The sequence below is a fragment of the Myxine glutinosa genome, chromosome 4 (genome assembly GCF_964187855.1).
Source record: "Myxine glutinosa chromosome 4, kmMyxGlut1.1, whole genome shotgun sequence".
In the NCBI taxonomy this organism is placed as follows: domain Eukaryota; kingdom Metazoa; phylum Chordata; class Myxini; order Myxiniformes; family Myxinidae; genus Myxine; species Myxine glutinosa.
Genome location: NC_136264.1, coordinates 126870722 through 126990464, shown reverse-complemented (window position 1 = coordinate 126990464; position 119743 = coordinate 126870722). Strand labels below are relative to the sequence as shown.

General features: G+C 44.0%; 2 protein-coding genes across 5 annotated transcripts; one reads left to right on the top strand and one right to left on the bottom strand.

Annotated features, from left to right (window-relative positions):
- Positions 1–16445: 16445 nt before the first annotated feature.
- LOC137425190 (diacylglycerol O-acyltransferase 2) lies at positions 16446–54909 on the top strand. Its single transcript, XM_068113357.2, has 9 exons — positions 16446–16554; positions 16863–16939; positions 20438–20557; positions 20848–20955; positions 49221–49291; positions 50632–50836; positions 50976–51150; positions 53179–53360; positions 53999–54909. The coding sequence occupies exons 2-9, from the start codon at positions 16909–16911 to the stop codon at positions 54151–54153; spliced, it is 1047 nt and encodes a 348-aa protein (XP_067969458.1). The 5' UTR covers positions 16446–16554; positions 16863–16908; the 3' UTR covers positions 54154–54909.
- A 13964-nt stretch (positions 54910–68873) lies between these two features.
- On the bottom strand, positions 68874–110475 carry LOC137425191 (long-chain-fatty-acid--CoA ligase 4). 4 transcript variants are annotated; one of them, XM_068113361.2, is made up of 15 exons: positions 110302–110475; positions 89406–89639; positions 86349–86526; positions 85695–85804; positions 84941–85076; positions 84440–84587; positions 83185–83308; positions 82925–82996; positions 82666–82805; positions 81910–82082; positions 81701–81775; positions 80444–80638; positions 77272–77386; positions 76850–77007; positions 68874–75447 (listed from the first exon to the last, which is right to left on the bottom strand). In XM_068113361.2, the coding sequence occupies exons 2-15, from the start codon at positions 89634–89636 to the stop codon at positions 75290–75292; spliced, it is 2013 nt and encodes a 670-aa protein (XP_067969462.2). In that variant the 5' UTR covers positions 89637–89639; positions 110302–110475; the 3' UTR covers positions 68874–75289. The 4 variants fall into 4 exon arrangements, with proteins under 4 accessions (XP_067969462.2, XP_078632520.1, XP_067969460.2 ...); XM_078776394.1 differs by having other exon boundaries at positions 89406–89636; positions 110302–110474; XM_068113359.2 differs by having other exon boundaries at positions 84923–85076; positions 110302–110439.
- Between the last annotated feature and the right edge of the window lie 9268 nt (positions 110476–119743).

Sequence of the window (119743 nt, the reverse complement as noted above, 5' to 3'; positions counted from 1 at the left end):
ACATGTGAAAGCTTGGCTCATTGACAGCTTCAGCCTCCATGCCTCCAGCTACATGCAAAAGTGCCATTTCAAGCCTTTCTCAGCGATGACAGTTCTATCCCACCATGCCATATCAAGCCATCCTTATGGGTGATAACTCCATGCCACCATGCCATATCAAGCTATTCTTATGGATGATAGCTCCATGCCACCATGCCATATCAAGCCATCCTTATGGATGATAGCTCCATGCCACCATGCCATATCAAGCTATTCTTATGGATGATAGCTCCATGCCACCATGCCATATCAAGCTATTCTTATGGATGATAGCTCCATGCCACCACCCCATATCAAGCCATCCTTATGGATGATAGCTCCATGCCACCATGCCATATCAAGCTATTCTTATGGATGATAGCTCCATGCCACCACCCCATATCAAGCCATTCTTATGGATGATAGCTCCATGCCACCATGCCATATCAAGCCATCCTTATGGATGATAGCTCCATGCCACCATGCCATATCAAGCTATTCTTATGGATGATAGCTCCATGCCACCATGCCATATCAAGCCATCCTTATGGATGATAGCTCCATGCCACCATGCCATATCAAGCTATTCTTATGGATGATAGCTCCATGCCACCATGCCATATCAAGCTATTCTTATGGATGATAGCTCCATGCCACCACCCCATATCAAGCCATCCTTATGGATGATAGCTCCATGCCACCATGCCATATCAAGCTATTCTTATGGATGATAGCTCCATGCCACCACCCCATATCAAGCCATTCTTATGGATGATAGCTCCATGCCACCATGCCATATCAAGCCATCCTTATGGATGATAGCTCCATGCCACCATGCCATATCAAGCTATTCTTATGGATGATAGCTCCATGCGACCATGCCATATCAAACCATCCTTATGGATGATAGCTCCATGCCACCATGCCATATCAAGCCATCCTTATGGATGATAGCTCCATGCCAAGATGCCATATCAAGCTATTCTTATGGATGATAGCTCCATGCCACCATGCCATATCAAGCTATTCTTATGGATGATAGCTCCATGCCACCACCCCATATCAAGCCATCCTTATGGATGATAGCTCCATGCCACCATGCCATATCAAGCCATCCTTATGGATGATAGCTCCATGCCACCATGCCATATCAAGCTATTCTTATGGATGACAGCTCCATGCCACCATGCCATATCAAGCTATCGTTATGGATGATAGCTCCATGCCACCATGCAATATCAAGCCATCCTTATGGACGATAGCTCCATGCCACCGTGCCATATCAAGCCATCCTTATGGATGAAAGCTCCATGCCGCCATGCCATATCAAGCCATCCTTATGGATGATAGCTCCATGCCACCATGCCATATCAAGCTATTCTTATGGATGATAGCTCCATGCCACCATGCCATATCAAGCTATCGTTATGGATGATAGCTCCATGCCACCATGCCATATCAAGCCATCCTTATGGACGATAGCTCCATGCCACCGTGCCATATCAAGCCATCCTTATGGATGAAAGCTCCATGCCAGCATGCCATATCAAGCCATCCTTATGGATGATAGCTCCATGCCACCATGCCATATCAAGCCATCCTTAGGGATGATAGCTCCATGCCACCATGCCATATCAAGCCATGCTTATGGAGGATAGCTCCATGCCACCATGCCATATCAAGCCATCCTTATGGACGATAGCTGCATGCCACCATGCCATATCAAGCCATCCTTATGGATGATAGCTCCATGCCACCATGCCACATCAAGCCATCCTTATGGACGATAGCTCCATGCCACCATGCCATATCAAGCCATCCTTATGGACGATAGCTCCATGCCACCATGCCATATCAAGCCATCCTTATGGACGATAGCTCCATGCTACCATGCCATATCAAGCCATCCTTATGGATGATAGCTCCATGCCACCATGCCATAGCAAGCCATGCTTATGGATGATAGCACCATGCCACATCAAGCCATCCTTAGGGATGATAGCTCCATGCCACCATGCCATAGCAAGCCATGCTTATGGATGATAGCTCCATGCCGCATCAAGCCATCCTTAGGGATGATAGCTCCATGCCGCCGTGCCATAGCAAGCCATGCTTATGGACGATAGCTCCATGCCACCGTGCCATATCAAGCCATCCTTATGGATGATAGCTCCATGCCACCATGCCATAGCAAGCCATGCTTATGGACGATAGCTCCATGCCACATCAATCCATCCTTATGGATGATAGCTCCATGCCACTGTGGAAGTGTAACTCAGTGTAACATATTGATTGGCCCTGGTAACTTATTAATTAACCTGGTAACAAAGCAGATACATTTTATGTGTATGAACAATGTAATCTCTTGAAACACCTGGTCAAGGCCCCAGGCTAGAGCACCCCCCCCTGCTGTGTAAATGGAAATCACAGCAGGAGGGGAGCGAGCTGATGCCAGGACTCGGTGCGATGCATGACCTTGGGACATTAGCGGAGAGGAGATTAAGTCCAGTTTGGCGATATAACGAGAGCAAACGTTGAGTAAAGTAGACTTGTCCTCAGAAGCCCTGCCCGACGGAACGATGAAATGAACGAGTACTTGCTACGTGAAGCGCTGACCGAACGGGAGTGTCGGATGAACGAGAAGGACCAGCGAAAGAGTTAACCTGATCCATTATATTATGCGGTATCATTTTGGTAATTGGATGAAGTGAATACAGTTTAATAAACTAGACCTTTTGTAACCTGTGTCCGGTCATTGGAGTCCTGTGAGTCATACACGAAATTCTTCCACAATATGGAGGCACCGCTGAAATTTCGAGTGGACGTCGCCAAGGTGAGCATGTAAGCATGACGTCTTGGGGATCTGTCCATTATGAAATATGAATTCTGAAGATGGAGGATTTGGTGTGTGGGACTTGCATTCCGTAGGTAATCCAAGGAGTGTAAAAGTATTTTTGTCACGACCGTCCAAGGTAAAAGTCACGGATGGAACGGTTTAAATGATTCTATTATTCGTGTGCTTGCATATGCGTACGGTATACGCTGGGTGTTAAGAGACTTACTCTGGTCTGCGGGCAAGTCGGCTCATGAAGTGCACCATGAGGCGATTTGTTTGCCGGGTCGGTAAGGTTCGGTAAGGTCCGTACACGTGTACAATCGTGTACACCCGTTTTAAATAGAGAATTTTTTTTCAGTTTTCCCGCCATAACTAAAACTCGTTCGATTTTTTTTGACGAAATTTGCTAGATAAATAGCATGGGTGACACGGAACCAGTGCTGTTGTGTTTTTTTTGACGAAATTTGCTAGATAAATAGCATGGGTGACACGGATTAAATGATTTTATGATTATGAATTAATGAGAAAATGATTTTATATTTAAATATAAAAATTGATCTGCTTGGTGTTAGTTTAAGGGCTGTTCCAAATTTATCTTGATTATGAGACAAAAACAGCAGAATGGGAATCAACAGACAATGGAACAGCTCGCGACGAGTGTTTGTGGGTGACAACCACCCTCTGGTCGAGGCTCATAGAAGGGGTGATGCTTACTGATTCGGCACGCTTAAAATAGGTGTTAATGGTGGGATGTCAGAGGTTTTGGCGTGGGCTTAATAGTCGCACTGTTTGAAAAATAATGCTCGATGCAACATGATCCTAAAAAGAACCCATCCCTACATCGAAGGATAAGGAAGGGAAGGAATGGAAAATTTGAAGTATTAAAGTTACGGAACTCAAAATGTCTGGGTTTGGATGGAGTCATTAAAGGATTGAGTCATTCATTGGTTTGATGATGGTCCTAATATTTTGATAAATGTTTGATAATGGTCCTGGTGATTTTAGTCCTAGGAATAATATATGCTAGTGGTTTGTCTGAAGGTTTTAATGAGATCGGATTTTTATCTATCTATAATTCCAGTAATCTCGGTGTGTGTGTCGGTCTGTCTGTATGCGACCGCTGTTTCTCAACAACTACCGGTCCGATATACTTGAAACTTGCCAGGTATATTGGTGGGGACCCGAGGATGTGCCTTTTCAAGGTTTGAAATTAATCGGACGGGTGGGTCCCAGGGTGTGGTCGCCGTGCTCGCGGGCCGTTCGCTTTGGCTCTGCGGATGGACCGAACCATTGCATGTAAATAGAAGGGGGGTTCTGTGGTCGTTCGTTTTGGCTTTGCGAATGGACCAAACCATTCCATGCAAATAGGAGGGTGGTTCTGTGGTCGTTCGTTTTGGCTTTGCGAATGGACCAAACCATTCCATGCAAATAGGAGGGTGGTTCTGTGGTCGTTCGTTTTGGCTTTGCGAATGGACCAAACCATTCCATGCAAATAGGAGGGTGGTTCTGTGGTCGTTCGTTTTGGCTTTGCGAATGGACCAAACCATTCCATGCAAATTGGAGAGAAGGGGAGAAAGAGAGACAGACAGAGAGAGATAGACAGAAAAAGAAAGAAAGAGAGACATAGAGACAAACAGAGATAAAGATGATAGTCAGAGTCAGACACATAGAGAGAGACAGACAAAAAGAGATAGACAGAGTGAGACAAAGTGAGAAAGAGAGACAGACAGAGAGAGATAGACAGAAAAAGAAAGAAAGAGAGACATAGAGACAAACAGAGATAAAGATGATAGTCAGACACATAGAGAGAGACAGACAAAAAGAGATAGACAGAGTGAGACAAAGTGAGAAAGAGAAACAAGACAGAGAGAGATAGACAGAGAAAAGAAAGAAAGAGAGACATAGAGACAAACAGAGATAAAGATGATAGTCAGACACATAGAGAGAGACAGACAAAAAGAGATAGACAGAGTGAGACAAAGTGAGAAAGAGAGACAGACAGAGAGAGATAGACAGAAAAAGAAAGAAAGAGAGACATAGAGACAAACAGAGATAAAGATGATAGTCAGACACATAGAGAGAGACAGACAAAAAGAGATAGACAGAGTGAGACAAAGTGAGAAAGAGAGACAGACAGAGAGAGATAGACAGAAAAAGAAAGAAAGAGAGACATAGAGACAAACAGAGATAAAGATGATAGTCAGACACATAGAGAGAGACAGACAAAAAGAGATAGACAGAGTGAGACAAAGTGAGAAAGAGAGACAGACAGAGAGAGATAGACAGAAAAAGAAAGAAAGAGAGACATAGAGACAAACAGAGATAAAGATGATAGTCAGACACATAGAGAGAGACAGACAAAAAGAGATAGACAGAGTGAGACAAAGTGAGAAAGAGAAACAAGACAGAGAGAGATAGACAGAGAAAAGAAAGAAAGAGAGACATAGAGACAAACAGAGATAAAGATGATAGTCAGACACATAGAGAGAGACAGACAAAAAGAGATAGACAGAGTGAGACAAAGTGAGAAAGAGAGACAGACAGAGAGAGATAGACAGAAAAAAGAAAGAAAGAGAGACATAGAGACAAACAGAGATAAAGATGATAGTCAGACACATAGAGAGAGACAGACAAAAAGAGATAGACAGAGTGAGACAAAGTGAGAAAGAGAGACAGACAGAGAGAGATAGACAGAAAAAGAAAGAAAGAGAGACATAGAGACAAACAGAGATAAAGATGATAGTCAGACACATAGAGAGAGACAGACAAAAAGAGATAGACAGAGTGAGACAAAGTGAGAAAGAGAGACAGACAGAGAGAGATAGACAGAAAAAGAAAGAAAGAGAGACATAGAGACAAACAGAGATAAAGATGATAGTCAGAGTCAGACACATAGAGAGAGACAGACAGAGAGAGATAGACAGAGAGAGAAAGAGAGAGAGACATAGAGACAAACAGAGATAAAGATGATAGTCAGACACATAGAGAGAGACAGACAAAAAGAGATAGACAGAGTGAGACAAAGTGAGAAAGAGAGACAGACAGAGAGAGATAGACAGAAAAAGAAAGAAAGAGAGACATAGAGACAAACAGAGATAAAGATGATAGTCAGAGTCAGACACATAGAGAGAGACAGACAGAGAGAGATAGACAGAGTGAGACAAAGTGAGAAAGAGAGACAGACAGAGAGAGATAGACAGAGAGAGAAAGAGAGAGAGACATAGAGACAAACAGAGATAAAGATGATAGTCAGACACATAGAGAGAGACAGACAAAAAGAGATAGACAGAGTGAGACAAAGTGAGAAAGAGAGACAGACAGAGAGAGATAGACAGAAAAAGAAAGAAAGAGAGACATAGAGACAAACAGAGATAAAGATGATAGTCAGACACATAGAGAGAGACAGACAGACAGACAGAGAGAGATAGACAGAGAGAGACAGAAAGTGAGAGAGAGACACAGACAGACAGAAAGAGAGACAGAAAAAGAGAGAACATTTTTGGGAACGTTTTTTCACATTACTTTCCTGCAACATTGAAATAATGTTGTTGTAAAACGTTTCCACAACGTCGCCACAACGTTTCACTTTCGTTGTTGCAACGTTTTGCTCCAACGTTTTGGGAACATTCAAATGTTGTGTTTTGCTGATGCTAATTACCTGAGGTAATTACAGTAATTACAGTTCCGGTAATTACAGTAATTACAGTAATCATTACAGTAATCATTACAGTAATTGCAGTAATCTTATTACAGTAATTACATCTATCTATAATTCCAGTAATCTCTGTTTGTTTGTACGTTTGTACGTTTGTTTGTCTGTGACCGCTGTTTCTCGACAACCACGGGTCCGATATACTTTTAACTTGCCAGGTATATTGCTGGGGACCCGAGGATGTGCCTTTTCAAGGTTTCATATTAATCGGACAATTACTTACCGAGCTATGTCCAAAAAACGATTCAACCAATCAGAGAGCAGCGAACTATCGCGTGTGCCGAACGTGGCGGACACACTCTGCCTCGGATGGCACATTTGAGAGCGTATTCATTTATTTCACGTTTGCAAACTATGTTGGCGTTAAACTATGTTTTAAAACTAATAAAAACGAATTTGCGATACATTCGCTTTCCTGCGCGTTTGTGCACGCGATGGCGATTTCTTTACCAAACTCCGGAAGCCGTTCGCTTTGGACCAAACCATTTCATGTAAATAGAGGGGAGGGATATAATTTTAGATATAGATATAGTACGGGCAATGCCCTAGTTACATTAACTCAGGCACCTGGTGAGTAAGGAAGCTGATATTTGGACATGACACTGACCAAGTGAGGTGGCTGTCAAGGAAAATATTGATTTATTGATTAATCATTTAATAAATTAACTCGTTGATTTATAAATGACTTATTTAATTAAAAGTCCTCAGAGATACATCTTCGGATGAAATACTTGCAGATTGGTTATGCTATGAGCCAATTGATTAAGGAAAATATTTTGTGATGGCCATATTGGCAATTTCGTGGCCATATTCGTGGCAACTCAGTTAGTGCCACTGCACCTTTAAAATGCATCCCTGCGTTCATTTTTCGATCGATTGAGTTGAAATTTTGAACAATCGGATCTGGACTGTCGTTGTTAACGACTCTAGCACGCACTCGTCCAATCAGGATGGAGCGGTATGGTCCCCGGATCATCACTGCCCGCAGTTTTTAATTAATTTTACTTTTTCTCTTGGTCATATAATGTTGAAGACATGCATGTCATGATAGAGGAAATGTTTGTTCTGTTGAACGGAATAAATGTTGTTTATTTGTGTGGGTGTGTATTTTTGTGTATTTTGGATATATTTTCACGACTAATTCCAGTTAACATCCTGCAAAATTTGCTCGTTTGCTGGCCGAGTCGAAATTGCGTTGAGTTTCTATGGCATGCGCCATTAAAAGCGCTGTGTAATGGTTGAGCTCCTTTTATTTCGGTTTGGTCATGCGGATGAGCAAACAAAGTGACAAATGCTGCGGCTGGAGCAGTAGAAGCGATGTTTTTTTTAATGGAAACGATGTAATGAGTAATTAAAAGTGGGAGGGGGCAACACCACGCATACCTCTTTTAAGGTGTGTATAAACCCTGGAATAAACGTGGGAGGGGGCAACACCACGCATACCTCTTTTAAGGTGTGTATAAACCCTGGAATATTTCAGCAATCAATACAATGCTGAAACTATGTGAGTAATTTAATGAGTAATTTAATGAGTAATTTAATGAGTAATTTAATGAGTAAGTTAATGAGTAATTTAATGAGTAATTTAATGAGTAATTTAATGAGTAATTTAATGAGTAATTTAATGAGTAATTTAATGAGTAATTTAATGAGTAATTTAATGAGTAATTTAATGAGTAATTTAATGAGTAATTTAATGAGTAATTTAATGAGTAATTTAATAAGTAATTTAATAAGGAATTTAATGAGGAATTTAATGAGGAATTAAAAGTGGGAGGGGGCAACACCACGCATACCTCTTTTAAGGTGTGTATAAACCCTGGAATAAACGTGGGAGGGGGCAACACCACGCATACCTCTTTTAAGGTATGTATAAACCCTGGAATATTTCAGCAATCAATACGATGCTGAAATGATGTAATTTACTGTGTAAGAGGGTCGACCTTGGGTTTGTTTGGGTTTGTTGTTTATTTTTGTGGGTGTGTATTTTTGTGTATTTTGGATATATTTTCACGACTAATTCCAGTTAACATCCTGCAAAATTTGCTCGTTTTCTGGCCGAGTCGAAATTGCGTTGAGTTTCTATGGCATGCGCCATTAAAAGCGCTGTGTAATGGTTGAGCTCCTTTTATTTCGTTTTGGTCATGCGGATGAGCAGACAAAATGACGAATGCTGCGGCTGGAGCAGTGGAAGCGATTTTTGAATTGTTCAATGATTATTCGATACTGTTATGACTTATTGTCAATAGGTATACTAAGTGGCCATGAGGTAGCCTGTTGCTATGTACAGTTTTATTCTATTGTTGATTATACCACATAACTGTGGTGATAAAGGAAATGTTCGTTTTAAATAGATGATTATGATATGACCATGACTATAAAATCATGATGATTATTATGAATGATATCATAGGGTTCAAATGCAGAATGATTGCATGAACTTGGGAAAGAACTTTCAAGCCCTATGGGATAAATTGGGTGTTACAAGCGATGGAGCTTCAAAATTTAGCATGATTGAAGGAATTTTACAGTCTTATTTCAGGAGTTTTACGAAATTTAAATTGCCAAGAGATTTTGGGTACTATTAAAAGGAAAATGATGAGATATTTTTCCCAAAGAACTTTAATATCTGCCATCCATTTTGGCTGTCTCACGAATGAAGGATGAGTTGCCTTTAGTGGTTGCAAAGAAAATTTGTGGAGACCAGGCAAAATGGGAAAATATGTCAGATATGACCCTAGGACAGGACGGTGATTCATCAATTGACATGAGGTACGAATCTGAGGTGACGACCGATGAAATTCGATCTCAGTCAATGGATGGACCTGTCCTGACATCATTGGGGAAAGGGCTTATGCAAGGAGACATCCAAAATGATTAATTTGATTTATTGATGAATATTGATGAATTAATTGAAATTGAATAATTGATTGAATTGTTAAATTGTGCTGTATGTATGGATGTGTTTTAGGCATAGATGATATGGGAAAAGAGTAAAGAAAATTTTGCTGGTTTGAACTATTGTGGGTTTTCAGTTCTGGAGTTTAAACAAAGTCACTGGTTAACAGATGAGAAAGGATAGTAAATAAATTATTCTCTGCTGGGCAAATTAAGTACGATATTACTAAGACTTATGAGAGCTATTGTTCCGCCTTACAGCAGTGGAAAATTATTGGAAAAAATTAGATCCAACATAATGAATCTATAAAAGAATGTGATAGGGATAATATCCTCAATTTGTACTAATTATTTGATTGTGGGTAAAGGAATTAAGTCATCGTAGTGGATTGTTAACAGCAGCCTGAAAATGTCCTGAGAGTGTGCATCCATGTAATCAGAAATCCCAGATTTGTTTTTACAAACAACATTTTGGTAGAGGTCTTGTGTGGAACACTTCCTTGGTAGATAAAAAACGGTACTGCATGCTGGCAGCCACTTTTGCGGCCAGTTAGGCCAAACAAATTGAGAGGAAATTGTAGTTAAATACGTAAGTTACACATGGCTATTTGTAAAAAAGGAAATTTGTTGAGATGGGAAACATTTTTTCGAAGGTTTATTAAGGTGTTATAATATGACATGTGGCAAGGCAAACTATTGGATGGGAAAATTAGATCTGGCTATAGAATAAATTTATTGACCCCTTGAAGTTAATCCTTCGAATCATTGTTTCACTGGCATTTTTGTTCAAATTGGAAATAGTTTGGTAGAGCTTTGGTTAAAACCTTTGGTTGCGGTATCTTGGAACGAAATGATAAACCATAGGAGATTGATAAGAATAGAAAAAATATGGACCCAAAATAGAAAGTTGGATTCATGCCCCTCATTGCAAACAAGCACATGGGGCTAAGGTGGACGATCCCACAGAAAATGAGGCTGCACCTAGCAGCCCAGCAGAACATTCAGTGGTAGATAAATGATAGTCGTGATTTACAGTCATTTGAATTACATTTTAACACCCCTTGCATTGATAAACATTACATTTTCAACATGTGATATTCCTACTTGGAATAGTGACATTTATTTGCCTACATGACATACAATTACCTGCTGATATTAACACCACATGAGTGAAAAATGTATCACAACTACACTCATGATCAGGGGATTGAGTTCAACCCCGGGAGATAGGGGGATCAGGGTAAGACAAATAATCTGATTATGGTACATATTAAGGGATTTTCTTTATTTACCTTTTAGGAAGCTTGTTAGTTTGGTATATAATGTTAAATGTCATCGACATATAACTATGTCATAGATATGAATATATACAAGGAGTAGCAGACTTGTTTGTTGGTTTAGTAGTTATATTGGCAATTGTTTTAGTGGTGGCTTGCTTGAAAGCCTTAGTGACGGTGTGTTTGAATAAGGTAACCAACAACACGATGATAACGCATGAAGTGACAAATGAGGAAAGAAATGTGGAACCAGAAAAGGAAGACTTTTATGGCGACATAAACAGTAGAATTAAGATAATGGCATAACGACAATGTTATGAGTTGTGTCAATTACAATATCAATGAACTCATATCACCACGAGTGACACACTGTTAAAAAAAAAAAAAAAAGAGGGAAAAGAAAAAGTGGAGAGGAATTATGGTAATAATACATTATGCTTAATTTGTTGGTTTGGAAAAATTGTTGTTGGGAATTAGGTATTCCCGTTTGTGATTGTAATCATATACAATGCTATTCTTAGTTTAGTAATAAAATACATACCTGATTGAATATTATTTGTGTGACGCATATAAATGAATATAACTTTTTGAGTTAAGGAAAAACAACAAATTGTTGAATGTGAAACTGTCGGAAGATATACATGATTATGCTGATTTCATGGTAAGATGTACCCTATCTGATTCAGTGTGTGCGGAAAGCAGATTCAGATATGACTGAGCATAAAGATAAGACGAGATCACATTTTGGAGGGATTGCTAACGGAATTGGGAAGAAGTTCGAGAAAGAAAATTTGTGGCTAAAAAATGAAGTTAATCGTGGCATACACCCTCTTTCTCAAAGAATGATGAAGACATTCTCCCGTGTAACTTGGAGATGAATGCTTACCTTCACCAAGGAAATTTATGTGACCATTTGCCTGGATCACACTGCAACATATGAAAGAAAGGCGATCACTTACTCTTGTTCGAAGACTTCGAACATTCACCACATCAGAAGTTGCAGGACAACGACATTTTACCTGCAACCTCTGTGAAATGCGGGGACATATGTTATTACTTCACCAACGTCCGGGGAACCAGCATGGAGCTGCAAAAACGGCTGTGCCCTTGTCACAACAGCTGTGCACGATTCTGCTGGTTGCTCCTGGTAAGGACCATGAATGACCTGAACACCATGGTCCCAACATCAGTGTGGATGCATCCGGCATCCCTGTTCCACATCTTGCTGGCCAATCATGGTTCACAGCAAAAAAGTGGCAAGAATGCTACATGGAGAGAAGGGTCAGTCTATGACTCCGCAGTGTTACCACAACAGCGAAATCCTACACGAAGTAGTGCAGGAGCTATGAAGATATTAGGAGAAAATGCTTCATACCTGGATTCAAACACAAGTGATCAGCCCTTCCTTTCAAACAAAGTCAACATTTGTGTGGAGGCAAACGTTTTTTGCCAGATGGTGCAGATGCTGTACAAAACTTGAAAATGAAGTGAAATTGTTGTATCTTGGTGATGGTGAAGTGTTGTTTTGAAAATATATTTGTGATGCAAATGCAATAGATTGAACGATATGGAAGAAGTCAATGACCAACGAAATGTTTTGTGATTCTTGCAGGATGACGGTGTATGCCTAAGGGAATTTGATTACCAAAGTGATTGATTATTTACTTATACTTGTAATGATGTTTACTAGTAGTGATTGATTGTTTACTTATATTGATGTTTAGATTAATGGTTAATATAAACAAAAACAAAAAGATGAGGGAATTGTGGAAGTGTAACTCAGTGTAACATATTGATTGGCCCTGGTAACTTATTAATTAACCTGGTAACAAAGCAGATACATTTTATGTGTATGAACAATGTAATCTCTTGAAACACCTGGTCAAGGCCCCAGGCTAGAGCACCCCCCCCTGCTGTGTAAATGGAAATCACAGCAGGAGGGGAGCGAGCTGATGCCAGGACTCGGTGCGATGCATGACCTTGGGACATTAGCGGAGAGGAGATTAAGTCCAGTTTGGCGATATAACGAGAGCAAACGTTGAGTAAAGTAGACTTGTCCTCAGAAGCCCTGCCCGACGGAACGATGAAATGAACGAGTACTTGCTACGTGAAGCGCTGACCGAACGGGAGTGTCGGATGAACGAGAAGGACCAGCGAAAGAGTTAACCTGATCCATTATATTATGCGGTATCATTTTGGTAATTGGATGAAGTGAATACAGTTTAATAAACGAGACCTTTTGTAACCTGTGTCCGGTCATTGGAGTCCTGTGAGTCATACACGAATGCCACCATGCCACCATGCCATAGCAAGCCATGCTTATGGACGATAGCTCCATGCCACATCAATCCATCCTTATGGATGATAGCTCCATGCCACCATGCCATAGCAAACCATGCTTATGGACGATAGCTCCTTGCCACCATGCCATAGCAAGCCATGCTTATGGACGATAGCTCCTTGCCACCATGCCACATCAATCCATCCTTATGGATGATAGCTCCATGCCACCATGCCATAGCAAGCCATGCTTATGGACGACAGCTCCTTGCCACCATGCCATATCAAGCCATCCTTATGGACGATAGCTGCATGCCACCATGCCATATCAAGCCGTCCTTATGGATGATAACTCCATGCCACCATGACATAGCAAGCCATGCTTATGGACGATAGCTCCATGCCACATCAATCCATCCTTATGGATGATAGCTCCATGCCACCATGCCATAGCAAGCCATGCTTATGGACGATAGCTCCTTGCCACCATGCCATATCAAGCCATCCTTATGGACGATAGCTCCATGCCACCATGCCATATCAAGCCATCCTTATGGATGATAACTCCATGCCACCATGCCAGAGCAAGCCATGCTTATGGACGATAGCTCCATTCCACCATGCCATATCAAGCCATCCTTATGGATGATAGCTCCATGCCACCATGCCATAGCAAGCCATCCTTATGGATGATAGCTCCATGCCACCGTGGCATATCAAGCCATCCTTCGGGATGATAGCTCCATGCCGCCGTGCCATATCAAGCCATCCTCAAGGATGATAGCTCCATGCCACTGTGCCATATCAAGCCATCCTTATGGACGATAGCTCCATGCCACCGTGCCATATCAAGCCATCCTTAAGGATGATAGCTCCATGCCACTGTGCCATATCAAGCCATCCTTATGGACGATAGTTCCATGCCACCATTCCATATCAAGCCATCCTTATGGACGATAGCTCCATGCCACTGTGCCATATCAAGCCATCCTTATGGACGATAGCTCCATGCCACCGTGGCATATCAAGCCATCCTTCGGGATGATAGCTCCATGCCACCGTGCCATATCTAGCCATCCTTTGGGATGATAGCTCCATGCCACCATGCCATATCAAGCCATCCTTAGGGATGATAGCTGCATGTCACCGTGCCATATCAAGCCATCCTTATGGACGATAGCTCCATGCCACCGTGCCATATCAAGCCATCCTTATGGACGATAGCTCCATGCCACCGTGGCATATCAAACCATCCTTATGGACGATAGCTCCATGCCACCATGCCATATCAAGCCATCCTTATGGACGATAGCTCCATGCCACTGTGCCATCCTTAGGGATGATAGCTCCATGCCACCATGCCATATCAAGCCATCCTTCGGGATGATAGCTCCATGCCACCGTGCCATATCTAGCCATCTTTTGGGATGATAGCTCCATGCCACCATGCCATATCAAGCCATCCTTAGGGATGATAGCTCCATGTCACCGTGCCATATCAAGCCATCCTTATGGACGATAGCTCCATGCCACCGTGCCATATCAAGCCATCCTTATGGACGATAGCTCCATGCCACCATGCCATATCAAGCCATCCTTAGGGATGGTAGCTCCATGCCACCATGCCATATCAAGCCATCCTTAGGGACGATAGCTCCATGCCATCGTGCCATATCAAGCCATCCTTATGGATGATAGCTCCATGCCACCGTGCCATATCAAGCCATCCTTAGGGTTGATAGTTCCATGCCACCATGCCATATCAAGCCATCCTTCGAGATGATAGCTCCATGCCACCATGCCATATCAAGCCATCCTTAGGGACGATAGCTCCATGTCACCATGCCATATCAAGCCACCCTTCGAGATGATAGCTCCATGCCACCATGCCATATCAAGCCATCCTTAGGGTTGATAGCTCCATGCCACCATGCCATATCAAGCCATCCTTCGAGATGATAGCTCCATGCCACCATGCCATATCAAGCCATCCTTAGGGACGATAGCTCCATGCCACCATGCCATATCAAGCCATCCTTCGAGATGATAGCTCCATGCCACCATGCCATATCAAGCCATCCTTAGGGACGATAGCTCCATGTCACCATGCCATATCAAGCCACCCTTCGAGATGATAGCTCCATGCCACCATGCCATATCAAGCCATCCTTAGGGTTGATAGCTCCATGCCACCATGCCATATCAAGCCATCCTTCGAGATGATAGCTCCATGCCACCATGGCATATCAAGCCATCCTTGGGGGTGAAGCCCTCTAGTGGATATTCCCTCAGGACGTTTCCATTTGGAGTAATTATTTTCATCATCCTGACAGCTCGTCCAATCAGTAAATAGCTTTATCTTCTTTCTCACTCATGTTTGGGGGAAATATTTATCGGATTTTATTCTGGGACATCCCATTGCGTTGGTACTTTCAGGTTTTTAGCTCATGTGCTGAAACATGTGCAGGTGTTCTATTTCAGATAAGGTGAGGATTTTTGAAATGGTGTTTGAAGAGCTCGAGTTGTTTGTTGATCGCTGATCATCCGCGACATTCATCAGCGACTTTGCTGAGCCGTTCGAGCTTCGAGATCAATGATTGGTCGAGGGTCCTGTCTGGGATATGACGTATGATGTTATAATAACCAAGTAGAACAGGTGTGCAAGTTATCATAATTCATAATACAGGTTATAATAATACCAAAACGAAATACCCTAAACCAGTTTGAATCGTTTTATAATATGGATTTAATGGGGTTTGGGGGCATCTACTTATTATGTACACGGCAGCGAATCAGGTGATTGGGGGAAAACGGGGTTAAATTGAGAAAATGGATGGGATAGGAAATAAAAGGTGAGGTGTAAGAAGGATTGGAGACAAGAGCAATAAGGTGAGGGAGGGGCATATTTAATGGGTGTGGAGGAAAATGAAGGTCCGCCCATTTTGTGAATTTCAAGGAAAATATGTTGGAGAACAAGAGAACGGATTAAGGAAAGGGAATTATAAAAGTGAAAAGTCGAAATTTATCCAAAAATAGCGAAAAGGAAAGAAGAACCAAGAATCGAACGAACTCGCTTCCTATATTATATAATTATTTTTACCGAGCAACGTCAGAAAACGCCCCCTCATTTACAATGCACTAGCCAATCCGCGCCGGTCTAAGGGAAGACACGCCTCCTCATTTACAATTGAGTAGCCAATCCGCGCCGGTCTAAGCGAAGACACGCCTCCTCATTTACAATTGAGTAGCCAATCCGCGCCGGTCTAAGCGAAGACACGCCTCCACATTTACAATTGAGTAGCCAATCCGCGCCGGTCTAAGCGAAGACACGCCTCCTCATTTGCAATGCAGTAGCCAATCCGCACCAGTCTTAGCGAGGACACGCCTCCTCATTTTCCTTTCAATAACCAATCCTCGCCAATCTGCGCGAGCCGCGAGGACACACCTGCCTCCTCAGCAATCGCTGAAACGCCTGATGTGCAGGCAGGTACGGCCAGTGAGGAGGGAGGGGCAGGACGTTTGGACATAGCAAGGTAAGAACGACAAAGCTGTTGAGACAGAGTGTGATGTAATTGCAGAACTTTACCAGAGTTTAATCGCATCGAGCATCCTTTGTTATTGTTATTAAATGCCGACGTCGGACATGATCATTCAGACATTTCACTTTCTTTGTTTAATAGAAAATTAAACCGAGGGTAATGACTAATGCTGTGAGACGTCATGTGGCTGCTGTCGATCTGAAAGATTCCATAAACGTGGAGACAATGGGATTTGTCTTTGACCCAAAACTGATTTGTGATTCCTGTTTTTTTTTTTTGGTTTTTTTAATTCGCCTTACCAGGTATCGCAGGTGTCGCTGTGAGCGCGACGCGGGCAAGGTGCGGACCATGTTCACGACTCATCCAAGCAGCATGCGTGGTCAGGACATGGACATGATCCCTACCTTAATACCCCAGTTCCTCCAGGATCATCCCGCTACACCGGCATTTGTCAAGCCCTCCCTCGACTCCAGCCTCCACTCCACGATTTAGAATACCTCCTCCCTTCTCTCTATTATCTTTTTCCTCGTTTATTCTCTTTTTTTCCCCCCCGCCCCCCCCACCCCCCATTTTAATATTTTCTGCTGCTGCCTCCCCATCCCTTCCAATCCCTTTCTCCTCACTGTTTTTGCTTTTTTCCTTTTATTACTGCACTCCATGCACTTCACCCCTTCTACATGCGCTTCGCCCCTTCGCCATCCGCTTCCCTTTGCTTTGCCCCTTCTCAATCCCCCTCTCCCATTCTTTTTTACATAGGGTCGAGGCTCATGGAGGAGCTATAACAGAATGTATCAGGGAGCAACAGAACAAAACGTTGCTTAGCAGGATGAGAGGGGGAGGAAACAAACAGCAGGGTTGAGGGTTAAAATGGAGAGATGTCGAAGATGATGGGTGTCAGCAAGAATGAGGACTAGGGGAGGACACAGGAGTGGACAAGATGGATACAGAAGCAAACTGTCAGTATGGAAAATGAAGTTTGAGATAGCTAATGGGGGGGACATCCCCATTAGCATGGTGGCATGGTGATATGGCATGGTGGCAATGGGGGGACATCCCCATTAGCATGGTGGCATGGTGATATGGCATGGTGGCAATGGGGGGGACATCCCCATTAGCATGGTGGCATGGTGATATGGCATGGTGGCAATGGGGGGACATCCCCATTAGCATGGTGGCATGGTGATATGGCATGGTGGCAATGGGGGGACATCCCCATTAGACATCCATTCAACATGTCTCCTAAGTAGGAAAATGTTTTCACACCTTCCAGCTTCACGCCGTCTCCAAGATCCAAAAAAGGTGTATGCAGCGGTGAACAGCTGTCTTTAAAACCTACAGGGAAGGAGATTAAAAGAGTGTGCAAAGGGGGGGGGGGGGCAGCAAAGATTTGTTTTAGATGGGGGGAAGGGATGGGGGTGAAATGAGATGGCGGTGAACACAACAAACAACAACAGGAATTTTAAGGCCATTTTCCCTGCAAGAGCGGGGGTTAGCCTTGCGGGACCCATGATAATCTTCTCCATTTTGCCCTATATTCTGCATCTCCCCTTGTTAACCCCCTTGCCCGCATTTCTTCTTCCACCATCTTTAGCCAAGTCTTTCTCGGTCTTCCCCGTCCTCTACTTCCTTCTACATTCATTTCCATCACTCTTCTCAACCAGTCACTTTCATCCTTCTGTTACATATTTATGGGAATGTATGTGAATTCCTATTCAGGTCTTTGCTTATCAATGTGTAGTCGATTAAGGGTTGTTGTGGTTGGAGGGTCAGGAGCCCTTCTGGAAAAAGAGACCGGAAACGGAAGGAAAAACACACGAGGTCAAGGGAAGCGACGAGGATTCTTCTTCCTCGCCTGGCTCCGACGAAAGGTGGGATCGATCTGGAGCCGCGTGGAAAAGCGGCGTTCCCAAGCCCGTCTGGCGAGAGGAGTTACCGGGACGTGTACATACCCGGTGGACACGTCAAGTTGCCGTGGGGCCGTGCACCGACCCAGCGTCTGGCACCGTTCGCGGCACCGTCTACAAAGACGCGTACGGGTCGCACGTTGGGGCCTAACACGCGTGGCAAGCGGCGTGTGGCTTTTGCTTGCTTTACAGTACCCGCTTCGCGTGGCCACGAGGGGGCTGCAGCCGTGGTTCCTGGTACGATACATGCCCGGTGGAAAAACGTCCACCCGGGGTTCGTTCAACCGCCCGAGTGCGGCGACGCCGACCATCATCTTGGTCAGGAGGGGCCCAGAGACATTGTGAGGGACAGAGACCAAAAGGGGGTCGTGAGTACAAAAGGGGACACACCTATATAAGATGGCCATCTTAATCATCTAGGGGATTGAGTGTGGATTGTGAATTGTTGATGGTGGATTGCTCGGGGAATATATCCTTGATTGTAGCATTGAAATTGTATGGTATCATTACCATTGAAATATATCATTGAAACTCAGTTTTCCCTTGGGTGGAATTCATATGGATTGCGTGGCGAAAGCGCATATATGATACAACTTTCTGGCGAAGTTCCTCATGGTCCGGGGGTCACCGAGACCAGGTAGTCACCGAGGGGACCACGTAACACTTCCTCAACACATGACCAAACCAGCTCAACCCGTTCCTCTTCACAGCATCAATCACAGGCAATATTCCCATCATCTTTCGCAATTCCTCATTTGTCTTCCTCTCTCTCAACGATACTCCGCACATCCACAGAACCATTCGCATTTCCACCCTTTCCAGCCTTCGTTGCTGCTCTACGTTCATTACCCATGTCTCGCTCCCATAAATCCTAACACTTCTCACACATGCAGCATTCACCTTTCCCTTCAGCTTCGACACTCCCCTCCTCGTCAGCACGCCACTCAGTTCCCGAAACTTCTTCCATGCACATCTCACTCCAGCAACCGTTGCCGAGTCTGATCCACCTTCTCCATTCAACATGTCTCCTAGGTAGGAAAATGTTTTCACACCTTCCAGCTTCACGCCGTCTCCAAGATCCAAAAAAGGTGTATGCAGCGGTGAACAGCTGTCTTTAAAACCTGCAGGGAAGGAGATTAAAAGAGTGTGCAAGTTTATTCTACAGGTGGGAGAAAAGAGGAACAAATGAGTGGAGGTGATCAGTGATTCTGGAATTTAGGGGTTGTTGGCAGACTTTGTGCCCTGAAGAAATCTGGTGGAGGTTGGGGAGACAGGACAGAGCATGGAAAGAGCAGAAGGTACAAGACCAGAAAGGAGGCAGTAGAAGACTGAGACCACCGCAGTGTCTGCAATATGAAGTGACAGGCCCACAGACTCTGCTTTGTCACAGGGGATTCCAATGATATTAAAGGCCTTGGTTTCCACAGTGTCGAGCTGAGGGAGGGGTGCCATCCCAAAGGGGAGAGTAGTACTCCATCAAACTGTGGATGAAGGTCTTGTATGTGGATAAGAGTTCAGGTGTGCCAAGGAAGGGCTTTGCATGACTGAGGGTGCCAGGTCGGCAACTGGCTTTGGAGACCAACTTGCAGGTGTGGTCTGAGGAAGATCATGGCTGCTAGTGAGGACTAAAGTTTGAGTGATTGAACTTCTTCAAGAAGACTATTAAGAAACTAATGGGACGGTTTGCCGGACTGTCATTTCAGAGAGACAGTGTGTCTGGAATTTCTCAGGATTGAAAGACTTATTCCTCCTCCACCCCCTTTGCCTCTCCCATTCTCCCTCCACCACCCATGTTTAAGTAACTTTATAGCATTTCTAATGTGTAGAGCATACTCCTCATGTTACACTCGTGTGCTTTCAGAATCCTTTACCTTCAGAATCCCCAGACCTATATAATAATGTGACAAACCCATTGTTCCTTTGTTAGCTGAAAAGCACCTTTGTCCAATGACTAACCGATATTTGTTTGGCAGGATCTGTGCAAAATCTGCGCTCTTTGATGTGGCTGTGTTGGACAGAGCTGCGCTTGGGTCTAGCAAGAGGCCTACAAACATTGGCAGCCCTGCAGTGGGTGTTGTCATTTTTCTTCCTGGGTGTGGTAACCCTCTGTCCCTCCTTTAAGATTCTTCCATCGTACTTGGATAGCCGCCTTGTGCATTCTTTTCCTCGTGGTTTTTTTTTCCCCAGTCACTTCCTCTTTCTGCTTTACTTTGTTCTTTATGTTCACCCTACTCCAAATCATCCGACACTTTTCTTATCGTTTATGGAAGGTTGTCATCGTTTGCTGTTTCATATTTCAATTGCCCTTTGTGATTTCCCTCTTTCCCTCCCCCACCCTTGCCTATTCATTACAAACCTTTTCTCCATTTTGAACCACCATCAGGACCGCTGTGCCATTTACTCGTCCTGAAAGTGCTCTGCTCATGGCTCTGGCCTCTTGCTATAGCATACTATTGTTGGTGGTTTCTTGATTGGAAGACTCCATATCAAGGTAAAGCTTGTTTTGTTTGTTGTTAACAGGTGGTGTTGAAAAGTAAAACCGTCTTTTTCTCCAAAATGGGTAAAGATATTCGAATGAAACGAAGCGCAGCTTGCACATTAGTTCTTCCTGCCAATGGGTGTGAAGTTGCGTGATTCTGACTCGAGATGCCTCAGCACTGTCAGTGATACCAGTTTGGGTGGCTGACTGGGGATGCCAGTTTGGGTGGCTGACTGGGGATGCCAGTTTGGGTGGCTGACTGGGGATGCCAGTTTGGGTGGCTGACTGGGGATGCCAGTTTGGGTGGCTGACTGGGGATGCCAGTTTGGGTGGCTGACTGGGGATGCCAGTTTGGGTGGCTGACTGGGGATGCCAGTTTGGGTGGCTGACTGGGGATGCCAGTTTGGGTGGCTGACTGGGGATGCCAGTTTGGGTGGCTGACTGGGGATGCCAGTTTGGGTGGCTGACTGGGGATGCCAGTTTGGGTGGGTGACTGGGGATGCCAGTTTGGGTGGGTGACTGGGGATGCCAGTTTGGGTGGGTGACTGGGGATGCCAGTTTGGGTGGGTGACTGGGGATGCCAGTTTGGGTGGGTGACTGGGGATGCCAGTTTGGGTGGGTGACTGGGGATGCCAGTTTGGGTGGCTGACTGGGGATGCCAGTTTGGGTGGCTGACTGGGGATGCCAGTTTGGGTGGGTGACTGGGGATGCCAGTTTGGGTGGGTGACTGGGGATGCCAGTTTGGGTGGGTGACTGGGGATGCCAGTTTGGGTGGGTGACTGGGGATGCCAGTTTGGGTGGGTGACTGGGGATGCCAGTTTGGGTGGGTGACTGGGGATGCCAGTTTGGGTGGGTGACTGGGGATGCCAGTTTGGGTGGGTGACTGGGGATGCCAGTTTGGGTGGGTGATCATTACAATCCTGAGAGTAAGACATGGTCAGTGGTATACTGCCACAAATGATCTCCAGGCCCGACTTGGCACCATTAGATTTTCATCTTTCCCCAGACTTGATGTTCTCCACGAAGGTGTTCCTTTTTCTTTTGAAGATAAGTTAGCACCACACGCAGTTCTATTGAGGCGGCATCATAAAACTACTCGAATGTTGGCAGAAACATGTGGACCACAGTAGTGATGAGAAATAAATATACACTGTGGTAGAATAAAGATTGATGTTAGCATCTGTCTTCGTTTCATTTGAATTTCTTTACATCTTTTGGCGAAAAAGAATAGGAGGCAATTTTCAACACTCCTCATGTATTTCCTACAACCAACACCCGTCATGTATTTCCTACAACCAACACCCGTCATGTATTTCCTACAACCAACACCCGTCATGTATTTCCTACAACCAACACCCCTCATGTATTTCCTACAACCAACACCCCTCATGTATTTCCTACAACCAACACCCCTCATGTATTTCCTACAACCAACACCCGTCATGTATTTCCTACAACCAACACCCCTCATGTATTTCCTACAACCAACACCCGTCATGTATTTCCTACAACCAACACCCCTCATGTATTTCCTACAACCAACACCCGTCATGTATTTCCTACAACCAACACCCATCATGTATTTCCTACAACCAACACCCGTCATGTATTTCCTACAACCAACACCCCTCATGTATTTCCTACAACCAACACCCGTCATGTATTTCCTACAACCAACACCCGTCATGTATTTCCTACAACCAACACCCCTCATGTGTTTCCTACAACCAACACCCCTCATGTATTTCCTACAACCAACACCCCTCATGTATTTCCTACAACCAACACCCCTCATGTATTTCCTACAACCAACACCCGTCATGTATTTCCTACAACCAACACCCCTCATGTATTTCCTACAACCAACACCCGTCATGTATTTCCTACAACCAACACCCATCATGTATTTCCTACAACCAACACCCCTCATGTATTTCCTACAACCAACACCCGTCATGTATTTCCTACAACCAACACCCGTCATGTATTTCCTACAACCAACACCCGTCATGTATTTCCTACAACCAACACCCGTCATGTATTTCCTACAACCAACACCCGTCATGTATTTCCTACAACCAACACCCGTCATGTATTTCCTACAACCAACACCCGTCATGTATTTCCTACAACCAACACCCGTCATGTGTTTCCTACAACCAACACCCCTCATGTATTTCCTACAACCAACACCCCTCATGTATTTCCTACAACCAACACCCCTCATGTATTTCCTACAACCAACACCCGTCATGTATTTCCTACAACCAACACCCGTCATGTATTTCCTACAACCAACACCCCTCATGTATTTCCTACAACCAACACCCCTCATGTGTTTCCTACAACCAACACCCGTCATGTATTTCCTACAACCAACACCCGTCATGTATTTCCTACAACCAACACCCCTCATGTATTTCCTACAACCAACACCCGTCATGTATTTCCTACAACCAACACCCGTCATGTATTTCCTACAACCAACACCCCTCATGTGTTTCCTACAACCAACACCCCTCATGTATTTCCTACAACCAACACCCCTCATGTATTTCCTACAACCAACACCCCTCATGTATTTCCTACAACCAACACCCGTCATGTATTTCCTACAACCAACACCCCTCATGTATTTCCTACAACCAACACCCGTCATGTATTTCCTACAACCAACACCCATCATGTATTTCCTACAACCAACACCCGTCATGTATTTCCTACAACCAACACCCCTCATGTATTTCCTACAACCAACACCCGTCATGTATTTCCTACAACCAACACCCATCATGTATTTCCTACAACCAACACCCCTCATGTATTTCCTACAACCAACACCCGTCATGTATTTCCTACAACCAACACCCGTCATGTATTTCCTACAACCAACACCCCTCATGTGTTTCCTACAACCAACACCCCTCATGTATTTCCTACAACCAACACCCGTCATGTATTTCCTACAACCAACACCCCTCATGTATTTCCTACAACCAACACCCGTCATGTATTTCCTACAACCAACACCCGTCATGTATTTCCTACAACCAACACCCCTCATGTGTTTCCTACAACCAACACCCGTCATGTATTTCCTACTACCAACACCCCTCATGTATTTCCTACAACCAACACCCCTCATGTGTTTCCTACAACCAACACCCGTCATGTATTTCCTACAACCAACACCCGTCATGTATTTCCTACAACCAACACCCCTCATGTATTTCCTACAACCAACACCCCTCATGTATTTCCTACAACCAACACCCCTCATGTATTTCCTACAACCAACACCCCTCATGTATTTCCTACAACCAACACCCCTCATGTATTTCCTACAACCAACACCCCTCATGTATTTCCTACAACCAACACCCCTCATGTATTTCCTACAACCAACACCCATCATGTATTTCCTACTACCAACACCCCTCATGTATTTCCTACAACCAACACCCATCATGTATTTCCTACAACCAACACCCCTCATGTATTTTCTACTACCAACACCCCTCATGTATTTCCTACAACCAACACCCGTCATGTATTTCCTACAACCAACACCCCTCATGTATTTCCTACAACCAACACCCCTCATGTATTTCCTACAACCAACACCCCTCATGTATTTCCTACAACCAACACCCCTCATGTATTTCCTACAACCAACACCCCTCATGTATTTCCTACAACCAACACCCATCATGTATTTCCTACAACCAACACCCCTCATGTATTTTCTACTACCAACACCCCTCATGTATTTCCTACTACCAACACCCCTCATGTATTTCCTACAACCAACACCCCTCATGTATTTTCTACTACCAACACCCCTTGTGCATTTCCTACAACCAACACCCCTCATGTATTTTCTACTACCAACACCCCTCATGTATTTTCTACTACCAACACCCCTCATGTATTTCCTACAACCAACACCCCTCATGTATTTTCTACTACCAACACCCCTTGTGCATTTCCTACAACCAACACCCCTCATGTATTTCCTACTACCAACACCCGTCATGTATTTCCTACTACCAACACCCCTCATGTATTTCCTACAACCAACACCCCTCATGTATTTTCTACTACCAACACCCCTCATGTATTTCCTACAACCAACACCCATCATGTATTTCCTACTACCAACACCCCTCATGTATTTCCTACAACCAACACCCCTCATGTATTTTCTACTACCAACACCCCTCATGTATTTCCTACAACCAACACCCCTCATGTATTTTCTACTACCAACACCCCTCATGTATTTTCTACTACCAACACCCCTTGTGCATTTCCTACAACCAACACCCCTCATGTATTTCCTACTACCAAAACCCCTTGTGCATTTCCTACAACCAACACCCCTCATGTATTTCCTACTACCAACACCCCTCATGTATTTCCTACTACCAACACCCCTCATGTATTTCCTACAACCAACACCCCTCATGTATTTTCTACTACCAACACCCCTCATGTATTTTCTACTACCAACACCCCTTGTGCATTTCCTACAACCAACACCCCTCATGTATTTCCTACTACCAAAACCCCTTGTGTATTTCCTACAACCAACACCCCTCATGTATTTTCTACTACCAACACCCCTCATGTATTTCCTACAACCAACACCCCTCATGTATTTTCTACTACCAACACCCCTCATGTATTTTCTACTACCAACACCCCTCATGTATTTCCTACAACCAACACCCCTCATGTATTTCCTACTACCAACACCCCTTGTGCATTTCCTACAACCAACACCCCTCATGTATTTCCTACTACCAAAACCCCTCATGTATTTCCTACAACCAACACCCCTCATGTATTTCCTACTACCAACACCCCTTGTGCATTTCCTACAACCAACACCCCTCATGTATTTCCTACTACCAACACCCATCATGTATTTCCTACAACCAACACCCCTTATGCCTTTTCTACTACCAACACCCCTCATGTATTTTCTACTACCAACACCCCTCATGTATTTCCTACTACCAAAACCCCTTATGCCTTTTCTACTACCAACACCCCTCATGTATTTTCTACTACCAACACCCCTCATGTATTTTCTACTACCAAAACCCCTTATGCCTTTTCTACTACCAACACCCATCATGTATTTTCTACTACCAACACCCCTCATGTATTTCCTACTACCAAAACCCCTTATGCCTTTTCTACTACCAACACCCCTCATGTATTTTCTACTACCAACACCCCTCATGTATTTTCTACTACCAACACCCCTCATGTATTTTCTACTACCAACACCCCTCATGTATTTTCTACTACCAACACCCCTCATGTATTTCCTACAACCAACACCCATCATGTATTTTCTACTACCAACACCCATCATGTATTTTCTACTACCAACACCCCTCATGTATTTTCTACTACCAACACCCCTCATGTATTTTCTACTACCAACACCCCTCATGTATTTTCTACTACCAACACCCCTCATGTATTTTCTACTACCAACACCCCTCATGTATTTTCTACTACCAACACCCCTCATGTATTTTCTACTACCAACACCCCTCATGTATTTTCTACTACCAACACCCCTCATGTATTTTCTACTACCAACACCCCTCATGTATTTTCTACTACCAACACCCCTCATGTATTTTCTACTACCAACACCCCTCATGTATTTCCTACAACCAACACCCATCATGTATTTCCTACAACCAACACCCCTCATGTATTTTCTACTACCAACACCCCTCATGTATTTCCTACTACCAACACCCCTCATGTATTTTCTACTACCAACACCCCTCATGTATTTTCTACTACCAACACCCCTCATGTATTTTCTACTACCAACACCCCTCATGTATTTTCTACTACCAACACCCCTCATGTATTTTCTACTACCAACACCCCTCATGTATTTCCTACAACCAACACCCGTCATGTATTTCCTACAACCAACACCCATCATGTATTTCCTACAACCAACACCCCTCATGTATTTCCTACAACCAACACCCATCATGTATTTCCTACAACCAACACCCCTCATGTATTTCCTACAACCAACACCCATCATGTATTTCCTACAACCAACACTCCTCATGTATTTCCTACTACCAACACCCCTCATGCATTTCCTACTACCAACACCCCTCATGTATTTCCTACAACCAACACCCATCATGTATTTCCTACAACCAACACCCCTCATGTATTTCCTACAACCAACACCCCTCATGTATTTCCTACAACCAACACCCATCATGTATTTCCTACAACCAACACCCATCATGTATTTCCTACAACCAACACCCATCATGTATTTCCTACAACCAACACCCATCATGTATTTCCTACAACCAACACTCCTCATGTATTTCCTACAACCAACACCCCTCATGCATTTCCTACAACCAACACCCCTCATGTATTTCCTACAACCAACACCCCTCATGTATTTCCTACAACCAACACCCATCATGTATTTCCTACAACCAACACCCCTCATGTATTTCCTACAACCAACACTCCTCATGTATTTCCTACAACCAACACCCCTCATGCATTTCCTACAACCAACACCCCTCATGTATTTCCTACAACCAACACCCCTCATGTATTTCCTACAACCAACACCCATCATGTATTTCCTACTACCAACACCCCTCATGTATTTCCTACAACCAACACCCCTCATGCATTTCCTACAACCAACACCCCTCATGTATTTCCTACTACCAACACCCCTCATGTATTTCCTACAACCAACACCCATCATGTATTTCCTACAACCAACACCCATCATGTATTTCCTACTACCAACACCCCTCATGTATTTCCTACAACCAACACCCGTCATGTATTTCCTACTACCAACACCCCTCATGTATTTCCTACAACCAACACCCATCATGTATTTCCTACTACCAACACCCCTCATGTATTTCCTACTACCAACATCCCTCATGTATTTCCTACAACCAACACCCCTCATGTATTTTCTACTACCAACACCCCTCATGTATTTCCTACTACCAACACCCCTCATGTATTTCCTACTACCAACACCCATCATGTATTTCCTACTACCAACACCCCTCATGTATTTCCTACTACCAACACCCCTCATGTATTTCCTACTACCAACACCCATCATGTATTTCCTACTACCAACACCCATCATGTATTTCCTACTACCAACACCCCTCATGTATTTCCTACTACCAACACCCATCATGTATTTCCTACTACCAACACCCCTCATGTATTTCCTACTACCAACACCCATCATGTATTTCCTACTACCAACACCCCTCATGTATTTCCTACAACCAACACCCCTCATGTATTTCCTACAACCAACACCCCTCATGCATTTCCTACAACCAACACCCATCATGTATTTCCTACTACCAACACCCATCATGTATTTCCTACTACCAACACCCCTCATGTATTTCCTACTACCAACACCCATCATGTATTTCCTACAACCAACACCCCTCATGTATTTCCTACTACCAACACCCATCATGTATTTCCTACTACCAACACCCCTCATGTATTTCCTACAACCAACACCCCTCATGTATTTCCTACAACCAACACCCCTCATGCATTTCCTACAACCAACACCCCTCATGTATTTCCTACTACCAACACCCCTCATGTATTTCCTACAACCAACACCCATCATGTATTTCCTACTACCAACACCCCTCATGTATTTCCTACTACCAACATCCCTCATGTATTTCCTACAACCAACACCCCTCATGTATTTTCTACTACCAACACCCCTCATGTATTTCCTACTACCAACACCCCTCATGTATTTCCTACTACCAACACCCATCATGTATTTCCTACTACCAACACCCCTCATGTATTTCCTACTACCAACACCCCTCATGTATTTCCTACTACCAACACCCCTCATGTATTTCCTACTACCAACACCCCTCATGTATTTCCTACTACCAACACCCCTCATGTATTTCCTACTACCAACACCCATCATGTATTTCCTACTACCAACACCCCTCATGTATTTCCTACAACCAACACCCCTCATGTATTTCCTACAACCAACACCCCTCATGTATTTCCTACAACCAACACCCCTCATGTATTTCCTACTACCAACACCCCTCATGTATTTCCTACTACCAACACCCCTCATGTATTTCCTACAACCAACACCCCTCATGTATTTCCTACTACCAACACCCCTCATGTATTTCCTACTACCAACACCCCTCATGTATTTCCTACAACCAACACCCCTCATGTATTTCCTACTACCAACACCCCTCATGTATTTCCTACAACCAACACCCCTCATGTATTTCCTACTACCAACACCCCTCATGTATTTCCTACTACCAACACCCCTCATGTATTTCCTACAACCAACACCCATCATGTATTTCCTACTACCAACACCCCTCATGTATTTCCTACTACCAACACCCATCATGTATTTCCTACTACCAACACCCCTCATGTATTTCCTACTACCAACACCCCTCATGTATTTCCTACAACCAACACCCCTCATGTATTTCCTACAACCAACACCCCTCATGTATTTCCTACAACCAACACCCCTCATGTATTTCCTACTACCAACACCCCTCATGTATTTCCTACAACCAACACCCCTCATGTATTTCCTACAACCAACACCCCTCATGTATTTCCTACAACCAACACCCCTCATGTATTTCCTACAACCAACACCCCTCATGTATTTCCTACAACCAACACCCATCATGTATTTCCTACAACCAACACCCCTCATGTATTTCCTACAACCAACACCCCTCATGTATTTCCTACAACCAACACCCCTCATGTATTTCCTACAACCAACACCCCTCATGTATTTCCTACAACCAACACCCATCATGTATTTCCTACTACCAACACCCCTCATGTATTTCCTACAACCAACACCCCTCATGTATTTCCTACAACCAACACCCCTCATGCATTTCCTACAACCAACACCCCTCATGCATTTCCTACAACCAACACCCATCATGTATTTCCTACAACCAACACCCATCATGTATTTCCTACTACCAACACCCCTCATGTATTTCCTACTACCAACACCCCTCATGTATTTCCTACTACCAACACCCCTCATGTATTTCCTACTACCAACACCCCTCATGTATTTCCTACTACCAACACCCATCATGTATTTCCTACAACCAACACCCATCATGTATTTCCTACTACCAACACCCCTCATGTATTTCCTACAACCAACACCCCTCATGTATTTCCTACAACCAACACCCATCATGTATTTCCTACTACCAACACCCCTCATGTATTTCCTACAACCAACACCCCTCATGTATTTCCTACAACCAACACCCATCATGTATTTCCTACTACCAACACCCCTCATGTATTTCCTACAACCAACACCCCTCATGTATTTCCTACAACCAACACCCCTCATGCATTTCCTACAACCAACACCCCTCATGTATTTCCTACAACCAACACCCCTCATGTATTTCCTACAACCAACACCCATCATGTATTTCCTACTACCAACACCCCTCATGTATTTCCTACAACCAACACCCCTCATGTATTTCCTACAACCAACACCCCTCATGCATTTCCTACAACCAACACCCCTCATGCATTTCCTACAACCAACACCCATCATGTATTTCCTACAACCAACACCCATCATGTATTTCCTACTACCAACACCCCTCATGTATTTCCTACTACCAACACCCCTCATGTATTTCCTACTACCAACACCCCTCATGTATTTCCTACTACCAACACCCCTCATGTATTTCCTACTACCAACACCCCTCATGTATTTCCTACTACCAACACCCATCATGTATTTCCTACAACCAACACCCATCATGTATTTCCTACTACCAACACCCCTCATGTATTTCCTACAACCAACACCCCTCATGTATTTCCTACAACCAACACCCCTCATGTATTTCCTACTACCAACACCCCTCATGTATTTCCTACAACCAACACCCATCATGTATTTCCTACTACCAACACCCCTCATGTATTTCCTACAACCAACACCCATCATGTATTTCCTACAACCAACACCCATCATGTATTTCCTACAACCAACACCCATCATGTATTTCCTACTACCAACACCCCTCATGTATTTCCTACAACCAACACCCCTCATGTATTTCCTACTACCAACACCCATCATGTATTTCCTACTACCAACACCCCTCATGTATTTCCTACAACCAACACCCCTCATGTATTTCCTACAACCAACACCCATCATGTATTTCCTACTACCAACACCCCTCATGTATTTCCTACAACCAACACCCCTCATGTATTTCCTACAACCAACACCCCTCATGCATTTCCTACAACCAACACCCCTCATGCATTTCCTACAACCAACACCCATCATGTATTTCCTACAACCAACACCCATCATGTATTTCCTACTACCAACACCCCTCATGTATTTCCTACTACCAACACCCCTCATGTATTTCCTACTACCAACACCCCTCATGTATTTCCTACTACCAACACCCCTCATGTATTTCCTACTACCAACACCCCTCATGTATTTCCTACTACCAACACCCCTCATGTATTTCCTACAACCAACACCCATCATGTATTTCCTACTACCAACACCCCTCATGTATTTCCTACTACCAACACCCCTCATGTATTTCCTACTACCAACACCCCTCATGTATTTCCTACTACCAACACCCCTCATGTATTTCCTACAACCAACACCCATCATGTATTTCCTACTACCAACACCCCTCATGTATTTCCTACAACCAACACCCCTCATGTATTTCCTACTACCAACACCCCTCATGTATTTCCTACAACCAACACCCCTCATGTATTTCCTACTACCAACACCCCTCATGTATTTCCTACTACCAACACCCCTCATGTATTTCCTACAACCAACACCCCTCATGTATTTCCTACTACCAACACCCCTCATGTATTTCCTACTACCAACACCCCTCATGTATTTCCTACAACCAACACCCCTCATGTATTTCCTACTACCAACACCCCTCATGTATTTCCTACAACCAACACCCCTCATGTATTTCCTACTACCAACACCCCTCATGTATTTCCTACTACCAACACCCCTCATGTATTTCCTACTACCAACACCCCTCATGTATTTCCTACAACCAACACCCATCATGTATTTCCTACTACCAACACCCCTCATGTATTTCCTACTACCAACACCCCTCATGTATTTCCTACTACCAACACCCCTCATGTATTTCCTACTACCAACACCCCTCATGTATTTCCTACTACCAACACCCCTCATGTATTTCCTACTACCAACACCCCTCATGTATTTCCTACTACCAACACCCCTCATGTATTTCCTACAACCAACACCCATCATGTATTTCCTACTACCAACACCCCTCATGTATTTCCTACTACCAACACCCCTCATGTATTTCCTACAACCAACACCCATCATGTATTTCCTACTACCAACACCCATCATGTATTTCCTACTACCAACACCCCTCATGTATTTCCTACTACCAACACCCCTCATGTATTTCCTACAACCAACACCCCTCATGTATTTCCTACTACCAACACCCATCATGTATTTCCTACTACCAACACCCCTCATGTATTTCCTACTACCAACACCCCTCATGTATTTCCTACTACCAACACCCCTCATGTATTTCCTACTACCAACACCCCTCATGTATTTCCTACTACCAACACCCCTCATGTATTTCCTACTACCAACACCCCTCATGTATTTCCTACAACCAACACCCCTCATGTATTTCCTACAACCAACACCCCTCATGTATTTCCTACTACCAACACCCATCATGTATTTCCTACTACCAACACCCCTCATGTATTTCCTACTACCAACACCGCTCATGTATTTCCTACTACCAACACCCCTCATGTATTTCCTACAACCAACACCCCTCATGTATTTCCTACTACCAACACCCCTCATGTATTTCCTACTACCAACACCCCTCATGTATTTCCTACAACCAACACCCCTCATGTATTTCCTACTACCAACACCCCTCATGTATTTCCTACAACCAACACCCCTCATGTATTTCCTACTACCAACACCCCTCATGTATTTTCTACTACCAACACCCCTCATGTATTTCCTACAACCAACACCCATCATGTATTTCCTACAACCAACACCCCTCATGCATTTCCTACTACCAACACCCCTCATGTATTTCCTACAACCAACACCCCTCATGCATTTCCTACAACCAACACCCCTCATGTATTTCCTACAACCAACACCCATCATGTATTTCCTACTACCAACACCCCTCATGCATTTCCTACTACCAACACCCATCATGTATTTCCTACAACCAACACCCCTCATGTATTTCCTACAACCAACACCCATCATGTATTTCCTACAACCAACACCCCTCATGCATTTCCTACAACCAACACCCCTCATGTATTTCCTACTACCAACACCCATCATGTATTTCCTACTACCAACACCCCTCATGTATTTCCTACTACCAACACCCATCATGTATTTCCTACAACCAACACCCATCATGTATTTCCTACAACCAACACCCATCATGTATTTCCTACAACCAACACTCCTCATGTATTTCCTACTACCAACACCCCTCATGTATTTCCTACAACCAACACCCCTCATGTATTTCCTACTACCAACACCCCTCATGTATTTCCTACAACCAACACTCCTCATGTATTTCCTACTACCAACACCCCTCATGTATTTCCTACAACCAACACCCCTCATGTATTTCCTACAACCAACACCCCTCATGTATTTCCTACTACCAACACCCATCATGTATTTCCTACAACCAACACCCATCATGTATTTCCTACAACCAACACCCATCATGTATTTCCTACAACCAACACTCCTCATGCATTTCCTACTACCAACACCCCTCATGCATTTCCTACTACCAACACCCCTCATGTATTTCCTACAACCAACACCCCTCATGCATTTCCTACTACCAACACCCCTCATGTATTTCCTACAACCAACACCCCTCATGCATTTCCTACTACCAACACCCCTCATGTATTTCCTACAACCAACACCCCTCATGCATTTCCTACTACCAACACCCCTCATGTATTTCCTACAACCAACACCCCTCATGCATTTCCTACTACCAACACCCCTCATGTATTTCCTACAACCAACACCCCTCATGCATTTCCTACTACCAACACCCCTCATGTATTTCCTACAACCAACACCCCTCATGTATTTTCTACTACCAACACCCCTCATGTATTTCCTACAACCAACACCCCTCATGTATTTCCTACAACCAACACCCCTCATGTATTTCCTACAACCAACACCCATCATGTATTTCCTACAACCAACACCCATCATGTATTTCCTACAACCAACACCCATCATGTATTTCCTACAACCAACACCCATCATGTATTTCCTACAACCAACACTCCTCATGTATTTTCTACTACCAACACCCCTCATGTATTTTCTACTACCAACACCCCTCATGTATTTTCTACTACCAACACCCCTCATGTATTTCCTACAACCAACACCCATCATGTATTTCCTACAACCAACACCCCTCATGTATTTCCTACAACCAACACCCCTCATGTATTTCCTACAACCAACACCCATCATGTATTTCCTACAACCAACACCCATCATGTATTTCCTACAACCAACACCCATCATGTATTTCCTACAACCAACACCCATCATGTATTTCCTACAACCAACACCCATCATGTATTTCCTACAACCAACACCCCTCATGTATTTCCTACTACCAACACCCCTCATGTATTTCCTACAACCAACACCCATCATGTATTTCCTACAACCAACACCCATCATGTATTTCCTACTACCAACACCCCTCATGTATTTCCTACAACCAACACCCCTCATGTATTTCCTACAACCAACACCCCTCATGTATTTCCTACAACCAACACCCCTCATGTATTTTCTACTACCAACACCCCTCATGTATTTCCTACTACCAACACCCCTCATGTATTTCCTACTACCAACACCCCTCATGTATTTCCTACAACCAACACCCCTCATGTATTTCCTACAACCAACACCCCTCATGTATTTCCTACAACCAACACCCCTCATGTATTTTCCTACTACCAACACCCCTCATGTATTTTCCTACTACCAACACCCATCATGTATTTCCTACTACCAACACCCCTCATGTATTTCCTACTACCAACACCCCTCATGTATTTCCTACAACCAACACCCCTCATGTATTTTCTACTACCAACACCCCTCATGTATTTCCTACAACCAACACCCCTCATGTATTTCCTACAACCAACACCCCTCATGTATTTTCCTACTACCAACACCCCTCATGTATTTCCTACTACCAACACCCCTCATGTATTTCCTACTACCAACACCCCTCATGTATTTCCTACAACCAACACCCCTCATGTATTTCCTACTACCAACACCCCTCATGTATTTTCTACTACCAACACCCCTCATGTATTTTCCTACAACCAACACCCCTCATGTATTTCCTACTACCAACACCCCTCATGTATTTCCTACTACCAACACCCCTCATGTATTTCCTACAACCAACACCCCTCATGTATTTCCTACTACCAACACCCCTCATGTATTTTCCTACTACCAACACCCCTCATGTATTTCCTACAACCAACACCCCTCATGTATTTTCTACTACCAACACCCCTCATGTATTTCCTACTACCAACACCCCTCATGTATTTCCTACTACCAACACCCCTCATGTATTTCCTACAACCAACACCCCTCATGTATTTTCCTACTACCAACACCCCTCATGTATTTCCTACTACCAACACCCCTCATGTATTTCCTACAACCAACACCCCCTCATGTATTTCCTACTACCAACACCCCTCATGTATTTCCTACAACCAACACCCCTCATGTATTTCCTACTACCAACACCCCTCATGTATTTCCTACTACCAACACCCCTCATGTATTTCCTACAACCAACACCCCTCATGTATTTCCTACTACCAACACCCCTCATGTATTTCCTACTACCAACACCCCTCATGTATTTCCTACTACCAACACCCCTCATGTATTTCCTACAACCAACACCCCTCATGTATTTCCTACTACCAACACCCCTCATGTATTTCCTACAACCAACACCCCTCATGTATTTCCTACATACCAACACCCCTCATGTATTTCCTACAACCAACACCCCTCATGTATTTCCTACTACCAACACCCCTCATGTATTTCCTACAACCAACACCCCTCATGTATTTCCTACAACCAACACCCCTCATGTATTTCCTACAACCAACACCCCTCATGTATTTCCTACAACCAACACCCCTCATGTATTTCCTACTACCAACACCCCTCATGTATTTCCTACAACCAACACCCCTCATGTATTTCCTACTACCAACACCCCTCATGTATTTCCTACTACCAACACCCATCAACACCATCATGTATTTCCTACTACCAACACCCCTCATGTATTTCCTACAACCAACACCCCTCATGTATTTCCTACTACCAACACCCCTCATGTATTTCCTACAACCAAACACCCCTCATGTATTTCCTACTACCAACACCCCCTCATGTATTTCCTACAACCAACACCCCTCATGTATTTCCTACTACCAACACCCCTCATGTATTTCCTACAACCAACACCCCCTCATCGTATTTCCTACTACCAACACCCCTCATGTATTTCCTACTACCAACACCCCTCATGTATTTCCTACTACCAACACCCATCATGTATTTCCTACTACCAACACCCCTCATGTATTTCCCTACTACCAACACCCATCATGTATTTCCTACTACCAACACCCCTCATGTATTTCCTACAACCAACCACCCCCATCATGTATTTCCTACGTACCCAACACCCCCTCCACTGTATTCCTCCAGACCAACCACCCCATCATGCCTACTACCAACACCCCTCATGTATTTCCTACAACCAACACCCCTCATGCATTTCCTACTACCAACACCCCTCATGTATTTCCTACTACCAACACCCCTCATGTATTTCCTACAACCAACACCCATCATGTATTTCCTACAACCAACACCCCTCATGTATTTCCTACAACCAACACCCATCATGTATTTCCTACTACCAACACCCCTCATGTATTTCCTACTACCAACACCCATCATGTATTTCCTACTACCAACACCCCTCATGTATTTCCTACAACCAACACCCATCATGTATTTCCTACAACCAACACCCCTCATGTATTTCCTACAACCAACACCCCTCATGTATTTCCTACAACCAACACCCCTCATGTATTTCCTACTACCAACACCCCTCATGTATTTCCTACTACCAACACCCATCATGTATTTCCTACAACCAACACCCCTCATGTATTTCCTACAACCAACACCCCTCATGTATTTCCTACAACCAACACCCCTCATGTATTTCCTACTACCAACACCCCTCATGTATTTCCTACTACCAACACCCATCATGTATTTCCTACAACCAACACCCCTCATGTATTTCCTACAACCAACACCCCTCATGTATTTCCTACTACCAACACCCCTCATGTATTTCCTACTACCAACACCCCTCATGTATTTCCTACAACCAACACCCATCATGTATTTCCTACAACCAACACCCCTCATGTATTTCCTACAACCAACACCCCTCATGTATTTCCTACAACCAACACCCCTCATGTATTTCCTACAACCAACACCCCTCATGTATTTCCTACAACCAACACCCCTCATGCATTTCCTACAACCAACACCCCTCATGCATTTCCTACAACCAACACCCCTCATGTATTTCCTACAACCAACACCCCTCATGTATTTCCTACTACCAACACCCCTCATGTATTTCCTACTACCAACACCCCTCATGTATTTCCTACTACCAACACCCCTCATGTATTTCCTACAACCAACACCCCTCATGTATTACCTACAACCAACACCCCTCATGTATTTCCTACAACCAACACCCCTCATGTATTTCCTACTACCAACACCCCTCATGTATTTCCTACTACCAACACCCCTCATGCATTTCCTACAACCAACACCCCTCATGTATTTCCTACAACCAACACCCCTCATGTATTTCCTACTACCAACACCCCTCATGTATTTCCTACAACCAACACCCCTCATGTATTTCCTACTACCAACACCCCTCATGTATTTCCTACAACCAACACCCCTCATGTATTTCCTACAACCAACACCCCTCATGTATTTCCTACTACCAACACCCCTCATGCATTTCCTACAACCAACACCCCTCATGTATTTCCTACAACCAACACCCCTCATGTATTTCCTACAACCAACACCCCTCATGTATTTCCTACTACCAACACCCCTCATGTATTTCCTACAACCAACACCCCTCATGCATTTCCTACAACCAACACCCCTCATGTATTTCCTACAACCAACACCCCTCATGTATTTCCTACAACCAACACCCCTCATGTATTTCCTACAACCAACACCCCTCATGCATTTCCTACAACCAACACCCCTCATGCATTTCCTACAACCAACACCCCTCATGCATTTCCTACAACCAACACCCCTCATGTATTTCCTACAACCAACACCCCTCATGTATTTCCTACAACCAACACCCCTCATGTATTTCCTACAACCAACACCCCTCATGCATTTCCTACAACCAACACCCCTCATGTATTTCCTACAACCAACACCCCTCATGTATTTCCTACAACCAACACCCCTCATGCATTTCCTACAACCAACACCCCTCATGTATTTCCTACAACCAACACCCCTCATGTATTTCCTACAACCAACACCCCTCATGTATTTCCTACAACCAACACCCCTCATGTATTTCCTACAACCAACACCCCTCATGCATTTCCTACAACCAACACCCCTCATGTATTTCCTACAACCAACACCCCTCATGCATTTCCTACAACCAACACCCCTCATGTATTTCCTACAACCAACACCCCTCATGTATTTCCTACAACCAACACCCCTCATGCATTTCCTACAACCAACACCCCTCATGCATTTCCTACAACCAACACCCCTCATGCATTTCCTACAACCAACACCCCTCATGTATTTCCTACAACCAACACCCCTCATGTATTTCCTACAACCAACACCCCTCATGTATTTCCTACAACCAACACCCCTCATGTATTTCCTACAACCAACACCCCTCATGTATTTCCTACAACCAACACCCCTCATGTATTTCCTACAACCAACACCCCTCATGTATTTCCTACAACCAACACCCCTCATGTATTTCCTACAACCAACACCCCTCATGTATTTCCTACAACCAACACCCCTCATGTATTTCCTACAACCAACACCCCTCATGTATTTCCTACAACCAACACCCCTCATGTATTTCCTACAACCAACACCCCTCATGTATTTCCTACAACCAACACCCCTCATGTATTTCCTACAACCAACACCCCTCATGTATTTCCTACAACCAACACCCCTCATGTATTTCCTACAACCAACACCCCTCATGTATTTCCTACAACCAACACCCCTCATGTATTTCCTACAACCAACACCCCTCATGTATTTCCTACAACCAACACCCCTCATGTATTTCCTACAACCAACACCCCTCATGTATTTCCTACAACCAACACCCCTCATGTATTTCCTACAACCAACACCCCTCATGCATTTCCTACAACCAACACCCCTCATGTATTTCCTACAACCAACACCCCTCATGTATTTCCTACAACCAACACCCCTCATGTATTTCCTACAACCAACACCCCTCATGTATTTCCTACAACCAACACCCCTCATGTATTTCCTACAACCAACACCCCTCATGTATTTCCTACAACCAACACCCCTCATGTATTTCCTACAACCAACACCCCTCATGCATTTCCTACAACCAACACCCCTCATGTATTTCCTACAACCAACACCCCTCATGTATTTCCTACAACCAACACCCCTCATGTATTTCCTACAACCAACACCCCTCATGTATTTCCTACTACCAACACCCCTCATGTATTTCCTACTACCAACACCCCTCATGTATTTCCTACAACCAACACCCCTCATGTATTTCCTACTACCAACACCCCTCATGCATTTCCTACAACCAACACCCCTCATGCATTTCCTACAACCAACACCCCTCATGTATTTCCTACAACCAACACCCCTCATGTATTTCCTACTACCAACACCCCTCATGTATTTCCTACAACCAACACCCCTCATGTATTTCCTACTACCAACACCCCTCATGTATTTCCTACTACCAACACCCCTCATGTATTTCCTACAACCAACACCCCTCATGTATTTCCTACTACCAACACCCCTCATGTATTTCCTACTACCAACACCCCTCATGTATTTCCTACAACCAACACCCCTCATGTATTTCCTACAACCAACACCCCTCATGTATTTCCTACAACCAACACCCCTCATGTATTTCCTACAACCAACACCCCTCATGTATTTCCTACTACCAACACCCCTCATGTATTTCCTACAACCAACACCCCTCATGTATTTCCTACAACCAACACCCCTCATGTATTTCCTACAACCAACACCCCTCATGTATTTCCTACTACCAACACCCCTCATGTATTTCCTACAACCAACACCCCTCATGTATTTCCTACAACCAACACCCCTCATGTATTTCCTACAACCAACACCCCTCATGTATTTCCTACTACCAACACCCCTCATGTATTTCCTACAACCAACACCCCTCATGTATTTCCTACAACCAACACCCCTCATGTATTTCCTACAACCAACACCCCTCATGTATTTCCTACTACCAACACCCCTCATGTATTTCCTACAACCAACACCCCTCATGTATTTCCTACAACCAACACCCCTCATGTATTTCCTACTACCAACACCCCTCATGTATTTCCTACAACCAACACCCCTCATGTATTTCCTACAACCAACACCCCTCATGTATTTCCTACTACCAACACCCCTCATGTATTTCCTACAACCAACACCCCTCATGTATTTCCTACAACCAACACCCCTCATGTATTTCCTACAACCAACACCCCTCATGTATTTCCTACAACCAACACCCCTCATGTATTTCCTACAACCAACACCCCTCATGTATTTCCTACAACCAACACCCCTCATGTATTTCCTACAACCAACACCCCTCATGTATTTCCTACTACCAACACCCCTCATGTATTTCCTACTACCAACACCCCTCATGTATTTCCTACAACCAACACCCCTCATGTATTTCCTACAACCAACACCCCTCATGTATTTCCTACTACCAACACCCCTCATGTATTTCCTACAACCAACACCCCTCATGTATTTCCTACTACCAACACCCATCATGTATTTCCTACAACCAACACCCCTCATGTATTTCCTACTACCAACACCCCTCATGTATTTCCTACAACCAACACCCCTCATGTATTTCCTACAACCAACACCCCTCATGTATTTCCTACTACCAACACCCCTCATGTATTTCCTACAACCAACACCCCTCATGTATTTCCTACTACCAACACCCCTCATGTATTTCCTACTACCAACACCCCTCATGTATTTCCTACAACCAACACCCATCATGTATTTCCTACTACCAACACCCCTCATGTATTTCCTACTACCAACACCCCTCATGTATTTCCTACTACCAACACCCCTCATGTATTTCCTACTACCAACACCCCTCATGTATTTCCTACTACCAACACCCCTCATGTATTTCCTACTACCAACACCCCTCATGTATTTCCTACAACCAACACCCCTCATGTATTTCCTACTACCAACACCCATCATGTATTTCCTACTACCAACACCCCTCATGTATTTCCTACTACCAACACCCCTCATGTATTTCCTACTACCAACACCCCTCATGTATTTCCTACTACCAACACCCCTCATGTATTTCCTACAACCAACACCCCTCATGTATTTCCTACTACCAACACCCCTCATGTATTTCCTACAACCAACACCCCTCATGTATTTCCTACTACCAACACCCCTCATGTATTTCCTACAACCAACACCCATCATGTATTTCCTACAACCAACACCCCTCATGTATTTCCTACTACCAACACCCCTCATGCATTTCCTACTACCAACACCCATCATGTATTTCCTACAACCAACACCCCTCATGTATTTCCTACTACCAACACCCCTCATGTATTTCCTACAACCAACACCCCTCATGCATTTCCTACAACCAACACCCCTCATGCATTTCCTACAACCAACACCCCTCATGCATTTCCTACAACCAACACCCCTCATGCATTTCCTACAACCAACACCCCTCATGTATTTCCTACTACCAACACCCCTCATGTATTTCCTACAACCAACACCCCTCATGTATTTCCTACAACCAACACCCCTCATGCATTTCCTACAACCAACACCCCTCATGCATTTCCTACAACCAACACCCCTCATGTATTTCCTACAACCAACACCCCTCATGTATTTCCTACAACCAACACCCGTCATGTATTTCCTACAACCAACACCCATCATGTATTTCCTACTACCAACACCCATCATGTATTTCCTACTACCAACACCCCTCATGCATTTCCTACAACCAACACCCCTCATGTATTTCCTACAACCAACACCCCTCATGTATTTCCTACTACCAACACCCCTCATGCATTTCCTACAACCAACACCCATCATGTATTTCCTACAACCAACACCCCTCATGTATTTCCTACTACCAACACCCCTCATGTATTTCCTACAACCAACACCCCTCATGTATTTCCTACTACCAACACCCCTCATGCATTTCCTACAACCAACACCCATCATGTATTTCCTACAACCAACACCCCTCATGTATTTCCTACTACCAACACCCCTCATGTATTTCCTACAACCAACACCCCTCATGTATTTCCTACAACCAACACCCCTCATGTATTTCCTACAACCAACACCCCTCATGTATTTCCTACAACCAACACCCATCATGTATTTCCTACAACCAACACCCATCATGTATTTCCTACAACCAACACCCCTCATGTATTTCCTACAACCAACACCCCTCATGTATTTCCTACTACCAACACCCCTCATGCATTTCCTACAACCAACACCCCTCATGTATTTCCTACAACCAACACCCATCATGTATTTCCTACAACCAACACCCATCATGTATTTCCTACTACCAACACCCATCATGTATTTCCTACAACCAACACCCCTCATGTATTTCCTACTACCAACACCCCTCATGTATTTCCTACTACCAACACCCCTCATGTATTTCCTACAACCAACACCCCTCATGTATTTCCTACTACCAACACCCCTCATGTATTTCCTACTACCAACACCCCTCATGTATTTCCTACTACCAACACCCCTCATGTATTTCCTACTACCAACACCCATCATGTATTTCCTACTACCAACACCCCTCATGTATTTCCTACTACCAACACCCCTCATGTATTTCCTACAACCAACACCCCTCATGTATTTCCTACTACCAACACCCCTCATGTATTTCCTACAACCAACACCCATCATGTATTTCCTACAACCAACACCCCTCATGTATTTCCTACAACCAACACCCATCATGTATTTCCTACAACCAACACCCCTCATGTATTTCCTACAACCAACACCCCTCATGTATTTCCTACTACCAACACCCCTCATGCATTTCCTACAACCAACACCCCTCATGTATTTCCTACAACCAACACCCATCATGTATTTCCTACAACCAACACCCATCATGTATTTCCTACTACCAACACCCATCATGTATTTCCTACAACCAACACCCCTCATGTATTTCCTACTACCAACACCCCTCATGTATTTCCTACTACCAACACCCCTCATGTATTTCCTACAACCAACACCCCTCATGTATTTCCTACTACCAACACCCCTCATGTATTTCCTACTACCAACACCCCTCATGTATTTCCTACTACCAACACCCCTCATGTATTTCCTACTACCAACACCCATCATGTATTTCCTACTACCAACACCCCTCATGTATTTCCTACTACCAACACCCCTCATGTATTTCCTACAACCAACACCCCTCATGTATTTCCTACTACCAACACCCCTCATGTATTTCCTACAACCAACACCCCTCATGTATTTCCTACTACCAACACCCCTCATGTATTTCCTACAACCAACACCCCTCATGTATTTCCTACTACCAACACCCCTCATGTATTTCCTACTACCAACACCCCTCATGTATTTCCTACAACCAACACCCATCATGTATTTCCTACTACCAACACCCCTCATGTATTTCCTACTACCAACACCCCTCATGTATTTCCTACTACCAACACCCCTCATGTATTTCCTACTACCAACACCCCTCATGTATTTCCTACTACCAACACCCCTCATGTATTTCCTACTACCAACACCCCTCATGTATTTCCTACAACCAACACCCATCATGTATTTCCTACTACCAACACCCATCATGTATTTCCTACTACCAACACCCCTCATGTATTTCCTACTACCAACACCCCTCATGTATTTCCTACTACCAACACCCCTCATGTATTTCCTACTACCAACACCCCTCATGTATTTCCTACAACCAACACCCCTCATGTATTTCCTACTACCAACACCCCTCATGTATTTCCTACAACCAACACCCATCATGTATTTCCTACAACCAACACCCATCATGTATTTCCTACTACCAACACCCCTCATGCATTTCCTACTACCAACACCCATCATGTATTTCCTACAACCAACACCCCTCATGCATTTCCTACTACCAACACCCCTCATGTATTTCCTACTACCAACACCCCTCATGTATTTCCTACTACCAACACCCCTCATGTATTTCCTACAACCAACACCCCTCATGTATTTCCTACAACCAACACCCCTCATGTATTTCCTACTACCAACACCCCTCATGTATTTCCTACAACCAACACCCCTCATGTATTTTCTACTACCAACACCCCTCATGTATTTCCTACAACCAACACCCATCATGTATTTCCTACTACCAACACCCCTCATGCATTTCCTACTACCAACACCCATCATGTATTTCCTACAACCAACACCCCTCATGTATTTCCTACTACCAACACCCCTCATGTATTTCCTACAACCAACACCCCTCATGCATTTCCTACTACCAACACCCCTCATGTATTTCCTACTACCAACACCCCTCATGTATTTCCTACTACCAACACCCCTCATGCATTTCCTACAACCAACACCCCTCATGTATTTCCTACAACCAACACCCATCATGTATTTCCTACAACCAACACCCCTCATGTATTTCCTACTACCAACACCCATCATGTATTTCCTACAACCAACACCCCTCATGTATTTCCTACAACCAACACCCCTCATGTATTTCCTACAACCAACACCCATCATGTATTTCCTACAACCAACACCCATCATGTATTTCCTACAACCAACACCCATCATGTATTTCCTACAACCAACACCCATCATGTATTTCCTACAACCAACACCCATCATGTATTTCCTACAACCAACACCCCTCATGTATATCCTACAACCAACACCCATCATGTATTTCCTACAACTAACACCCCTCATGTATTTCCTACAACCAACACCCATCATGTATTTCCTACAACCAACACCCATCATGTATTTCCTACAACCAACACCCATCATGTATTTCCTACAACCAACACCCATCATGTATTTCCTACAACCAACACCCATCATGTATTTCCTACAACCAACACCCATCATGTATTTCCTACAACCAACACCCCTCATGTATTTCCTACAACCAACACCCATCATGTATTTCCTACAACCAACACCCATCATGTATTTCCTACAACCAACACCCATCATGTATTTCCTACAACCAACACCCATCATGTATTTCCTACAACCAACACCCCTCATGTATTTCCTACTACCAACACCCATCATGTATTTCCTACAACCAACACCCATCATGTATTTCCTACAACCAACACCCCTCATGTATTTCCTACAACCAACACCCATCATGTATTTCCTACAACCAACACCCATCATGTATTTCCTACAACCAACACCCATCATGTATTTCCTACAACCAACACCCATCATGTATTTCCTACAACCAACACCCATCATGTATTTCCTACAACCAACACCCCTCATGTATATCCTACAACCAACACCCATCATGTATTTCCTACAACCAACACCCATCATGTATTTCCTACTACCAACACCCCTCATGTATTTCCTACAACCAACACCCCTCATGTATTTCCTACTACCAACACCCCTCATGTATTTCCTACAACCAACACCCCTCATGCATTTCCTACTACCAACACCCCTCATGTATTTCCTACTACCAACACCCCTCATGTATTTCCTACTACCAACACCCCTCATGTATTTCCTACAACCAACACCCCTCATGTATTTCCTACAACCAACACCCCTCATGTATTTCCTACTACCAACACCCCTCATGTATTTCCTACAACCAACACCCCTCATGTATTTTCTACTACCAACACCCCTCATGTATTTCCTACAACCAACACCCATCATGTATTTCCTACTACCAACACCCCTCATGCATTTCCTACTACCAACACCCATCATGTATTTCCTACAACCAACACCCCTCATGTATTTCCTACTACCAACACCCCTCATGTATTTCCTACAACCAACACCCCTCATGCATTTCCTACTACCAACACCCCTCATGTATTTCCTACTACCAACACCCCTCATGTATTTCCTACTACCAACACCCCTCATGCATTTCCTACAACCAACACCCCTCATGTATTTCCTACAACCAACACCCATCATGTATTTCCTACAACCAACACCCCTCATGTATTTCCTACTACCAACACCCATCATGTATTTCCTACAACCAACACCCCTCATGTATATCCTACAACCAACACCCATCATGTATTTCCTACAACCAACACCCATCATGTATTTCCTACTACCAACACCCCTCATGCATTTCCTACTACCAACACCCATCATGTATTTCCTACAACCAACACCCCTCATGTATTTCCTACTACCAACACCCCTCATGTATTTCCTACAACCAACACCCCTCATGCATTTCCTACTACCAACACCCCTCATGTATTTCCTACTACCAACACCCCTCATGTATTTCCTACTACCAACACCCCTCATGCATTTCCTACAACCAACACCCCTCATGTATTTCCTACTACCAACACCCATCATGTATTTCCTACAACCAACACCCATCATGTATTTCCTACTACCAACACCCCTCATGCATTTCCTACTACCAACACCCATCATGTATTTCCTACAACCAACACCCCTCATGTATTTCCTACTACCAACACCCATCATGTATTTCCTACAACCAACACCCATCATGTATTTCCTACTACCAACACCCCTCATGCATTTCCTACTACCAACACCCCTCATGTATTTCCTACAACCAACACCCCTCATGTATTTCCTACAACCAACACCCCTCATGTATTTCCTACAACCAACACCCCTCATGTATTTCCTACTACCAACACCCCTCATGTATTTCCTACTACCAACACCCCTCATGCATTTCCTACAACCAACACCCCTCATGTATTTCCTACAACCAACACCCCTCATGTATTTCCTACAACCAACACCCCTCATGTATTTCCTACAACCAACACCCCTCATGTATTTCCTACTACCAACACACACCCTGTATTTTCTACACTGAGTAGTTTGGTTGCTTTGTTTGCAAGCAAATGTAAATTCAGGGTTTTCTGCTTTCTTCCATTTTTGTCAATTGCTTCAGATGTGCCAGTTAAAATGGCAGCATATTATATGCAAAGCATGAAAATTAACAAAGCTTGATGTCCTATTGAACTGCATCCTATAAACAGCTCTAATTGCTATCTTCATGGTGTGAACAAAAAAAATTGTTCCTTTTCTAAATTGACCAATTTTGCGGCAAAAAGTGAAAAGCCACCAATTTGCAGAGGTCTGCCAAGTATGTCATAAATGCTGCTTTCATAATTGCAACGTCTGTATGAAAGTGATGCGATGAAGCTAACTCCCACGATGAAGCTAACTCCAAGGGCCTCTCACTCACTCACTCACCGCAGGCAGGTTGGTGGTCTTTCCATCTTCTAACGACTCCTCTCCGGCCTTGCCCCCCCAGTTCTCTCTGGGCTCTGTCCCCCAAATATTCCTACAGGTCGCACAAGATCTGCCTGCAACCCTCTTATGGTTAAACTGCCAAAATCAAGACTCTCTGCTCACCTTCACTCCTTCATTCCTCTTTTCTCCCGCCTCTGGAACAAACTCCCTCACTCTCTTCAATCCCACTCCACCCTCCAAGTCTTTAAAACAGCTGTTCACCACCATCTCTTATCTTCCCCCATCCAAAGCCTTGATCTTTTCTACCCCCGCTAATTTCACCCCAATTCCACTTTTTGAAATACCAACTTTTGTCCTGGAAGTCCTTGGTGTCCTTGTGCTTTATACTTCTCCCTCCCCCCCCTTCCCACGCCTCCTCCCCCCGGGCCCTCTCCCTTCCACACATCTCCCTGCTCTCGGATGTTGTGTGTGTGCTTCCCCTTCTCTCCCCATCTTGTCTTCCGCTCCCTCTTTTTGTGTATTTTGTTTGTCTGGTCGATTTGTTTGTGAAGTTAATGTTAGCTCTTTCACGAGCCTCGATTCGGTATACAAAAAAAAAAAAAAAAAAAAAAATTATTAAGTGTAGCTGCTCAGGACTTTACGGTTGTGTATTTTCATAAAATCATAATCATTTTTGAACTGTTACTGTCATCCATGTGTGAAATTTGATTAGGTTTTCATGGTCCGATGAAGGCTACCTCAATGAAAGGAAAGGGCCTTGGGGGTAACTTCACATTTGATGCAAATAGGAAGGGGCCTTGGACAAAGTCCACTGGCTGATCTTGGGGTTACTCACGTGTGTCCTTTTTAAAAATGTATCACAATCGGGTACAATTTGTGGTGCTTCCCACAGGAGGCCGAAAAGTCATATGGATCAGGGAATGGACCATGTGGAGGTACTTCTGTGATTACTTTCCGGCAAAGGTAAGACTGCATAATGCTGTGCTAAGACTACTACAGTGGACAGCGTTTAATAAAAACCAATAACTTTTTAGGAAAATTTCCACTCAATCTGGACTTATCCCTATGTTAGGAAACGGGTTAATAACACCACTTGTTTCGTTTTGAAAAAGTATTTTAAATTGTACGCAGGAGATACGTCATGAATTGTGTTCATCTGATGGCTTCTAAGTGGAAACTAACTAACATTGATGTGCCGAAAAAAGTTAAATTGCTTTAACTTTTCTGCCAAGTGTCCGTGCACTTATAAAGCAAAGACTACTTCAATGGCTTGTGCACGAATACAGGATGGAAGATTGACGTATCCCAAAGGATGCCCTATATGGGGAGATGGTTGGGGCCAAAACACCAAAAGGGTACCCGAAGCTAAGTTGTAAGTGTGATATGTTAGCCCTACACATTAATTTTGACACTTTGGAAACTGTAGCTAACTGCAGAGGCACATGGCGACATCAATTATGGGCTGGAATAAGCAATCATAATGACCAGTGGTTGGAGCAGCTGCACAACAGATGCTGTCACTGCAAACATCATCCCACAACTACAGGAGACGCCAACCGCACTAACTACTTCAGATGTAGCACCTGTGGTAGACTCTGCCGCTCCCAATTTGGCTCGCACAGTCACCAACAGAAGTGTAACACATGACTGCCCTTACCAAGAGGGTGTGAGCCCACCAACAGAAGGACGAGGAAGGCACTGGCCAGAGTCTCCCACCGCTGCACGTTCGACCCCCCCCCGCCCCGACCCCGATGGGACGAGGATGGACGAGCGTCGTGGCCGAGACCACGATGGGGAGACATGAGCGTGGGTCGCCACACGGGGCGCTTGACAAGGGCGACAACGAGAGACATCCCCGACTGGCACCGGACGCACCACCCACGTCGGTGGTAGAACCCGACACCATGCCGAGAGGCCAGTAGACCGGACGACGGGTCGGGAGCGCATCTGATTCTATCCATAACGTTTTTTTAGATACATCCTGCTCGGACAATTGTGAAAACACAACTTCCGTCCACCTTTGGTGGTGGAGGCAATGATACATACCAGTACTAGTAAAATGTTTGAGAAGGTGACAGTTATTTGTTCCGATTTACCAACGAATGAAATGAGGATGCCCATTGCCCAGGCTGTGGCTGGCTTTGGAAGCCAGCTTCGCAACATGGTCAGCCCAGTGGTGACTGGTTGATGATGTGGCCTAGAAGTTAGACAGAGAAGGGGACAGTTTCTTTTGTGGGGGGGAATTTCATTTCTTTTTGTTGTACTATCTTCAACCATACTTGCCAGCAAACTCTATCCTACAGTTGGTGAAAACAACAGAACTCTCCCCCAACAAGAACTACCTGTTTGGTTATCACCCTCACGGCCTCATGAGCATTGGGGCCTTTTGTCATTTTGCCACCGAGGGCTCCGGATTCTCTCTGACCTTCCCTGGCCTCCACGCTCATCTGGCAACACTTTACTTCAACTTCTACATGCCTCTCTACAGAGACTATCTAATGGCAGGAGGTGCAGACAGCAAGTCAGAACTAACGTTCTCCCAACACCTCATCCCCAAACATTTCAACCGTCTAGATTCCTGGTTTGAGTTAAAATTCCAGAAAGTCCTAAAGTTTGCTTCCTATAACAATTTCATTTCATCCCTCAGGTGTGTGTCCTGCAAGCCGGTCTGCCATGGGACCGCTGCTGTCCCACCCAGGTGGAGGCAATGTGGTGGCTATCGTAATTGGTGGGGCTGCAGAAGCATTGGCTTGCCATCCCGGGGCCACTTCTTTATATCTAAACCAACGCAGAGGGTTTGTGCGTCTCGCCTTGGAGCACGGGTGGGTTTGAGGAATTTACAAACTGATGTTGTAATGGTGACTTGAAGGAATTTGTAAAGGAGATGATGCAAGCAGAAGGCATCTGTAGCTCAATACCTCTGCCATCAAAGGTGGGCGGTCTATCTGTTTGTTTAAATGTTGAAAGCTCCAGTCACGAATAATATGGTCCTCAGAGGCCAGGCCTTAAATAACAGCTGCATTGATAGAAAAGTGAAGAAACAGAGAATAGTCTGAGTTTTTAGGAAGCTTTTTTGAAAAGGGGAGATCATAAGTGTTTGAGTACATGGGAAGGTGAAGAGTTCCAGAGTTTGGCATTGGAGGGGAAGAAACAAACATCATAATGGCCATTGCACTTTGCGGTGCAATTAAAGTGGGTCGAATTTGGAGGTCAGATTTGGAGAGTGAAGTCAGATTACTTTGGATTCAATTTGTGTCCAGCAAGTATTTGGAGCTAGAACCTCCCCAGATGTGAGAGCAGTACTCTGTACAAGGACTAATCAATCCTTTATGTAGTTGAGGGGGACAATCTTCGACATCTGAACATGACTCCCAGTTTCTTCGAGGCAGACTTAGTCATTTGTGTAATGTGTTTATTCCAGGATAAATTTGATGTTGAGGTAATACCTAGTAGGTTTATTGAATCACATGGTGTAATTATGGAACTTTCAAAGGAGTTTGGAGAGGTGAGAAGAGTTTGAGAGAGAGAGAGATGGGAAGAAATTTAGTTTAAGAAGCATTTAACTTGACCTGATTACATTTGCCCCACTGGGAAATCTTGTCTGAATTTAGAGGTGGCTGTGATCAAATGAGATGCAGATCGAGTGATGGAAGATGGGAGGATGGGCAGATGGGAAAAACATGGAGGAATGTAGTGTCGAGTCATCAGCAAATAAGTGCATTTGGTTATTTGTTAAAAAAGAAAAGAAAAAAAAGTCATTGATTAGAGAAAATAAGGAAGAGTATTAGAGACAGGACAGAACTCTGAGGCACATCACTGATGGGGAAGGAGGGAGATGTTGAACCATGAACAATTAGAAATAGAGCGGTTGGAGAGCTCGATATGACAGAACAGAGTGAAGGAGGAAAGAGGGAAGCAGAGATATCAGACCCCGATACCAAACTCTGTCAAAGGCTTTTGAGATATCAAGGCCTACAACAAAGGATTCCCCAAAGTCTCTCAGAGAAAAGGCCCAGACATTTGTAATGTAAGAAAGGATATCACCGGTAGATCTTGCCTTGCGAAAGCCATATTGATGGTCAGATAGAAGACTGAGATTCACGATGCTTGAGGAAATGGGTATTGAGAAGACATTCAAAGACTGGAAATAGAAGTGAGAACAATAGGGTGGGAGTTGGAAGGGTTTGAATGATCACCATTCTTTAAAATAGGATGGTCTAAGGCATGCTTCCAGGAAAGAGGAAAAGTTTGGGTTTTTAAACAAACGAACAAGCACGGGTGCAAGTTCTGAAGCACACCAAGACGAGAGGAATGCCATCTTGTCCGTACGCCTTGCTTTTGTCCCGAAAGAAGAGTACGTTTTGACTGAATCAAAATAGACTGAAGTGAGGGGCAATACGTTTTTGTCTGATTAGGATATCTTAGTTGTGACAGATTTGGATGAAACTTTGTGGACAGGTTGGGTGTGTGATAGACAAATTGATTCTATTTTTGGTGAACATCTCGGTATGGATACGATAAATTTTTAAGCGATTCTTCACCATTGAGTGATATGTTGCCACAAATGATATTTTACATATTTCATAACTCAGTGGTTGAGTTGGGTAGTTGACAAGAACAAGCAAATGAAATTTTGGTTCAGGTGCGGATGCAGATTCAGCCTATCAATGGGATACAAAATGTAAACCGTTTAGCCTGGTGGAGGTATGCACTCTACCAAGTGCCATTCTAGTTCACGTCACAATAATGTGGGATTTCCTCCAGTTAATGGCTCGATTCTCGCTACCTCCACCATCCGCAGTGCTATTACGTTGTGGACGTACTTTGTACATATTTTCTTTGTACCACAGTGCTGATTTGGTCCCGGTGTATTCTTTTGGAGAGAATGACACGTACAAGCAGCACACGTTCCCAGATGGATCTTGGGTCCGACGGGTACAAGAATGGTGTCGACAGACGTTGAGTTTCTCCCCCTGTGCCTTGCGTGGCTCGTGGGGAATTCTACCTTTCCGGACGCCCATCCACACCGTTGGTAAATCTTCCTCTACCTCCCCCTTCCTCACCAACTTTCACTCGAATGAATTATTATTGATGAAGAGCAAGTATATAAAGTTATCCAAATCTGACCTTAACTGCACAATTAAACCATAATCTGGGCCCACAATTGTATTTTGCATTTATGATTTGAGAGCTGGAGACTATTTAAAGGCTGAAATGTACTTTTTATTTTTCATCCGTATAGATAACCAGCAGGGGTACCCAGCGTTTCCTGGTGCTGTTCTAATCCTGTTGGCATTTTGAAGAAATCAAATTTTGTTTTTGTTTTTCTCTTTTGTTGGGGCCGAACCACAAACTAAGGGAAGTACTTCTGATCATAACTTCGAGTGACAGGATAGCTGATTGTCATGTGCTCTTTCAAGCAGTCTGATTCTGAGTTTGGTTTTTTGTCGAGCCAGCAGGAAGTACTGCATTGTCATACCACCTTTAAGAGGACAATGTGGCTCTTTTTCCTGAAATTGTGGGTATAACATATCTCGCGATATCTTGCAAGAGAAGCTTTTGGATCTGTAGTATAACTACATATATGCTGCCAATATCCTAAATGTAATATGTATGGGGGCATAGTGGTCTTCGCTTTGTTGTATTTCATATACCAATTGTATCCCACAGTGGGTGCTCCTATTCCAGTACCCTTGGCACCAGATCCACCAGCAGAGTTGGTCGAAAGAATACACGAACGTTACACTGCTGCCCTGGTGCACCTCTTCGATACGCACAAATGCAGTTTTGGCCTTCGAGATACGGACAAGCTGCATTTGCTCTGAATTGGAAGTAGGACTTGCTTTGTCAGCGAAATGATAGTACTTTATATAATGGAGCCACTGTTTGGCTTGTAATTTACATGAAGCAGGGAAGAGGGTGAATGTTGTGAATTTGAATTGCATTTGTTTGGTGTGGTTTTTTCCTCCAACAGCCATTGCTATAACAAGTCCCTTATCTTGGCAGAAACCACCCTCCTGGCCCTTTTGCTGGTTAGAAATCCTTCCTTTTGGAGCATAGCTCATTTGTATTCAATTGCACATTGGCTGGCTTGGTATTAGATGCAAGTCAAGGCAGTGCATTGTAATTCAAGAGCATTTTTTTTTTTTTTTTTTTGAAGGAGCTGGGTGATGGTATGAAAGCAAAGGCCTTGGGTCTAGACCTACAAAACGAATTGAGAACAAGTCTTTGTACTTGACCATGGAGCTTGTGGGAAATGATTTGTCGAAATGGTGGTTGGTGGTGACCTTTCTCCAGTCTGATTGAAAAGCAACATGTATGCATTTTTTTTTTTTGTGAAAGTGAACTTCTTTTGTGCCATAGGTTTTGCTTTTTTTAATGCCTTTCCACACCCCACCCCATCTCCTATTTCCCTCTTCCTCCTCCAACACAAATGTTGCAAAGGATGGATTTAATAAGGGGAAGAATAGATAACATTCCACGAATATTGTATTGATCAGGGATTATTTGAATGAAAGGAGCATGCACTGAAGTTTTGGATGTAATCTGATACCAATAAAAGTATTAATTTGGCATTTATTCTTCCTCTGCTGTTGAGGGCATTGTTTTCAGGTTGTCTGATAATTGTATAGCGATAGCTTGTGAACTGCTGGTGATTTTTACCAAACTTTGTACAGATGTATTACGATTCAAATGATTAGATTTTGGGGTCAAGGTTGTGACCTTTAATTGAAAGCAGCAGATTATTTTCTTACTGCAATAACTTGAACTGCACAAGGCATTTTGACCAAACCTGGTGCAAGTAGGAACTATGGGATAAATATGAACAGTTTAAATTTTAGGTTTATAGGCGGTCAAGTGCCCTTTAATAAATCCATTACTGCAATAGCCGAGGACCACTTGAGATCCGAACCAGACGACTTTTTTTTTTGTACACAAAGTCGAGGCTTGTGTAAGCTAACACATAGAACATATAATTAAAGGGAGCAGGAGACCAGAGGGAAGCGCAATAGTGTTACGTGCTCCCCCCAAACCCCCCGGTCACGGTGTACCTCCGAGCCCTGAGAGGAGTCACGGCAGAAAGATGTTATTCTGTATGTCAAAGATCAATGGTGAAGCCACACCAATTGTTACCAACAAACAAATATTGTATTAAGATCACACAAGAATAACAGTACAACAATAATAGTAATCAAAAGTACAATCGATATATATCCTATGATGGTACCATCAGTTTTGTAATATACAACTTGCTATACTCCAAGTGAGTGAAACAAGAACATTCCCAATGTCTCTTTCCCGGCTTCAAACCAAAGTTGATTCTGCTTTCAAGCCAAAGTCGATCCGCTCCAGCGATCGTCAGAACCATGTATAATCGAGACCAGAATCCTGTTGGGATGACAGTCAGTTTGCCAAAGCTGCGCAAAGGTGCCCTCAAGGCAACTGGGAAATCCAAAGGCGCCCTCCAGGCGACTGGGAAATCACACCCTCGGGTATGGACGTTTCACGGCTCAGTCGGCGACCCGCAGATTTACCTTCAAAATCCACGTTACACACACACACCAGATAAACGTCTAAATGCGGTGAAAACAGCTGAAGCGAAGCAAAGACCTTGCGCGATGCGCAAAGCACGCGAGTCAAAATGGCCGACGGCCCGTTCTCGAGGTGTAACGGCAGTCCAATGATTCTCTTCGGAATCGACCACAAAACCTGACACGCAGGTTGGTCTGTCACAGCGATAACTGTCATAGGAATCCCTTTCCCGGGAAACCCAAAAGTTAACTAGTGACCTCCGTTCGCTAGCATTGGCTCAAAACCTCAATGCCGCTCAGCTTCTTCTTGTCCGACTCACTCGCTCCGCCTTCTTTTTCTCTCTTCCTCTTTTTTGTCGTCCAGTTCCGGTTTCATTTAAAACATTAACTTTTTTACCTTTTGAAAATAATAATTTCTATTTCCCTCAAACGACAACAATAATAATACATGGAATCAAAAATGTTTAGTGGATGAAAACCACAACGGAAGTGACGAATCCATAACACTTCCCCCCCTCAAGAAAGAAAGTTTGAACAAAGTGAAAACTTTCTTTGCAGGCAAAAACTCTTAACAAAAAAAAAGTAAAACTCACCCAAATCATCAATTCCCATGAGCAACGATAATTAATATTTCCCAAAAATAAAGCAACAAAACTTCCAAACAACCTACAGAAATTTCCAAAGTTAGTTCACTCTGGACAAACCATCAGCAACGACATTGTCCCTGCCCTTTACATGCTCAATTTCCAAGTTGAACTCCTGCAAAGCCAAACTCCATCTCATCAACCTCTGGTTTTTATTTTTCATTTTTTGAATGAAGGTTAAGGGGTTGTGATCAGTGAATCCAAAGCAAAACAAATCTATAGCACTGTTTGAAGGAGGCTGAGCTGAGAGCCAGGTTTCATGGTGGTTGGGTGGTGAGGCCTGGAAGTACCCACTGCATGGACGCATTTAGGAACGTGGAGTTCACGGGATAATCCTTGCAGGAATCTTGGCTCGGCTGCTCCTGAGCACCCAGTGCTTCCAACCCTTCTCTTGATCATAAAAATCACAATCACAGTTGGAGAGTCGGGTGCTGTAATCACGTGAGTAGCGGTCCCCATCTCGGCTACCACCGCAATAGTCATCCCGTCGAGAGTTGCCAAAACTGCGCTGCTGCTGCTGGGAGCCTCCGTAGTAATCACGACTGCGGCCGCCACCAAAACTACTACTCCCACCCCGGGAGCCATAGCCACCCCTGAAACTACCTCCACGTGTTCCTCCTCTGTAGCCCCCTTGACGCCCATGGCCTGCCTTCTCTACCGTTATGGTCCGACCATCCAAATCCTTGCCATTCAAATCCTTTTCTGCATCTTTGGCGTCCTTTGTGTTTTCAAACGTGACAAAGCCAAACCCTCTCGACTTTTGCGTCTCCCTGTCTTTTATCAGCAGCACTTACAAGAGTGGTCCATATTTGCCAAAGATAGAGTCCAGAACATCTTCCCTTGTGTTGAAGTTCAGTCCACCTACAAAGAGCTTGCCAACATTGCCTCCATCCATGACTTGTGTGTGCTGCTGCTGACACTTAGTTTCAGGGTACTCGACAAGAAGTGACTGTGCAAAGCGTGATGTCAGTACCTTCTCCTTCTCTTCAGAGCGCTTCCTACCCATAGCACGAGTCACGGCACAGGATGGAAAGATACCCGGAATCTCCTGCTCTAACTGTGCAGTGTTATTTTCCATACTAGGCTTTTCAACATACATCAGATTACCAGAAACTTGACCACCGGCCAAATCATTCCCGATAACAAGAGATTCCCTCTACAGGAAGATTAGCTTGTAAACCTACGGTGACCGGTCCTGACACCAAATCAGACTTCAAATGGATGACATGAAGTGGAGCTTTAACATAGCCACCAACCCCCAGTAAAAGAACTAGTCTAGTAGGAAGACTAGGTCCCCCTGCACCCCCCGGAGATATACTTCTAATCAGTGTTTCTAGATTGGAAAAAATGTGTAGAAAATGACTAGCTATGGCCCCAAGCTGAAAAAATGTCCCACATACCATTTTTATGCAAATTACTGCTGCCATTATCAAAAAAAGACTAGGTCCCCCTGCACCCCCCGGAGATATACTTCTAATCAGTGTTTCTAGATTGGAAAAAATGTGTAGAAAATGACTAGCTATGGCCCCAAGCTGAAAAAATGTCCCACATACCATTTTTATGCAAATTACTGCTGCCATTATCAAAAAAACGATTTTTGACATATCTCAGCCAATATTGCAGATAATTGAAAAATGAAGGTGTCTAGACCCATGTTTTGAAGGGCATAGATCATGATAGAACTATTCATAACATGATTACATGTGTCTATGGTATACTAGTATGCTAATTAGTGCTTTATTTACAAAATAATCACAGTTTTACGAAATAATAGACTCATATTAAGGTCCGTCTACACAGACGTTAACACAAAGTTTTATTTTTCTAAATACCCTGTGAAATTCACCGAATGCCCTGTGAAACCTGGGATTCTTCTCCAGCTTTTTCAAGGGCCCGACTTTTCCCTTCCCTTTGAAGGCACTGGTGCAGTCTTCTCCGCTGAACACATAGTACCCCAGGAGAGTGGCACAGTAGTCCTCTCCCAGGGATTCTGCCAGCTCAGAGACGTTGACAAGTTGGCGATGCTTCCCTGACCCTGTATCCAGGTACACCGTCAGCTTGATGTTGTGGGCATGGTGGAGCAGGATCAGGAGGATGTCTGTGTCCGGTGTTCTGACTACAGCGTTCTTGTATCCGATGGTAGCAGCATGATGGAGGTACAGAACCACCCTGGTATCAGTCTCTTCCTGGTTGCTGTAGATCGTGGGGAGTTCACGTACCTCGACCTGAAACACAAAAAGGCACCGCATTTCAATCACCAGTCACTGCCAGTTTCAGTATATCTCCGGGGGGTGCAGGGGGACCTAGTCTTTTTTTGATAATGGCAGCAGTAATTTGCATAAAAATGGTATGTGGGACATTTTTTCAGCTTGGGGCCATAGCTAGTCATTTTCTACACATTTTTTCCAATCTAGAAACACTGATTAGAAGTATATCACCGGGGGGTGCAGGGGGACCTAGTCTTCCTACTAGACTAAACACTAACACCAGTTGCCGTCTTCTCTGACAATGGCAAAATGCCCTCAAGCATCAAAGATTGACGTGCTCCTGTGTCCATCAATACCCCAACAGGTCTCTGGTTCGTTAAGTCTCCATCCAGTGACACAAACCCCTCTGAAATAAAATGTTTGTAACCCTCTTGAACAAGGTCGTTCTGTGATGTCGTAACTTTGGCATGAGAACCTTTACAAGGTACTGTCCTCCAAGGACGATTTCTCGCATTGGCCAATGCATTCGGAGTTGTACTAGTCTGACTCCGCTCCTGATTTTACCTTTTCAGGGCATAACATTGGGACATCAAATGCCCAGGTTTCATGCAAAAAGCGCAAGTAGGCCCGGAGGAAAAACTCGTGGTCTGCCTCGGGCCCCCCGGAAGATAAGTCTGTCTTGGAACTGTAGTCTTCTGATCCCTAAAAGTCGCGGTATCAGATTTGTCCTCATAGTCATCTCTAGGCCACCTCCATTAATATTTGTTCTCCGCACCTGATTTACCATAACCCCCTGGCTAACTCTAGGCGGGAAGTTAGGTTTGTGGAACCCCATCCTGTGTGTCAAGGCATAGTCATCTGCCACGGTTGCTGCCTCATACAACTCTGGTACTTTCTTTTCATCCAGATGTACTTTAATGTCCACGTGGACACACTGTTTGAATTCCTCCACCAAGATCAATTGTCGCAACAGTTTGAAGTCTTTCCCAATCCCCTTCGAGTCACACCACCGATCAAACATGGTTTCCTTCATTCTGGCAAACTCCACATGGGTCTCACTCTCCCTCTTCCTGGCATTCCTGAATTTTTGCCGGTAACCTTCAGGGACCAATTCATAGGCTTTGAGAATGGTTTTCTTCACTATCTCATAATCTGCACATTGGTCAATCGGTAAAGCCGAATAGATATCTTGAGCTTTACCCACCAAAACACTTTGCACTAACATAGTCCAGGACCCCACAGGCCATTTTAGCATTTGAGCCACTTTCTCAAAGTGTAAAAAGAACTTGGCTACCTCCTTTTCATTGAAGGGTGGAACCAGCCTCACATGCCTACCAACATCCCAAGTGTTCTGACTAGTTGTCGAACTAGCCGGCATGGATTCTACTTCTCTCCGTTCTCCCATTAATTCCAGCTCCTTGAGTTTAAGTTCCTTCTGATACTCCATGTCACGTTCCTTTAACTCCCTTTCGGCTCTCCTTTCCTCTGCTCTTTCCCCTGCCCTTCTTTCTTCTTCAGCTGTCCTTTCCTCTGCTCTTTTCTCCTCGAGTTCTCGTGCCTGTTCTGCTCTTCTTTCCTCTGCTTTCCATTCCAACTCTTTTAACCTTTCCTGTCTCTGCAGTTGCATCTCCATTTTCCGGACCTCCACATTTTCTTTTTCTTCGGGTAACCAATCCAAGGCTACCTCTGTCCATGTTCCTTGTCCCACCAGAGATTCTACCACCAATGTCTGCATCTCTGCTTTCTTCATATGAGCTCGGACCTCCGTTTTTTTTTTTGTTTTTTTTTTTGTATACAAGATCGAGGCTCGTGAAAGAGCTAACATTAATCACACAAAAAGACAAACCGACACACAAAACACAAAAAACAAGGGGAACGGCAGACAAGATGGGGAGAGAGGGGTAAGGACACAAACACAACATTTGAGAGCAGGGACATCAGGAGGACTTGGGGGGAGGTGGAGAGGAATAAAACATATGAACACTGCAAGGACTCTGGGGTGAATTACCAGGGGTAGAAAAGATCAAGGTTTTCGATGGGGGAAGATAAGAGATGGTGGTGAACAGCTGTTTTAAAGACCTGGAGGGAGGAGTGGGATTGAAGGGAGTGGGGGAGTTTGTTCCAGAGGCGGGAGAAAAGGGGAATGAAAGAGTGAAGGTGAGCAGAGAGCCTAGACTTTGGCAGTTTAACCATAAGAGGGTTGCAGGCAGATCTTGTGCGACCTGAAGGAATATTGGGGGAACAGAGCACAGAGAGAGCTGGGGGAGCAAGGCCGGAGAGGAGTCGGTAGAAGACTGAAAGACCACCAACCTGCCTGCGGTGAGTGAGTGAAAGGCCCTCGGAGTTGACTACATCGCAGGAGATTCCAATGATTCTGAAAGCTTTGGCTTTTTTGGCTTTGGCTTAAAATGTTTGGCCAATATCAAGAGTTCCGATCTTTTTAACGATTGGAACTGTGCCTCATTAGGGGACGCCGCAAACTTTTCTGCGTCAAACACCATGGTGACTATTAGTTAGCACCTGTTAACCTTCACACACACAAAAAAATTTTTTGGAAAAACTTGGGAATGTTAGAAAAATTCCAAATTTGGGAATGTTTGGGAATTCTATCCCGGACGAGTGTTAGGGAATTTAAACCCGGACGAGGATGTTGGGGAATTCTATCCCGGACGAAATTTAGGAATTTTGTCAGCAAAGACGAGCCCCCAATTTCAATTTGGGCCAATTTTGGACGAGCCTCCAATTTCTCGGACAAGCCCCGAGAGGAGTCACGGCAGAAAGATGTGTTATTCTGTATGTCAAAGATCAATGGTGAAGCCACACCAATTGTTACCAACAAACAAATATTGTATTAAGATCACACAAGAATAACAGTACAACAATAATAGTAATCAAAAGTACAATCAATATATATCCTATGATGGTACCATCAGTTTCGTAATACATAACTCACTGTGCTCCAAGTGAGTGAAACAAGAACATTCCCAATGTCTTTCCTGGCTTCAAACCAAAGTTGATTCCGGTTTCAAGCCAAAGTCGATCCGCTCCAGCGATCTTCAGAGCGATGTCTAATCGAGACCAGAATCCCGTTCGGATGACAGTCACAGTCACACGGCCAAAGCTGCGCATAGGCGCCCTCAAGGCGACTGGGAAATCCAAAGGCGCCCTCCAGGCGACTGGGAAATCACACCCTCATGTATGGATGTTTCACGGCTCACAGTCGTCAACCCGCAGATTTAGCTTCAAAATCCACGTTGCACCTACACACACCAGATAAACGTCTGCATGCGGTGAAAACCGCTGAAGCGAAGCAAAGACCTAGCGTGATGCGCAAAGCGCGCGAGTAAAAATGGCCGACGGCCCGTTCGAGGCGTAACGGCAGTCCAACGATTCTCTTCGGAATCGACCGCAAAACCTGACACGCAGGTTGATCTGTCACAGCGATAACAACTCTGTCGCAGGAATCCCTTTCCCGGGAAACCCAAAAGTTCGCTAGTGCCCTCCGTTCGCTAGCGTTGGCTCAAAACCTCAACGCCGCTCGGCTTCTTCTTGTCCGACTCACTTGCTCCGCCTTCTTTTTCTCTCTTCCTCTTCTTCGTCGTCCGGGTCCCGTTTCATTTAAAACATTAACTTTTTTACCTTTTGAAAATAATAATTTCTATTTCCCTCAAACGACAACAATAATAATACATGGAATCAAAAATGTTTACAGTGGATGAAAACCACAACAACGGAAGTGACGAATCCGTAACAATAGGGACATCAGATCTGTGGAAGAGAGAGGGTTGGCGTGGGGGTACATGGGATAAACAAGATGGACACCAGGGGATTTCAGGAAGAAAAATGGAATTTGAAGGAGGTGGATTAATGCGGGTCGAAAAGATTAAGGTTTTGGATGAAGGAAGATAAGAGAAGGTGATAGACAGTTTTCACGATCTGGAGGGAGTAGTGGGATTAAAGAGACTGCGTTTGTTCCAGGTGTGGGGAGGGGGGGTGGGGGGAGTGGGGAGAAGAGAGGAATGAAAGAGAAGATGAGCAGAGTCAATTTTGGCAGTTTCACCAGAAGGGGGTTGCTGACAGATCTTGTGCATCCTGCAGGAATATTTGGGGGACAGCAGGGGGTGAAATGCTGGAGAGGATATGGTAGAAGACAAAGACCACCAACCTGCCTGCGGTGAGAGTGGAAGGCCCTCAGAATCAGCTTCTTCGTGGGAGATGCCAATGATTCTAAAAGCTTTGGTTTCCACAGTGTCAAGCCGAGCTAGGTGTGAGGCAGGAGCACCAGCCCAGAGGGGAGAGCAGTATTCCATCAACCTGCAGATGAAAGCTTTGTATGTGGTGAGGCGCTCAGGTGTGCCACGGAAGGACTTCGCACGACGGAGGATGCCCAGTCGGCGACTGGCTTTGGAGACCAGTTTGGAAATGTGGTTTTCCCAGGAAAGATCATGGCAGATAGTGAGAACCAAAAGCTTGAGTGACAGAACTTCTTTGAGATGATTGTTGAGAAAGTTGATGTGAGGGTTTTTCAGACTCCTTTTGGAGACATAGTGAGTGAGATTTGTCAGGCTTGAAAGACATGTTCCAGCAAAGACAACAGCTGTCTTGAAGACCTGGATGGAAGAATATGATAGAGGATGTGGAAGTTGATTTCACAGGTGGAGGGAAATAAAAAAATTTTAAAAATGAGTGGAGGTGAGCAGTGACCCTGGATTTAGATCGTTTCACCAGAAGGGGGTTGATGGTAGACCATGTCAGTCCTGCAGAAATCTGTCTGGGGGAGTGGGAGGGCAAGGGCAAAGTATGCAAGACCACAAAGGAAGTGTTAAGACAGACCACTGACCTGTTGGAAATGGTGAAGTGATGGGCCCATAGACTCAGCTTCATCGTGGGAGATTCGCATGATATTGAAGGCCTTGGTTTCCACGGCATCAAGCAGGGGAGCTAAGAGCTAAGTACTTGTAGGTGGATAGGATTTCAGGTGTGCCTAGGAAGGATTTTGTTGGTATTGCATCCAAATGCTAAGCATTTTATCCATGTGGAAAAAAAGATGATAAAGCAGACCACCATTACCTAAAAGTAGGGAAATATTGGATCACCACTTGCTCTTGCACATCCAGCAAGTTTAAAGGTGATGTCATACCTGTACAAAGCCACCTTTATGGCAACTCAGGAATAAACATTGGAAAATATGGTTATCTATATATATTGTTACGGTTTTTAGAACCTTCACTTTGTAAATTTTAGTCAATGTTCCCTTATAAATGATCCCCTGTAAATATCCCCATTATTTGGCTTTATTAAAGATCGCACCCTAGTTAGTCCATGTACAACACGTAGGGCACCATAGGACCTCTCTGTAGTTATTTCATTATTATGTGTTTCAGTTAAGGATCTGTTCCCAATAGTTGAATCTGCGTTGCATTAATCAAATAAGATAGGCCCCTTTCAATTTCCACAATCATCTCTCCCGCTCTTTAAAGTGCAGTAGCAGTAGGGCAGCGTTCGCTGCCCCTTGTCTTGGTTCGCTTGATTGCCAAAGCCGCCATTGACCATGCGGTCTCAGGCCGAGGAGAAAGGGGGCGGGACACAGGAACAAGGTGTGGCACGTCAACTCACCATCAGAGGTGGAGCCAGCGAGCCCTTACCAGCCAACCAGGGCTGATGAAATACCATCACGGGCGTGGCTCTATGAAGCGCGCATTGATCTTGAAGCGTGTAATATAAGCGCCAGCGCGAGCCTTTTTACAGAGTCGACTTGGGTTGGAGAAGGCGCTTGGTGGGGTCTGGCTGAGAGACGAAGCTGCACAGAGCTCTTTGACGAACTGCTTCGGAAAGCCCCTACCACGTGAAAATATACGTGCAGCTGCCGCCGGGTTTCGCCTAAAGCCCGGAGCGTGGACCGGAGCGTGGACGGGAGCGGACCTCGATGCTGCGCATCGGCCCGGACCTTCCTGCCCTGCCATCGGCTTGGACCTTCTCCTCCTTCCAGCCATTCCTTCCTGCCATTCCCTATTCGTGTGAGTCTGTTTGTTTTGTCTGGGGTATAATATAAGACTGTTTAAGGCTGCCCTGTGTCCTGCTTCTTCTTCTTCTGTATATTCTTCGCCTTTCGTTTCCTCTTCATTTCGTGTAAATAATTAATAAATACCTGTTATTCCTTTACTTTGGTTTCTTCTTCCCCCGATCGCTTTAGTCCCTTCCCAATTGAGTACCTGTGGCGCGATTTGGCCAACCGTTATAAATATAATCGGGTTAGTCTATTTGCTAACGGCTCGGATCGTGGATTGCTAAACCACTTGGCAACTCCCATCACATCCGCGGTTCGAGCAGGGACTCATTTCCCTGCTTTGCGGAGAGATTGGTGAGGGTATTTGGGAAATCCTTGACCAATCACCCTGGCCAATCTCACCCCGCAAAGGAGCGAGATAGTTCCAGGACTCGGACGGCCAGCTTAAAATACGAGGGGATTAAACCCCCCCTCGGTAAAGGGAGTGCCGAAACCGAGATCCGCAACAATATATATGTACAAATTTGGTGGAATTTTATCCAAACCTCAAGATTGGGGGCGATTGTGAAAATGTAATGCCATGCATTCATATTTGAAAACCATCTGCTCCCCAAAAATGAATTGCCTCATAAGGTTACGATCATCTGTTGCAAACTGTATATATATATATATATATATATATATATATATATATATATATATATATCAGTCACTATGCGACCTTCATATCATCAGTGGAGAACCGCCAGCAAGATGTCCCATACAGCTGCTGCTGCACCTTGCTGGGAGCGATACGCACCGCCTGCCACGCGGTGACGTTATCTCTGGTATCCACTCATCATATGGAGTCGACCTGGTTGCGGTTGGGAGTTACTAATAATGGTATCAGTAATCTGGTTCTCCAACCTAATGAGCAGACAACATGACATCATCGCCATGCACGTCCGCCTTCGCCATCGCCATCCAAACGGATCTGTGACCGAAAGGGTCACAGAGTTACAAGTGTATGGAAAGCCTCACTGCGTTGCCCTGATGAAGCCCCAACAAGGGCGAAACCAGGTCGGTAACTGTGAGTTTTGCATGCACTTGTGACAGTATCTGTATTTATAATCCATAATGACGCACTGCTAGATGGTTCCTCTGGAACTTTGCAGGCAAGGCGGACGTGCATGGCGATGACGTCATGTTGTCCGCTCATTAGGTTGGAGAACCAGATTAGATACCATTATATATATATATATATATATATATATATATATATATATATATATATATATATATATATATATATATATAAATATATATTGTTACGGATCGCGGTTTAGATGTTATGATGGGCCGAGCGGATGGTCCAACCACGACCTAACAGGATCCCCAATGGGCCCGACTCCCCCAACGTTGACCAGATCGCACCACAGATATTCAATCGGGAAACCTCTAAAGCGACTGAAAGAGAAGGAAAAGAGAAGAAGACAGAGTACGGAGGAGGAACAGATTTATTATACACACACAAGCAAAAAGAAAGAGCGACCAAAATTATTTACAGCAATGGATGGAAGAAGCAGTCACACAGTGCATCGTTAGCTTATACTATTCAATTTACTTAACCCCAGGACAACGATTAGGACAGACGACGTTCACACTTACACGGGGGATATTGCAGGCAGGTATGGCTTGAGGTGGATTGCTGGAGAGGGAGGCAGGGTCGGAGGCAGCAGCTCTCAATTCTTCGCGTTTTTGGCGGGAAAACCCTCCGTCGCGTATCCGCTGCCGATGCTGTAGACGTCACGCGCTGGCTCGGTCACACCTGCTCCTCTCCTTCTGGTGGAGCCGTCTCCCTCCTTTCAGCGCGTCTATCCAAAGCTGGTTTCCTCTCCGAGTACCTCTCCTCTTTGGCTTGGAGCGTCTCGCATCTCACCGCTCACCGCTCCTCTCGTATGTCACCTCTTCACTCATCTGCTGAAGCAGTCCCTTCCAGTCGCTTTTATCACTCGGGGCGGAATCAAGCCGCCGGCTGCGAGGGCACGCCTACCGGGTCGCTAACCGCGGTGCTGGTTGGCTGTTAGGGCTGTCCGATTCCTCCTTCGATCATGACGACGTGCCACGCCTGTGAGTTGGCGGCTCCTACCCCCCCTCTTCTCCGAGATGAGCACATGGGCAATGGCGGCTTGCGGGATTGAACACCACTCGCACCGCTTTTGAAAGGAACTTTGGGAGAGCGGAGATGATTGGGGAAATTGGAAGGGCCTACGCTTATTTCGTTTGATACAATGCAGAGTCAATCTAGTGGGAAACACATATTTAGCCTACATAGAATAAGGAAATACACTATTTAAAAAGATATATCGTGGCCTGTGTGTAAGTTTCATGGAATTAACTAGGAGGACGGCTGCGACCATTATTTACATTACCAGGGTGTTACACACAACAAAACCATACTTTTTACATTCGTTACACTTCCTCCAAAATTGTTACACTTCTCAAAAACCGTTACACTTCTCAAATTCGTTACACTTCTCAAAACCGTTACAATATATATATATATATACACATATATATATATACATATATATATATACATATACATATATATATATATATACATATATATATATACATATATATATATATATACATATATATATATACATATATATATATATATACATATACATATATATATATATATACATATATATATACATATATATATATATATACATATATATATATATATATATATATATATATATATATATATATACATATATATATATATATACATATATATATATATATACATACATATATATTGTTGTGGATATGAGAATGTTTTTTTTTTATTGTTGTGGTAAAATGTTGTTGTAAAATATCACCCCTCCTCCCTCCGTTTGTGGTTGTATAAAGGTCAAAGGGCGTTCCCGTAGTTAGTCCATAAAACATACATGCAGGACACGATATATCTTTTTTGACAGTTATATCCTTATTATGTGTATTAGTGTAAGGCTGTGTCTTCCATTAATTGAAATACTCCATTGCACCAGTGAAAGAGATAGATTCCCTTCATTCCCACTCCCAACACTTCCATTCCCCCCTTTCCGTCAATTGCAATTCGCATTGCCAACTGCATGTTGGGCGGTTTTCCCTTCATCCGCCATTGACCACGAGGCAGGGTTGGGGGAAGGAAGGCGGGTCCCCACCTCGTCAGAGGGGAGGAGTGAGCCAGCCCCACTCGACCAACCATGAACAAGGGGTTTGGCTTGAGAGGGCGGGGAGAGAACGTTTGGGGGAGGTTCGAAAAGGTTAAGGGGAGGGGCCTATATAACCCACGGCGGGGGTGTTCCCAAGAGATGATGCACTTTGAGTTGGTCTGAGTTGGTTGGGAGTCGGTCGTTAAGTGCAGAGTGGTGAAGAGTCAGTCAGTAGAGGTGGTGGTCAAGTGGTTGCGTTGGTTGCGGTGAGGAGTCGGTGGTAAAGAGTGAGGGACCAAGAAAGAGAGAGAAAGAGTCCTGAAGCAAGAGAGGAAGTTGTTGGACTGGGTGGGACTAAGGAAGGAGAGAGAACCCGTCACACCAATCCCCCAAGCTCCGCGTTGGCTCCACCAAGCGTTCACCTCCACCAAGCGTTCACCTCCACCAAAGCTCCACCAAGCTCCGCGTTGGCTCCACCAAGCGTTCACCTCCAGCCATCCACCTCCTGCCATTCCTGCCATTCCTGCCATTCCTGTCATTCCCCGCATGAGTCTGCCTTTTGTTTGTTCTGTCCTGGGTTAATTAAGACTGTAGGTAAGCTAGTATTTTCCCTGTGTCACCTGCGTCTTATGTGCTCGTAAATAAACGTGACTGCTTTCTTTTTGCTTGTGTGTAAATAGTCAATAAATTTAGTGTATTTCCAAACCTTTTTGTCTTCTTTTTCTTCTTCACATCCGTGTCGCCTTTGTCTTTTCCCTATTGACTAGCTGTGGTGCGATCCGGCCAAAGTCCTGGGTGAATCGGGTGAGTCAGGGATCCTGTTAGGTCGCGGTAATACACCACCGTCCGGTCATCATAACATCTGTCCGCGATCTGTAACAATATATATATATACATATATACATACATATATACAGCAGGAAGGGTAAATTTAACCCTGTAGAAGCATTGCTGACAAATGATGCAAAGGTTTGATTTTCTTTTTATTGGGGGATAGGGGAAATAGGATTCAGTTAATTTTAGAGATAGACAGATTGCTGTAATATGCTCTGCTTACTAATACATGTGGATGGTGAAAACACCATTATTTTGCAACATTCATTGGTTTGACGTCCCAATCTGATTTGGCAATCTCAATCACAGCTTCACCTCTCAATAAAATTTAATCAAAAGGAAACTAACTCACAGGGCAACCTCTGCAGTGTAGGTTCTTCAACTTAATCTTGAAACAGCATGCCAGAAATGGCTCATGATTTACTATCGTCCTGAAGGTCAGATTATTGGAGCAGGGAATATATATCGTTAATAAAAGGAATTGTTCCCATTATAACAGATAAATCATCCCTTGCTCCAAAGTAATGCGACGTAGTCCATGATTCATTTCCACTGCCTCCAAAGTAATCTTGGGCCTGCATGGCATAACCATTCTTTCAAGAACCATGAGCTTAAAATACACTGAACAGCCCCAAACAGGTCATTTGATCTTCTCAAATGTTTTTTTTTATTTATGTGGATACCATGTCATAACGAGTCTGTGGTTGTCCCTTGAGGCTGCCCAAATATATCTACCCTTCAGATAATACAATACAATACAGGTTATGCAAAGCTCAACGTTACCCATTCCCATTCAGCGCAGTCAAATGTAAAATAGTTTATAAAGGGATCAAGAAAAAGGAATGCACAGCCAGCGGCCTGAAATCCAGAATCCGGCATTGCTTCACATGGGTTTTAAGTTAAACTTTTACTGGAATGCATGGACTAAAATAATCGGTTCTCAACCACAAACTTCCTCATCCTACTGATGAATCAAAAAAAACAAAATACTATATAATAAATTTTCTACTATTGTACTGCCATGAGATCAACAAACACTTCTATCTTTACTTATATTGAGTAAACAGGTATTTAAATTGGATTATTCCCATGAACACAGCTTGTTGGTGATTGACAAACTGGCACAGGTCACACAAAGATTAAATACCTACCTTAGAACCCTCTAACAGCAAAATCAACCCTCCAACCAACCTCTGGGGTTAACCCCACATTAATTATAATATGATCAGCATTTAGATTAACCAGATAATTATAACAGTATTCATAAAAAAAACAAATTCACGAAAGGAACAGAAGAGAGTGTTGTGCGACAACAGCAGCAGAGATGAAGGACAATGTAGAGGGATACATGGACAAGTAATGGTTGTGGGGAGGAATGAGGGTTAGGAGATGATGTACAAGGTGAACAAGATGGACACAGAAGGAAACTCGCAGGAAGGAAAAAATTGAAATGTGGAAGTAGGTGGGCTTAGGGATGGCAGTGAGGGGATTGATGGGGGTGGAAAAGATCATGGTTTTGGATGGGGGACGATCTGAGATGGTGGTGAACAGCTGTTTTGAAGATTCGGCGGGAAGAATGAGATTTAAAGGAATATGGAAGTTGGTTCCACAAGTGGGGAAAGAAAAGAGGAAAGAATGAATGGAGGAGGTGAGCAGTGATTCTGGATCTTGGGGTTTTTACTTTTAGGGGATTGCTGGCGGACTGCGTTATTGCCAAATTATTTACCCAAGCACATTTTCATTAAAGTATCAAGATGCAAGTCACGTGATCTGGAATGGAACTGAAGTTTTGTGCCATAGGTTTTGCTTTTGCTTACTGAAGCTAGGATACAGCACTTCTCACCAACATCTGAATTACGGTAACACTACGTTAATACTACTTCCTTAACACTTAACACAGCCCCAATTATTTCTACCAAGTGGAATCGGCCAGGAAACGTTTTTGGCCTGTATTTCACAAACTAAACTGGTTGACGAGGCCCGACCTTGGACTTAAGGTGGCAGGAATTTGTTCAAAGTGCCGGTGATAACTCGCCTGCCCATTGCAAAAGACACCTTGTGGTGTTCAACATCAAACAACAACCAGCACTGGCAGATGAGTCCTCCGGCTCGACGACTATGATGGATGGCGCACACACACCGATGCATCACATTATGCCAATCGGAATAACAATTTGAAGCCGGGTAGAGATTCAACCCGGACCAGACAGCTCCAAGGAAAGCGCACAATCCTCGAGAGTCTGGGCTATCCTGCAAACCCAGAAAGCAACACTTTATACACGTTTTCAATTCAAATAATAAATGGGGCTTAGAGAGATCGACAACAATCACACCACATGCCCATCGAATACAAGGCAATCCATGATGTGATAGTCATATATTTATTACATAGGCAAAAATACGATAAGTATGGTCCACACCCCACCCAAGCATGCTCCTACTTTTAGCCAACACTTATTCCTCCAATTGCTGCTACTATTTCCCTAATGGATCCAATTATTCCCATCTTCTGGTTACGGTCAACCGAGGTCCACGTGGGAGGTTTGGCCTCAAGTCCATGAACCAACTGACCAGGCCTAGTGTTCAATTACCTCCCCTCATACCACAATATGTTCACAATCATCGTGATACATTAATGATTACAGCAATAAGGTTGGGGTAGAAAACATCTTCTCTTGCCCCACAAACATGAATGAATGACAGACGTTTGTTCCTTTTCATCATATCCAGCCAGTGTCACACGTTTTACCAACTGTAGGTCAGCTTCCTTACGCATTGCAAGAGCATTCGTGCTTTTGTTAACCTTTATGGAAGAGGGGAAACACATTATCAATCTCCTGGTAGTGCACAGTGTTCCAATACTGTACAAACCTATAAAATGTCAAGCAAAAGCTTCACTAAAGCCGGTTTAAAATACGACAGCCAGATAACTAAACTAATTTATAGCAATATTCCTTTTTCTTGTGGTCATCTTTATTTGCCTCCATGTCCCTTTAATATCCAGAATCTTTAAATCCAAAAAGTAAAAAAAACAAACAACAAAAACAACAACAACTTCTGGTTCAACTAAGGTTCAATTAAGTAAAAAAAAAAAAAGGTTCAACTAAGCCTGGTGTTGGCTTAACACTTAAGGTGACTGGTTTAATATCTTAGGGTCTTGAGTTTGAGCCCCTGTCTTTACGTTAAAATAACACCAGGTGGGTTGACTCAACCTGTCACCCTTCCAAAGTCATCAACAATAAGTACCAGCTAACTGGGGGTAATAAGCCATTCGAGTATCCTGTGTCGGAGTGGCGACACCTCCAGGATTGTACTCCTTAGCCAATGAAACTGCCTCGGCAGCCATGTGCACCTTGCGGCGTGAGAGGAATGGTTATTGTCACACTTAAAAAGTCAGCTCGTTCCCATGGAACTTGCAGCTACAACACACTCGCACAACACTCACTATCACATTTACATTAGCTAATCGGCATTGGCACTAAAACTATTACACCACTTGATTGTTTGCAACTTACTACATGTAATCCGAAAGATTAACAGATCAAGGAATGTAATGCATTGAAACAGTAAAACCGGTGTGCTCAATTGTGGTATAAAAACAATAGAATGCTTTTTTTCGATGAGCACATAGGTATTACATACAGGTAACGACAAAAAGTTAAAACTTTTGGCACAAATTACAGTAGTGATGTATATACATGGAAAGTAGTTAAGCACAGGCTGCATCTTCCTGGATCATAGCAATAAGTGAGAAAAACTATTCAGAAACCGTTACATTTATCAATAACTACCTTTGCTACCAAAGGTGGTCAGAGGTTGTGTTTTCCCTCCCTGTCTGTCTGTCGGTCTGTCTGTGAGCAGGATATCTAAAAAAGTTATTGATGGATTCGGACGAAATTTGGTGCGCAGGTTCGATGTGTGACAAGGACAAATTGATTCGATTTTGGTGAATATGTGGATACGATAATTTAATAAATTGATTCTTCGCCATTAAGAGATGGGGCCAATAATGATATTCAGTATATCACGTTATCTGAAAAGGTTGTGGACGGATTATGACAAAACTTGGTGGATGAGTTGGTCTGCTGACAAGAACAAGCCGATTATATTTTGGTTCAGGTCTGGATCCATATCCGGCCTATCAGTGGATATAAAATGTAAACTGTTCAACCTGGCGGAGGTATGCGCTCTACCGACTGCCGTTCTTGTTACCTCCGCCACCAAAGGTGGATGGAGGTTATGTTTTCACCCCTGTCTGTCTGTTTGTGAACAAAATATCTCAAAAGGTTATGGACGGATTCGGACGAAATTTGGCAGAGATGTAACGAATGTGACAAGGACCAAATTAGATTTTGGTGAAGATCCGGATTCGGATTCGGCTCTTACAATTTTTAAAGTGATTCTTCACCATTGGGAGATCAGGCCAAAACCGATACATAGCAGGATATCTCAAAACATTACGGACGGATTTGGACGATACTTGTTGGACAGGATGTGTGTGTGACAAGGACTAATCGATTCGATTTTGGTGAAGATCTGAATATGGATTCGGATATGAGAATTATTTAATTTCTTAAGTGATTCCTCACCATTGGGAGATAGGTCCAAAAACGATACACAGCAGGATATCTCAAAAAGTTATGGACGCATTTGGACGAAACTTGGTGGACACGTTGTGTGTGTGACAAGAATCGATGCAATTTTGGTGAAGATCCGGATCCAGCTAGTAGAAATTAAGTGATTCTTCACCATTGAGTGATATGGCCAACGAGGCGGAGGTATGCTCTCTACTGAGTGCCGTTCTAGTTAAATAATGTATTGATAAAAAAAAAAATGCATGTTTTACCAAAGTTGATCTTGAGAGAAGTTCAGAGGTGTTATTGATTTTTTCTTTAATCATAAGATGAAGATGTCTGTGATGACACCGTTTTACACCTAAAAAGAACACGATGATTCGATAAGTCGCTGCTGCAACCACATAATGTGTTGTCAGGTTCAGGACCGGTCAGCAATGACATTGAATGATGTCACAATGGAATGAATGTCTCAAAAAGTTCTATAATGTGTGTAAGCACCATTCACAAAAAAATGACTGATACAACCCTTCTCTCCCTGAAGAAGCCACCAGAGAATCCAAAGGGAGTTGTTGCCATTACTGGTGCACAACAGCCTCACCTGTGCGAGAGTCTGCACAGGATGGTCCATTTCTTAATTCCACATCTAAGATTGTTTAAAACGTGCTCTATTGGATATCAATCAGGATTTCTTGCTGGCCAGGGCAATGTTGTGATGACAGTTTCAGAAGTCGTTAACTGCATGAGAACGGTGGTGTCTGGCACAGTTATCCATGAATACAGGTCTTTTGAGAAATTGGTGGTTGTCAAAATGTGGAACAACATGAGCCAAAATGGCGCTCTGGCACTTTTCGATCGTCAGATTACCCTGTAGTAACAAGGTCAAGTTTGCAATCTTATGACAGGCGGCCCCATATCATGTAGGATCCACCACCAAATGGGATGTACTCTACAATGTTCTTCGGTGCATCTTATGGACTATGTTAGGTTGCTGCCAAGCCAAAGTTCTACCATCTGTCGCATGCAGGATAAACCGACTCGTGGATCTTCTTCCAAGGATGCAATATTCCAATGCTTCTGTTCCCGGCACCAAGCAAAGTAGGCTGCTTTGTGTCCTGGAGTGAGAAGAGGGCGTCTTATTGGTCTTCGTGCTTTGTAACCTGCAGCACGAAGCCAATTCTGGTCTGGCACAGTTATCCATAAATACGTCTGGTAAGAGCTGCATTTTCTCTGTTATAGGTCACCCTGGGTCGTCCAGATCGAGGCTCGTCTTTAACATAATTGGTACGGTGATGTTTCCAGACCAATCTGCTGATAACACTCTAATGGAAGCCACGTTGACATACAATTTCAATTTTGGACATCCCAACATTCATCCCAATAATTTGCCATCTCTGGGCTTCACAAAGTCCTCTGTGGGCCAGAGTAACATTCCGCCAATGGAAGTACGCAACAACATTGTTACGTTCTTCAAATCTCAACCAGGTGAAAGTGTTTCCCTCCCCCCAGGTTTATACCCCTTGGTCGAGTAATAAATGGAAAACACCACCTGCACATGGAAGATCCTTTCATTTCTGTTTGAACGACAATTTGAGTTGGATTCAAAAAAAGGTTTCCACGCAAACAGTACCATGTTTTAGGAATGCTCAACTATTTTCCATGTGTATATAACTTGGCAAAATCTTCAGGCCTTGTAATTCAAGAGTTCCAGGTTCTATTGCAGCCCTGATTGGTCTTATAAAGGAGATGAACAATGAAGAGACGGGTTCAACCACACACATGTCTTTTGATGAGGAGGCAAAATGGAATTACCTTAAAATAATAATACTCAGTTATATTAAAATCTTTAAAAGCTACAGTGTTGAGAGCTGTGCCACCCTGTGGCAATACCCTTGAGATACCAGTACAAACTCCAAAAGCACAGAAGCAATGGCCCAACTCTCTCTCTCCCTCTTCTTCTCTTGGTTCCGCACTACTTCCCACCATACATTCTTTCAATGTCCGGTCGGAAGCGAGAAGTCAACTCCTTGCGTTTGAGCTTGTAAGCATCGGTCACGAGGCCACTCTCCGGCGTCCAAGGTTCAGATACCAGGAGAACCTTCTTGGGAATCTCAAACTTCTGCAGCTTTGCTGATTAGGAAAGTAGGAAGGAGTGCAGTAACAAAGAGGATGCAAATTACATAATTGTTAGGTTTTTTTTGTTTTTTTTTGCATTTGTCAGGCATGCATTGCGAGGGAAGATTTCACAATCCTTTTGTGCTGACGACATCGCTCTGCATCCTGAATGTTTCGACATGAAGACAGCAACCAGATGCTCTGGGGTTAGACTTGTGTGGCGTATTATCACATTTACACAAATATATTGTAGCAATATTGCAGCATTATGTAGACGAAAGTTCTTTCCGAAGCACCATTCTCCAACATTCTCTCAAATGTTGTGTTTGTGTGCTTCCTCTCCTTCTTTCCCCATCTTGTCGACCGCTCCTCTTTTTATATACTTTGTTTGCTTGTTTGTTTGATTTGTTTGTTTGATAAATGTTAGCTCTTTCACGAGCCTCGACTCTGTATACAAAAAAAAAAAAAAAAACCCCTACCTATTCTTTCTTTACCAGAGAAGAACTGTTGCCTTTTTACTGCAAACTTTGTCTCAATTTCATTTTGCTCTTTATTTGGATAATTATAATGCCATGTGATGATTGGAAGTAAACACTCGGCATTGGGTACATACGCATTACCATTCAATTTCCATTTCCAATGCACCGACTGAATGAGGTGGCAAGGCTCACCGAGAACTATTTAATAAATCCAGTGAGCTAAATCAATCCAATCAGCTTATGGAATGGAAACAAAAGTGGTGGGAGCTTCTGTACGCTTAACAATATGATCACATAACATAACTAGAAAGCATCCCAGATTGCAAACATCTCAAACTAAATTGCAAATCAAATTGCAAAATTCCAATTTTTCGAACTAAACGATGAAATCGACAGCTAAAAAAAATAAATAATAAAAATAAATAAAAATTGTCCCTTTAACATTTTGACCCAATTTGGAATTATTTCCTCCATATTCTCCTAAAAAATTATGACAAGAGCTCAAATAGCAAAAAAGAAGAAATAAAAAAGGTTATGACCTCGAAAGACAGATAGACACACACACACACACACACACACACACACACACACACACACACACACACACACACACACACACACACACACACACACACACACACACACACACACACACACACACACACAACCCCATCTCCCACCGGGAGGAGATATGGGCTAATAAATATTGATTTCTGAGCCAACTATACAAATAACAATATTTGTACATCAAGAAAACCATTCCATTATAATATGAAAAGCATGGAATACTCGCGTTACAATGAAGTGACAAATGCATGCACAAGCACAATCTTAGGCATAGACTCACTGAACCATTCCATTAAGGTTTTAACATTCATTTCAATCACATGAGAAGTGTGGCAAACTCAACGGTAAACATTTTATTTAACACAACACACCTTTCTGAGCAGCTTCTTGCAGTGCTTGCAAAACGTCATTCTCGAGTTCAGATTTCGCACAGAGCTCTTGCCAAGACCCGGCTAGGCACCTCATCTTCGCGGCCCCCAACAGGCCAGCACGGTTAGGAACCACAAAGGCCACCACATAGGACTGCATACTGCACAAGCACGAACCATGGATGGCAGGCTTCAGGTTGCACTGTTTGCCATTCCTTTCTAAGCACTATCTCGTGATGCTGGGATCTCAGGTTGAAATCTTATGCACTGTCAAGTAATTTTTGTAAAGGTAAATGTCTCCTAATGTCCTTGCCCTGCATGTGACGCGGGTACAAGTTTCTCCACAGCTAATAGTATACGCATAGATACACTCCTCCACTGTAGGGAGTGAATGAATGAAAGAATAAATTAAATAACACACAAACCTGCTGGCATAGACACAAATATTGTCGACCAGAGGACATGTTTTGAGTGCCACTTCCACCTTTCCCAATGCCACATACTCCCCGGCCTGCAACTTCACCAGGTCCTTTTTACGATCTGTGGAACATCAGCATTTACCTCAAAATAATCAATGCAAAGTACACCATCGCAAGACAGCAAACAACAAAAATGCATTACAAACAACAAAACGATAACAACCAAAAACACTACACCATGACAAAAAAATATATATATATACAAGTACTGCTACACGTCACCCTTTGGCGTAACCAATTATCACTGAAATGAACGCATGCTGCGTTTCGGCGCACAAGCCTGATTATTTCATCCTTAATTCACTGCACCGCAGACTTGCCGCACATGTGCAGAAGTCCTTCGCTCGGGTGGTTTGGGAGTTCGTCTCCAGCAGTCTCGGGTCACCCGCTAGGTACACCCACACCTGGTTCTACTAATATATTGTTACGTAAATGACTTGGGTGTTAATTACATAAGAATTATACCTTAGTGAACATTAGTGTAAGTGTTTGGAAACCACAATTAGCATTGACCAGAATCAGATGTCGAGTTAGCTTCCCTGTCATTCTCACGCTCATTTCTGTCTTTTCTCCTCATCTTCCAACCATGCAATTCAGTGGAGGCAAAGCAAAGTGTTCTCTCCTGTTGGGCTTGTGTGCTTCCCTCTCTCTCCCCATCTTGTCTCCCCCTCCCTATATTGTTTTATGTGTCCGTTTATTACTCCCGCCAGGGAGTAATGCATTCGATCGTTTCCGTGTGTGTGTGTGTGTGTGTGTGTGTGTGTGTGTGTGTGTGTGTGTGTGTGTGTGTGTGTGTGTGTGTGTGTTCGTGTGTTTGTGAACAAGATATCTGGAAAAGTTCTGAACGGATTTGGATGAAAGTTGGTCGGATGATTGCCCTTGGGATAAGGAAGAATTGATTCGTTTTTGGTGAAGCTCAGGATATTATTCCGGATCCAGGAATGTTTTGAAGAATTTTTTACCATTGGAAGATAGGGCTCATTTTTTTTAACAATATCTTCTATATTTAACATTGTGATATGAAAATAGTTTTCATATTTGTTGTAAATGTAGTTTAAACTCGTGGTTATGCGTTGGAGCGGTGTATTTTTTTTAGCAGCGTCGTCTTCAATGTTCATTTTTTTTTCTAATAAAGACATATTCTGTCATTTTAAAACCACCAAAGTGTGTATTAGGTTTCCCCGTTTCATAAAAGGTATCGTTTGATACTATAATGCTTTAAAACGGTTTTTTTTTTTGTTTTGTTTTTTACCTCAGAAGAGATATCAACATTTAGCTCAGCGAATGTCATTTGCGGTGTCAGTATTTGATGAACTTATAAAGACTTAGTTCCAGATTTGTCAATGGCTGAGGTATATTAACAAACGAATAAAACAGATTTGGCAAAATTCCAACTTTTTTTTAAAAGATCGCATATTCACCCAGGGTTGCAAGAGGCTGAAGAAGAAGAAACCTCGCATGGGCTTCCCAGACCAAATAAATAATTCTGGTTCTGGCTCTGATTTTCAGGTTTATTACTCCCACCAGGGAGTAATGCATTCGATCGTGTCCGTCCGTGTGTGTGTGTGTTCGTATGTTCGCGTGTTCGTGTTTGTGAACAAGATATCTGGAAAAGTTCTGAACGGATTTGGATGAAAGTTGGTGGGATGATTGCCCTTGGGATAAGGAAGAATTGATTAGTTTTTGGTGAAGCTCAGGATATTATTCCGGATCCAGGAATTTTTTTTGGAAATTTTTTTGGGAAAGATTTTTTCTGTTTTACTGCATTAAAGCTTTTATTCTTATTCTTAAATGATGTTTTTCTCCTCTAATTCCGAGATATATCAAAATAAATTCTGGCAGTTAGGGCTTACTTTCTTTTTCATTTATTGTTTTGGGGAGAGGGGATGTTAAACAAAACTTATTATTCCAGCTAGACCCACGGCGGGAGTATGCGCTCTACTGAGTGGCGTTCTAGTGTTTTTTGTGTTTTATGTGGTAATGTGTGTTTAATGTGATAGCTCTTACACGAGCCGATCTTGCATACAAAAAGAAAAAAAAATTAAAGATGCTGGTTATGCCTCATATGTGAAACACCCTGCAACCCATGCCTACAGAAAACAGATTTTTTTTTGAGGGAGGGAGGGGGTGGGGAAACGCCGGCCGCATTTTCCATCCAATAGTCATTTAATTTTGTTAATTAGTTAAAATTAATTTAATTATTTAAAAGCAAATAAAGGTGAAAAGGTGATTGCAAAAAAAAAAAAAAAGTTATGGCCTCGGTCAACATTCCACAACATGGTCAAGGATGGTTGTGGACGCCTATTACGAGTTCTTAAATGACCCCCATTCTCCTTTTATCACACCTCAACATGGTGTCCTCCAAGTGTGCGAGTTCAAACCTCTTGGGCGGGTTTTGCAAATGGTGTATTAATGTGTGCTACCTCAGCGCTGAGAGCATGTGAGTTCCAAGTAGGGCGGGGGTGGCTAGAGGCATGCCTATAAAAGGCAGCGATGCTCGTACCCACAGTCAGACTGGAGAGCACCCTGGGACAATCAGCTAAGGAGAGTCATGAACGGGTCAGCCCAGGACAGTGCAGAACAGACACAAAATCACACACCGCCCGGTGTGTCACACACCCACAGAGAGCAAGCTGCACAGCCATCCTCACAGGACAGACAGCCTGGGATAGCAATAGAGAGAGCCACACACAGCAGGGACACCCTGCCAGTGCCGTACAGCGATGGACAGCCTGCTGCGGAGATTCCTGCCAGACCCGAATAGACAAGGGTGAAACCGGACCGGGAGAGGGGTCTGAAGCAATGTCTGCACTTGGGTATCTCCAGACCAGTGCTGCACCTCCCAGCCATTCACAGGAAAGAACACACGCACACACTACACTTTAGTCCATTCTCCTGTGCATCCCGAGTTCCCGAATAAAGCATCCCTGTGATAATATTAGCATTAAGAATAGCGCTGAACTGTTACAGTCTTGTTAAGAGAGCCGTCCAGTTATCTCCCAGTTGGTGCTGTTAAGAAAGGCAGCAGTGTATCGTGTAGTGTGTACAACATTATATTTAGTTAATAAGTACCAAAAAAAGGACATAGATGAAAACGAAACATCACTGGCAATCGTACCAATAATCTTGATGGATCCATCTGCCTGGACTTCACCTACATCCCCTGTGTAGAACCAACGTTCTCCGTCTCCACCAGCCTCAAATCCCACCAAACCGCTGGAATCCGAACATCTCAGGTAACCCAGAGCCACATTTGGGCCTCCAACCACGATCTCTCCCCTTGGGTTTGGCTTGTCTTGACTGGTGTAGCCTCCTGGTCATATTTGGCAAGTTGGCATGGCGATGACATTAACCAAAAACAAAAACATTCTAAAAAAAAAAGGGTTTAAAGAAGTTGGGGTCTGAGACTTGGTTCTCTAATGTAATGGCAAGCTGAAGCTTTTACTATTTCACAAGTTTAAATTAAAAAAAAAAATTTTTTTGTGTGTTGATTATTAAATTGCCTCAGGTTTAGAGGATAGATAGCTCAGCAGTACTATAGTCACTTTTGAGATGACTCGTCTGGGTATCATTTCCCAACAATAAACATTCACCTTGGCGTTTCATCGAAAGGGCATTGCATCAATGTGTGCACCATCAGTTGGATGGGACATTAGCCCAGGAACCCGTCCGTATAGCTGGCATTAGGTGGGTGAACATTAAAGATATCACAGTGTATTTTTGTTTATTTTTAACGAGTAGAAGATTATCATAGTCTGGAAAAATTCCAAATTTCTGCACTGAATGACAGTAGGCACTTTTTCATCTTGTATGCAGCCTGCAGCTGCCACTTTCATCGTTGCTAGGACTGTGACTGTGCCGCTGATGCAGTGTGCCCCATATAGATTTATAGTAGGAATTTGGAATTTGTTCAGGTTGCCGACGATAGCTCGCCTGCTATTCGCGAAGGACACCATGGGAACTTTAACGTCCACAAACTGATACTGGCAGATGGGACGCCCAGATTAACGTCAGATGAATGCACACATCGATGCCTCTCCTTGCCTATGAGACGCCAGCATGACATCTTAGAGCTGGGCCAAGATTCAAACTCAGGCTGAATGGCTCAGAGGCGAGTGTGCACAACTCTAGGCCATCTTGCCAGCCCACAGGGGGCATCGTGTGAGCTTCAAAGACACTCCAGGAAACGATCCAACCAGGAGTTTGGTGCTGCGCAGGAATTCATAAATTCCAGTGGAGGGATATTGCAAAATGCATCAGAGGACCTATATCACTGATAACCAATTTAAGATTGCCAAATTTCCCAATGAATGAGATGTGTTCTACAGTGATTTAATCTTTACAAGGCAGATGCTGCTAAAGGTAAGCACATTACCTTCACTCCAGTCGTGCAGGCGAACTTTACAGCAGGGTAATGGAACGCCCACCTGCCCAGCACCCATCTCTTTTCCTGGAGAAAAAAAAATAATAAACAAAAATAAAAACAATGTTGTCAGTTTGCTCATTATCTGGTAAAATGTCTGTGATCGGTTAATTTAAAGAATATTAGATATTCAGCCAATTAAACTATCTATGCAGACAGACCATTTGTGATAGTGCAGGCCCCACTCGTCTCCGTAAGTCCATATCCAATGAGTACTGGACAGGACATGCAGATGGATATAAATATATGGGTTTCCAGGGCGAGAGGAGCACCACCTGACAGCAAAAGCCTCAGCCTGCCCCCGAGGAGCGATGCCACACGGCCGAATACAACCCTGGCGACAAGGGTGTGGCACGGCATGTGTAGAAATATACATCCTTTTTAATGCTGTTTAGATCGAAAATAAGAGAATAATGTTAAAATAAAGCGTGTTTGAGTGCCGTGATCAAGCTTTCAGGAGGAGAACATCGATGAACGACACCTAGAGAATAATGGTTTTGAGAAACAAAGGCAGACACATTAAAAGTCCCACAGGAATGTTTAAGGAGCCAAGTTCCTCCAAGAAAGACAACGAATAGATTCGACATGCCAGCGAGGATTGAACAACAAAGCAGAAATGAAAGAAATTTGTAATAAAATAGAGCAAAAGCATGCAAACAAATGAAAACAATCGACCTAAATAGACTTGAAAAGTAAGATTATATGAAAAAGTTTTATCGTTTACAATTTGGAGAAAGTATTCCGAAACAGCTACAGTTTCTGCAATCATGATGTCAGAAGAGGGAAGGGGGGCACATCGACTATGACTGCAGCGGAAACGCTCTCGGACTTCAAGTCGGCAGTACACCACCATCTCAGGTGATCTTCCATCTCGACCTGAGATCCTTTTGTGCCAGCATCAACCCTCCCGCACCCACCGACTGAACAAGGTCGAGTTCCGACCTTGAAGCAGTTGCTCTCGGCGGTAGGAAAAGGCGAGGTGAAACACCGACCGCTGTGCCGCACCCATTCCTGCAACCCTCTCCAACACAGATGTCTTGATCCGGTCAAAGATTTCCTGCCACCAAAACAGCAAATTAGAGTAAAAAGCATTAGTGAACCACAAAAAGGAGGCGTAGGGACTCAGACTATAGAATTATCAAGCTGAAGGGCTTGCGGAATTTCCAAATATCATACCGGTACAGCAGCCATAAGTGTGGGCTTCAGCAATGACAAGTCCCCTCGAGTTCCTTTTTTAATCTTGCTTGACTGAAACACACGGAGACCAGCAATGTAACCCAAACATACATTTTGGGGAAAAAATGATGAATAATAATAAAATATGATAAGAAATACTTTGGGAAACTAACCTCAAATCATCTACCATTTCACATCAATATCCTCTCAAAACACAATATGATGACATGATGAGACACCGTCCTGTAAGAACTTTTTACCTGGTCGGTGAGGGTGAGTGGTGTTGAATAACCAATCCGACAGCCATTTGCAAGGCATGAGAGCTCAGCACCAAGCTCCAGTACATGAGCCATAGGAAGATAGCCCACATACGTGTCAGTGGATCTGTGGACAATGGACATCCAAGCACTCTATGGTCCAGTATAAAGCTTAACAACCTCACCCACCGTCATTCTGTATTATCCTCCATGCCAACACATAACCTTTATGCAAACTGACTCTCTCCCAAAATCCTCCCCCCCTCCCCCCTTCTCTCCTGCCTTCGCCCCTTTATCTACCTACAACTATCTGTCCTATTTGTAAGTGCCTTTGCCTGTTCCTACCTGCTCTAACGTTAGTATGTTTGCATCTCACCTTCTTTCATCAGCTCTTCAAAAACAAAGACATTGTGCAGAGCATGATACTTGCAAAACTCACCCCTCCCCCCAAAAAGTGGCCATGGATACATCAAAATTGTCCATTTCATTAAGACTTCAATTGACCTTAAGATTAAAATTGATCTTCATCAAAGCTCGGGTAAATCGGATGAAAATTTATTATTTTTCAGATGAAAATTGATGGTTTTAGAAGTTTGGCCTCGAGTTGACCTTTGACCTTTTGACCTCAAAAATAGTTGGTTTCCCATTCCAATGATGCACTATGCAATTGCTGCTTAATTTTCAAGTTAATAGGATGAAAATTGATGATTTTTGAAATGAATATTGGCGATTTTATAAGTTTGACCTAGAGTTGACCTTTTGACCTCAAAAATAGTTGCTTTCCCAATTCAGTGATGCACTATGCAATTGCTGCTTAATTTTCAAGTTAATAGGATGAAAATTGACGATTTTTCATACAAAAATTAATGACTTTAGAAGTCTGACCGTGAGTTGACCTTTGACCTTAAAATAGTTGGTTTTCCAATTCAGTGACTCGATATGCAAATCATGTTCAACTTTCAAGTGGATAAAAAATGACAATTTTACAAATTCGACCACAAGAGACCTTTGACCTCAAAATAAATAGGCTTCTCAGTTGTGATGACCTTTACAACTTGGTAAGATTTCAGGACGATCGGTTTAGAATTGTGACCTGCTGGCCATTGACAAACAAACAGACAGACAGGCAGACAGAATAACAAAGTCAACCAACCAATGTTCGAGTTTGCAAGTCATAAAAATAAATAACTACCAAGTGTCCTCCAATTGGTTCAACAACCAGTGCATCACCCACCACAATCTTTTTTTTTAAACATACCCGAGGCCTGGTATGCGGAAACATTGCCCTGATGAAGCAGCGACCAAGTTGGCATGAGAGAGTAGTACACCCTTTGGAAGACCTGTTGAACCACTAGTATACATGACGACAGCTAGATCTTCAGGTTTCGGCTCAACAGCTGGGACAGCTAGAAAAACAGCACAAAGTCCCAAAGTCATGATCAAATGGGGGAAGAAGGGAAGGGGGGGGGGGGGGGGAGAAACAGAGACAGAGACAGATACAGAGAGACAGAGAGACACAGACACAGAGACAGAGACAGAGAGACACAGAGACAGAAAAACACAGAGAGCCAGAGAGACAGAGAGCCAGAGAGACACAGAGAGACAGAGACAGAGAGAGAGAGAGAGCGACAGAGAGAGAGAGAGCGACAGAGAGAGAGAGAGCGAGAGAGAGAGAGAGAGAGAGAGAGAGAGAGAGAGAGAGAGAGAGAAAGAGAGAAATTCACATATTTCTCAAGCTTACAATAATCCAACATCGTACCCTCCTTGTACTGTGCTCCCAGTGTTTCGACCTCCACCATGGTGTATATGGTGATGCCAGATGTGGGCTTCACGGTACAAACCACCGGGTCTACGCAAAACACATGACGCAGCGTAGGAACCTTCCCAAAAATCCCCTGTAGAAGGAATCAAACATTTCTCAGCCAGGTTTCATATCACAAGGTTGTCGATTAAATATTTGGAGTTTCCATAAGCTTATTAAAAGGTAGATCATCAGCATACATTAACCTTCATTTCCTGCAGAGCACACATAATTTAACATCAAACTCCACTATTCATGCTCACGTCATCTGCCAAGCACAATCGTGCGTAAAGGTCATTCCAGAAATTATAAAATAAATAAAGCTGCTGATGAGACATAGCCCATAACAGACTAAATAGAAGGTGATACAAATTAATGTGCATGTGAACAGAAAGATGTTACCCCGATATTGGAGAACTAACATTTGAACAAATGGGATACATGATGAAAAATGAGCAACGTGAGGCTTCCCGCCAGCGGAGTGAAATCCTAACGGTCTTTCACATTTCACCTCAACCGCTGGTGCTGTGCTTATGGTGGCGGGGGCTATTAGCAGACAGGCCACAGGGTGTGGTAATGACTGGGGAAGTGGACTTACCAAAAGAGATTACAAACTCCGCTTTCAAACTACCCTCGCCATCCTGGAGCCAATTGTGTGTGTGTGTGTGTGTGGGAACAGAGTGGCATTAATGGATCTGCACATGTGACGCACCTCAACTTTCGATTCAAGGAGCTCAGTGCTGGTGAAGAGGTGTGAGACCTTGCTCTGAATGAGCCCATGGGTGATTGCTTCCTCACCCAGGCTCACGTAAAGAGTCACCACTGCATGCAAACAATAGGAAACAAAAAAAAGAATGGGGATTTAAAAATAAAAAAGGGTGTGTGAAGGAGAGTTTGAAAAAGGGAATGTGGTAAGAAAATAAAAATAAAGATGTCGTGTATACTGGGTGGCATGGTGGGTGGGTGTTGGAACTCAGCTAGGCTAGACATACGCTCGGTCAGACACCGAAAGATTTGGAAACAGCAAATCAAACAATCATGCAATTAAAACATCAAGGCAGGCAGTGGAGGAGAAGGAGGGCTAACAGGAAGAGCGTGGAAAAGGAAGAGCGAGCTTGAGAAACTTAGAGAAGCCATCACGTACTTGGGCAGTAACGCACAACTGCCCAGGCAGAAACTCGCTAACGAAGGGAAGAAGAGGGGTGAAAGACTTTGTGAATGCGGGTGAAAGACGAAGCAAAGATAAACGATGGAGTGATAAAAGGGTGTCTGTCACCTCAACGTTCTCGATAGCTGCCTTGGCATTTACCTCGACTGAAAAGCCGAGTTGTAGACACAAACACCGACTATGATACAAAGCACCTACCTGGATACCTGCGCTGGAAGCAGGCTAGTGCAGCGATGATCCATTCGGCACGAGTTTCACACAGGATGGCCACAGGGCTGCCGGGCTCGATCTCCAGCGATGCCAGCCCGAGTCCGAGGGCTTCAACCCTTCGGGAGACGACTTCAAATGACTGCCACCGAAACTCCCCCAGGACTAGCTGAGACACCAAATGGAGCGAATACAATTTAAAACTAGAGCGGCACTCAGTAGAAAGCATACCTCCGCCAGGTGAACAGCTTACGTTTTGTATCCCAGAGTAGAGCAGAAAATCACAATACATAATCACATTTAATCGAAATCATGGGTCCACAACTTTTTGACATATCCTGGTATGTATCGTTTTTGGCCCTATCTCCCAATCGTGAAGAATCACTTTAAAAATTATCCTAACTGGATCCGGATCCAGATCTTCACCAAAATTGAATTGGTTCTTCCTTGTCACATACACTACCTGTCCACCAAGTTTCGTCCAAATCCATCCATAAAACTTTTGAGATATCCTGCTATGTATCATTTTTGGCCCTATCTCCCAATGGTGAAGAATCACTTTAAAAATTATACTAGCCGGATCCGAATCCGTATCTTCACTAAAATCTAATAATTTCGTCCTCGTCACATACGCTACAACTCTGCCAAATTTTGTCTGAATCCGTCCACAACTTTTTGAGATATCCTGCTATGTATCGTTTTTGGCCATATCACCAAAATGGTGAAGAATCACTTTTAAAATTCTACTAACCGGATCCGGATCTTCACCAAAATTGAATTGATTCTTCCTTGTCACACACACAACCTGTCCACCCGGGTTCGTCCAAATCCATCCATAACTTTTTGAGATATCTTGCTATGTATCGTTTTGGCCCAATGTCCCAATGGTGAAGAATCACTTTAAAAAGTAAATGATTCTCAAATCCGAATCCATATTCAGATCTTCACCAAAATCGAATCGAATCGTCCTTAACAGACAACAGGTCCTTAACTCGTCCTTAACCTTAACTCTTAATCGTCCTTAACAGGTCCACCAAGTATTGTCCAAATCCGTCCACAAATATTTGAGATATCCCGCTATGTATAGTTTTTGGCCCGATCTCCCAATGGTGACGAATCACTTAAAATATTCTACCAGCCGGATCCGAATCCGGATCTTCACCAAAATCGAATCATTTCGTCCTTGTCACATACGCAACATCTCTGCAAAATTTCGTCCGAATCCGCCCACAACTTTTTGAGATATCTTGTTCACAAACGGACAGTCAAACAAACCGACAGACAGACATACAGGGGTAAAGACATCCACCTACATCCACATTCCAATATACACTTTATAGTGGCATTTGGTGGCCTAAAAACAGACGTCATGGACAACATGGGGTAGCTTAAAATCTTGTCCACATCCTCAAGTACCTACATCCAAAATGTGGGACCTTTAGGTACTACGAAGGTAGCCGTAACTAAACAAGTACAAAAAGTTTTAATTAAAACAAAAGCCGCGTCGATGTTACACAATGCCTAGATGCAGCTGTGCCTATAACGTCGATGTTATAGGCACAGGACATTCCTATTGATTCGATTACTTGATGTTATTTTTGTGCAAAGTGAAAATATATCTCGGCAATTTCCCGTGTGTGGCGACGAATTTTTAATATATCTCGGCATTTTCCCGTCTGTTATTTCAGGCGGTGTATGACTGACCATGCCGCGATTTAAAAATATATATATATCTCGGCAATTTCCCGTGTGTGGCGACACGTGAACGAAGCTATGCTCCTCTCTCCACATTATTGTGACGACGTATAAATTAAATATTTCATTGTGACGATTGTCATCAAATGGACGAATTTTTAATATATCTCGGCATTTTCCCGTCTCTTATTTCGGGCGGTGTATGACTGACCATGCCGCGATTTAAAAAAAAAAATCTCGGCAATTTCCCGTGTGTGGCGACACGTGAACGAAGCTATGCTCCTCTCTCCACATTATTGTGACGACGTATAAATTAAATATTTCATTGTGACGATTGTCATCAAATGGACGAATTTTTAATATATCTCGGCATTTTCCCGTCTCTTATTTCGGGCGGTGTATGACTGACCATGCCGCGATTTAAACAAAATATATATATCTCGGCATTTTCCCGTCTCTTATTTCGGGCGGTGTATGACTGACCATGCCGCGATTTAAACAAATATATATCTCAATGGACTTGAAGTTACAGGCCTTGGAGAATTCATTTCGTTCTATAAAGGGCAACTTTCATCGGATTTTCTTCCCGTTTTTTTTCAACCGAGTCTAAAACTATGTTAGCGACTGTGAAAAATGAAATGATATATCGAATTTGATTTGAAATAAAACTGTGTGAGAGAGGAAGACACCACGGGCCTACAAAACAGGCCTCAAAGCTATGCGAGTTAATAAAATGGTGGATATTTGTTTATATGAAGGCTCTCCCAGAATGGGTGGAGCTATGGTTCCCAGAATGGGTGGAGCTTTGAGGTTTTGTCTTCCCTGCAAGAACAAGAAGAACAAGAACAACAACAACAGCAGAGGGCACTCTATGAGCAGCGTCTGCGACGCGGCTAAAAATAAAGTGGTAGCCGCTATTACAAATCCATCTTCCTTTATCTTATGATATGAAGTATGAATATGTTGTGATCAATAAAAGAAAAAAAAGAAAAAATGACAAAAGTTATAAAGTGTATTTCCAAGAATTTAAATTTACCATAATACATTGCTCACCGAAGGTGGGCCAAAGAGGGTACTCCTACTTGGAGGGTGGCAGCTCCTGCTGGCATGTGTAATGATGAACGATTCACCAAATTCTCAAGTCATACATTTAACTAGGCCTTTGATGCCAATCTTGTAATTTTGAAGAATAACAGTTTAAACAGCAGCAGTTCTTTAACCCAATCTGACCTTAAACCTGGATAGTCTTTAGCTTGTGAAAAGCTAATAGTTCTAATGAGCTTTTAAATGTTGGGGCTCAAGTAAACATCATTTATTTTTTGCAAGGTTAAACATAGAACTCCAATTCCTGACCTTTTTGAAGACCCTTCCATTTGGCTGAGTCTCATTCTCCTCACGAATAAGCTCGCGGGTTCCCAGGCAATCGGCCTTTGGGAAGCGTTGTGCTGCCCGGGAAAAGAGACGAGGTAAGGTGTCTGCACCAGGAAAGCCAACTCGCAGCAGGCCTGGAGGTGCATCCACCGCCACATATGGACCGGCAGGATCACCCTCCAGTGGTCTAGCCCGCTCCGAGGGGGTCATCATCTGCTGAGAGAAGAAAGCCAGTTATTAATGGGGTTATTATGGAATTGCAATTTTTATGTTTGTCAACAACCTATTGTACATTAATGAAACATTAAATTGGATCATCCTACTATTCATTTGCAATTCGTCACTGGCTTTGACGCCAATTAAAATATTTATTACGGACCCTAAGCATCAAAAGCTACATAGGTGGAACAGTTTCAAATGGAGCACTTCGCCATGACAGTATTTAAATTGCATCAGATGTGGCAATAAATGTGAATTGTTGCCCCCAGCTAGCCGGCTCAATGACAGAAGACGCCATTTGCATTTTTGCCTCTTTCACCCATACCGTGTTTAGAATCCCGTGCGGACATGGGCAAATTGGTAGTGTTAATAATTATTATAATCAAGCTTTAAATAAAATATTTTCCTCGTTACATTTTCCACTCAGTTCACCCTTTCTCCTCATTCCCAGCACAATGCAATCATCCATCAACACCAGATATTTTAATATTAGAATGTGATCATAATAAACTAATGGCAAAGTCATTGGGAAATTGACGGCTTGATAAATATTACAGGAAATGGAAGCAAAATGTCAAACCAGAGGGAAATGCAGAGAAACGTGGATTAATATTTTCTTAGGCTTCATTTTTTTATGAAGTACATTTATACAAGAATATAAAAGGAACTATAACGGGAGGCAATTTTATCCATCAATTCTGTGCTCTGTCAACACCAGATCAATGATCTCTCTGACTCTCTTGAAAATCCTCTCTATCTCTGCTGATGACTCTACTCTCTGCCGCTCCATTCTTCATCCCTCAGATCGGCAGTCTCCAGCCTCCTCACTCTCTGCAGACCTGGACAAAATCACAGACTGGGCAAACAAGTGGAACATGTCTTTCAATCCTGACAAATCTCACACTCTTACGATGTCTCTCCAAAAAGACCGACTGGACAACCCTCCCATCCACTTTCTGAATAATCCTCTCCAAGAAATTCTGTCACTCAAGCTTTTGGGTCTCACTATCTGCCATGATCTTTCCTGGGAAAACCACATTTCAAATCTGGCCTCCAAAGCCAGTCGCCGACTGGGCATACTCCGTCGTGCGAAATCCTTCCTTGGCACACCTGAGCTCCTCACCACATACAAGGCTTTCATCCGCAGCTCAATGGAATACTGCTCTCCCCTCTGGGCTGGTGCTCCTGCCTCACACCTAGCTCGTCTTCACGCTGTTGAAACCAAAGCATTCAGAATCATTGGAATCTCCCGCGATGAAGCTAACTCCAAGGGCCTCTCACTCACTCACCGCAGGCAGGTTGGTGGTCTTTCCGTCTTCTACCAACTCCTCTCTGGCCTTGCTCCCCCAGCTCTCTCTGGGTTCTGTCCCGCAAATATTCCGACAGGTCGCACAAGATCTGCCTGCAACCCTCTTATGGTTAAACTGCCAAAATCAAGACTCTCTGCTCACCTTCACTTCTTCATTCCTCTTGTCTCCCGCCTCTGGAACAAACTCCCTCACTCTCTTCAATCCCACTCCACCCTCCAGGTCTTTAAAACAGCTGTTCACCACCATCTCTTATCTTCCCCCATCCAAAACCTTGATCTTTTCTACCCCCGCTAATTTCACCCCAATTCCACTTTTTTGAAATACCAACTTCTGTGCTGGACGTCCATGGTGTCCTTGTGTTTTATACTTCTCCCACCCCCCCTGCCCCCCCTTCCCACGCCTCCTCCCCCCAAGCCCTCTCCCTCCCACATATCTCCCTGCTCTCAAATGTTGTGTGCTCTCAAGTGTTTGTGTGCTTCCCCTTCTCTCCTCATCTTGTCTTCCGCTCCCTCTTTTTATATATTTTGTTTGTCTGGTTGATTTGTTTGTGAAGTAAATGTCAGCTCTTTCACAAGCCTCGATTCAGTATCCAAAAAAACAAAAAAAAAATTCCAGTCAGTGTACATCTGCTTAATGTCACCAGGGCAGAGGGTAGGGGTGTTTCTTGCTGCTTCCGTAGGGAGCAGGTGCTGCTGATATACTACCATTGAACCCTCAAGGATAGCTTCTCCTCAAGGATTTGCCTGTATTTGGCTCCATTCATTGTTCCCTTGATCTTGACAAGTGTCTCTCAGTCCCTGCCACTGAAAAGAATCCCCATAGCATGATGCTGCCACCACCATGCTTCATGGTAGGGAAGGTGTCAGATGGGTGATGAGCAATGCTAGGTTTCAGCCCGATGTAGTGCTTTGCATTTAGGCCAAAGAGTTCTATTTCCATCTCGTCAGACCACAGAATCTTTTGCCTCATGCTCTGAGTCTTTCACGTGCCTTTTTGCAAACTCTAGACATGCTGTCATATGCCTTTTTCTCAGGAGTGGCTTCCGTCTGGCCACTCTCCCATAAAGCCTAGATTTGTGAAGTGCTGCAGAGACTTGTCCTTCGGGCAGGTTCTCCCATCTCAGCCAAGGAACTCTGCAGTTCTGTCAGAGTGGTCGTTGGATTCTTGTTCACCTCCCTGATCAAGGTCCTTCTTGCCTGGTTGCTCAGTTTGGTCAGACGGCCAGCTCTAGGAAGAGTCTGGGTAGTTTCATATTCTTTCCATTTCCTAATGATGGAGCTCAGTGTGCTCTTGGGAACTTTCAACACTCTAGAAGTTGTTCTATACCCTTCCCCAGATCTATGCCTCCTCATAATTATATCTCGGAGTTCTACTGACAGTTCCTTGGAGTTCATGGGAGAGTTTCTGCTCTGACATGCTCTATAAACTGTGGGACCTTATATAGAAAGGTGTTTCTTTCTAAATAATGTCCAATCAATTGAATTTGTATAGCCATCTCAAGGATGATCAAAGGAAATTGCATGCACCGATCTCAATTTGGATTGTCATAGCAAAGGGGTTGAAAACCTATTGACTCGATATTTCAGCTTTTCATTTTTAATTATTTTGTAACAATTTCCAAAAAACAAATTCCATTTTGACATTATGGGGCATTATGTGGATCAGTACCAGAAGACCCTCTACCAGAAGTAAAAAATATTGTAAACCACAAACACATATGATTACCTTTTGCCAGTTTTGAAACGGTCGCTAATGCTGTTTAACACAAAACTGAAAGGGAGAAAACCCGGGGTGTGTTCAGTTACCAAGCAGCTAGCTAGATTGCTTACCAAGCCTGCCGTTCCTTATCAACGGCTTTAAAAGGAGTGCTTGCTCGAATGCTTAAACCACTTGGCGAGCTCTCCACAATAATCTTGGTAAATGAACATCCTCCCGCCCCCAATGTTTTGAGGCCCGACCGTAGATGTTCTGTAATCTATATATCCCAGAGATGAATGACCCTTCCTGTTGCCCCCATAGGGAACGGTTGTACTGGTCCATCTTAAATTCAGGCTCTAACACAACAAAATGTGAAAAACTCAAGGGGTGTGAATACTTCCTGAAGGCACTCTATTCATGGATGAGTTTTTGATTCAATTAGGATTGGATTAATACCACAGCTAAGGCTATGACGCCCAACAACATTGGCACACTAGATCTAGAGATCAATGGTGAATGAGTGCAATACGTGGACCAGTTCAGGTATCTCGGTTCCGTAATGAACAAAGCTGGCACTGTCTCTGGGACATCACTTCTTGCATCACCAAAACAGCAGCAGCGGCTCTCAGCTTTCTGATCTTGACCACTTTTCCACAAGAGGCGCATCCAACGGACAACAAAAATCAAGATGTACTTTGCCATAGTGCTATCTGCCTTCCTGAATGGGTCAGAAACGTAGGCATGCATAAACCACTGCTGCAAACATGCGCAGACGATGTTTTCAACATGCAATGCCTCAGACAACTGTAGATCTTCCATTCATAAACATCTCAGCCCCTAGACTTGTCCCGACTTCATCAGAAATACCTCCATTCGTATAGACACATTAATGACATGCCGGTTAACCTACCACCTTACAAGGTGTGTCAATTCAAAACAAAATATGATGTGAGATAATCAGACAAGATCGAACTGCAGCCAACAAAGAGACCGGAAAAGATGGAGTAAAATATCCTAAAAGTGTCTACGCTGAGTCTTCAGCAAGGCCTCCAAGTCACATTTCTGGCTCACTAGCCTTCATTAGCAAGGAAAGGATTGTCTATTGGCCTGGAAAGCTGTCTCCTGTGGTCTTTCAGAATTAGACCTGGATGGAAAGGTAACAGTAGGTGGTGTTACCAGTTAAATAACTGACATCTCTACACTACAGAATCCAATCCATTAATTTGTGACAAGAATGGAATGTTGCAAAGCAACTACGTCCATCCTCGGAGGTGGTGATGAAACCTGTGCTCAATATTTGTGGTGAGGCCATACTAAATACCTGTACAGTGTTTTTCTTTTCTGCAGGGTCTAAGGATCATAGAAGAGCTACAGCACAAAACAAGCACACACAAGCTGATAAATACACGAGACAACACCGAACAAGACTTCAAAGAAAGCCACTGAGCGTAGCGGGAGTGACATCACTTCCCAGAGCGTTTTACCAGCACGGGGCAATGAAGAAGGAATCGTCTCCTCCACATTGCTGCCAACTTTTGGGGTTTATCCATGCTCTATTCTGCCAATGCTGAACGTCAAGCAAGAAAGCAGCACCCATCATTTTTAGCCTTTGGTACGACTCATCCAGGATCCAAGTTGAATCACCAACCTCCCAGACTCACAACGGACGCTCTTACTATTAGGCCAAGAGTTTGGTGAAGTCTGTTGACACTACATTTTTGGTTTATAACCAATCCCCTGCAAATACTATACAACCTAAAACTATTAACTTTTCTTAGAGCTACCTCGCACTGTGCTATCTGCTTAAGCGTCACATCAAAACCCATCTGCCAGATCGGTCACCTGTGTGATATACACAAAGATTGCCCCTTGCGTTTACGTATATCATCATATTTTCATTATTCTTACTCCTCAGTCACATTTGCTCTACGGCTAGGATACGGCAGCCGTACCCCCCTAAATTGACAGAAACGTGCGGCGGCCGCAGAGTTTCTGAGGTGGCCTCAGGGTGGCCCTAGGGCGTATGGCTATCTTTTACAGGCCGTAGGGGTCGCCGTGGAATTATAGCGTGGAGTTATAACTTTTTTCATTTCTATGGTGGCCGTAGCAATTCGACAAGCCGTAGCCATGACAACTGTAAGTGCTGTTATACATATGAAAAAGAACTGGTATATATACCCACTCGTTACCGTCCGTCTGGCCGCATGTTCGCCTTAGGGCCCCCCTGCGGTCGCCTTGCGGGCACCTTGAGGCTACCTTGCGTCTGCCTTGAAAATTCTATGGCCGCCGCAGGGACGCCCTAAGGTCACCGTGCGACATCAAATCAAAGATCGTACGGCACCCCCACGTTTTCGGTCTCCACAATTTCTAAATACCCCGTGCGGCTACCCGAAAAATAAAAACATATGTGACTGCTACATTGTGTGACCATGGAAATACTGCGGCCGCCCTATAATTGCTAGTGGCCTTAGATTTTTTGGACCCTATGGCCGCCGAGCCAAATGTGACTGAAGTATTATGCACAGTACCTTGCATCTCCTTATATTAAACCGCATGATCTGCCAATCTTTTGCCAAATCTCTTGGTGGTGCTGATCAGTCTGGAGGCTTTACAAATTTCTGAGTTATGCTTACATGAATAAACTGATATGGACCGATTTCATTTCTGAAAGTAAAGAATACACATACAAACCAATTGGATCGACCGAAGAAGAGAATACATTGTCATTGAATAATGAAAGGGCTTTTCAAAACAAGGCAATCCTTATGACATGGTCAAAAACTTCAAAGTATATTTATCCACCCTCAAATCCGAGTCAGGCTACCCACAATGCTTGTGATTGAAATAAGTGGCTCCAAATTTTTTTTTGTTTTGAGGAATATATTTGTGTTGTGGTGTCACAATACGGTATATGAGCCTTCAATGGGGCTGACAGAATGGATAAGAGGTACGCACACGCCTCTAAGCTGTCTAGCCTGGGTTTGAATCCGATCCAGCTATAAACTGCCATCCTGGTGTTTCACAGGCAGCGTGATTCATCAATGCGTGTGCTGTCCTGAGGATGGACGCTAAACTTGGGCCCTGACATGACCAATACAAATTTTTCAAAAAGTTTCTTTGCAATATTTCAACCTCCTCCCAGAAAAAGGTTCCTTTCTGGATATCTGCCTCACCAAAAGATGTTAATCATAGCATGATGCACTGGCACATTTCCAGGACATAAATAGTTGAGGGAGTTCGTAAATACATATCGTCTATTTTGTATGGTCATCGGTCAAATATATTGCAACAAAAGTAGGTTATTAAGGGTTAATTCATTGATTAGTTATTTTGTAATATGGATGTTTAGACTAGATGTACATTGTATTGCCTTATGTATTGTAAAACCAAATTTAGGCCTGCTGAGGTAGTGTTTAGTAGAGCCTTGCCTTTCCCCTCCATCCCTTTGGATTTTTCACTATTAAATGCGTTTATTTCTCATTTATATAATTGATTAATATCGTTTATTTTTCAAGATATTCCACTCACAAGGTTCAGACATATATGGCGGCGGCCATCTTGGATTTTGACGTGGCGACCCAATTTTCAATAGCCTTCTTCCTTATGCCAGATACACCCACACACCGGATTCGAAGTTAGTAATAGTAGTTCATTTATTTTTCAAGATATTCCGCTCACAAGAGTACGCAAGCACGGACGGACGGAAGCACGCACGCACGGACGCACACACGGACGGAGGGTAAAACCATAGTCCCCCTTTCGCTCCGCGATGCGACGGGGGACAACTATGCTTCGTGTGGCATGGCATGGCGGCAAGTTTTGACACGCTATTGATTGGCTTGCGCAAGGCTAGGTGTACTCTGATTGGCTCCTGGCAAGTGACGTCAATACACCATCCTTGTTTTTAGAATTGCAAGAAATTTTTTTTTAGAGATACAATCAATGCAATGCAAAGTTGGCCTGGGGTCTACCGGCTTGCTGGTAAATAATACACAAGATTATGAGCGTTTATGACCCTTCATTCATAAATGGCGAGACTAATATACCAGACTCAGTTTTGTTGTGGTTGGAGCATCCAATCCGAGTCTGTGAAGTTGGTGGTTCAATTCTGACCTTGACTGGGTCATACAAAATACCTAATGGTACGTGCTACTTCCTCGCTTAACATTTTAAAGGGTAGGGCATGGATAAATACTGTGGGTTGGCATTGACCCCAAAGTAGGTTTGCAATTAAAGGTTTGTGAAGCGAACAGAGAGAGATGACATTGGCAGCACATCCAAAAGGAGACGTTGATGAAGTTGCTGATGCGTTCTGCTCACGTGATTCTCCCATCGTAAAAACGTCAATAGCAGATCAAGGAGCGAGATGTTAGTGCAGTTGCTGTGGTCGTTTCGCCGTTTTACTCGGGTTATTGCCCATTCGAAACAATGACCTCCTCAAGGGCTCGTCGTTCATCAGAACCACAGCTTCAGTAGGGACAACTCCACTGTCCAGAGCATCCTTGGTTTGGATGAGTGTTATTTTTGCAAAACTTGCGTTGCTGTCATTGTCAAGGCATGATTAGCACTGGTGACTCAGGTTAAACAGGTCAAAGGTGAGTGGGTGTACCACCAAAATATCCTGCGTGTCCTTCAATAGGAAGTAAAACAAAACTCAACTTTTTAAACATGTCCACACCAGCAATTTCACTTTCACACACTCGCTTGTACTTCGTAGCCGACACCGATACCACCAATTACCTCTTCACACATTGCATCCATTATTGAGTGCACATTTTTTTTTTTTAGCCACGTCGCAAGACACTGGTCATAGAGTGCCCTCTGCTGTTGTTGTTGTTGTTGTTGTTAGCCGCGTCGTAAGACGCTAGTCATAGAGTGCCCTCTGCTGTTGTTGTTGTTCTTCTTGTTCTTCTTCTTCTTGTTCTTCTTGTTCTTGCAGAGAAGACAAAACCTCAAAGCTCCACCCATTCTGGGAACCATAGCTCCACCCATTGTGGGAGAGGCTTCATATAAACAAATATCCACCATTTTATTAACTCGCATAGCTTTGAGGCCTGTTTTGTAGGCCCGTGGTGTCTTCCTCTCTCACACAGTTTTATTTCAAATCAAATTCGATATATCATTTCATTTTTCACAGTCGCTAACATAGTTTTAGACTCGGTTGAAAAAAAACGGGAAGAAAATCCGATGAAAGTTGCCCTTTATAGAACGAAATGAATTCTCAAAGGCCTGTAACTTCAAATCCATTGAGATTTTTTTTTTTTTTAAATCGCGGCATGGTCAGTCATACACCGCCCGAAATAAGAGACGGGAAAATGCCGAGATATATATATTTTGTTTAAATCGCGGCATGGTCAGTCATACACCGCCCGAAATAACAGACGGGAAAATGCCGAGATATATTAAAAATTCGTCCATTCGATGACAATCGTCACGATGAAATATTTAATTTATACGTCGTCACAATAATGTGGAGAGAGGAGCATAGCTTCGTTCACGTGTCGCCACATACGGGAAATTGCCGAGATATATTTTTTTTTAAATCGCGGCATGGTCAGTCATACACCGCCTGAAATAACAGACGGGAAAATGCCGAGATATATTAAAAATTCGTCGCCACACACGGGAAATTGCCGAGATATATTTTCAGTTTGCACAAAAATAACATCAAGTAATCGAATCAATAGGAATGTCCTGTGCCTATAACATCGACGTTATAGGCACAGCTGCATCTAGGCATTGTGTAACATCGACGCAGCTTTTGTTTTAATTAAAACTTTTTGTACTTGTTTTTTTTGAAACCACAAACTTGCAGCCTCACACAATCCTGGTCTAGCAGCACAAAAAGAGCCAACATTGGGGGAATAAAAATGCTTTCGCTATGCTGTAGAGTGATTCAGCAATGTGTGTGCCATCCCTCAGATTGACGTTAAACTGGGCGTCCTGTCCGCCGGCATTATTTGGTGGATGTTGAAGATCCCACGGTGTCTTTCACAAAGAGTAGGCCAGCTATGGCCGGCACCCTGAACAAATTTCAAATTCTTGCCACAACCACAGAGGCCAATAAACTGCTACAGCAGAATCAACGCTCTGTCACGAGTATGGCACATCGGTTCAGAGGTACGCTGAACGGCTGAATTGCATTTTCATTGCCAACACTGCTTTAAGCCTCTCCATGCCACCACCGACTTGATTCTGCAAGTATAGACCGATTAAAAATAACAACTTCCTTGATATCATAGATGGAATGTGTACAAATTGAACTATGGAACATTGGTTTAGATCAAATTGAACATGAAAAATGGTAATAAAATAATGGTCGTCAAATAATAATGGTTTGACATTTCGTATGATGATGACAATGGCCCCATCGGTTTACGTATCTGCCCCAAATAATTTTGCAATTTGTAACAAACCTTAAGCAACACTAAATGACCCCTTAGGCTCGTTTGAATCAGTAAACCTCACCTGGTTCCATCGTAGGAATCTAGGTCAATTTGTAGTAAACTTTACTTAAATCTAAATGACCCATAAGCTCATTTAAAATTTGCCATGTAAGTGCCACGTACCTCGTACTGCAGCTTGCGAGACGTAGAGAAAAAAACCAACAGGACACCAGGGCTCAAATAAGGAAGAAGAAGAAAAAAATAAGTCTGTCCGTGTCTGTCTCTCCCACGATTTTGCTTCTCACGGCATTCAAGGCCCACCCTCCGTCTGTCTGCTTCCCTACCCTTGCCAATTGCTATCCGAATAAACCAAGAGCTCAATTACTCACTGTAGATTAGAGCAGTTCTGGTAATTTGTGGGGAGGAAAGCGTTTTAATGATCATGGAATATGACAATTGCGTATGACCAATCACTAAAAAAAAATGTGCTCAGTCAAAATGCCGTCAAGCCAGTATTCAGAAGGTTTTATACTAGAATCCCAATCGATTCCACACCGTTATGCCCTAACACTCGATAAAACTAGTTAGCAATGACAACTAGAGTTAAGTTAGATCAATAAAACAGCAATCTGGCATATCTGATATTTTCAATCCCAATCAATATGTGATGTAATCATCAAAAATGTACATGGTATTCCATAGGTCCCTTTGCCCCCATATTAACAGGTTTGTTTTGTTTTTTCTTCCATAAGTGCTTCCATAAGGTAAGTGCTTCCATAAGTGAATCCGGGGCGTTTGGGGTTCAAAGAGGGGGGCGGAGGCACACCCCTTCCCCCTTCGGATTTTTGATAAATTACATGTTGTGATCTTGAATGCAGTCCAGTGGCAGATACAGAGTGGTGCACACCATTCAACTTTCTTTTCATGTACGAGTCAATTGTGCGTGTGATTACAGGATACACAACTGTGAGAGGCGTCGAGCTAATATTTTAATAGCGCATTAAATGTGTGTTTGTTTCCCAATCGTGCTGTTCACCTTTTAAGAGTGCTTTCAATGTGCATTTCCCAATCGGCATGTCAGAACACACGCATGGTAATCAAGCGTTACATTATGTTACGTAATCAACTAATCAACCATTACATTACACAAATTACTAAAAATATATAGCATTATGTAATTGTTTTTGAACGGCCCCATATTGGGTTAAACAATATGTGACCATGTGATGAATCAGCTTGTTCTGATGTAACCGTGGGGGAAGCTGACATGGCGAGAGGTGTGGAGTTAATTTTTTAATAGCGCATTAAATGCACGTTTCCCAATCAGCCTGTTAGCGGATTTTGTCGCAGGTTGTGACTACAGTGCGGTCATTTTTATTTTGACTAGGGATTCCAGCTGGACAAGTCTGCTCACCAGTTCGACTCTTTGGTCCATTGGTCATCGCGAATCTGCTGAACTGCTGGGCTAGGGAAGAACGCAGGAAACTGCAGAAACTTCCAAAAACGTGGGTAATACCATTTCCGACGCTCAACTTTTTCATTTCCTGGGGGAGGACCACCAGACCCCCCCATTCGGCACTATGACTTGGTGCACCTCCCCCCCCCCCCCCCCCACCCCCAATCCCCCGCTTCTTTAAATTCCCGGATCCGCCCCTGTGTTTCGGCTGACGAAGTTGCCTGAGGCATTATTTGTTCTTCTTCCATGTCAATTGGGTCAGGGGGTTTTGAAGATGACACCAGGTATGGGTGATCAGATCCCTTTTACATTACAAGAGTTTTTATTGATGGGTATTTGGGTGTATAACTATTATGTATTTGGAATGGAAAACCCGAGTAACATTTGATGACGTACCTGGCACCTGTATGCAGAAAACTATGGTATGGTGCTCATACTGATTCTCATTATTGTTAACCATCGCAATACATGAACGAGATGGTATTCATAGAATACTTACCCTGCGCAGTCAACTTGGTGCGAGCCAACTCTTCTGTTTTTGAAGGGATTATTTTTTCTTTGATCCAATATGGCTGCCAACAGTGCCAAGCCTCGTGAGCGATGACATCATGAATTTATATTCCCTAATATATTTGTTTCATAGATCATGCTTCAAACTGATCAGACCAAGGCATTGTACCTGTCGAATTATGCCGTAATAATTACGGCACCAATGACGTCATTGTTAACAGCACCTATTCCCCATGCGGAGTTCTTTACAATGAGCCACGTTTCAATTTTTTTCCATGGAGCGGTTATGGAGATAGAGGTGCAACGTTTTTCGGTTTTTCCAAGATGGCGCCTGTATCACATGCCCTATGACGTCATAATTATCATTAAAATATTCTACAGAAGGAGGCGCTCCTATGTTGAAAATTGTGTCCATCAGACCAACATTTGCTGAGAAAAAAAATTCATACTGATCGGATCAAGCGTTGTACTTGTCGAATTATGACGTCATAACGTAGGCACCGATGACATTATTAACATATCTTATTCCCCCTGGGGAGTAGTTGACAATGAGCCAGGTCTCAAATTTTTCCATGGCATGGTTTCAGAGATTATAAAGGTGCGAAGTTTTTCCAAGATAGCGCCTGTACCACGTGACCTATGACATCATAATTATCATTAAAATATTTTACAGGAGGTGCTCCTGTGGTGAAAATTTTGTCAATCGGACCAAGACTGCAGAGAAAACAAAATTCATACTGATCGAATCAAGTGTTGTACTTATCGAATTATGACGTCATAATTAAGGTACCAATGACATCATTAACATAACTTATTCCCCAAGGGGAGTACTTTACAATGAGCCATGATTCTTTTCTTTTTTTCCACAGAGTGGTTTCGGAGAAATAGAGGTGCTACTTTTTTCGATTTTTCCAAGATGGCGTCCATACCACGTGACCTCTGACGTCATAATTATGACTATAAAAAAATTATACAGACGGAGGCACTCCTATGGTAAAATTTCGTGTCAATCAAACCAACGGTTGCCGAGAAAATGAATTTTTAAAATGCAGACAAGCCACACGTACAGACGCACCCGAATGCCTAACCCGACTTTTCGCTTTGCGAGCGCAGGGTAAATATATGTGAAAATTAGAGTAAAAATAGTTAAATAAGTCAACATATTCGCTTTATTCTGCTCATCCTATTCTAACAAGACGGGGTTCAGGGTTAAAGGACTTATGATTCTGTATTTAACAGTTACGGAATTACACTTTCAACAATTTGGGTGGCAGGATCACCTAGGCCCTAGAGGTATGCACACTTACCTATGAGCCGTCTAGCCTGGGTCCGAATCTCGACCCAGCAATAAACTGTCACCCCAGCGTTTTGCATGCAGGGCAAGTCATCAATGTGTGCACCTCAAGGACAATAGTGCTGGTCGTTGGTGGAGTTGATTCCCAGGGTGTCTTTCAGGAATTCCTATCCAAACCGTGCTAGCAAGTGGTCTGGTTTTCTTGGATATCCTTTGACATGGGCTCCCGGTTGCTCAAAGCGCTATTCTGTGGATAAATTACTTATCCAGGGATACAATTTACCCAATGGATAATTTCCATTGCTCAAAGCCTGGATGAAGTGGAGATTTTCCGAATAACTTTATCCGAGTCTCCCCTGGCTCGGATAATGCCTTTATCTGTAGTTACTAAGGCGTACGTAAGTTTGTCAAATTCAAAGGCGTGGAAGTGGAAGGTTTGGCTGCGATCGCCAACCATGCCTTCCCCTTCTCATCATTTGTTACGGTGTTGGAACATTTACTCCTGATAACCTTTATATACTCTTGTTGCCCGACGCAGCACATCTCATTCCGTTGGCATAAAGTTTGTCTAGTCCATAAACAATTAGAGTGCCCAAGTTGTTCTCATATGACATATGAATAGCCGTCTTTGGTTACAAAGTGCAATAATGATTTGATTGGAGTTTTAACACATTCATACAATCAATAGACATGACATCGCATATCAGAAGGAAGGAAAATAATTACCAGGGAAATAACTGACAAACAACAACTTAATTTTTACCTCAAGGATACTTTCCAAACATCTAAGCACGAAGAAGAAGACACAAAAGCAATCATTTCATCAGCCATGTTTGATAGTTTGATTTCAGAGGATGCCACAATCTTTTGCCATGCTCATCTATATAATAATAGTGTAAGGACTCGACTTTGTTATCCCTTTTACGCCGCACCCAGTGACCCGATGCCCACGGCACTCATGGATTTACGATCTACGAACCGCACTCTTTGTTTATCACGTACAGACATACTCGAAAAATCTGAATTAGCCGACGTCGGGGCCCAAAAGCATCCGATTAACTGCCGATACGACGCCATCTTACGACGCCATCGTATTGGCGTCTGCTGGGCGAAGGCGAAGCGAGCCGTCCGCTGATTGGACAGGCGAAGGCGAAAGCAAGCCGTCCACTGAGTGGACAATCCAGAGCATGCATTTGTGCCGGTGTCGGCGATCGTTGTTCATATACGCACTCTTCATTCTCATCTTTCTTCCTAACTCTTACTCGGACAAGCAAATCCCCTATGCCATCCATAATGGTACACTCTATCCATACACCACATCCTCCCTTCCGTGGATGTTCCACGGGTTTCGGCTAGTCTATATATAAAACTTGAAGGAAACAGGAACTTTTTATAATTTTGTTTGCTAAACATTGATCGCCAAATGCAGTCATAGAAATGTAGCGCCACCTGAAGACAAATTTACAATGGTCACCTGAAACTGCAAGGTGGGTCCTGAAAACGTGTAGCTACTATTGTGAAGAGGGACAGACAAACACACGGGGCAATTCCACACCTTGCAGGTTCAAAGTTAAAGGAGATTTGCGCCAAAAGAATTGTGCAATGCAGTAGTTGCTCTGTTTGCTTGAGCCGATAGTTTAACACTCGGGTATCGTGTGAGGCGGCAAATCTTCATTCATGTCCAATTTCTTTACATGTTCCAGGCTACATACAGAACGCTTGATCATGCGGTTTGGTTCCATGAGAACCGTGTAATGGGTCAATATGTGATATATGGGAGTAATAGGGTTTCACACAACCTTGAATTCCCACCCCACCCTTCCCGCACATGCAGTTACAGTACATGTTAAGTTGGGCATAATACAATAATTAGAGACATTTAGGTGTAACAGAAAAGCCAGAAAATGAACATGAAATTTAAACAATAAATTAAAGGATATAAAAAACTGTATTATCTTTGGCAATTGAAAATCATCCCTATCAGGGACATGGCATTCCCTCCTTATCCCCTTACCATTTGTCCCCGCTTGACTTTTGTCTTTGCTTATCTATGCTCTCAACAAATCCCTCTGTGTGTACACACCCCTGGCCATAAATGGGGCAGGCATTCATTTTACACAACTGATCAATTGTCTGTGTGGTCTTCGGTGGAGGCCTGTCGGATTTGTGCGTCGTATCCTTTAGTGGTCATTTATTATCTCCGCCATCGAAGGTGATGTTTTCACCCCTGTTTGTCTGTCTGTGCGTGCAGGATATCTCAAAAAGTTATGAACGGATTCGAACAAAACTTGCTCGACAGTTTGAGTATGTGACAAGGACAAATTGATTAGATTTTGGTGAAGATCAGGATCCGGCTATGTTTTCACCGCTGTCTGTCCGTTTGTCTGTCCGTCTGTTTGTTTGTGAACAAGATATCTCAAAAGGTTGTGGACGGATTCGAACAAAACTTGGTGGACAGTTTGAGTATGTGACAAGGACGAATTGATTAGATTTTGGTGAAGATCAGGATCCGGCTATGTTTTCACCCCTGTCTGTCCGTTTGTCTGTCCGTCTGTTTGTGAACAAGATATCTCAAAAGGTTGTGGACGGATTCGAACAAAACTTGGTGGACAGTTTGAGTATGTGACAAGGACGAATTGATTAGATTTTGGTGAAGATCAGGATCCGGCTATGTTTTCACCCCTGTCTGTCCGTTTGTCTGTCCGTCTGTTTGTTTGTGAACAAGATATCTCAAAAGGTTGTGGACGGATTCGAACAAAACTTGGTGGACAGTTTGAGTATGTGACAAGGACGAATTGATTAGATTTTGGTGAAGATCAGGATCCGGCTATGTTTTCACCCCTGTCTGTCCGTTTGTCTGTCCGTCTGTCTGTTTGTTTGTGAACAAGATATCTCAAAAGGTTGTGGACGGATTCGAACAAAACTTGGTGGACAGTTTAAAAACAGCAAGTAATACACAAAAGACAACTCGGTTTACATTTCCTACCAGAAACATTCGAGCAGCAGTTTATCTTGAAAATTGGCTCGTCAAACAGGTAATTTGCAGGTAGCCTCAACATGTGCGTAAATGAAACTAAAGGCGAGCTTTACAAGTTGAGGCAAGAAAACTTCACTTTAAATCTGGATTGGCAGCTTTTCTACCTTATATACGTCAAAACTAGCTAGCTTGTTCGTATTCCCACAAACTATTCAGCCACTCAACTACAATTTGTCAGATTGTTCACCTTTTCATGTCGCTATATAAATCATCATCAGGGCATGAAATATCGTCAGGGGGTATGTGCACTTGCCCACTTTGAAGTCGTCATGCCTGGGTTTGGATCTCAGTCTAGCTATAAACTGCCGTCCTGGTGTTCCGCGGGTAAGGCGGGGCATCAATGTGCATAAAAATCCTTCTTCTCGCTTTGTCATAAATAAATCAATTTGTCATAAATCTTCCAGACATCGAACCGGGTGTCCCTTCCGCTAGCATTTATCGATGGGCATTAAAGATCCCATCGGTGTCTTTTACGTAGAGTAGATGAGCTATCGCCTACACCCGACAATATTCCAAATTCCTGCTCGAACCTACAGGGGGCACCGCATCGGTGGCACGGGCACACTACCAGGAACGATTGAAACCAGCATCCTCGTGCTACACGCAAAATGATAATATCTGCTTAGCACATGTCCGCTTCAGCCAATCAGCACACTGCCCAACGACCGCATTGGTTCAAGAACGCTTCGGTTTGACATCTTGGGTCAAACTAAACACACACAGGGCAAGGTCTCTTGGTACAGATAACCGCAGGTAAGAAGATGTGAACGAGGTGATGAAATAGGCTCATCGTGCCCATTTGCACCTGGGCTGAAATTCAATCCCAGGCTAAACCATTTCGAGGCAAGTCTGCGTCCATCTAGGGATTCTAGGCCATCCTGCCGGCCTGCCAAGCAGACGATAGCCTGATTAGCTGAGCGTTATATCGACCTGTGGATCACAGAACTTTCAATCATTCAATACGGCAGCCTTGATCGTCGTCACTCGTATCGCCAACACCTGTGCGATAAAGATAAAGGAGACGCAGGAAGTTACATTTATTTATCTTTGTATTGCACAAAACAAGTGAAATGGGGAAGTGTTCCCAGAAAAAGTACATATCCACCTGTGGTTTTATCTCACTTTCAACAAAAATTGATTGCATGCCCGAATCGCAAAATTCAAGTGGAACAGAACTCGGTGGAGCGCATCGCTCGTCAGGCCGAACAGTTTGTGCTATCTATGCCACCGATAGGCTGGATGGGCATCCGGACCTGAACCACAATATAATCGCCTCGTTCTTGGCATCTTCCCAACTCATCGACCAACTTTTGTCATAAATCCATCCACAACTTTTTGAGATATCTTGCTACATCTTTCAATGGTGAAGAATCCCTTTTTAAAAATTCTGGGAGCCAGATCAGGATCTTCACCAAAATGTAATCAATTCGTGCTTGTCACAACCTGAAGACCAAATTTCGTCCATATCTTTTTGAGATATTCTGCACACAGGCAGACACACAGGCAGACAGACAGGGGCGAATACATAGCCTCTGTCCACCTGCAGTGTTGGAGGTAATGACCGACTTATGATAATAAATGTTTATTTTTCTTCTTTATTTTTAAGAATGCTAGATGTTGTGGAATGATTCTTGCAGTTGTTATAAATATCTATTTGTGAGAACTGAATCGTAGCATGGTATGTGATAGATAGCACAACTACCTCCTTGTTTCGTTAGAAAATACATCTTCCTGTTTTGTTTTGTTTGTGCTCAACAATAGTGCATTTTATTTTCTTATTTCAATACATACCCAGCTCACCAGTTTAATTTTTTTTTCTTTTTGTTACAAAAACTAAATCAAGGGTTATGAGAGAGTGAGGTGACAAAGGAGAACAAGGCAAATTGAGTGATAATGGGACAACAAGCAAGCGAATGAACAACCAGGAATAGAGGATATAGCAGAGGGAAGCAAACACAGCAATATGCTAGTCGAGGGTCAAGTTAGAGAGGGCTCCCTGTCATTAATTTTGACTGGCGGAAACGATTGAAGGTGTGTGCGTATTTGAGCCGGCTAGCCTGGGTTCGAATATCGACGCACCTACATATCCTGGGTGTTTTGCACGGAAAGTGCGGAATAATCATCGCACCGTCCATCGGAAGGACGTTAGGCCGGAGGACCCGGCTGCCAGCACTTGTTTAGTGGTGTCCATTAAACATCCCATGGAGTCTTTCGTAAGGTATAGGTGAGTTATCGCCGGCACCCTAAATATCCAAGCCCTGACTGACTACTGGGAAAGCAATGCCAAACCACACAGTACAACCCTGGCCAAAAGACTGCTTCTTCGGTGAGCACCGATGCTCTGTAAAGTGTATATGGTATTGCTGCGGTTATGAGAATAAAGGATAACCCCCCCCCCCCCTCTCGTAGGTAGATGCACCACAACATGTAGCCTCGCTGTAGTATAGTTATTTCTTAGTAAATGTAAGGTAGTCTCCTTTCCTGTGTTAGTTTTGCGTTGAGTAGGCCAGTGAGCTTAGGTGTTCTTTTGCGCTGGAATGCCACATGCTCGGGCTGAACAAGTCTGGTAAGGCCGTAGGGAGGAGCTGCCGGAGGGAATGGCCGGTAAGCAACGAGCCGCCAATAAGAGCTCGAGGGGGAGTGGCTAACCACGGCAATGGGAGGCGGAGCATGGAACATTCGGGTAAGGCCGGGGCGGAGCCATAAAACCCTGCTCCGGGCCCCCGCCTCAGTCACCCAGCCCATGAGTCGAGTCGAGGCATTGAGTTGAGTTGAATTGAGCTAAGCTGAAGCAGACGAGTCAGAGTCAGGGTATCAGAGAACGCACGACACAAGGAGAGAGAATCGCTCAGCCCCTGAACAAGTCGAAGTGCGTGAATTGAAATGCCTGTCATCATCGATGTACACGAACTTGCCCCGTGCCCCGTGCCCTGTGCTCTGCTGCCTGTATTAAATAGTGCTTGTGAAGACGACCCGTTCCGGGCCACAGACGCGCGATCTCCTCCTGCCTGTATTTCCCTGCATACGTGCTGTGACCGCCAGAGGGTCACGCCGGGCGAGCTGTCCGGGAGCGACCGACGGCAAGGCGCGTGAACTTTCTTCCTCCATTTCCCCGTGTGAGTGAGTGGGCCCTTTGTCTGGGTTTAAGTTAAAACTGTTAAGCCTCTGCTCTGTGTCCCCTTTCCTTTATCCTGATCACTGTACATTATAAATAAACCTGTGTTCTTTCTTCAATTTGATCGTTCCCGTCCTTTCCATCCATTGGCCTAGCATAGTACAAATAGAACCGCTCGAATCGGGTTCAATAGAAATAACGGCACGAGTCACGTGATACGCACACCGCTCGGGCGTACTCGATTAAGCGTGGCTTGTGCGAGGTCCGGTCCCCGTTTTCGTGGCAGCGTGGGACAAGGGTACGTGCGGCGTCGACCCGATACCCTTTTTCACGCTCGCTGCGGAAGTGGCGATTCGGCCTCGTGGACACGAAGACCCAAGGGGGAAAAAGGGGTTTAACCCCCCCCCCCCTTTGTAACGTGGACGGGCTTCGGGAAATCCGCAACAGCATATTGGGGATGAACATTAATTAAATATTTGTAGTTAATATCATCAATTCATTCTGTACAAAGCCATCTTGCAGATGTGCATAAATATGGCTATATATACACGTATGTATAAATAATGTACAAATATGGCTCTTATTGCTGCCCCCACCCCTCGGAGAAGGTTGGAGATGGGGACATCAAAATGAGATCAGTCTGTCCGACCGATCATCCGATATTTCAAAAAATCGTTGAAGATTTAGCTTTCATATCGCAGATATCTATTCCTCATGACACTGTCACATCATCTCAACTTGATTATATCATGGCTGTGATTGGCTCAATTATGTTACCATGGCAACATCTCGGTAACTTAGCTTGCGATATTTCAAAAACAGTTCAAGACAACTTTCATATTACAGATATCTGTTCATGACACCATCTCAACTTGATGATATCATCACGGCTGTGATTGGCTAAACGTTACCATGGCAACATCTCGGTAATATAACTTAGCTTGCCATATTTCAAAAACAGTTGAAGACTTAACTTTCATATTACAGATATCTACTCCTCACACCCAAATGACGGTGGACCTCGAGTATCAATGAGCTCGTCGTTTGTTTATGGTTTTTAAACGGCTGTGACATTTTTGATTCGCACTTTGCGAGTCGTGTTTTAGATCTCGTTTCCACGATTGCCTCGGCTTGGATAATTCCGTTAGTTCATGCCGTTGACACTAATTGGAGAGTGCCTCGTAACCACAACAAGCATGTTGAGCACTCGTAATACCACATAAAGTCACCTGATTATCCCTCATAATTATAATGATTATATCTGAAGTAACTCCGTCTCGCCGCCTTTAATCCGCACACTTTCAACTTGCCGATGCAGGATTCGCAATTTGAGTGACAAGAGGCGAATTAAATGTTCGAATACAAACAACATGGTCGTTTAGCCGAGGAGGTCGCTCAAGATGGCCGCTAGCCAATAGGTCCGGCCAATGGGTTGTATTAAATAATCATAATTATTAAAAGGACGTTCACCGTGAGTCACGTGACTTTACACGAGCTCATCTGCTCATCAACAAGTAGTCGTGAGGAGGAACGGCTCTCAGACTCCTCGTTTTTTTTTCTCGACGAGGTAAACAAACATTAAAATCACTATTATTCTCTCCCCCAACAAAATCTCGAACTGCACAACTCCCCAAAAAAATCACCGAACTACTTTCAGCGGCACAGCCGCGCCCAAACAAATGATGCAACCAGCAGCGCGTGCGCTGCGGACGAACGGACAAATACCAAAACGCATCGTAAAACGAACCAAGAAGAATTTAGGAAAGGAGGATAATAAATAAATAAATAAAACCCCGGGAAAACAAGGAGCCACGTCAGACATTAACGTCAAACACAAACAGGTCTTTTTGTACCTGGAACTGTCGATCACTTGCCAAGTCGAATCTCAGGCCCAGCTTTCCTCAGATTCCACACAGTTTAACGTAATCATGCATCTCAATCTTTCCTCAGCGGTGCCATTGTAGATTACAATGTTAACTTCGCTATTGGATGCACGGCGGCTCTACTTATACACCGCCCCAACTCTCCACTTCCTCAGCCATCCCTTAATTTCCTCCGGGAATTTCGTTTAGTCATCCAAACCAAAATCCCGTCTCCCGCCAGAACGGAAAGCTTATGACGCAGCATTGCATTCTAATAAAGCAGGATGTGTTGTGCCTGAGGATGGAGTTTTTAATATATGGGGTGTGCGTGTGACGTCACCACATTGTCGATCCGCCATATGGGAGTTCAAGAAAATAAAGTGTAACTGTACGTGTAGCGTGTCATTGTGTTTACATTTGTTAAGATAGGAGTTAAAATGGTGAAATGATGCGCTGTATTTTATTGTAGCAATCGTGCCGATAGGGAGGATCGGTTGTTGTATCATAAACTGTCCACAAGCAACAACATCAAGATTTCGATATGGGGGATTGACTGAGTTATGTCTTATGAGGGACGTTAAGGAGGGATTCGGAATGAGATTCACAGTAGTTCAAGGAACGGCAAATTTGTCCTTCATTTCTCAATAATTTATATATAAATTACGTGCACAACGTAAAGTGTGTTTGTGCATGTGTATAACTGTATATGTGTACGGTACGTGTGTTTGTGTGTGTACGTATATGTGTGCGTGTTTGTACGTATGTGTGTGTGTGTGTATGTATAACTGTGTGTGTGTGTCTGTGTGTGTGTGTGTGTGTGTGTGTGTGTGTGTGTACGTATAACTGTGTGTGTGTGGTGTGTGTATAACTGGATGTGTGTGTGGTGTGTGCGTCTGTGTACATGTGTGTGTGTGTGTGCGCGTGTATAAGTATAACTGTATGTGTGTGTGTGTGTGTGTGTGGTGTGTGTATAACTGTATGTGTGTGTGTGTATAACTGTATGTGTGTGTGTATAACGTGTGTATAACTGTGTGTGTGTGGTGTGTGTATAACTGTGTGTGTGTGTGTGTGTGTGTGTGTGTGTGTGTGTGTGTGTGTGTGTGTGCGTAACTATGTGTGTGTGTATAACAGTATGTGTGTGTATAACTGTATGTGTGTGTGTGGTGTGTGTGTGCGTGTGTGTATATCACTGTATGTGTGTGTGTATAACTGTGTGTGTGGTGTGTGTATAACAGTATGTGTGTGTGTATAACTGTATGTGTGTGTATAACTGTATGTGTGTGTATGTGTGTACGTGTGTGTGTGTGTGTGTGTGTGTGTGTGTGTGTGTGTGTGTGTGTGTGTGTGTGTGGTGTGTGATGTGTGATGTGTGTTATATATAAATTACGTGCACAAAGTAAAGTGTGTTTGTGTATGTGTATAACTGTATAATATGTGTACGGTACGTGTGTATGTGTGTGTGTGTGTACGTATGTGTGTGTGTGTGTATGTATAACTGTGTGTGTGTGTGTGTGTGTGTACGTGTGTGTACGTATAACTGTGTGTGTGGTGTGTGTATAACTGGATGTGTGTGTGGTGTGTGTGTGTGCGTGTGGTGTGTGTATAAGTATAACTGTACGTGTGTGTGTATAACTGTACGTGTGTGTGTGTGTGTGTGTGTGTGTGTGTGTGTGTGTGTGTGTGTGGTGTGTGTATAACTGTATGTGTGTGTGTGTGTGGTGTGTGCATAACTGTATGTGTGTGTGTATAACTGTATGTGTGTGTGTGTGTGGTGTGTGTATAACTGTGTGTGTGTGGTGTGTGTATAACTGTGTGTGTGTGTGTGTGTACGTATGTGTGTGTGTACGTGTGTGTGTGTGTGTGTGAGTGTGTGTGTGTGCGTAACTGTATGTGTGTGTGTGTATAACAGTATGTGTGTGTGTATAACTGTATGTGTGTGTGTGTGCGTGTGTGTACGTGTGTGTGTGTGTGTGTGTGTACGTATGTGTGTGTATAAGTATAACTGAACGTGTGTGTGTATAACTGTATGTGTGTGTGTGTGTGTATCACTGTGTGTGTGTGTGTGTGTGTGTGTGTGTGTGTGGTGTGTGGTGTGTATCACTGTATGTGTGTGTGTATAACTGTGTGTGTGGTGTGTGTATAACTGTATGTGTGTGTGTATAACTGTATGTGTGTGTATAACTGTATGTGTGTGTGTGGTGTGTGTGTGTACGTATGTGTGTGTGTGTGTGTGTGTGTACGTGTGTGTGTGTGTGTGTGTGTGTGTGTGTGTGTGTGTGTGTGTGTGTGTGTGTGTGTGTGGTGTGTGATGTGTGTGTTATATATAAATTACGTGCACAAAGTAAAGTGTGTTTGTGTATGTGTATAACTGTATATGTGTATGGTACGTGTGTTTGTGTGTGTATGTATATGTGTGTGTGTGTACGTATGTGTGTGTGTATGTATAACTGTGTGTGTGTGGGGTGTGTGTATAACTGTATGTGTGTGTGTGGTGTGTGCGTCTGTGTACGTATGTGTGTGTGTGTGTGTGTGTACATATGTGTGTGTGTGTGTGTGTGTGTCGTGTTCACAGATCCGTGAAGTTTCCCCTCGATTGGATAAAAAATTACGGAGGAGCTCTGTTTTAAAGGTTCATGCTTAAAAACGTCATAACTCTGAAACCATGTGACGCATGACGTCATGCTCGCTGACTTTTGTGTTCGTCATGGGCATGCGATTCTGCCTGCAAAGTTTGTCCTCCATCTGTTCAGCCATTGCAGAGAAAAAGGGGTTTTCGTGTTTTCACGAAAATCAATATGGCGGCCGAACCACGTGACCTGTGACATCATAATTACAATTAAAATATTCGACAGACCGAGTCCCTCCTCTGGTGAAAATTTGATCTCAATCGGTCCTATTATTGCAGAGAAATTGGTTTTTAAAGGAAATTAAAACTTAAAATGGCACTGAGGTAAGGAGCATCAGAATTATCAGAATTCCCAAAGTTTAAAGTGCCATAACTTTGTCAAAAATGATCGAAACGTCGTGAAGTTCGAACTCGATCTGTAACCTATCATGAGGAAACCATGTGCCAAGTTTGAAATCATTAGCATTAAACGTTTAGAAAAGAAGTCCGGAAAAATGTTCTTTGCGTGACGGACTGACGGACTAACAGACTGATGCAAACCTATAGTCCCCTCCTCTGTACACGGTAGGGGACTAACAAGCATTCTGAGTATTGCGCTGCAATACATGTCCCCTACCGGCAGTCTGTCGTCCGGAAAACTGTTGGGGAAATTACCAAGGGTTATTTACCCACAGGTTCTGAATCGTTACCAATCGCTAATTACCTCAGGATGGGCTCACCTGTGATTCGCACTCGGGACTTCGATTTATCCACCTTGCAGACAGGTCAGCAGAAGCATGACAAAATAAGTGGTTGATAAAGAACCTTTCAAGTCGCTAAATATCAGTAATTTATTATATTTTCCGGTTCACGATCAATGATCGATGTGAATATATATTGTTGCGGATCTCACGAAGCCCGTCCACGTTACAAAGGGGGGATTAAACCCCTTTTTCCCCTTGGGTCTTCGTGTCCACGAGGCCGAATCGCCACTTCCACAGCGAACGTGGAAAAGGGTATCGGGTCGACGCCCCACGTACCTTTGACCCACGCTGCCGCGAAAACGGGGACCGGAACTCGCACAAGCCACGCTAATCGAGTACGCCCGAGCGGTGTGCGTATCATGTGACTCATGCCGTTACTTTTATTGAACCCGATTCGAGCGGTTCTATCCGTACTCTGCTAGGTCAATGGATGGAAGGGACGGGAACGGTCAAATAAGAGGAAGAACACGATTTATTATTAATGTACAATGATCCGAAGAGACACAGAGCAGGCACTTAAGCAATGTTAACTAAATCCCAGACAAAGGGCCCACTCACTCACACAGGGGAAAAAGGAGGAAGGAAGGGTTCGCGTTCCCACGGTGGTCACGGCACGTGCAGGGAGCGCAGGCAAGGAGGTCGCGCGTCTGTGGCCCGGAATGGGTCGTCTTCCCAAGCGCGATTAATACAGCGCAGAGCGCAGGGCACGGGGAATGTTCGTGTACAACACTAGTACAAGCAGTTCAAGCAGTTACAAGCATGCTGACTCGTTCTCTCTGATACCCCGACTCTGACGCGATGCCTCGACCTCGTGCGTTCTCGCTTCCCTCTCAAATGACTCGACTCATGGGCTGCGCACCTGAACTGAGGCGGGGGGCCCGGAGCAGGGTTTTATGGCTCCTCCCCGGCCTTACTCGAATGGTCCATGCTCCGCCTCCCGATGCCATGGTTAGCCACTCCCCTCGAACTCTGATTGGCGGCTCGTTGCTTACCGGCCACTCCCTCCTGCAGCTCCTCCCTTCGGCCTTGCCAGACTTGTTCAGGCTGAGCACGTGGCATTTCATCGCAAAAGAACACCTAAGCTCACTGGCCTGCTCAACGCAAAACTAACACAGGAAAGGAGACTACGCTTACATTTACTAAGAAATAACTATACTACAGCGAGACTACATGTTGTGGTGCGTCTACCTACGAGGGGGGTTATCCTTTATTCTCATAACCGCAACACTACACCCCTCTCTCACCAGACTCGTCCCGAGTCGACCCCACCAATGGAACGACCGGTAGAGCCTGGCATGCAAAATTAACGTTACGTTTAAATGTGACACATAGGTGTGGTTCCCCCTAGCATTTACTCTGACCCATGTGTGCGACATTTTTAACATTAGATATGTCCCTCCTATTGCGTTGAGCAGCTGTCTTACAGTTTTACACCCACAACTACCCGAGTATTTCCGGAATTTCAAACTAAACACATAGCCGGTGGGCATATTCTTATATTTACAAGCTGTTACGGATCCCGGATTTAGAGGAGTTACTATTCATGTCATTGCTTATTAATGTTTATTCTATTAAAGGTTGTTGTGGTTAAAGGGTTAGAGAGGCTCCGGATAACAGGAGACCGGAAACTGGATAGTGAACCGGAAGAAGAAAAGACACGAGGTCCGGGAGAAGCGGCGATCTTCTTCTTCCTCGCCCAGCTCCGACGCGAGGGGTGTCGATATTGAGCAGCGTGGGGAACGCTGCGTTTGAAAGCCCGTCTGGCGAGAGGAGTTACCTGCGCGGGGTAATTACCGGTTAGGCGTCAAGTTGCCGTGGGTTCGTGCACGGAACCAAGCGTCCGGCACAGATCGCCTCAACGTCTACAAGGACGCGTACGGGTCACACCTTGGGCCTCGCGCGCTTTGCGAGCCCGCTTTGCTTTGCCCGCTTTGCTTTGCAAGGAGGTGTGCGCTGCAGCAGCTGTTCCCGGTACGCGACGTGCACGTTTGGAGCACGTCAGCCAGGGGTTCGTTCAACCGCCCGTGTGCGGAGAAGTCGACCTTCACCTTGGTCTGGAGGGGCCCAGAGACATTGTGAGGGACAGTGGCCATTGAGGGGTCGTGAGTGGGGAAAGGGGGGAAATATATGAGATGGCCATCTGAGTAATATTGTTGATTGATTGTTGAGTGTGGTTGATTGATTGGGAATATATTATCCATTAATCCGGATCCTTGGTGTGGGGGTTTCTTATTGACTGGAATTGTTGTGTCTTTCATATTGATTGCGTTACGAAAGCGTATAAATCATATATCTTTCTGGCGGGGTCCCTCCCACGGTCCGGGGGTCACCAAAACCAGGTAGTTACCGGGAGGACCACGTAACAGAATTGGGGGCTCGTCCAATTGAATTCCGGGATCTAAAATTGTATAACATAATAAAAGAATAATTTTTAGTAATTAAAATTAATTAATTAATTATTAATTGGTAAATTTTTGAGACATTGTGGTAAAGTCTTGGGTGAAGGTTAACAGGTGTTAACGATAGTCACCATGGCGTTTGTTGCACAGAACTTTGCGGTAACACCTAGTGAGGCACAGTTCCGAGCGTTACTAAAAGCGGACCTCTTGAAATTGGCCAAACATTTTAACTTGGAGGTCCGAACTAATTTGAGGAAGGCAGAGTTGCAGACCACGGTGATACAATCTATGGTGGGATTAGGAACATGGGACGAGTTAGCCTGGCAGTGGCTACCCGAAGAACCAGAAGTCGTTGAGACTGGAGTTGCAATTACGGAGCCAGGAACGGATCAAAGAAGAGGAAAGGAAAGCAGAAGAGAGGAGAGAAGAGAAACAAGCAGAGGAAAGGAGAGTGGAACGAGAACTCCAGGAAAGGTTAAAAGAAGAAGAAAGGAAAGCGGAAAAGGAAAGAGCAGAGGAAGAAAGGAAAGCAGAAGAGAGGAGAGAAGAGAAACAAGCAGAGGAAAGGAGAGTGGAACGAGAACTCCAGGAAAGGTTAAAATAAGAAGAAAGGAAAGCAGAAAAGGAAAGAGCAGAAGAAGAAAGGAAAGCAGAAAAGGAAAGAGCAGAAGAGGAAAGGAAAGCAGAAGAGAGGAGAGAAGAGAAACAAGCAGAGGAAAGGAGAGTGGAACGAGAACTCCAGGAAAGGTTAGAAAGGATGAAAACAGAGGGAAGGAAAGCAGAAGAGAGGAGAGAAGAGAAACAAGCAGAGGAAAGGAGAGTGTAACGAGAACTCCAGGAAAGGTTAGCAGAAGAAGAAAGGAAAGCAGAAAAGGAAAGAGCAGAAGAAGAAAGGAAAGCAGAAGAGAGGAGAGAAGAGAAACAAGCAGAGGAAAGGAGAGTGGAACGAGAACTCCAGGAAAGGTTAGAAGGGAGAAAAGCAGAGGAGAGGAGAGCTGCCAGGGAACTCGAAGCAGAGGAGAGAAAAGCCGAAAGGGAGTTGAAGGAACGGGACATGGAGCTTCAGCAAGAAATTAAATTCAAGGAGCTGGAGTTAAAAAGAGAACGGGGAGAGGTACCACCCTTGCTGACTGGGCCGACACCTAGCCAGAACACCTGGAATGTGGGCAGACATGTGAGGCTGGTTCCACCCTTCAGTGAAAAGGAAGTCACTCAATTTTTTCCACACTTTGAGAAAGTGGCTCGACAGTTAAACTGGCCGGAGGAGGCCTGGACCATACTCGTGCAAAGTGTGCTGGTGGGTAAAGCTCAAGAGATTTATTCGGCGCTACCAATGGACCAATGTGCAGATTATGAGGTATTGAAGAAGCACATTCTCCAAGCCGATGAGTTGGTTCCTGAAGCTTACCGGCAAAAATTCAGGAATGCCAGGAAGAGGGAGAGTGAGACCCATGTGGAGTTTGCCAGAGTGAAAGAAAACATGTTTGATCGGTGGTGTGAATCGAAAGGAGTCGGGAACGACTTCGAAGCATTGCGTGACCTGATGCTGGTGGAGGAATTTCAACAGTGTGTCCACGAGGACACCAAAGTTGTGGGACGCAGCCACCATGGCAGATGATTATGCCTTAACACACCGGATAGGGGTCCACGCACCTAGCTCCTCGCCTAGACTTCAGCAGGGGAGTTATGGAACGCCCGGTGCGGAGAATGACAATACATGGCGGCGGCCTCGAGAGGATTATGGGGCCAACGCGGATACCCCAACTGTTCGAAATCAGAGGGCTACGGGCCCAAGACAAACTTATTTCCCGGGGGGCCCGAGGCAGACCACGAGTTTTTCCTCCGGGCCTACTCGCGCCTTTTGCAAAAAACCTGGACACTTGATGTCCAGTTGTTACCTCATTAAAAGGGACAACCCAGAGCGGAGTCCGACTATTACAACTCCGAATGCGATGGCTAGCGTAAGAAATCGCCCACAGAAGAGTTACCAACCATTTATTTATGAGGGGTTTGTCTCACTTGAGGGAGACTTGACTAACCCAAGACCTGTTAGGGTATTGAGGGACACAGGAGCCCATCAATCCTTAATGCTTGAAGGTATTTTGCCATTGTCAAAGAATACCGCAACTGGTGATAGTGTTCGGTTACAAGGGATCGGTGGCTGTGTTAGTGCCCCACTTCATGTCATCCATGTGGAATCCGATTTGGTGTCAGGACCGGTCACCGTCGGTTTACAAGCCACGCTTCCTGTAGAGGGAGTATCTGTGATTATCGGGAGTGATTTGGCCGGGGGGCAAATTTATGGTAACCCGAGGGTGGGTAAAGAGCCCCGCAGGGGAAATAACACCACCCCAGCTCGGGATGGCGACAAAAGTTCCAAGTTATTCGTAGGGGGACTGAACTTCAACACAGAGGAAGAAGTTCTGACCTCTGTCTTCAACAGATATGGGCCGCTGGTGGAAGTGCGGGTGGTAAAAGACAGGGAAACGCAATGGTCAAGAGGGTTCGGCTTTGTCACGTTTGCAAGCACAAGAGACGCCAGGGAGGCAGAGAAGAATTGGAATGGTAAGGATTTGGAGGGTCGGACCATAACAGTAGGGAAGGCATTTCGTAGGCGTCGAGAAGTCTACAGAAGAGGACCACTTGGCTGTAGTTTTGGTGTTGGCAGCAGCCGATATTACTATGGAGGCTCCCAGAGTTACGGCATCTCCCGAAAGAATGATTGGCAGAGGACTGGCCAAGAAGGAGACCGCCAGTCAGGGGACTGCTGGGACAAGGGGTCCCACCGTAACTGTTAGGAGTCCGGAGAGGTTGAAGCACTCTATATACGGCGGAGCCGCCGAGCCTGGGCTCCTACACGGGCTAACCGTGAACGCCACGTTCTTAAAAGGCGTCCCGGTAGGGAACGTTCCTACATGGACTAACCGTGAACTCCACGTTCTTAAAGGCGTCCATGTAATGAACCTTCCTCCCTGGACTAACCGTGAACCCCACATTCCTTAAGGCGTCCATGTAGTGAGTACTCAGCTGGGCCTCCATCCAATAGCAACTAGAAGTGGTTGACGCTTGGTCTAGAGGGAATTACCTTGGAATCTCTGGGGGGTTTTGGTGAAAGTTTGTTGCTTTATTTTTGAGATGCGATAATTGTGCCCAGGGGGGGAACTGATGATTTGGGGTATCGGGTTGGTTTATCAAAGTTGGCCGGCACAGAAAGTTTTTGCGGGGTTCAAACTTTCTTTCTTGAAGGGGGGGAGTGTTACGGATCCCGGATTTAGAGGAGTTACTATTCATGTCATTGCTTATTAATGTTTATTCTATTAAAGGTTGTTGTGGTTAAAGGGTTAGAGAGGCTCCGGATAACAGGAGACCGGAAACGGGATAGTGAACCGGAAGAAGAAAAGACACGAGGTCCGGGAGAAGCGGCGATCTTCTTCTTCCTCGCCCAGCTCCGACGCGAGGGGTGTCGATATTGAGCAGCGTGGGGAACGCTGCGTTTGAAAGCCCGTCTGGCGAGAGGAGTTACCTGCGCGGGGTAATTACCGGTTACGCGTCAAGTTGCCGTGGGTTCGTGCACGGAACCAAGCGTCCGGCACAGTTCGCCTCAACGTCTACAAGGACGCGTACGGGTCGCACCTTGGGCCTCACGCGCTTTGCTTTGCCCGCTT

Bases quoted from the DNA above. Each gene is read 5' to 3' on its own strand.
- LOC137425191 (XM_068113359.2), bottom strand. From the start codon at position 89,636: ATGATGACCCCCTCGGAGCGGGCTAGACCACTGGAGGGTGATCCTGCC. The intron at 85,077-85,694 runs GTGCGTCACATG...TTCCTTCTACAG, and splicing joins TCCTTGAATCGAAAGTTGAG to GGGATTTTTGGGAAGGTTCC. The intron at 77,008-77,271 runs GTTTGTGTGTTA...GTGCTTGTGCAG, and splicing joins ATTTGTGTCTATGCCAGCAG to TATGCAGTCCTATGTGGTGG.
- LOC137425190 (XM_068113357.2), top strand. From the start codon at position 16,909: ATGTTCACGACTCATCCAAGCAGCATGCGTG. The intron at 16,940-20,437 runs GTCAGGACATGG...TTTGTTTGGCAG, and splicing joins TCATCCAAGCAGCATGCGTG to GATCTGTGCAAAATCTGCGC. The intron at 51,151-53,178 runs GTGGGTTTGAGG...TTTGTACCACAG, and splicing joins CGTCTCGCCTTGGAGCACGG to TGCTGATTTGGTCCCGGTGT.